Genomic DNA, 118,263 nt, shown 5'->3' with positions numbered 1-118,263 from the left:
ACCCTGTTGGATTTGGCCATTGAAATATGAAGTCGGTTATTGGGACTCTCTTCCTTGCTCTTTAAACCAAAACCAAAGACTTTAATCGGAAGTATATCTACGAGCCTATTTGAAATTGTGTTTGAGAAATAGAGTTTTTAAATAAAAAATATTTTTTAGTAAAAACTTTATTTTAAAATTTTTATTAAAAGTGTGTTTTGATCATTTTTAGAGTAAAAATAAAAATTAAAAAAAAAATTGAAACTTTTTACTAAACGGGGGAACTCTATAATGCAGTCTCAAACAAGCCCCGAGAATTTAAGGCAGCTTTTTTTTTGGCAATTTTATAATGTGTATATTTAGCCTTCCAACAATTACATCGTCCTTTTATTTTCAAGCCCAATGTTGTGAATGTACCAAATCCCTGTCCGTTAAAGTGAATGTCTTTTTTTTTTTTTTTTAACATGTCCACATAATAGAAGGAGAGAGATTCGAACTAGTGACATCCGCTTCATGAAACGTGGTTCCTACCCGATTGAGTTATTTCTTGGAGACATAAAGTGAATGTCTTTAGTGTAAACCTTTGACAAGCAACTTCAGAGACTCATACTGGATGGATCATCGTTGGATCTTGGGAGTAGTTTACAACACTAGACAAGTAGCCCACTTGTAGAAAATGAGTGTTAAATGTTTCCTTTGTGTTTTATTTATTTATATTTTTTATTTTCTTAATTTACTTTTAAAATTACTATTTAATCAAAATTTAATAGTAAATTTAAAAGTTACATTAATTTTGGAGCATACTGAATTTCTACATTCCAATTTTGCTTTCACTTAAGCATATGCTTACACTTGAACAATAAAACGCCTAAGCACTCCATGTAGTCAAAAGGACTCTACATTCGGCTAGCCAAAGTAACAACCAATTTGCTGGGCTACTATGAATTTGTTGAGCACTATAATTCAACAATCGATACATATTAATAATAATAATAATAAAGTTCAACATTGTTCTCTCTTCGTTGGGAATAGGAGAAGTAGATAAACAAATAACATTTAAAATAGAAAAATCAAAATTAATAACATAACATTTACTGAATTGAATGTAAATGTTATAATTCGCCTAACAATTTAGTGAATTTGGCTCTCTCCATCACTACGAATGATTGTGGCCTGTGTGGAATATTAGAGGAGTAAATTTGGCCGGTTCAATTGCTTTTAAAAATGGTTGAAAATAAGCAGTAATTGGCCTTACTGGTCCGGTTACTGGTTTTTGCATTTATATACACCTGGCTATAATCGGTAACTAGGGTGTGTTTGTATATATATATATATATATATATAAAACAACATCATTTTGTTTTAAGGACAAAGTTTTCCACCAAATTGGGTTGGAGGAATTCCCTTCAACCTAGTCTATAAAAACGACATGTGTCCATTTTTTTAAATTTATGTGAGATGCACATGAAAAAAAACATGTGCATCTCACATGTTAAGGGACACATGTCACTTTTATAGATTAGGTTAAAGGAAATTTTTCAAACCCAGTTCGGAGGAAAATTTTGTCCCTTTTTTAATCACAAGCACAACAAAGCCTAGCCTATTGGGCCAAAAAAGTTATAATTGTTTTTAAAAAATGGCTAAATTAAGTTCAAAAAGTAGGCCCAATACCCAAAATACCAAAATAGTTAAAAGACTTGGTTACCGATCCGGATAACCGACTACCAAATAGTACCTGAAGGTTATTACATAACTGTGTAACCGGTTACCAATTCCAATTATTAAAATTAATCAACCAACTATTCTGATTCCGTTTAGTGGTTTTAACCAATAATTACTAATTGGAACCTAGTTTACTTCTCCCTGGAACTTTCATTATATATATATATATATATACTCATTACCGCTGGATCTTTGGTACAATAATGCCAGAGCTGATGTACTCTAAATAGGAGTATCCACCACAAAAACAAAAGCTCAAAGGGCCCCTGATTCCCCTGTATATTATTATAAGGTGAGGCCTGAGCAAGAAGCAGGGGGCAATCAAAGTGGGAAAGGGAAAGGGCCCTTTTGAGATACTCTCTGTGTCTATGGTGGATACTCCTACTATTTAGGGTGTACCAGCTCTGACATTATTGTACCAAAGAGAAGCAATTGCATTACTGTAGGAGATGCAACTTGCAACACCTGTCTCAATGTACAGCCACTGCATTCTCTATTCTCTATTTTCTATTTTTCCTTCGTGTTTATATAATCTCCTCTTTCCTCTATACTCTATTTTATCTTCTTTATACATCGACAGATTTTTAACCATTTTAGTCTGATTTAATTTATCACAAATTTAGGGTGTTTGATAATTTATTTTAAATAAGGATTATTTACGGAATTAAATTCAGAATTTATTCTATTCTGACATCCTAGTCCTTGATGGGAGTAATAAATAACGTAAAATTATCATTGAGGGTTCTTAACTTACCTACAAATAAAGCCGAGGTATTCCATCATTAAGGTGATCTACTAGTCGTAGGTCAGAGGATCATTTTTTCTCCTAAATTTGTTTCAAGGTTTATCTTGTTGAGATTCATCGTTAATTCGTTGTGTATTTTAGCATAATATTTGTTTTGTATGCCAACATGTAGTATCAGAAAATATATTTTTTTAAAAGCGATGGTAAATAAATTTAGCAACTGTTCTAGGAAAACACCGCTAAAAACGGAGAAAAGTAAAAGCTAAAACAAAATGCTGGCATTTTAAAAACTGATATTATATACAAAGTGAGTAATTCTAATAAAAAGTTTCGTTTAGTCCAGAATAATGTACAATCAGAACAAATTAGGCTGAGATTTGCATATGAACATATACTGCAAAAAAAAAAAAAAAAAATGCTTATATTTTTTTTCGCAGTTACCCGAAGCACTAAGACCTTGTTTGTTAAATTGCACCACATTCTCCTATACTGTTCACTTCATTTTTTTTTTTTTTTCAAAAACAATCATCAAAACATTTTTACTTTTATATCACATCATTCACTTTTTATATCACATCATTTACTTTTTATTACTATAAAAATAAGAAAATCACTACAAAACAAAATTTTTTCACTTTCTAATACCACATTTTCATTTTTCTATATCAATCATTATTTCATTTTTTAATATTTTTAACTATGAACAGTATTGTGGGGAGTTGATGTTTGCCAAACACCCTCTAAGATTGACTTAATGTGGCGCGTCACTTACCCACGCGGAGCTATGTTTTTAGAGATTTGTGGGTGGCTCCCAATTTATTTATTTATTTTGGCATTGAGCACGAGTGTTGTGTAGTTGCAAGTTGCAATGGCAATAAAGTTATGGGACATTTGGCTCATGCAATTGATTCCATTGGTCAATAGAATACAAATGATTTTTGTTGGTTGTTGTGGCAAGAGGGCTGGCCGATGCTCTAGTGAATAAGAATCAAATGGTCCCCGGCCGTTGTAGATCACCCACCCCAAACCAACTATATGTTTGGGACCTTCGATGATTGTAACCAAGTCAACCCCAATTTTGAAGCTCTTGTTTTCTTATGATTGACAACGTTATGTCTTACTATATGTTCTAATTATTATTCTGACATCTTTCTTGCTTGCTGCCCTGTTATCAGTATCTATTATTTCTGCTGCTATATATTACTTGCCATTCATAGACTGTATTCTTTTTCTCTTTTATTTTTATTTTTATTTTTTGTATAATTTGACATTGTTTTGTATTGATTCTCCAATTTGAAGTTGTTGTTTTCCTCATTGATAACGTTATCTCTTACAATCTTTTGTTCATATCTTGTAGGGTTGTCATATATATATATATATATATATATATATATATATATATATATATATATGACAACCCTACAAGATATGAACAAAAGATTGGGTTGAGATTTGAGTGGCTTGTAAATTAAACACGTTTATTGCAATTTAACATGTGCATGGAATATTCTGGCTAGTGGATAGGAAGATGATAATCATCTACAGTGATAGGCAATTTCTAATGAAAGTGATGAATAGTGGATGAATGTGAAAATGAGAATGGAAATAGTATTGATAATGAACTCCAATTAGGGCCCGATACAAACCACAAGTGAATTCAATTGGGGTTGGATACAAACCACAATCTAATTCTCATTAATTACGAATTTAAATAAAAATACAAGTTGATAAAGCTTAAAGTGATAACACCTAAACTTCTAATATTCAAATTCAAATAAACTCTAATTCTAATAACCTAATCCTAATATTAAATAAACTAATATTAATTTAAATAATCTAATCCTAATGAATTAGAATTGCATTATAATTTAAGTATTATTGTATCTATTCATAACTTTATCACTATCATAAAGTCTAGACCATGAAGAAAAAAAAAAAAAAAAAACAAACAAACCTGCCAGATGAGGTACTATTAATCAGAAAAAGGAAAAAGAGGAAGGCTTTAAAAGGAGAGATCTTTTGTTTGCTTGTTTGGTTAAGAGGATAAACAGGCAAAGGAAGGGAAACAATATTGTTACTATTTATGAACAACAATTTTGTTTATATATATTGCGAAGTACTTCAGCAATATTGTTGATATGGTGAACTATGATAATTTTGTATAAAAATTTTAAGAGAAAAATATAGTATACTATATTTTTTATATTTATTCTATCAAAGTTTTAAAATGAGAAATGATATGGGTCAATAAGTTTTTCATATTTGATCCATATTTTCTTATAAATTCAATAGATCAACCATTAGATTTGTGGGGTCCACTAATGACTTATGTAGGATCCACATAAGTCCATAAATTTAATGGTTGATTTTTGGAGAATATGAGCCAAATATGAAAAAAAAAATTGGCATCTACCATTTCTCTTTTAAAAGTGACACCTAGGTCTCTCCAACTACTATTTTTTTTTTTTAGTCTTGTTTTATTTTTGCATTGAACTTTCCAAAATACCCTTAAGAAACATTAAAAAATAGTCACGTATGGCACATATGATTATTTTTCCGTCCATTTTTAATGCCATAGTGACATAGTAGTAATTGATAGGAAATTTGGGCTACTTGGTGTGAGATGTTATCTCTCATGGTTGGTAAAATAAGGTTTTAAGAAAATTTGGGAGACCCATGTCTTAGATCTAGTCTATTTTTGGAAGGCAGAGAATTGTTCCACAAATGAAGTTATGCATGGGTTAGTGAAGCTGTTGTCATTGATAGTTTTTTATTATGAGATTTTACTGATTGTATCTATGATGTTGTATTAACATAGCGTTGGGCTATGTTATGTAAGAGCGTTATGTTCTGGGATGTTATAGCTGTTATGCTTTAAATCTTATTTTGAATGAAATATGAAAGATTTTCTACTAAAAAAATAATAATAATTGAAATGATTTAAATAGGGTTGTACATGCGGATACGATTATTGGCAATAACTACATTCACATTATGCAGTTATTACTTTTAAGTAACTGCATTTGGATCATGCGGTTACTAATCGCTATCTGTGCAGTTATTAACTGCCATCTGCATATTAGGTAATTATAAGTGAATTTTGTTATGCATAATTTTATCGAACAGATTGTGAGCAAGCACTCTGGTATGTCTTGCTAGTATCTTGAATCAAAAGTAAAAAGATTCATTTGTACAATATATTTATAAGGTTTTTTAGGTAACACATAATGAAATATTTGTCTTACGACAACAAGCTTGTGTCGCAAGTTAATCGCTTAAGCTATTAGCGGAGGCGATTACAGTTAGCGGTTTTAGCAAATAACCACTAATCGTAACCGTATTTAAGCTTAAGTTAATAGAAAGAGGTAAATTTAATCACTTAATCATTAGTTTAACACTACTCCTCACGTGTGGGCCCAAACTTCATTTTAATAGGTGAGGCCCAACACGTGGAATATTTAATTTAAATAGGGGATGAATTGACAGAATCTAGGTTCGATCCCAGGACTTTTGGCTCTGATACCATGTTAAATTACAAGTTATCCCAAACGATTAAGCTGATAGGAAGATGTAAATTTAATCACTTAATCATTAGTTTAACCGTGAGAAGTGTAAACGACCAAGTATATAGTGGTAAAAAAAACCGAGAAGGAAAAGAAAAAGACATGTTTAGATACGCACATATGAAAAGCAAACCACATGCATATGTTCGACACCACTACTTATCAGTGCAACTTGCAAGCAGCACATGGATACATATATATTTTCATTTAAACTTTAAGATTTAAGTGTTTAAATTTGTGCCATAAAATGCCTATTAGAGTGAGATCTCAATTTTAGAATTATTACTTAACACTATTCAAATGACACTACTTGAAAAATGGTGTCATTTGAATAATAGAATGACGCATTTAGTGCCCTTTTTTTCTTCTTCTAAATGTCACTATCCCTAACGTCTCTAATTGACCCTTTTTTTTGCAATGATTTTTGAATTCCTTTTTTAATCTTCAATTCTTAGTTTTTTCTGGTATAATACAGTGTTAGAACAATCTTAATTATGCTCGACGTCAGTTGGTATTAGAGCTTTAGCGTCTTCTTCGGATAATTTTTTTATTAGCTTTTCATGGCTCGTGGTCGTGGTTGGCATGGACAGGTTCCAAATGAGGAAGTCGCCTACCATGAACACAGTGTGCAAGACGTGCATATTGAAGACTTGCATAGGCAATTTGCAGAGTTAACCTAATGTCTAGTGGCACAAAACTTGGAGATGCATCGTGATATTGATAGTTGCGATTCAAAATCCAATTTCGAGAACCCGTATCATAATCTTATTCTGGTTCAGGAACAATGTGGTCAGAATGATTAACATGGAGACTTAAGTTTCAGAGTTGAGCTTTCAGAATTTTCTGACACTTTCACTGCCTTAACTTTTGTTAGAAAATATCAAGCCCATCTTCATCTCATTTGGAGGAGGAAGATAAATTTATTGAAAAAGATTTTTTTGTAGATTGGGTCACTCCACCAATTTATGACTTCTATCCTCACAAAGATTTATTCGAAGAGTTAAGTTTGTAGCTGATACAATAAGATATGTTGAAGAAAATAATTACTACCATATGTTTGATGAAAGTCCACATAATGAAGGATCTCAATTGCGTCATGAGGAAATTGGTTATGTTGATTTTACTGGGATTGAATTTTTTATTTTATTTTATTTTATCAATTCCTCCTAATAATAATTTGGACATTGGTTTCTTCATGTCATGTTGGCACTATACAAATGTATGAGTTTAACGACTGCCATATAGTGACTTTTTGGGTCAAAAAAGTCACAATATGGTTAGTGAAGTGGCTTTAATGACCTTTTCAAAATGACAAAAAGCGCATAGACTAAAAATGAGGATAGTGCCTTTTTACTATTTGGTGACATGTGAACAATAAAAACATAGCAAAATTCGGTAATTTCTAAAAACAAAAAAAACCAAAAAACAAATTTCCTCCCCATCTTTATTTTTGAAATTTTTTGGGGCATTTTAATCAAATTCTGGAGTTGCACCACTGATAATTAATTACATCTATCCATAAGTCCATTAGCAACTGCATTACAACTTCAAATATATCCATTATCACAACATATATCAATTGCAACTTTAAAATCAAATGACATACCTAAAAAACAAAAAACATTTCAAAATGCCTTAATCACATGACATTAATAAACAATCTCATGGCCTTAACAAAAAATACAAGTGTGATACCGAAGAAATTTAACAATAATCTACATATACATACAACTTAATTCAAAACATACGCACGTATACAGAATATACAACATGAGTCCATCAATACACAAAAGCATCATATACAAAACCAGCAAATGTGCTCATGCCAAGGCACAGTCCGCCTGACTTCTCTGCAACAACTTCACTCAACCGTTAACTGCAAATGATAAAACCAACAATTATATATTTTATAACCTATGGATGAGTCCCTACGATATGTACTCAAAATTCTTAGTGAAGTGAACATTTAAATCTTTCGAGTTTACATAAATGAACATTTAACATGAAAAATGTCTTTAATATTACAAAATCTATCAAGCTTTCGAATACACACATGGAGGCAAGAAACAACTCATGTAAACAATGGCATGAATTAGATACATCTTCTATAATATTTGTGTAAATGTAAATATTAAACATGTATTCACATTGGATTACATACTAGATACCATGAATGAAGTAAATCAATTAGACAAAAAATAAACTCAACATGCATAATAAATGAAAGATGTGTGAAGAGTGAATTATCTTAAGTTGGTACAAGAAACTTCAGATCTAATATTCAAAGTTATTGATGTAGGACGGTATATTTCCCATATTTTCGGTGAAAACGAAAAATATCAAAAATAATATTGGAGCAGCGCCGTTTGATCAAAATTTTACTTGTTTTCAGACAATAGAAGTACCAAAAAAAAAAAAAGAATGTCACGATTCCCTTTAATTGTCAATTTTATATTAGGATTTTATTTCATTTCCTTACTATGATTAGATTTGCTTTAATTATTTTCATTTCCTTACTATAATTAGATTTACTTTTTCTACAGATATTTATCTTATATAAATATGTTACTTTGTAATGTAAAACAAAAACTCATTGAATTATTATCAAAATAGAGAATTTTCTCTCAAATACTTTGCGAAATTTTATCTTTCTTAAGCTTGTGAGCTTGTTTTATCTTTTGGTCAGAAGATGAAGATGTTTCTGATTGTAGTTACTTGATCTTTCGCTACGTCAGTTATGTTGTTATGGGTTGCAAGTTGTTTCTCTTCCGGTATCAAATTACTTTGGTGTTTAGAAGTATAGGATGAAAGGGATTGATTGGACATGCGAAGATCGAAGCAAAGATGATTTGAATTCGATGACAAATTATTTCCAACCCGGGGAGACTGATGCAAGAGAATATGCAACTAAATTGGAATAAACTAACAAAAAAAATTAGCACAAGAATGAAAAGAATCAGACATAACATTTGAAGGTTATTTTAGAATAATATCTAATTTCTTTGTCTACAAGAATTTTGCTTTGTGTCCAAGTTTAGGGTTATTTTTGTAGTTTTATTTATTTCTTTTTCTCCAAGTATTTTGCTTGAAAAGTACTCAAACTTAGCCTATATAAAGGTAGGTTTGTATTATTTTGCAAGGCAGTTTTGAAGTATCAATTAAATTTCAGTCTTTTAGAATTATTTATCTATTTGCTTATTTATGGCAACTAGGATCTTTTTCTTCCCTGTTTCTTATTTTCTCACTTTCTAAATTCCCTTTTCAATTTTTAGTTTATGCTGCTATCATACTTTGTCAGGACAATTTTAGTTCAACTTGGCGTCACAAAATCATTACTTCACATAATCAAACTAGATCATCATGATTGAAATGTTACCGTCTTTGCAAATGGAATGCTCAATTCCATTATTGATTACAAACAATATATTAAAAATTGTAAAGTTTAAGATCTTTTGTGTGATATTCTCATTACTTATACCCATAAGCTACATCCAATGCAATTCATATACAATTTACATGTACACGATAAATATTCAATAAAGAAAAACACGTAAACAAGTTATATTACTAACAATTTTTTTCATCACAAACTAAAATGTCTTAGGTACAAAAAGCATTGGAATTTAAAACATTATCCCCAACAAAGAGAACATCCATGATTGATAATTTGAATCTGAAAACAAAAGCCATCAATAATGTTACCATTATTGAAACAAGCCCTCCATGTTTATCACTCGGAGGGGCTTGGACAAAATGATACAAGCCTAGGCTATAGACACTTTAGTTTCAGACAAAAAAATATGCTATTTGAGTTGTGGCTTCTGATGACAGCCCTTAAAAGAGCGAATTGCAGAGGCACAGGCTAACCTTCGACAACCCGAAGCTATGATGATCATGGCTGTTGCGGGGTGGGGCATGATTAAGCCCTCCTCCTAGGCAATAGAAGTGATGTGCTTATGTTGAAGTGAGAAACTAGACACTGCTGACGCCTCTCCTTAATCTGGGGGTCTTGCTGCTCCTAAGGTTGTTCTTTTCTTTTTGTTTTTTCTGTTCAATCTGGGGGGAGGAAAAAAGGGTACATTTTTCCTTGATTTGTGGAATTCAGAGTAACATCTCAATATCAGATCTTCAGCTCTTCTCCTTTTCTTCCATCTTTTTGAGGTGAATTCAATTGAATGAAAAAACTTTCAATGAAATCACACATTAATTCAAAGTACACGACAATGCTACTTAAAGGAGAACAGCTTTATTAATTCATATAACGACAATGCTCATAATTATAAATCGAAAGAAGTTAACAACATACTTTATTAACTGATGTTTATGATTGTTGCTCTTTTCAACCGCACATTAAAAAGGAAAAAAAAAGAAAAGAATCTAAATAATCCTAATTTTGTGGAGTAAGTAAGCCATCTTTGTCAATGGACTCAAAAGAAAAGACACCACTGCTTTCTTTCTGAGGGCCCATAGAAGATATTGTTTTCATTGCCGACCACCTTGAGGATATCATAATGCCGGCCACAGTTGCGCTCAACATGTTTTTTTTTTCTTGTTTTTTTTTTTTCTCTTTTGTTGCTCTCATGATTTGATATTTATTAACTTTACTATGTGGCATATCGTGAATTATTCGAAAACTAAAAAGAAAATGCATGATAAATTGAACGAAGATAGATATGTTGAATTTTTTCTTTCTCGTTTTGATCACCTTGCTCGAAACTTGTGGGATATCCAGAACATGCTTTGGGCTACTATTGCATGCACCATCGAATACGTGCTCATAAAGCTAGCAAATATAAGGAGTTCTCTCACCACACACATAAATCACCACTAATTTCAAAACTTAAGCTTATAAGAAGATGTAATTTAATTATTTAATTAATATTTTAATAATCTTCGTTACTTGTGAGTTCAAACTATTTTTTAATAGGTAAAACTTAACACATAAAATATTTCATTTAAATGTAGTGAATTAACGGAATCAGGTTCCAACCCATTACCTCTAAGTTTGATACCATATTAAAATAACTAAAAAAATATACGTATAAACTGAATACTATGTTTAAACTTAAGTACAAGAAATGCCTATTAATTTAAAGTTGAATAAGCCCCAATTAAAATAAGAATACAAAGCCGACCTATACTAGGAATACAATTAATACCTATACAAAAAAACCTAGAAATAGGTCTTATCATTGCATAATTGAGTAATTCTGTAAAAATTTAGTCTTACTTTTTTCAAGGTCAAATGTTTCCAAAATCACCATGTTTAAACAACCCTTCACTTAAATAAATTTAACATAAGGTTGCAAAATCAATTTCTGTGATTTACCTGTTTTGCAATAAATTCATTTTAGTATCAAAATGTTCAGAGAACCCCCTAAGGTATGCAAAAATAATAAATGGCCCTTGCTGTCAAATTTCATAAAAAAAATTTGACGGATTCCGTTAGTGTGCTATATTAAAGACAATACAATCATGACACGTGTCACTCATAAAAAATAAAATTATATAAAATATCAAACTATAAATATATAAAATTGAAAACAAATTTTAATTTTTATATTTTTTAGGGTTAAATACTCTTTTACCCCCTGTGGTTTAACAACTTTATTTTTTTTTTCCCCTAGGTTTTGTTTTGTATTACAGCTAGTACCTCAATTATGGATAAAGATGAAAATGACACCTCGGTTAAAATTCCGTAAAAAAATAGACGAAAATCCACGTCAGCGCCTCTAAAAACTCAACACGTGTCAATATACCTAATTAAAAATAAAAAAAATTTAAAACATTAAAAAATTAAATTAAATTAAAATTTATTTTTTGGAAGCCACCCTTGGCCGTTTTGGGGGTGGCCGAACCACCCCTAAGGGCCAACCCTATTTTTTTTTCTTTTTTTTTTCATTGGCCTTTTGGGGTGGACTAAAACATCCTAGGCTAAAGAGGGGTGGCTCATCCCAAGCTAAACAGAGGTGGCTAAGCCACCCCTAACAACCTTAGGGGTGGTTTTGGCCACCTCCATTTGCAACTTGGGGGTGGTTCGTCCACCCCCAAAATAGGCAAAGGTGGCTGGAAGACACATCTTTTCCAAAAAACAATTTTTTTTTTAATTGTAATTTAATTTAATTTTTTAATTTTTTTAAAAAAATTAATTTAAATTTTTAATTAGGTAATATGGACATGTGTCGAGTTTTTAGATGCGCAGACATGAATTTTTGTCAAATTTTTGACAAAATTTTAACGGAAGTATCATTTTTGTCTTTATCCATAATTGAGGTATGAGCTGTAATACAAAACAAAACCCAAGGGACAAAAAATAAAGTCATTAAACTACAGGGTCAAAAGAGTATTTAACCCATTTTTTATTATGAGTGAGGCATATCATGATTTTTATCGGCACAAATGTGGTACACTAAGGTAATCAGTCAACTTTTTTTGACGAAATTTGACAACATGGAATAATTTGGTATTTATGCATACCCTAAGGAGCTCTTAGAACATTTTGATACCATAGGGGGCATACCACAAGGGTTGATTTTGCATTTTTTCCTAAATTCAAATACAACTTTTGTACTTGATTAGACACGACTTTTGATAAATAAAAAAATGCTTAGAAATTACTATGTGACTATAATAAAAATAATCAAAAAATAAAAAATCAAGAGTCAAGAGACATGAGACATGAGCTTAACCAAAATTCACGTCAGTTAAAAGCCATCAAACGTTTTTAAGGTCACTATGATTAAACAACTCTTCGCTTAAATAAATTCAAATAAAACTTTCATGCTCAACTAGATACAACTTTAAATAAAAAAAAAAAAAAAAAAAAAAAAAAATTCTTAGAAATTACTGGATGTCTACATTAATAAAAACACAAGAGCCAAAAGACATGACCTTTAGCAAAATTTATCCTAATCAAAATCCAGCAAACGTTTCCAGTGTCACCTTACTTAAACAACACTTCGCTTAAATAAATTCAAATGCAACTTTAATTTTGGATTACATATGACTTTTTCCAAAAATAAATAAAACTCTTAAAAATTACTATATGATTATAATAAAAAATCAAGAGTGAGGAGACATGACCTTAACAAAACTTCTCGTTAGCCAAAAGCCATCAAACATTTCCAATGTCACTATGCTTAAACAACTCTTCCCTTTAAAAACAAGACAATGCTTTTTTGTTTTTTTAAGAATAAATAAAATTTCACACTTAAATATCTATAATTTCAAAATAATCAATTAGACTTATATAAAAACTTTAGATGTTGTAGATTATGGATACATCCTGGAGTTCCAAAAATAAGCAACCCAAGAGAGGGAGACGAACAATGGATGAATACGGCATGAAGAAAAGTTTGATGATGATGATGATGATGATGTTGTTAAAGACTCTTTTTCTTGTTCTGAAGCACGCAGAGGGTCTTCCGCTTCCCTTTTCTGCTCCCCATTGGGCACCTTCTCTCCATCCCTTCTCACTTCCCCCTCGACATCTCTTTTTCTCTCCAGATGGAAATAATTTTCAAAATCAGCGACGAGTGGAGGGAACTTATGCGTGGTGAAAGAAAATATTGGACAAATGTAAGAGAAATTGCATATAGGAACACCGGAAGGATTGTGAAGATTTGGAATATACCGCGGCGAAAGAGAAACTTGATCGTTGTTATGAAAACAGTGAAAAATTACATGGCTCTACTGAAGATCCCTGATAGGATCCCCTAATATTTTCCTAATGCAATCCCATGTCATAATAATTCCATGTTATTGAAATCGATCTCTATTTTTTTTAGGCATTATTATGTTATAGTTATGTGATTACACTCTTCTCAGTACTGTGTGATTTTGTAAAAGTTATTTTTATAGAATAAGCTGCAATCCTATCTATAAAAGGCTGTAGATTCCGAATGAAAATATAAAAAACATCCATTACTTTATCCAACTTTTGGAGGTTGATATAATTGCAAAGTGTTCAATTTATCATCTCTGTTCAACTTTTTTTTTTGTCTAATTTCAACCAATAGAATGTTTGCTCTTTCTTTCTTTTCTTTTTTTCTTTTTTTTTTTTTCCTATCATTTTTTTCGTTGCACCCACCAAAAGAAAATCAAAGTTGGTCATTGTGAACACCCCCGGGCCACCGTTGGTCATTGTGAACACCCCCGGGCCATGGGGGGTGGCTCATGAACCTCCCCCCCCCCCCCCCCCCCCCCCGGCCAGCCCCAAAATAGACCTTGAGGGTAGCCGAAGCACTCTTCATTGGGTGGTTCAGCCACCCATTTTTAAATTTTTTTTTTTAAATATTAGTTTTTTAATCTTTTTAAGAAAAAAATGGCATTTTAGGAAGAATACCAAAAAAATGGTCACGTGCTCGTCACGTGATAGTTATTATTTGTTTATTCGTTTCCTACAATTCTCTCTCCATCAACCAAAACCAATTATTAGCTATTATGGAGAGCGACAATATTGGGTTGGTCCACTTTCTCTCTCTCTCAAATCTCAACAATCAAGGAAAGCAAAAAGCCTTTCTGTTTGATTTCAGCATAAAAAGAAGAAAAATACTACACATCCCAATTTTTTTCTCCTACATATGGTTCAGAAATAATGTGTCACAATCCCAAGAGATGGTGGCACATTTTCCAAAATAATAGATTGCATAGGATTATATGACACATCATTTGGGGACCATATTTGAGAGAAGAAATTTGGGATGTGTAGCATTTGTTTAAAAAGAAAGAAAGGAGAGGTGCACAACCCATTTAGATCTCCCTCTCTCCAAGACCACAAATTTTCCATTTTCTAAAGAAATAGACTAGAAGTCGAGCTTCAAGAAATGTCTAGAACCACCACTCCTTTGTTCTTATTCCTTATGATAATCCACAATCACAATTACATGACACAACAAGAGAATTCCAAGCTAATTAAGACTAACCATAGCCAACCAATCTGAGATTAAAAACCATATTAACCCTTTTGTAAAGATCCAAGGAAAAACGCTAGCCACATCTACTCTATTACTCCAAAAGAAATAGTCAATTTAGAGCTTATCTAAAATTTCCTATAATGCTCTACTTCACCTAATAATTAGGCAATATGAGACTTATCACTTATAACTATCTTTATAAACCACTAACTCTATGTTGGTTGCTCCTTATCTTCCCAATATTGAACCAAAGTGTTACAAACTCTCCCTCTTAAACGCATGGCGTCCTCGTTAGGGCCACGTCATGTTGTGTTAAATACCACATGGCCTAGTGTTACTAGGTGGTTGTAGTGACCCAAATAATTAACTAAGCTTATATAACTTAGTTAGAGGCTTAATTTGGGTTTTGAGTCACTAAGAACAACTGGAAGGGTACTTTGGGTATTTTGAACTTTCTGACTGGATGTACGCTAAGGTTACTGGACGTACGCCCCAGTCGTTATTAGAGGAAGTACGTAGGGGGCCACCATATGTACGCTGACAATAGTACATTGGGGACCACACGGATGTATGCATGGGGATTACTCGGATGTACACTGCTTTTTGGAAAACCTTTGGATAATACCTAGACGTATGCTACAGCCTTTGGACCGCTGCGTAAACAGTACCAGACGCACGCCCCAATAGTACCGGACGTCTGCTACTTTTCAAAATAATTGGTGAGCGTCTCAGCTTCTCTTCACCTATATATACCCCTACCCCCCCTTCGCTACTTCACACCCATTCACGCCCCCAGGCTCCCAGAAACCTTTGTTAGTGTGTTTTGTGAGCTTTTGTGCTATCGGAGAGGAAATTCTTAAAGTTTCTCTTCAAGGAGGTAACGATATTTAACCTAGCTCATTATTTAGTTGTTACGCTGTTCTAATGCCAGCTTAGCTGTTAGTTGTTAATTCTAGCTAAAGTGTGCTTTAATCTTGTTAAGTTAGCGTTTGTCTTGATCGGATGTATTATGTTTTGCATGGTGACTTCATTTGGAGATAGGAGGTCTTAGAAAATTTATTTAGACAGGTTTAGAAATGATTTGGGAGGATAGGTGGACGTTTGGAACAAATGAGGTTCTACCTTAAACTTTCTTGGCGGACGTACGGTCAGGAGCAATGCAGGGAAAATGCCATTTTAACCAAGTCATCCAATAGTTCCAGTTTTCATGTTTTTGAGGTTGTTTTAAGTTAGACTTAGGACTAATAGAAGGCTTTTCACATATTTGGAGGACCCGCAACGTTTGGAGGTTTACTCAGAGGACTTAGTAGACTCAGGTGAGTTTTAACTCACATAATGCTTGCCCTGTTATTTTCATTGACCGCACGTCTATTTTGTGTACCAAAACATGTATATTTACAACTCTCACAATTTATACTTGCTGCACATAAACTCTAGCATTTTTTAGAAAAACGTTGTGCTGAATATGTTAGTAAAAGTGAGACTTGTAAAGAAACATGCATGTAAAATACAGACAAGATAATTTACATCGTATGACATGGTATACCAGTACGTGCAGTATAATGGTCATGGGCTTACTATACATGTTAGCTTTATGGTCAAAAATGTAAGTGTTATATGGGCTTTGGATCCAATGATTTCATGACCAGACACAGTCATTTTCAAATGACTTGGTCACTACAGGACGGACATCATTAGCAGTGTGGGCCACCCGAGGTCGGACTCGGTCGTGCCACTAATATTATGTACAGTAGCGTAAAATGGCTGGGGCATCTGCATTGTATTACAGGTCCTTCGGAGTAGCATCAACCCTGCTGAAAATGGGTAATATTACAGGTAGACCATACTGTTGAACTATGACTGTTACTTTATATCATATGCATTTATTATATATCTATATCACACCATGGATAAACTGTCATGATGGAATTGTTGCATACTTTATAAAAACCATAGTTCATTGCAAAAACTGGCATGTGCATTATTTACGTTAATATTCACTAAGTCTTAGACTTACCCAATTCTTTTTATTTTATGTCTTTCTCCTTCATTATGAATAATTGTGCGGTTTAGCTAGCATAGACGGAGATGCCTATGGACCGAACTTGGGTGATTGCTCAGGACCTCATTAGAGTTATCTTTGAAGACATGGACCTGGTTTGGTTGACATCCATGTGGAATGATGGAGGAACTACCCGGGCAGAGATGATCGAGATTATTATCTCATTAGCATTACTTAAACTTAGGATTTGTTCTGTTGATCTTCTGTAAGACAATTATGTTTTGAGGATGTAACCCCTTCTGTTGTAGTGACGGTCTGATAAGCGATACATTTGGTGACTTCTTTTAATCTATGAGTAATTATGTTTACTCTAGTGAATGTTGTGTGAATGTTTTATTACTACTCTCTATTCCTATTCCTAAAGTCTAGAAAGTCTTATGCTGAGGTTTCTCGCTTATGAGAGGTTATGATCCCTGAGTCTTGTCCTGCGAGGTATATAGCTGGAAGGCGAACCATGAAGATAGTTACCAATTAACTGATTTTCATCAGGTTCGTTACAGTGGTCTAATACCATTAGTAACAATCCAGAGAAAAAGAGAGAGAAAAACCTGGATGGTGGTCTGTAGAGTGGAGGTGGGAGCAGCACAATAGCCCATGATTTGAGGTGGAGCGGCAGCGCAAACGAGAGACGGAGAGACAACATACTAGAGAGAGCGAGCAAGAGAGATGGAGAGAGAGCGAGAGAGAGAGCAAGAGATGAAAGACTAAAAGAGGAAGAGAGGGAGAGACGGCGGCTGAAAGTTAGAGACATAATAGAGAGAGATAGAGTTAAGAACTTAGGGTTAGGGTTTTTTTAGTTTTATACTTGGGCGGGTAGGATCAGGGCGGGGCGGGTATTGGTAGGAAATAAATCTCTATACCCGCAACCCGCCCCGCCTCGCACGAGTTGGAGAGATCCTACCTGAACCAGCAAAAATATACATAAAACCCGCTCAGGGCGAGATGGGGTGGGTTTGCTGGTTAGGTGGGTTTTTGCCCACCCCTAGCCATAGGCACTCTTGGTTTTCAATTATTCTCTTAAATTTTTTTTACTAAGCTAAGTATATATGTATTTTTATCCTTAGAGACTAGGTTTGGCTCCTACCAAAAATAAATTTGACCACTCATTCATACTTTAGCCCCTCCAAAAAGCAAGTGTTGATTCTGTTCCTAGTTACACATGTTCTAAATGTCTCTCAGTGTAGTGCCCCGGGAAATTACTAGGTTGTGATCAACTTAGTCGGAAGATTAGCAAGGTTTCTCGGTTCATTAGAAGCCATTAGGAGGAGTTTTTGGGGTTTTTCGATTCTAACCAAACGTTCAGCGTAGAAAGACCACCGAACTTTCGGCCCTAAACCAAGCCATCGTTGCGTAAAACTGTACACCGAACGTTCATTGATCAATGTTGAGCCGCTAGGTAATGACCACACGGATGCCCGCAACCATGAAACACTGTGCACATAGTACACCGAACATTTGGCCATGGACCACCGAACATTCGCTCCTTTGCAAAACTGTCACAGCAGTGCCCTAAGCTTTTCTAAACCCTATAAATACCCCCTCTCACATCCTTATAAGCTTCATTCTGCCATCTGAGCCCTAGAGAAACTCTGCTTGAATGATTGGTGAGTTGTGAGAGAAGAAGGAAGGCTTTCTTGAAGGTTCTTGCTCTAGATAGGTAACCTTCTTGATTTTGCTCGTGTTTTACTTAGTTGTTACTTTGTTTAAACATTCTTTCCATAGCTTGATTGTAGATTTTGGCTTATGTTGTCGTTTTAGGTTTTAATCTCAATTTAAGCATTAGTTAGCGTTTCGATATTTATTTACGTGTTTTATTCAGCATGAAGATGTTATTTTGGGCTATGAGTATCTTAGGAATCCATTTGGTAGCCTTAGAACTTGTTTAGAAATGATTAGAAGCTAGTTTGGTTCAAGATGAGTTTTATGCCCACCAAAGAACGTTCGCTTCTGCTGGCCGAACATTCGCCCGGTATGATAGAACGTTCGCTGGCCAAGCAAAACCTCTGTTTTTGAGTCTTAGGACAAGGGCTTGTTGTAGCTCGGATATAGAACTAATGTTAGGCCTTTTCACAGATTTGGAGAGTGTAGAACCTCTAGAGGAATCTTTGGAGGAACAATACGACCCGAGTGAGTACAAACTCACATGGATACTTGTCATTATTTTTTCGCATTGTACGACTATTTTGTGTTCCAAACATGCATCTTTACAACTCTCATGAAATACATTTTGATATACTATGAACTCTATTATTTGTAAGAGTATGCATGTAAAAGACAGATAAGATTAACTGTATCTTATGACATGGTACACTGGTACGTGCGAGATAACGGCTATGGACTTATTATACATGTTAACATTATGGTCAAAAGTATAGGTGTATTATATGAGTATTGGATCAAATGGTTGTTTTGTGACTGGAACAACCATGTTTGATTTATTGATCACTACAAGATGTACATTATTAGCAGAGTGGGCCACTTAAAGTTGAACTCGGTTGTGCTGCTAGTGTCATGAATGGTAAAGTTCAATGGTCGGGGAACCGGCATTGTATTACAAGTCCCTCGAGACAGCATCAACCCTGCTGAGAATGGGTAATATATCAGGTAGACCATACAGTTTAAACTATCATTTGATTTTCATAGTTACAACATATATTATATCTATATTGCATCCATGAATAATTGTCACGTCACAATGCTGCATACAATTTATTAACAACTGAGTTCATCTTTCAAATAGCATGTACATCATGTGCATTTTTACTCACTAACTCGTTGGACTTACCCTTGTATTCTTTCACATCCATTATGTATAACTACACCATTAGCTAGCTTAGATGAGAATGGATCCGAGGAAAGACCTAGTCATTATGACGAATTTGCTCAGGATCATTTTTTAGGACTTTGACCCTGTAGGGCTCAAGTCAATGTGGGATGTTGACGGGTCTGTTCATCTGGAGTTGCTCGAGATCATCCTTATGCTTTATTTTGTCAAACATATAGTAGGCCTTAGTATTTTCAGAATAGCCTTTCATGATATGTATTATTTTGATGACCGGTTTTTGACCAATACATTTGGAGATCCAGTTATGTTATGATACTTTGAGTTTACTCTAGTTATTATGATTGTGGCTTTAAATTATTGTTATCTCTATCCCTTAGCTAAAGTCTTCCACTGCAGTCTCTCTTTGGGGGGGATGAGATCTCTAAGTCTTGTTCCGAGAGGAATAAGGCTGGGAGGCGTATCATGGGGTCAATTACCAGTTAATTAATTTTCCTGAAGTGTTACAATATCACTCAGAGTCGATGCCATTGCAGAGGAAAAGCAACGCACGTACAAATATAAAGAGAAGAGAAAACAAAAGAATGAGTGAATTAACTAGATAGCGATAGGGAGAAAAGATGAGAGACTTTCTTCCGAGGGAGATGGTGCGGCAACAAATTAAGAGAGATTGAGCGATGGAAAGAGAGAGAAAAGAGAAATAGTAAACAAATTTAACATTTATGAACAGTAATAACCTACTTTTAGATTTTCAATGTTGCAAAATTATGATTTAAATAACCGAATACATAATTTGTTGAGGAAGAGTTTTAGCTCATATTATTTAAATTTAGACAATATAAGAGTTTTAGAGTATATGCTGGAGACGCTCTAACCAACCAGTATTCATTTCATCGAAATGAAACTGGCATTTGAGTTGGAATGAAACATAATGACATAAAATTAATGCGTATCGTTTTCAAATGGTGGCTCATAAATTGGAGGGAAAATAGCATGATGCTAAGCTGTCAAGGCCAGTGGCAGGTGGGTTTTGGTCCATACTAGCGCCCACGTCTTTCCTCAATGAAAATATCTTGCCCTCTACCAAAACAAAAAAACTATGAGAAATTATTCAAACTTTTTTATCAATTAATTTATTTATATTTTTTTCCTTGATTTTTGATAAAGGTTAACACTTCGCTTTTTATCTGCACCTTTTGGTTATCGGAATTGGGTATCTAACGGTATATATTCTTGTGGTCTATAAACTATCGTACCATTGACATTGTGGGGTTTCTGAAATAAAATGAAGAGCTAGGCTTGTTGAGCTTTTGAGCTTTTGAGCTTTTGTTAGATAAGCATAAAACCCAAGAGGAATTGAAGTGTATCAAGTTGTGGGGCTCCTGGGGGTCTTCTCTATATATCATGGAAGCAGCTGTGACGACCAACAACAAGAGCAGCGCCAAATACGGCTATGACATCATCGACTGGTTCGACAACCTGTCGGAGAACGCCGGAAAAGTTCAAACTCAGACACTTTGCCGGATTCTTGAGCTCAACCACGGTGTCGAATATCTCAAAAAATGGTTGGGGGACATCAATATCCATGAGATGGATTCATGTGCCCTTGAATCTCTTTTCACATCCATGGTTCCCCTTGCCTCACATGCAGATTTTGAGCCTTATATTCAGAGAATTGCAGATGGGGATACTTCTTCTTCCCTCACTCAACAGCCTATGACTACTCTCTCCTTAAGGTAATATTTTATTTGTTTTTACATTTTGTCATGGGAGGAAAAAGGAATAAGAATATATATATATCATTTTCTCTCATTGGCTCTTTCTTTATGTTCTTATCTCTGTTTTTTTTTATTGGGTACATCAAAGTTGCTCTAATTTTTTATTTTTTATTTATTTTTTTTTTTTTTTAATGTCCTATCACATAGCTTTTGTTTTTCACTTTGTAAAGAGGTTGTTCTTCTAGCATATATATTCCCACCTTAATTCCTGTTATGGGTGGTCGTGGTTTGTAGTTCTGGAACAACAGAAGGAAGACAGAAGTACGTGCCCTTTACACGCCATAGTGCCCAGACCACTCTTCAGATTCTTAGGTTGGCAGCAGCTTACAGATCAAGGTTCAGATTCTTATGATCTTCGTCATTTTCTTTCAACATTTCCATTTCTCCTTCTTCTTCTTTTTTTATATACCATTTTTTTTTTTTTTTTTTGTGGGTTATAGGGTTTATCCAATAAGAGAAGGAGGGAGGATTCTAGAGTTCATTTACAGCAGCAAACAGTTCAAAACAAAAGGAGGATTAGCAGTTGGAACAGCCACAACCCACTACTATGCAAGCGAGGAGTTCAAGATCAAACAAGAAATAACAAAGTCTTTCACTTGCAGCCCAGAAGAAGTAATTTCAAGTGGAGATTACAAGCAATCCACCTACTGCCATCTCCTCCTGGGGCTCTTCTTTTCCAAAGAAGTAGAGTTTATAACCTCCACCTTTGCCTACAGCATAGTGCAGGCGTTTAGTGCTTTTGAAGAGAATTGGAAAGAAATATGCAATGACATCAGAGAAGGCAGCCTGAGTCAAAGAATCAATTTACCAAAAATGAGAAAATCTGTCTTGAAAATCATCTCCCCACACCCTTGTTTGGCTTCAAAAATCGAAGGGTGCTGTGAGGAGTTACAAAATCTGAATTGGGGTGGTTTGATTCCTAAGCTTTGGCCAAATGCAAAATATGTTTGTTCTATACTCACAGGCTCAATGCAACCATACAAGAAAAAACTAAGGCATTATGCTGGAGAGTTGCCGCTAGTGAGTGCTGATTATGGATCAACTGAGAGCTGGATTGGGGTGAATGTGGATCCCTCTCTACCCCCAGAGAAAGTCACCTTTGCAGTAATTCCCTCTTTTTCTTACTTCGAGTTCATACCACTTTATAGACAGAAACAAGGTCGCTTTTCCCCCATTGATGACTTGGCAGAAGATGAACCAGTCCCACTCTCCCAAGTCAAGGTGGGACAAGAGTATGAGATTGTCCTTACTACTTTTACCGGTAAGTCTTTTCTCCCGTAACGCTATTTAGTGGACCGTTATATAATTGGAATAATATAACAATAAAAATTAGCTTTTGAATTAACGTCATTCCAATTATACAACAATCGTATATCATCTTCTAAGAGTATTAATAACAAATACCTTATATGACATTTTCTTCTTTATGTTTAAGGAAATTGTCAAAAAAACTACAAAAATCTACCTACATCATATTCCCTACATTTAACCAACTCTCAAGGGTTGCTACAATGTTTCTCAATGTGTAGGGAACCAAAAGTGGTTCCATATACATAATTTTAATATAAACATTTCTCCTTCATCTATCATCTTTTATCTTTTTGTCTTTAATTGGGGATTGTGTTAGTATTTTGTGAAAAAAGTAAGGGTAGATAGAGAACTTGTATTTTGTAAAGAAATAATATTTTAATGGTATATGAAAGGAAAAGTAAGGGAAGCTATTGTGACATATATTTTTATAGAGAAGCAAAAGTAGTTTTGTGCCCCCAAACTTAGAGAAAATCAAAGAGAATCTACTGCTAGTACTCTAACTAGCATTTGTCTTCACATTTTCCCATTGTTGTTTCCCTTTTTCTTAACTGCTTGATCCCAAATGATTTTTTTCTCTTTTTAAGTCATCTAAGAATAAAATGTTATATCATGATTTTTTTCAATTATCAGCATTCTTACTTTTTATATCACTTCAATCACGTTTTATTACTATTTATATCACTTCAATCATTTTTTATTATTATTTGAATAAAACAAATCACTTTTTTATACCAAACATTTTTACTTTTTTTCTCACATGAATCAATTTTTGCGAAGTTTCACATGCTACCAAACAAGCCCCCTATCTCGATCTTGTCACTCTATCACCTTCAGTAGGACCATTGCTATATTATCCTACAAGCAGCTAAACTCAGATACTTGGCATTAGATAAGGAATGCCGACAATTTGCAGACCAATAGATCTTGGAAATTAAAAATCTTATCTCTACCCTTTTTATATTTATTGAGTCATAAGTACAAGTGAGGAAAGTTAGTTGGAGACCATTGTTCATCGCCTAACTTTTTTTTTAGTGAATATATAATTGAAACTTTTATAACCAAACAAACCACTCCAGTAAAAACTGAAACACAATCAGCAACAGAAGCTACACAGAAAGACAAAGAACAGCAACAAACATCTAGAGAGAACTTCAAAACCACACAATCTCCTAAGCTGTTTTTAAAGAAGAGGTGCAGGCAGATTCACTACAACAAAGATCCACAAATTCTCTACTCGATTAATCCAAAGTTCCCCCTCTCATTATCTTAGTCCTTACTTCCTGCACAATTTGCTTAATCTAGAATCTGTGTTTTTTTTTTTTTTTTTTTGAACTTTTTCTTTTGGTGTTTTAATCTCTTGATGCAGTTTTCACATTGCCATGCGTACAGGGCTATATAGGTACCGGTTAGGTGATGTGGTGGAAGTGGCTGGTTTTCACAAAGGGACGCCAAAATTGAACTTTATATGCAGGAGAAAACTAATTTTAACAGTAAATATTGACAAAAATACAGAAAAGGACCTTCAATTAGTGGTGGAGAGGGGGTCTCAGCTGCTGAGTCAGGCTGGAACCGAGCTGGTAGATTTTACTAGCCATGCAAATGTAGCTAACCAACCCGGAAACTATGTAATTTACTGGGAGATTAAGGGAGAAGTGGAGGAGAGAATTCTTGGGGAGTGTTGCAGTGAAATGGATGCAGCTTTTGTTGATCATGGATATGTTGTTTCAAGGAGAACAAATTCTATTGGCCCACTTGAGCTTTGCATTGTGGAGAGAGGGACTTTCAGGAAGATTTTGGATTACTTCATTGCCAATGGGGCAGCAATGAGCCAATTCAAGACCCCTAGGTGCACTGGCAACCAGGTCCTCCTCAAGATCCTCAACATGTGCACCATTAAGAGGTTCCAAAGCACAGCCTATGCTTGAAACTATCAGAGCAAGAAATTTATCTTTGCTAATTAAATTGTGCTAAAACTAAGAGTGGTGCTTCTACCATCTTCAAATGTAATGAAAGTCAAAGAATCATTTCGCCGGTTTATTTACTTTTCATTGATCAGCTAGGGTTCTACTTTATTTAGTTAAGTGCATGAATATGAGGAAACTAATTTTAAATTGACTATTCAATGATAGCCAGTACAACTTTTATTACGCTTCCTTACAAACCGGTGTCACAGTCTGTAATCGATGATGAGCTGATTAGAAGTGTAGGTATAGTCAATGATGGAGCAGGGGTGGCTAGTGTAGGCCATGGGCCCATGGCCCTCAACATATAGGAAAAAAGAAATTTATAAGGTAAATTTTTTTTTTTTTTTTTTAATTTTTTTTCTTCTATTGGCTCCTATCCACTAGATTTTTTAGCCTTTAACCCTTACTCATACCAAACCTTGTCTCCATCCCTGCGTACAGTTGATTAGAAAAAATGAGTTAGCAGTATTTCACGAGTCAAAAGTGAGGCTATTTTGGGAAGAATTTCATCAAATAAATTGGTCACATGAAACATTTTTCATCCATTCCAACATTTGACGCTAACAGTGAGGCATTTCGTCAAAATTTGATAGTTTAACATATCCAAGCGCCACACTTACATGCAAATGAAAACATGGGGTTACTTCAAGGGGTTTAAATATAATTTTTGCCACAAAAATTCAAATGTTGTTTCGAACAGATAGTTTGTAAAGATAAAAAATAAATTTTTTTTTTTTAAAAAAAAAAAAAAAAAAAAAGTAATCTTAGCATTATTTTTAATTTGTTTAATCATTTCAACAATCAATTATTGTCATCTCGGCTTAAAAAAAAATTTGTAATAAAAATTGTAGTACTTCTCAAAGTTAGTAAATGAAATATTTATTTATATATTGCTTTATGGTATATATATACCAACAGATTTGATGGGAAAATGGCCTTATTATACGTTTTTGTAGCTAGCATCACAAAAAGGCCATTGATTTCCCAGAATGGAGGTTGAAATTGAAAGAACGTGGAGATTGGAAATTGTGAAGTAAATATCATGTTCATTAATGGACCCCCTGTCACAAGTACTGATCTTACGAGATTGCAGTTTTCTTGCGTGGGCAAATGAGAGAGAAAGATCAAAGACGAGAGAGAAGTTGCTGGAAACAGCCCATTCGACAAGATCGTGTGTTAAACAATTATCCACGTAGTGCTTGGTAGGGTTGTCGGCTGCGAGCATAAATGGCAGGCCAATGAAACATAGTAGGAAGTTTGAGCATTCACATTTGTTTATGTATATTTTTTTTATATAAAATGGTTAATTAAATTCATTTTATCTATTTTAATTAATTAATTTTAAAAGACACCATACATCTGATTATATGAGTATTTAAATTTAAATACTATTTTTAGCTAATGGGATCATTGACTCAACATTTTCACCAAAAATTTTAGCCAAAATTTTCACCAAAAATTTTAGCCAAAATTTTCACCTACTATTTCTTTTTCACATCTCTCTCTTTCCAAAATTTTCTCATACTATTTTTCTCTCCACATTTCTTTTTTTCCAAAATTTGAAAAATAAGATTTTTTTTAAAAAAAAATACAATCCTTATTAAAAGAAATTAAATTTGAGCTAATGGTGTCTTTTAAAACTCACTAACTAAAATAGATAATCAAATTATCTATTTAAATTTAAACGATCCCATTAGCTAATGAGTTTTAAAGACACCAACAGGGCTATTTTTAGTCTTTTAAAAAATACTATAGGATCTTTGACTCAGGGATATAGAGAAAATATCATTTGAATTTATTTATTTTTATAAGGATTGCATTTTTTTTTTTCTAAAGATCCTATTTTTCAACTTTTTGAAAAAAAAAAAAAAAAAAAAAAAAGATGTGGAGAGAGAGAAATAATACGATAAAATTTTGAGAAAAGAGAGATATGAAAGAGAAATAGTAAGTGAAAATTTTAGGAAATGAAAATAATAAAGGTACAACTTAAACCCAACTTTAGCCCAACTTTTCTCTTAAGTTTAAAAAAAAAAAAAAAAAAAATTGCATGTGGAGGAGAGAGAGAGCTTTAAACTAGAGAGAGAGAGAGAGAGAGAGAGAGAAATTTGGTCTAGAAATTTGGCCAAAGTGGGATTTAAGTTGTGGTTGTATCATATCTCAAAAAGGAAAATAGAGATGTGGAAAGAGAAATAGTATATTAATGAGATGGATGTGTGAACAGTGTCCGATACATATAGCAGTATACTATTCACAAATGCAACAAAAATGTATTTTACATTTAATATGCATAATCCGTAGAGTATTTTTTAGTGTTTTGCTTATTTATTTTAGATAAAAGTAAGAAATTGCTAAACATATATATGTAACCTCAATAGGGAAAATACTTGATGAAATAACTTTTAACTTTATCCACAACTTTTTTTATTTACTTTCTATCACATTTTTTATTCTTTGTTCTACTTACTTTGAAATATTATTTTTTTCCTCTTTTTTATTATATTCTACTTTTATGAAAAGGAGAGAAACAATAAACAACTCAAAAGTAATATTCACTTTACCACTTTATGTATTTTACATAGTCTCTAGTTAATCTGTTGAAGAAGAAAAAGTGGTCAGGTATTTAGCTAGTATGGGACTTTTATCTAAAATGTTGGAAATGCTCTAAAACAGTAATTTTCTCACCATCTCTTGCTTGTTAGTTGGTTCTACCTTGGCTTCCGTGCTCTCCACCTTAGAACTGTCACTCGCTGCAATCTCTCTGTCCACCAACCTCCCTCCTCCATTCTCAGCACCGGTTTTGGCTTGGCTTTTAGATCCGAAAGTTTCAAAGCCTGATTTGTGACTCTCTGACAGTTATGTTCACTGACATGCCTCCCCATCGTCTTCGTCAACCACTTCGCTTTTCGTCGTCCCCCACACACTGGCCCATGGCCTTCATGCGCCGGTGCGTGGTCGACACGCTCCATCCAATCACCTCTCTCTACTATCATAGCTACTATCTTAGGGTTTTTTGTGGTGTTTGTGTTTTTGTTTTTTGCTTATTTTTTTGTATTATCTGTTGTGTAACTTATTTTTTCTGTTTTGCTTATTGTGTTACTTGGGTTTTGCGAGTTATAGCCTCCCTGTATTTTTGAGGTTTGTTTTTTTAGAGGAGGTTTGTGCATCCAAATTTAGTTATTCTGTATACTATATGTACATAACCAATGTGGAACAACATTACATATAATCTAACATAACCTATTTGGGATTGCGTTAGAGGGCTTAAAAATACTTTTAGTATCTAAAAAAATTATGTTAAACAAAAAGCTATCCTACTTGGTAAAAGCCATTTTTTACTTAAAAGCTATATTTCTTAAACACAATCACAAACATGCTTTAAGTCAAAAAGTGTGGGAATATTCAAATCATGCTTTCTACTATTATTGGATGCACAATATACTCAGTGTACACATTTCACACTCTTCAATAACTCTACCACGTGCGAAAAGCGATTCTCGTGTCAATCACACGCTTCTCAAGCTCACTTCCAGCTACGTAAGCCAAGCGTAGATTCTTCACTATGAAGACACGCAATTCGTAGCATCTTAGTGATTGGTCACATCACCATTCTATCGCTTAACAAGAATGGTGATGTGACCAATCAAGCCCTCGATCGAAAGAGAGGAAAGGCTCAGTGGAGGTAGAGAAGGATAAGCCCTCAATCGAAAGAGAGGAAAGGCTCAGTGGAGGTAGAGAAGGATAAGCATATAAATAGCAAAACGGAACGGCCATGAAGGTAAGGCAACCTAAACAAAAAAAAAAAAAAAATGCTCATATTGTCTCTTCACTTTCCTCATTCTGACTTAAGCATCGAAGGGTATTCGACTATGGCCAAAGATCTTCACCCAGTCTCATTTTGTAGTGATTTGCAAGGACCCCACCGTCAGCAACCTGCAGGAGCCCAACCTAGAAGTTCCGAAGAACAAAATGAAGAACTTGACCTAAAAATTGCATCAACATACTAATCAAAGTCCTACATATGATGTTGGGGAAGTGGTGAGGAAGGAAACAAAGGTCTTTTGTTGGTTGTGAGGAGGCCATGTTTTGCACCGTGTAAATTTTAGTGGGATGATTGGCATCTCAATAATATCTTCCAGTCTAAATGTACCATTGGAAGTAAAGTGTGCATGCTTGTAATTTATGTAAGGAGATATGAGAATGTAGTTTCTGAGGAGATTGTGCAAAAATTAGGGTGGAGATAGAAACACCCTGGTCTCTACAGGTTGGCTTGGTTCAAAAAATGAAATGAGGCAACTGTCTCTAAATGTTGCTTGTTGTCCTTTTTAATTGGGTCTAAATATAGGGATATGGTATGATGTGATGTGAATACGCTCAAATTAAAAAGATGGGTCATGGAGAATATGTGCATGTGCAGACATACATTTTTTTTCTTTATTAATAATATCTTCCTAAAAACAAAATTTAGTGTAGTCTATCTCCAAATTAAATTTCTAGTTCTGTTCTTGTTTATGAGCATTTATAGGCCATACGAAGGATAGCTATGATTTATTATATACCTATATAGAAATATTTTTCTGCATCAAAAAATCAGTGGCTGTCCCCGGTATTATGCTCGTATTTCATTCAAATAAACTACTTTTTATGGCTTAATAACGGAGACAATACATGTTACTTTTGTGAAAACCCACATTTACTATTCCATGATATAAAATTGTCACTTAAAGGCTCATTGCATAATCAACTGTAATATTTGTTTACTAAGTCATGGACTTGCGCAGTTATTTGTGATTTAACAGATCACCTGTGTATAGAGTGAGAGAGTTCATTAAGATGAAGATGTCAAGCGAACGTCTCACCTTATCAAGTCTGGTTAGTACTTATAATATTATTGAAGGCCATGTAATTAATGATACTGAAGGATATTAATGATTATAGTAATCTCAGATCATCTGTTTCGGTTTTTCGCATATTTTTACTCTATTTCGGTTAACTGGTGATAATACTAGTTAGTTACCAGTTAATAAGTATGGAAGTATTTTCAGTAACCCTTCCAAACTATACTGAATTAATCGGTTTAATTGTGGGGACGTTATACGTATGAACATCAATATGTCTTCATAAAGAGGAATCTCATCATTACCAATTAGGGTAGAAATCCACTTGTGGTGTTTATCGGTGGTTTTGCTTGATCTTCTCCAGGCCGTCGCTCATTTGCACATAACTCCATTGCTCGGCTTGATTAGTACCGATAGGTTCTTCGTTCCCCGCAATCTCTACGGTCTATAGAGCTTGTAAAGCTGTCCTGAGCTCCCTCAACAAACATCACATACCTTTTCAACTTCTTAGGAATCTCCACACACAAAAAGCTAAGGCATGGAAAAGGAATCGTAAAATGAAAATACCTCTCCTTCGTACGCCCTCAAAAAACCCAAGACCCAATTTTGGGATTTGACTAGCATAATGTCTCGGGTTCGCCCATATCTAGACAGGTGAATCGACAACACTATGATGTGCCTGACATGCGTCTTTCGAGTGACGCAAGCATTTAATACACACTCCTGCATATCCCACTCCTTCATAGGCCCTCGAAAAACCCATGACCGAACCGTTGGGATTCGACTAGCATGCAGCACAAGTTCGGCCACATGTCTAGTAACAAATCGATGACTCCATGATATGCCTAGCATGCACTTGTCGGGTGACGCGGGAATTTAATGCGCCCCTACGTACCCTAATATGGAAGGAATCCATTAGGTTTGAAGGGAAAAAAAAAATGAAGAAAAGGAAAATGATGATAAGAAAATTCCTAACGCTTGACCAAACATACTAGTTAATTAAGCGTGGGAATTGGGGGGCAACTGGTATACCAAATTTCTCTACCAAGGAGAAAAGCCACAAGAATCCGCCACACACCACGTCACTTCAATTATTTCCTAGATTTTCGATAAAGACATTAGGTAGTACCATAATTTAACCATGATACACGCATCGTACCCTACCATCCTATAACAGTATCAAGTGGAATCTAATTTGGCACCATTACCCTACCAGGAAGGTATTGCATCGGAAGATGACACTTGGTAGAAATGTGCTTCACCAGAGTCAGTAACCAAACACCACGTTCAATCAAGATGTGACCCAATCGTGGGAAGACATCTAGCATGGCCCATGGAGATGGAAGGGAACTCTTGAACGTAAGGAAAACCAACCCTCGCGAGGTAGACACCCGTTCTCACTTATCACTTTAATCAAATTGTTCCACTTCTCTTTGTCCCTTCCTCTACGAGATTATTGACTTAGGCATCAAAGGCGTACCTCACTAGCACACCCGACAAGTCTTTGGACTTATTCAACTTCCTTCTTTGCAGGTGCTCTCTATTAAGAGCTTGGGTGCAATTATCTGCATTAGCATATAACATGTTAGATAAATTAAAACAACCACCCTTCGAGGCTACATAATTTCTCTAGCCTCCTATTATATAAGAAGAGACTCAGAATTTGACCCATAGAAACAAAGGAAATCAATGGGTTGCCCCATCATGGCCAACTCTAAGTTTTTCATTCCAAATAGTTCCAATTTCAAAGCTCAAGATATTCAAGCAGGGAATATATCAATACAATACAAAGTCTTTAGGATGTGGATTGCAACCATTTTCAAAAACTTCTATCACATATAAACTCAAACTTTACTCAATAAATGAGACCCAAAATATGAAATATATAATTGAAATGAAGTAAATTCAAAATCTTTGTTGTGATATCATATTAATTCATTAATTATTTATCTCAAAAGATTAACCTAATAAACAATAACAAATTTAATTATTTAATTAATATTTTTAAATTATACTGTATAGAATATTTAATACCTGGTGTAGACTGCTCCATTCAATTCTGTCACAGCAAACGACTAAAAGCCAAATTGGTCGTTCTCCTAGGACAGGAGCAGCTTTGTCTCATTACTTGCTTCTAAAGCTAACTGACATGCCCAATGAACCATAATGATGTGGTCCAATAATTCAATAGTTCTGATGCGGCAAATTGAGCGGTTGCAGCTGGCGCAGGTTGCTTTCATTGGGGACCATAATTATTAGATAATTGGGACCTTTGTGTGGCATCGTTGAAACAAGGCAATCAATCCCTGCAAAAGTTCATATTCATAGCAGGGAAACTAAGATCCTGAATGTTTATGGCTACCTACATATGTAGCAATCCCCTTGGACTGATGCCTAATGGTTCAATGAATGTAACTATTCTAGTGAAAGGCATATTGGTTCGTAATTTTTGACGTAATTCATAGGGGTGGGCAGATTAATTGTTTACCGCCTGCCGACCACCATTGAATCATAACTGAACAACAACCGACTTCCAGTTGTTGGTAGGCCGAATACAAATATTGTTTCGACTTCGGTTTAGTTCGGTAGGCAGTAGAATTTTTTTTTGTTGGTTGACCGATAATTAACCGACTTAACCAGTTTTTCAAGTGAATTTTGAATTTTATCTTATAGGTTTTCTTATTGTTTTATCCTACTGATTTGTAGTTGTTCTTTTTATCGGTGTTCCATGAATTTACTTTTTTCATTTCATTTATATAACATAGAGTAATGTTATAAATCTTTCTTGTATCCCTCCAAGAATGATATGCTCTATTGATTCTGTAGTTACAAAAAAATTAATAAATCTTAACATAAAAACTTGTAACCGACATTTAACCAAGTTAACCGACTAACTGATTAATCGAAAAAGTCATATTCCTTGTGGGTATGAAGTTAGTTAATTAATCAATTTAACTGACTTTCACGGTTCGGAAGGCAAAAATACTCCTACTGACATCGACCGAACCGATACCCACTTCTAATAACCCGAAAATTTTATGCAAATTTAACACAACATTAGTGAGTTATGGGTGATGTATCTTACCCATTTAATTAAATGTCTCGAGTTAAAATTGAATTATAGTCTTATACTCATATTCCAACACGACTCAAACTCAATACTCAACATTTAAGATTAATAATTTCTTCATAATCATATTCTATATACCAAAAGAGTGGTCTTTAGCAAAATTGGGATAGTTGTACTTTCGAATCAATCATAATAATCATGATTATTGTATTTTTGCCTGTCGTTGAAAAGAAATAAGGATTCGTTTGACAAAACTCTTTAGATTGTATTTTTTATATTTTTTTTAATTGATTTTTAACTTTTTAAAAAACACAACAAACAAAAATTACCCAAAAATTGCCAGCTTCTTGCTCCACTTTCGATGACCTTGTAGATTCTATGGGCATCCATGTCGGGCAATCAAACAGGCCGGTGCAGAACAGCTTCTTTTTTCTTTTTTTTTTCACTCTCTTTTTGTGTTGGGGGCCTTGGGAACAACATGTTTATTTTGAACATCCTATATGCTCAAAAAAAAAAAAAAAAAAAAAAAATCCTATAAATATCACACATTGTAAGGTCTAAAAATATCAACATGTTTTTTTTTTTTTTTTTTGAAAAATATCAAATTAGTTCATGTACAAGATTTACAAAAAGCATAATGTGGTATAAAAATATTATGAAAGGTCCATGTGGTATGCAAAAATAACAAATAGGTCATTACACCTAATTTTCGTCTAATTTTTTGACAAAAATTGTCAAATGTCATGTTAGCTGCACTAATCAAATTATGACATATGATACCCATAATATGTGTTTGTTATTTAACGTTTTCTATCAAAAAATTATACTGATGTTTGGTGCATAAACTTATTTGTTATTTTTGCATATTATATGGAGTTCTGAGATATTTTTGTACCACATGAAAGCTTAATAAAATTGGTGTAACCACAATGATTGATTTTTTTTTTTTTTTTCCTGACAATGAATGATTGTCAAACTCTAACACGTTTACTTTATGAGTTATTTGTATGATCTTGGGCAATCAAAATGGTGAGTGTAGAACAGCTTTGTTTCTTCTCCGCCTTTTTTTTTTTTTTTTTTTTCTCATTTTATGTGGTTTTGGGGGCAACATGCATGTTTATTTTGAACATCCAATATACCACATAAACATCCTATAAATATCTCCCAATGCAACATGGCAAGGTCTAAAAGCCATTAATTTTTATTTATTTATTTATTTTTTTTGGCAAAATGTCAAATTAGTTCATGTTATACCGATTTACAAAAAGCTTCACGTGGTATAAAAACATTTTGAAAGTTCAATGTTGTATGTAAAAATAACAAATAGACCCATACACCCAATTTCTGTCTAATTTTTTGACGGAAACTGTCAAATGTCACATTAGTGCTAATCGTATTATGATCATGATACTCATAATACGTGTTTGTTATTTGACAATTTCTACCAAAAAAATTAGATGGATCTTTGATACAGAGATCTATTTGTTATTTTTGTACCATATGAAAGCTTATTAAAATTGGTGTAACCAAAATGATTGATTTTTTTTTTTTTTTTTACAATGAATGACTGTCAAACTCTTAACACATTTACTTTATGAGATATTTGTATGATGTCGAGCACTCAGAAAGGCTAGTGCGGAACAGCTTTGATTGTTCTTCTTTTTTCTTTTTCTTTTTTCTCTTTATGTGGATGGGGGCCTTGGGGCAACATGTTTATTCCGAACATCTTATATACCAGTATACCACACAAACATCCTACCAATATAACATTTTTTTTTTTTTTTTTGAAAAAATGTCAAATTAGCCAATGTGATTACACCAATTTACAAAATGCTTCATGCGGTATAAAAATGTTCTGAACGGCCATTGTTGTATGTCTCTGTACCCAACTTCCGTCTAGTAACATATCATGACACCCATAATATGTTTTGTTATTTGACGGTTTCTATCAAAAAAAATTAGATGAATGTTTGGTGCATAAACTTATTTGTTATTTTTGTATATTACATAGAGCTCTAAGAATATTTTTTTACAACATGAAAGCTTATTAAAATTGGTGTGAATTGATTTTGTATATGTATATATATTTTTTTACAATGGATGACTATCAAACTCTGGCACGTTTAAAAAAGCAAGTCTCACGTAACGGTTCAAGCTGTTGAATAAATTCATAAATAATGATACATCCAAAAAACAAAATGGTTCTAGGGTCTAGCCCCCAACGGGAGCTATCATCCTCCACCTTCTTCCTTCCTCCTCCGCTTCTTGCCTCTTTAGAGGTCTTTTTATTCACCTCTTTTGAGACCCTACTTTACTTCATCGGAAGTGTTATCCGCCTCTTTTGAGGCCCTATCCCACATATCACCCTCACCACAATCAACACCGATTTTCCATCATCTCTATTGTATCTCTCACTAGATCTGTCAATGTTCTCAACTCGAAATCTTTCGAAGATAGATCTACTTTCCTACACCAAACCCAGCATGACATGCATCTCCCCATCAGTCACCTCTCGCCCTGCCGTCCGCCGATGTTTTCTGTTATGTGGGTTTTGTTTCTATTTTATTTTCTCATGTATGTTTCTGTTTCTTTGTATTCGTTTTTGGGTTTGTTTCTTCTCTCTAGATTTGGTTTCAGTAGCCATCTATAGGGTGAAAATTTAGTCGTTTTCTAAGGTTTTGTTTATACAAACACTTAAGAGTAACAGTATTGAGTTTCCAGTTTGTCTTTTGTTTTCTTCTAGTTCTTTTCTGAGAGTAAATCATTGATCGATGCAGATAAGTTTTCAGGCATATAAAAGAATTTTCACAATGGTAGAGGGCCTAGAGGCAGTAAAGGGAATTGCATTTCGAAATGCACTTGTAGCATAGATGAAGAAGCCCGAAAATCAATAACCAAGTAGCGGCTAGAGATGTGATTTGTTCCAGAAACTATTGTGTATGTCTTAGATAGTATTTGAGTTATAGAGATTTCAAATTGTATATTTAGCATTGTAAGGAGCATTTTGTCCCATTCGATTCTTTTTTCTTTTTTTTTTTTAAGTCTCATTCGATTGTTTTGTCAATTAATAAAAAAAAAAATCCCTGACAAGTTTACTTTAAGAGATATTTGTACTACTTTATGAGATATTTATATGATATTTATATGGTATATCTAGTGGAGTAGTGATATATAGCACATCAAAGTGAATAAACAGTGCTCATGTTGGTGTACTTTATAAAAAATAATATTAAAAAAATAATATTATAAAGCATACTTCACTCAGCGCTCAAATATCACTAGTTTATCGTGTTTCTAAACTAAAATTGAGAGCAACTGGATACAAACTCCAATGCTGACACACAAATTTTTGTGCATCTTCGTACTTGTACGAAATTATTGCAATGAATTCATTTGGACGGACAGGCATGCATGCGTCATGCTCCTGTCCGCTAGCAAATTTGTGGCTCGTAATGTTTCTTCCATGTTAAGTCCCTGCCACATATATTTCTTTTTATCGTTTGATTTAGGTTTTGGTCGTTTCAATTATTTTGCCACATTTATTAATCGTTTGATTCCAAACAAAATAAATAGTGTTTTATTTAGGATGTTAATGGGGAACAAGAATACTCCTACGAGTTTCTTAACTTTTTTTTTTTTTTTTTTTTTAGGGAATTCTTTTATCTTCATTCTATAATAAGATATTAAAAGCATAAAACTCTTACAAAGGAACATAGCTAAAAGCTATGAAAACTGCAATATTGTAGATATGCTAAAAATCCAATAGTCAAAATCGTATCTACCTCCTCCGATCCAACCTATGTGCATACTTCATTTAAGGGGCAGATCTACTCTGAACAAACTAAATAAACAAGCTTTATTGACCCGGCCGTGAGACAAACCCTTCACATCGAAACTATCCCCCCTCAGCTCAAACGCTAAGATAATACAATAAAACAATAACAAAACAAAGAAAACCAGCATCAATGGCAAGATCCAGCAAGAAAATGACTAAGAAAACCCGGCGCGTGAGATTCACACTCCGGCTAGCACGAACCACTTTCTTTCTTCTTAACTTTACAATGAAGTGAAAGTTTATAACCGTCTCTTCATCATTAGCTCCACAACCATCTCTGGCCCATATTTATCAAGACTCTCTCTCCATTTTCTTTTTCATTTTAAATGGAATGGAAATGATTCATTTTTATAGTTCAAATTAAATAGTGTATATATTGTCGAATTATTTAAAAAATTTAAATAAGATGATATCATAAACTCTATTAAAAACAACAAATCAAAATTTAAACGGGAAAATGAATCCCATCCACTTCACCTATTCTATCTACAGTAATGCTTGTCCATTTTCGATGTGCAACCCAAAGGGCCCATTAAGAGCAATATCTATTCTTTTCTTGGCCCATTTCCATTCCTCAGATTCCACGACCCAAAAAAGTAATATATCTTGGGCCAATAATTTTTAATATAATCACAAAAAAGCAGAAACAAATTCAGAATCTTGAACATACAACGAGGCAGATGATGAACAAGAAAATCCTTAGATTTTAGCTCCATAAATCTCTTTGTATTCTCCGCTTGCCTCCCACTATATATCTTCACCCACCTCCCCACCACCCAAATTCCCCCGCTTCCACTTCAACTAATCCATGGCTTCCCTTTCCACCAAACGTCGAATCTATGTGTCGTTTTGCTCTAAGAATCCATCACCAGCCACAAACATGTCCAACTGGATTGAGTGCTTCAATCCCTCAAACAATGCATGGCATCACGTTAGCAGAGTTCCGGGACTCGTCGAAAACAATATTCTCAAAAGGTTTTCAATGGTTGCCGTCGGCGGCTCAATCTTCATCATCGGCGGCCGCCTTTGCAATAAAATGACTGCCACCGGTGGCAACGACGATGTCATTGAAGTTGATCTTGAAGTCCTCTCGTCCGTGCTACGTTACGACGTTCGCGATGGTGCGTGGTTCAAGTGCGCGCCACTCACGACGCCGCGGTTTGATTTTGCATGCACCGTGTGCGGCAACAAAATTTACGTCGCCGGCGGACAATGCGCATTGGGTAGCGCGAGGGGGATATCGTCGGCGGAGGTGTACGACCCGATGCTGGACACGTGGGAAGCTCTGCCGAACATGAGCACGTTGAGGTACAAATGTGTCGGGGTGACATGGCAAGGGAGAGTCCACGTGGTGGGAGGGTTTGCGGGGAGAGGAGATTCGTGGGACACGAAGGAACGGAGTTCGGCTGAGGTGTACGAACCAGATGATGCCAGGTGGAAAGTGATTGTGGGGATGTGGCAACTCGATGTGCCACCCAATCAAATTGTAGGGGTTGGTGGGAAGCTATTTAGCTCCGGGGATTGCCTGAATTCTTGGAAGGGTCATATTGAGGCGTACGATGAGGAGCTGAGCATATGGAAAGTTGTCGAAGGATCAACAAACATGTCGTTTCCGATTTCGACGCCCACAAATGAGCAGCGGCTTTACCTTACAATGGCACCAATTGGGACCGACCTTTACTTCATGGGAGGCTATCGAATGCCTGCAGAGGGGGAGGTGTCGAGAATCAAGTCGGTTGTTCACGTTTTCAAGACGACGTCGAATGGGGGTAAATGGAGGAGCTTTGAGCCAATAGTAGAGGTAGAGGAAAAAGAGCTTTGTAGCCACGGCTGTGTTGTTGGTTAGAAACCTTTAGAATCATGGTTTTCTAACACGCATAAAAGGGCGGACAAATAAAAATGAATCTAATACTATATTAAAATAAAGATTAAACTTTTATCTCATAATTATCTCAATCTTTTAAATTTTAATTAGTTCTTGTTAGGAAGAAAAAAAAAATCAAAAAGGTAGGTATTGTCAGATTAGTAGGGTAGATGGCTAGATTAAAATTAGAACACAACTATGTGTTACTTACATAATAATTCAGCATATCCTAAACATGGGGTGTAGTTCTATATACTTATGGATAAAAACCTTCCTCTATATTGAACAATCATTGGAACGTGATTTCTTGTTTTCCATGTTCTTCTTAAGTTCTTGAAGAATTAATTCCTCCATCGGATCTTTTCTTTGATAACTAAACATGTGTGGTCTCACAAAATTATTCTCAAGAACTAGAGAATAATTAGAAGCAAAAGATTTGAGAGAAAATATTTTTCTTTCTTGCATATTTCTCTCAACACTCTCTTGTGTTTATTGAATTGTGATTTTGCTTTTCTATGACACCTCTATTTCTAAATTTGAGAATACTTGGAGAGGTGGGGAAAAGGTCTTCCAGAGTCCTACGCGAGTAGAAACAAAGAGAACTAGCCACAAGCCATGTGCCTCTTAGTTTCTCCTAGCCCTACTTTCTACAAGCCCAAGGCTTGGGTTTGGGTTTTATCCCATTGGCCCTAGTTCTCTTTAAGCCTTTAGGAATTAAATCCAAGAGTCCAAAGCTATTTTTATTCTTAAACCCAATCATCTCCAAATAATAAGACATTTAGATATTAAATCTCTTGACTCATGTTTTATTAAAAATAAAAACCCAAATAAATAAATGCATAACTGAGGCTCAAAACCAATAATCAGTTTACATCAACTCATTCAAAAAAAAAAAAAAAAGTTTACATCAACTCAAAGGGAACCTAAAGGGAAAAATACAATTAGCTCAAATATGCTTGTGACCCAGTCTCTCTTGACATGTCACATGACACAATTAATTCTTTGTGACGTACTTATTCATTACATATTACCCCTCCATAAATGGACAAAGTTTTCCTCCAAACTGGGTTGGAGGAATTTCCTTCAACCTAATCTATAAAAGTGACATGTGTACATTTTTTTAATAACATGTAAGATGTACATGAGTTTTTAATAAAATTTATTCCAACTTTATCATTTCTATTAAAAAAACATGTACATCTCACATGTTCAAGGGACATATGTCATTTTTATAAATTAGGTCAAAGGAAATTCCTCCAACTCAGTTTGAAGGAAAACTTTGTCCTCCATAAAATAATTTCATAGTTGAACCGAAATCCGCCTCTTGTCACTTAGTTCACTACATCTTTTCCTTTAGTAACTGATTTAATTACATGATTATCCTTATATACCCTGTGAGACTCAATCTCACCTTATACATATATAAGTTTTAGTAAATCCCACTAAAACACTCATGCCTTTGGAATAATCATTTCTATTAAATCTAAAAACAATTAGAATATTTTTTATCACTTTGTTCTTGACAAAAGACTTGGTTCTTTCTTTAAGAAGTTGTACCCACAATACTATATGCGATTACCCAATGCACGGAGATGTTGACCGTCATAAGGTCTTACTCATAGATACATTTAAGTGACCTACACTTCATATTTGAGTTCACAATCTTCTCCAAATTTAGAGTAACTATTATAAGTCGTTGTACACATACATCATTTTTTAAGACATTGTTTAAAAGAATGATGACTCAAGTAGTATGTTCGGTGCATGACACTACCTTCCTCCTACACCAATATATCAACCCGAAGCCTACTTGCTTCTCTTGATCAAGACAAATCGTTGAGGTTGACATGTTATAGTTTCAATGAAATTTTCAATTCCATTTACAACTACAAACAATCATTTTTTAAGTTACATAGAGTCAAATTTCGTTAAAACATTTGACCGATTTCATTAGGTACCACATTAGCGCCAGTAAAATGACGACATATATCACTCTTAATAACAAAATATAAATATATAAAACTAATGTTTTTTTTTTTTTTAGAAACAGGGGGGGGGGCTACGAGCCGCCCCAAGGCTACCCTAAATTTGCTAGATGTGGCCTGCAAGCTATCCCGAGCCCATGGGGGTGGCCACGCACCACCCTCAGGCCTCAGCCACCTTTGGTGTGGCCCGCGAGCCCCTTAGAGGTGGCCGGAGGTGGCTCATAGGCCACTTACAACAAAGGAGTGGCTGCCCAATTGACAACTATCCATTCCCTCCCCCCCCCCTTCTCGCCTTTTTTTAATTAAGAGTGACACATGTCACTATTATATTAGTGCTGATGTAGTACCTAACAGATTTCATCAAATGTTTTACTAGAATTTGACTACATGGATTAATTTTTTTTTTTTTTTTTTTTTTTTTGCATATCTCAAGAACTTCTGAGTTCACTTTAATACAACAAAAAACGATTTATAACTTAAGCCAACAACATAAACTGACTTTGCATATATCCATTAAAATTTTACACCAAAACCGACTTAAAATTTGAATTGATTTTTCATTGTAATAACCTGGCCCCACAAATGGGCCCCACTTTGGGCTTTTCAGGAGAACGTGGGCTTCGAGTATGAGTGATTTCAGAGCCTGACATCTGTAATTACCATCAAAAGCAGAGAAAGATGGTGAGATTGCAAGCGAGCAATAAAGGAGAAAAGGTAATTCACGTGAGCCCAAGCGTACAGGCCCACCTCTGATCCTCACCTGGCCCACTTCTGACCCGTGGGCTGTGGACCACTACCCGTTACGCATTTGAAGGGAAAAGTGCTCACCAATCCGTATATGAAACGTGGCGCATTCTGATCAAAATTTTCCTCTCCTGCACACGTGCCCAATGTGGTCCCCTGTGGGGCCATGCAGCGAGCTCTTTTACTTTGCACGGGGAGCATGTGAAGGGTCGAGCTTCTCTTGCACGTGCCACGGGCTCGTGAAGAGCCACAAAGCTCTTCTTTATCTCTCTCTCTCTCTCTCTCCTGAGTTACTTTTCCAGTTTTCCCACCACCTCTTTTTTTTGCAAATTTTGTTTTGGGTAAAAAATTTGGTTAAGTTAAAGAGAAAATGGGAAAAATAGATAATTTGCATAGGTAAACTAGCCGTTAAAAAGTAGATCATCCGTCGCACATGAATTTATGTGACACTACCACGTTAATCACTAAAATATAAATTGTCACATTACAGTATACATAGCACTCATTCTCAATATATGTAGACTACTACGTTAATTTTTGAAAAAATTATAATAATTTTTAGTTTAAGAGATAAACGATACTCGATCTAAGCTTATTTGAGAAGGCAATTTTTTTTAATTATTCTCAATTTTTTTTTTCTTTTTTTAAGTTAATTTAACATCATTAATACTCAACTCAATTCAAAATTTTTCAACCGAGTAATGAGTTTATAACCCACAAATGTTACATTAGGTCAAACTGATGAAAGGGAGGTGACCCTATCATGGATGGAAGTACTACATCTAGTCAATCCACGTAATACATGTGGGAAAAAGTACATTTTAGATTGAATATAATGGCAATGACATCAACCTTATGTGATAGCCATAATGATAGATCTTTGCCTTAATAAATAATAAGAGTTTCTTGATATTTTTTAGTGTTTTCTTAGTTTTAGGTAAATATTTTAAAAAACAAAAAAATAAACTTTTCCTATTTCTCTCACTTAATTTTTAGAAAATAATATTCATTTAAGACGAAATAACATTAAACAAAAAAAATCATAAAAGCACTTAACATTTTTCCAAATAATAATCATATAAGAAATATAAATAACACTAACATAGGGGGACTCAAATGGCATAAGTTTACTCTTATAGACCAACAATTTGCTATACTCTTACACACTCTGGCCAGAAACAGTTTACAGTAAAAACAAGTTTAAACAAAAGAAAAAAAAAAAAAAAAATTGTTCTTTGTATGTATTTCATGCCAGCACTTCCTAAACACTTTTTATATATTTATAGAGTAAAGCTATTTACCAGATGATATATGACCGTTATATTATTAGAATTATGTAGCTCTTAATAGTTAATTTATTCGTTTCTTTATAGATGTTGATCCTAAAGTTAATTTTTACTGTTTGTATGGTAGTTGCCAGTTGGATAACAATCATCTACTGATTAGCATTACTCGTTCCTAAGGTGTAACTCAATCGGCTGTGTGCCACGCCTCATGAAGAGGAGGTCACTAGTTCGAATCCTCCATCCCCCTTTCCTTATGTGGACATGTCCAAAAAACAAAAATAGCATTACTCATATTTATTTTCTTATTTTGAGTAATGTTATTCTTCAAACTTATTTATCACACCTGTTTCATCTTAGCTGACATGTTGTGTTTTAAATGATTTTTTATATAAGTTACTTTATATATATATATATATATATATATATTAGGTGCTTTCCTCGTATTTTCTTAATTCTAAGTAGATATTATATTATAAAAACAAAATGAGAGAAATAACTCAATAAGGGGCTACTTTCTTTTTTATTTTTTTATAAAATAATATTCAACTAGAGCGAGAGAATTGAACACCATAAAAACATTTAGCATTCCTAAAAAAAATTCATTTAAAACACTTCACGTTCACTAATATAAAATAAATATGATAAATACGTGTATTTGTCTTTCATTTTAATCCAAACTTAATAATAATGATAAGCTTTACGTATTTATATATCATTTTCTGTTTCAAAACCAGAGTTCTCTTTCCAATCTCTAGTCATCTCTCTCTCTTTCTCTCTCTGAAAGCAGCAATCTTGGTGTTACCATAAAGCCTTGAAAACCACAATCTGTCTCTCTTCCTTTCTCTTCTGTTGTAGTTCCTTTTGCCATCGAGGCAACCATGATCATGTTCAAGAAAATAACATCTGGGTTTCACTCTCTTCCTTGCCTCTCATGAGAGAGAGAGAGAGAGAGAGAGAGATTTTTGTCTGAAGTTGAGCTTCTAATGGGTGGTGGGGAAGACAGGTGGGAGGTAGTGCCACCAGTGGTGGCTCCGTTAAACGGAGAGAGAGAGGAGTGGAGGCACTTCTACAACTCTGTTAATGCGGTGTCGTTTGGCCTCGTGGCCACTGCCATTCTCATATCAATGTTCCTCGTTATGGCCATCTTTGAGAGGTTTCAGAGGGCCACTTCAGCACCTTCCGGTGAAAGGCCACGTTCGGATCTCGAGGCTCAGATGAGTTTCACCGGAAAACTTGATTACCCATCTCCAAAAGTATGCTCTCTCTCTCTCTCTCTCTGCTAACATGATGTTGATGGTTCATGGTTTCAATACTTTCTTTATAGCGTACTATACCTCATTTATGCAATTCCACCCATCATCTGTCTAAACTTGTCGTCTTTCTTTTTCTTGTGATTTTTTAACTTATCTGTCTATGTTTCACAACTTCAATACTTTTTCATTGCAGCATTTTATATATATATTAGACACAAACACTATATATTCTATAGACACAAACACTATATATTCTCTGAATAAGTGTTACTGCTAGGGCAAAGTTGCATACAGTTTAGTTTTTTTTGGTCCTTGATTTACCAATCAGTTGTAGAAATGATTGGTGTTAATATTTTTTTCAATATCATCTTACAAATGAACCATTATATTTATGGACTTATGTGGGCTCTACATATGTTAATGATGAACCTCATAAATTTAAGGAACATAATCTCTCAATTTCAAATGAATTGGATAATATTCAGTTAGTTATAGTAGATGGGTATTTTTGTCTTTTTACATCTCCAAAAATACCCTCTATTATAACTACAGTTCATTTGAAATAGAGAAGATCCTAATTCCAAATTTAATAATTGATCTATTGAATTTGTAAAAGAATATTAAAAAATAAATAAATAAATTATTGACACCAATTATTTTTCTATATATATTGTATTGTCCAAGCATTGCTGGCATGCGACTAAGTTCTTGCCTACCGGATGATGATAATTAACAAGTGATGTATTATCATTTTCCTTTGCACATTCAACACCAAACATTAGCTTTAAAATCAGTCATTTCCTGTTCAATCTTGTTCCCAATGAATCGACAGTTCTTAGAAAATTTTGGAATAGCAACAAATTTTGAATTTCCAAAACAGCTTTTTATAGAAATTAGGCTAAAACGTGTGTTCCTCAACAACCTTCTCCTCACATGTGAGTCGATTACCGTGTATATTGCTACACTTTCCTCAAACAAAAGCTTTTTCTCAATATTATGAGCTGTCTTCAAAATCACTTGTATACTATGGGGGTTTGCTCACGCCATGAACCGTTGCATCGATCTTATTTCGATGACCCTTATTCATGTTCACATGCACCTTGTATCTTGTGTATGCGTCACTCCACAATACAATACACCATAATTACCTTTGATACCATTTGTTAAGGAAATTGACATATTATGTAGTATTCAACGTGAGTATAATACAACATATTAGGACACCACTCAACCCAAAAAATTAAGATTTACGATTTGATCCCAATTATGTAATATTAACTACTCATCCTATGACATATTTTCAAGAGAAACGCTAGGTTTCTTAAGAATTTTTCTAAAAGCTTAGTGCCAAACTAATGCGTCACGTTCTCATTACCTTATATCTTTATTTACTAAAACAATATATCACGTAGGAATGTGACACATCAATTTGGAAACTAATTTTTAAGAAAAGTCTTGACAAACCTAATCATTTTACGCTCACACATATGTGTATTCTCAACATATTTACTATGGACTGCCAAATATATTCGTGTTCATTCTCCTAGTTCTAGCTGATTACTTTAGAAACCCATCTCTTGTGTAATCCGTATCTCTGCCAAAAAATCACATATTTTCTATTTAGTTATCCGTTTTTCCAAAGTACCTACATCCGGCTCTCTATATTTGAGTTATCCGTTTTTTTCTCAAAGGATTTTGTTATATTTTTCATTGTTCTTTATTGAAAGGAGGCAATGTTAGAGATTAAAAAATTCTTTGTTTTTATATTTGGTGAGTGAACAGTAGTCACTGTTCACCAAATATTTTTCCTAATTGCTTAGCTAGATGCAGATGCAACTCTTTTTGCCCCCATTTTAGCTTCATGACTAACCAAAACGATGAGAATGCTCTAATTAGTTTATTATTGTAACATCTTAGGCTTTAGCTAATTGAGGTTGGTGGCTCACTTAAGGACAGTTCATGTTAATTTAATAATTCCTCATTTCCATGGAAGATAATTAAGAATTGTTTGGAGTTCCTATAGTGGGGTGCATGTAACACTGCACTCTTATAATATTTTATTACAAACGCCGCTCCAACGCAACCTTATTTGATTATGAAGATCACAGAATCATAGGATATCGTACACTTTATACTGTAGAGAATATAATATTTGCAATTCCAAACCATCATTCATAGATTACATTGCTCTTTTGGTTTGTTCTTATGCTCAACCTAGAGGTTATATTAATGCTTTAATGGCAAAATATTTTAATTATGGAAAATATTTGGGGTATTATATATACCTATAATTCCCATACAAGCTGATGTGACAGTTCATATTTGTGAAATAATTAAGTGTATAATTGACTAGTTGACCACTAATTAATTAATTGAAAAGTCAAATTTTTCATATTTTTTCCATTTCTGTATAAAAGATGTGCAAATTCACTATTGAATCTGTTAGATCCACATGTGGATCTCACGTATTCAATGATGAAATTGTAAAAGAGATGGACAAAAGATGTGCAAGAAAATGGCACTAAATACATCTTATTATGAACTGACATATTAGTTCATCACTGAATATGTGATATTTACATGTGGGTTTCACAGATTTAATGGTAAATTTGCATATTTTTTGTACGGATATGAACAAAAAATATACAAGAAAATGACATCAAACAGTACTTCTCATTATGAAGTGACATATTAGTTTATCAAAAAACTAATAGTAAAATATCCAAATACTCCTAACAACACTCTTTAATTATTCCTCACGTCGCAATCGTTACCAGACATGGCTCTCCTCTTTTTAGTGTTAAATAGTGCCAAACCTAAATACCTAACAAACTTTATCTCTGTCATTGGAGGATGTTTTAGATTAGAGGGTCCAACACTCCAACATCATCTTACATAGATAATCTGCTAACAGATTCATCTGAGATTCGTCCTATACTACTAAAACATAATATATCCTACATGTCTAGACAGTAGACACAATGATCAAGGTTTTGGCTCTAGACTTCTCAGATACAAGCAAACCCCACTCACTTTGGACAAACATCATCACATGCTAAATCTAGGAAAGCCTGGCAATATGTCCTGGTTCAATTTTTTCTATATTCATCTTGGTTTAGCTAGCTAGCCTTTTTGAAGATGAGACACCAATGTCCAAGATGAGAGATTTGGTTGTAAGAATCCCATGGTTTACGGAAACTGCTACCAAATCGGCAGACATGGTTATTAGTACAAGAGGTATATGATACTCGTAAAGAACTTATTCTCATATCTACCTCCACTATTATATGTCTTATTCTTCTATCTTAAGAAAGATAAAGTAATTTATCTTATGTTCCCCCTGTAAGGCATCTAATCATCTATTCTTCACTGCTCTGTTAAAACAAGCAAACTCATAAAAGCAATCAGCAAGAGTTAGCATTAGGCTCAATAAAATGTCACAGAACTTGCTTTAAATTAGGTTTTTCCTCCAACCCGGTATGCATTTTTTAATCACGTGTTTTAAGGACAAAGATCAGTTTAATAAACTAAATTTGAAAAAATTCCAGTTTGAAGAGAAAGTTTGTCCTGTACCGTTGAACGCATAAGCTATGCATTCACTTGCATTTATTTGCAGTTGTATTTGTGTGACATGGAATGGCTATCATTGCTGTGTACTCTTTTCTCATTATTTTTTCTCCTTTCTTTCCACAAAGTCTTCGAATCTCTTGCTAATGATGTGGCATATTGACCCTCAACACATTTTCCTTTACATCATTATGTGTTCTTAGGTTGGCTAGCTATTTTGTGGTCTAATTGTACATGTTTATTTACTCACACTTCCATATTTTTCTTTGGCTTTAATTAATTATCTGTTAACTTTTTTGTGCAGATGACAGTGTATGCCAAAGGGGTATCAGTTTTGATGCCTGGGGAGGAAATTCCTACTTTCATTGCACACCTTGCTCCTACACCATCATGCCCTCCTGAGCACATCTCACCTCATCAACAAAACTCATCCTTCAATCCCTCCCAAGGATCATTATCAAGCTAAATCCTAATGTGACTTGAATATAAGGCAGCTAATAAGTAGCACATTAGGGGATTTTCATATATAATACCTGGAATCAAGCTTGGTTTCCCATGCAAATTCTGAACCTCATTGGCTCAGTCAAATGGAAGACTAAGATAGGAGGGTTTCATCACAAATGTGACTATTTAGATCAGAAATTAAGCAGGCTTTGCTTCTCTAAACGATGATTATTATATAGACAAAGCCTGATTTCTAAATGATATCTCCATAATAGATATTTGGTTTGTGATTATAGCCTTCTAGATGGACTTATAAACACAATTTCGCATAAAGATTAGTATATTAAGTTAACTTTGTGTTCTTCGCCGCAAGTACACAAAATGATTTCATTTATACATGTTATTTATTCTTCTAATAATGCTATAGAGGAAGTGCACTCCTAATTAGTGTTAGCCATCTTCGGTATATACATCCTACTAATGTTCAGGTGGATCTGAGTCTAATTAGTGTTGGTCATCTTCGGTATATACGTCCCACTAATGTCCAGGTGGATCTGAGTCAAGCTATGACTCAATTGGTTTTGAGAAAGCCTCTATAGCCTCTCGTTAGCAATTCACAGCGAGTATGTGCTACCATGGTAACACCTAAGTAGAGCAGTCACAATTGATCACACCCTCCTGCCTTGTCCGAGCTCGGATCATTTAAGATTGTGTCAAGCTCGAGCTCGACATGATCCTGAAAATGGTGTTCAAGCCCGGCTCATTTAAGTTTGTGTTGAGCTCAAGTAGTTTGGCCCAAATCAAACCACTCAATAACAAAACCCGTTGATACCCATTGAACACCCACAAAGGGACATCCAAACCAAAACTCAACCTTAAACAAAATCCTACAAATTGATATAATTTTTGCAATCAAACCTTAATGGGTAAGACAAAATTGTAAAGAGAAGCTTGGATTGTTACCTCTTTTGCTCCCAATAACTGGAACTTTTTCATCCTTGAATTTGCATCACTTAATATTCGAGCCAGGATTTATGTTCACGAATGACTCATTTAAATAATCAAGTCAAGCTTATACGAGCCGATCTTGAGTTTGCCCGTAAACGGCTTCGCTCGCTTACACCCCTAGGAGAAAGAATTTTGTTCAATGTTCACCAACCTACCTACCAAAAAGTAATGGACCAAAAGAACAAAAGGAAAAGGCCACTGAATCCAACTATTGAATTTGGAATTCTTAGGGCAAATATTATCTATAAAAAGTATTCAGATGCAAATATTCTTGTCTCTCCACCTCCCCTCCCAATGCTTCCTATGTTTGGAATAACATTTTCCAATCACAGGATCTTATCATAAAAGCCTATGTTACCAGTAGGTTCAAGATGGCTCATCCAGAAACACCCTTGGGTTCCAAACCTACCTTTGTTCCAACCCTCTTCAAAATACCTCCATGTTTACGAGGATCCTTCTCTCAAAGTCAAGGATTTGTTCCTCTCCAACCCTAAACAAAATCTATGTAAATTTAGATAGAATGTTCACAACATCTATAAAAAATAAATTAATTAATTAATTAAACTATGTCCTTTTTCGAATTTTATGATTTAGACTTGAGTTTTTAATTTGACCAATTCAGTATCCGAATTTACAAAGATTTTAAATTAAGCCCTTTAGCAATTTTTCTAACAAAAAAATTACATGAAAAAGACTATTATGTCATTTAGGGAACTTCGGCCCAGTTCTTTTGAGGCCCACATGCACATGCTAGTCTACGGCCCTTAATGATTGGGCCAAATAGATCATATTCCAACAGTGTAAAGGAGGTAAGCTCTAACGAATAATGGACCATAACCTATAAGCCCATCCTCATTGGGAAACAAAGTAAGTTACCAAAACAAAAAAAGACAACCCTTTTAAAGGAAATTTCCACCCTATAGGAGATGTTTGGCAATGGCCCTAAAGTAGCTCAGTTCTTTCAACTCCCAAATTCTTTCTTTTTTTACGTCGTATTAATAACTTTTTATTACAATACAAAAAAAGAAATTCATTTTTCCATTATAATCAATTTTTGTAACTGATTCAAGCCAATAAAAAGTTTCAGGCGACCAATGAAACGGCTAATCCTTGGCACAAACCGAAACCCGAAAAAGTGCCGTTGCATGGCACATTGGTAATTTTGGTTCCGGGAAAAATGCTGCTCCCAAGCACTGCTCATGCCAAACAGCCCCAGACTATTTTGCAGTTTGCACCCATTTTTCTAAGTCTTAGTCCCATCAACAAGACAAGAGAGCCTTGTTGATGCAGACAAATTCTCACCAAAACCAAGAAAATGGAAAGAAGTCTCTAGACTCTCTACCTCCCCATCCCAAAAAAAAAAAAAAAAGTAAAAGAAGAAACCCGATTTCTAGGACCATCTCAACAATTGCATATCCCCATGACCATTTACAATCTTAAGATTTCGTTCAAAAAAAAAAGATAAAGATAAAAATAGTTCCCATTTTTTGAACTCTCAAAAACAATTTACATCATAATTTACAGAGACAATTTTAGGAGCAGGATGAGACCAAAATCATAACACAAAAAGTTTTGTGAAGCATGAAAAGCAAAATCCCAAATTCCAAAACCAAACCAGTTACAGAAAGATGAAGCACTCTAATGAAACAAGTGGGTTTTCAATGGACTCATTTCCCTGCTGCAAAACGTCGTCGTTTGACTTCTCCTCTTCCACCCCAGCTCCCTGCTTGCTCTGCACCCCCGAATCATCCACTGACCGGCTTCCTGCTGCTCCCGTCACCTTCCCGGGACTCCTCCCCACTCCACCGGCTTTCCTGGTAGCCGGTGATCTCGACCGACGGACGGACCCCTCGCCGGAATCTCTCCGGGCTCCGGCGGTGCCCGTGTTAAGCCTCCGGGTCCTAACCTCACTCGGTCCCCTTGCTGGAATATTTCTCCGGCCGGAGAGCTCGCCGGTGTACGGACGCTTTCTGGGTCCTCTTGCCTCAGCTCTGTTAAGCCTACTGTGACCCACTTCTCTGCTTCGCTTACTCACTGCTTCGTCGTCTTCTTCTTTCATCTCTGTAATGGTAGTGGTTGTCGTTGTTGCTGTTGAATACGAGAAGTTCTCCGTTATCTGAGAAGCTTCGGAGAGCTCCTTTTCTGTTTTGTGAATAAGGTTCAGACCCTTCGTTTCGACGAGGGGCACTTGGGTCTTCTTTTCTTCTGCTGGAATTGGGTTTTGCGGCTTGGGAACAATGGGCGTTTCAGAGAGTACCTCTTTCACGTATTCTTCTTCTACCGGTGGTGGCGCTCTGTGGTCTCTGGCATGGGTCGGTTCGGGTTTCTCAACCGGAGACCTGGTCGGAAATTGCTGGTGGGTCGACCCCGTCCTGAGATCCGGGTGGCTCTTGGTGGTGCTCACACAGCATCCCATTTGTTCGTGGATGAAAGGTTTGGACTTTGGAAAGCGTGCTTGGAAATTACATATATAAGTTGCTAACAGTGGTGCAAAATTTTGAATTCCCAACGGTAACAAAACTGTACTTTGGTTTGGATTGGATGGATGGGCGACGTGAGAGAATTAAATGGATTGATGAGAGAGAGACAGAGAGAGGGAGGAGAAGGGGGGGTTCGGAGCGGGTTGGGGTCAAGTAATGAGCCGCGGCTAGTATGAGTTATATAGTGGATTGGCTACTTTTTTTCTTTTGTTATTTTTTATGTTTTGGTTCCAAATAAACTTTAATTGTTGCCTCAAATTTTATAGCAATTGTACCTTTGGTGTTGATGTGATCTAAATAAAGTAGGCCAAACCTTCTATATTTACTGTTTGGATAACAAAGTTTATCTTTCCAATGGGTTGGGGAAAAAAATCTAATTGAGTTTATTAAATTAAATAGGTTGTGCTTTGTAAAATGGTACTTCAGGTGTTACACTGACAACAGTTTCAGCATTTTACCATTCCGGTATTACCAAAAGATTTTCAATTATAGCAAAGCTGATGGGATTCGTACAATTCACTCAACATTTACGGTTTTACAAAAGTAAAAGTTGGGAACTTTGTGCTCATCCCGGTGCTAGGATTGGGCTAACACCAAAATGGCAGGCACGCGAAGCCTAAGAAGCAAAGCATTGGAAATATGCCATTGTGTGGGGGCCAGTAAAACTAGACTTTGTGCATGCTCTTTTTTTTTTTTTTTTTAACTTTTTTTGAGCAATCTGAAAGTTTCAGCCAAACAACTCCTGAAAAGAGGTGGAAGGGGACCCATCAAACCACTCAAAATTAAAAATGGAACTCAGACATTCAACCAAACCCCCTGCAAAAGCAGGGAAATCCTGGAGATTCATGGACCATCATCGTCCCCACACGTCTGGAATGCTGGAACCTAGACATGGACCACCTGATTTTCAAGAGCAAAATGATCATAGGTGGTTGAGGGAAGAACCCCAACCAGTCTGGCGAGACCCTTAACAGTCATCACTTCAACAGAAAAGTTAGATGCAGCTTCAAGTACATTTTGCCAGTAGAGCTATGCGCTTTTGGCAGGCCACCATTATCAAGTAGACCCAAATGCAAGGTGTAAATAATTTAGGTTGAGAGTAGCAATTTAAATACTATTTTACTTTGCTATGCAGAAAAGAATAATTCTCCCTTTCCCATCTTTTCTACATAAGAAATGTTACATTACATGAACTCCCTCTTTTACATTCAAGTCATTACTCCCTAATTCTTGTCTGCTTACTCTCTTTCTACAACTGCCAAGGGAGTAAGTACTAAAGAGTGTAAAAGAGAGTTCGTGTAGAATTTCTCAGCAGATGAATAGTTGGTGCTTGGTGCTAGTACTAACTAGATACACAGCAACAACAAAAAATGAAATCATCAAAGAAAGCAGCAGCAGAAAATTTATTAATTACAACGAATGGATGTACAACGAGACCAGGTTAGGATTACAATGAGACAGGCGTCCACACAATCCCAAAGCTTTATACCACAAAGAATTTGGCACCCAGCCTACCATTCTAATTTAATCCTAATCATTTTGCTTTAGAAGAGTACTAAAGCTGATTGAGCTTAAGTAATCATATCACTCAATACCATACACAGGAAGCGATGGATTTATGAAATTATATTTAAAGTGGGGAACACTTATCAAGAAACAGAAAGCTGTGAAGAAGCAGACCGATCGGATTCAATCATGGATTTGATGTAGAATTCCCCTGCTTTGTATGAAGATCTGACCATCGGACCAGATGCAACATATCGAAATCCCTGTCCATCCAAAGCACACAATTGATAATAATTACACAAGCACTTGCATTATAAAAAGTAAAAGAAATACTCAGTCTCAACTTTTAGGCATGTTGAGAGAGAGATAATGATTGATAAACATGACATAATCAAGCGACAATCAAAATGTTTAATACAATCAGGTGGTATCATTACAAACTTGTTATGTGTTCCTAGATCAATATGGTGTCACATGCCCTAATAGTTTCATGTGCATATTAAAAAGGAAAAAAAAAAACATAATAAGATAAAAGGATAATAAGAGAGATCAAAGGATGCATGTCCTCAAGTAATACTCATATAGTCATTGCTGAAACGAAAATTATGTTGTCAAATCACATTAAACAATGGTACGAATTTCCATGACATAGTAGGCAGACAAGCCAACATGAAAGTAGGAACAATGGATTACTTTAATCAGGTACTGGCAAGACATCAAATACTTTGCATCCTTGTCATGACATCAACTACTGAACAGTGCATTGGGATTGCACAAAACAGTGAAACTATCAAGAAAAAGTTGCAGATAATAGGTATGGCCACCATAGAAGTTCCTATATTGCCTGCTCCATTGCATGGTACCGAAAGGTTTTATTTGGTGCGGTGCAAAGACACTATGGTGGGATAAGGTGATCCCATCACAGCATAGAGGTAAAATCATCTCAATGTGCGGGGGTGAATTTGGATCTGATTAAAATTGGTGAGTGCACGCATGCACACACATATTGGGGGGGGAGCTGAAGCTAGCAAAATTATGTGACAAGTTGACAGAGAATCTCGTTCAAAAAAAAAAATTGACAGAGAATCAGCTAAGAGGAAGAAAATCTCTTGGAAGGAGGGTAGAAAAGGACATAAGAGAGCTCACTGGCTCACTACAACGAAAAGCCAATGGTGACGAAGAAATGGGTGGTACGAATTCTGCAGCCAACCCAAATTATAGTTAGGATGGACAATGTGCACCTTCTATAAAGTTGTTTATGACATATTGGAAAAACTAATATCTAGCATTAGGTATACGAAAAAATATCATCTAACATAAAGCAATGCTTTAAAAATTGTAGTGTTTTAAACATCATTCTGTCATTCGGTCACTCGACTCAGGTGGAGGCTTAAAGCAATTTTCAAGGAAACTAGGTTGTAAAAGTTTTTCGTTTAGAGTCGGCATCTAAAATGTAAATGAAAAGTTCCTTCATAATTGATAGTCATCCCTCATTTGTAGATTTTATGCATAAATCAAATGAATTCCATTTGTACATGTGCCACAATCCATCAATAAGAGTACAAGATAGATGGCAGAAGTCCCAACAAGATATTCTCAACAAAACAAATTATTCTTATTAATCCATAAGCATAAACAAGAACCAAAAAAGAAGAAAAGATTGGTCCACTACAGGCACCAAGTAGATACACACCATCAAAGAGCATTACAATCAAGTAATTTTTAGCAGGGGTGGAACTACATTGAGGCCTGAGAGGGCTTCAGTCTCCCCAAGCCTCCTCTTTAACACTTTCAAAATCAAATTTTTACCCTCCCAATAGAGTTTCTTTTTAGTTTTGCATCCCCCACAACCCTCCCCCCCCCCCCAAAATTCTAGTTTCACCCCCAATTCTTAGTAAAGATCAAGAAAGTTGAAAAGATTCAAAAGGTCCTAACAAACTACTATTATTACCATCATGTTGAAGGGGGCTGTGAGAGGAAGGGAGGGGGTGCAAATACCAATTCTACTTATCATAGCCACTAGCATGAAGAGTATTATAAAGTGATATATAGTGATTACCAAGTTCCTGAAACAGCTTATCTGCCCAAACTACAATGAAGTTGACCAAACAAGTCATGCATATAAAAATGGAATAAATAAATTTACCATACTCAGAATTTTCTAGATAAAAAAAAATGGAAGCATACCATTTCCATGCCAAGAGTTCGATACTTATCAAAAGCCTCGGGTGTAATGTATTCAGCCACTGGCATATGCCGCTTTGATGGTCTCATATATTGACCAAATGTCATGACATCAACACCTGCTGCTCTCACCTTCTCCATAGTTCTCACAACTTGATCGGGTGTCTCTCCACAGCCTAACATTATTGAGGTCTTGGTGAGTGTTCCAGCAGGAGCATAGTCCTTTGCCATAACTAGGACATCTAAAGATTGTTTAAAATTAGCACGATGATCCCGCACAATACTCTGAAGCTCTTCAACTGTCTCAATGTTATGAGCAAAGACATCTAGACCAGATTTTGCAACTTTCTCTACACAGCCAGGGTCTCCTCGAAAATCAGGAACTGCACAATCAAAATAAGTGCAAGCAACATTAAAGAAAAAACAATGCCCCATTTAAAACAGGTAGAGACATAAAATGAGGCTAAGGATAAAATAATCCAACTTTCTGTATATAAGCAGAATCAAATCATGAAGACATCCAAACTCAACCATGCATTCCACTATGAAATAAAGTTTATAGTAAGTTCCAGATGTACTCAAACGTCTCTCTCTAAAACTGCCAGCAGAGTAATCGAGCGGCACTGTATACAAATTCTAACATAATAATCCTGCAGCTAAAATAGTAAAAGCTCCAAAACCACCAAAAGTGATGGCAAAACCAGTCAACTAAACAGTTTGCGCAGCTTGGGAAGCACATTTTCATTCAAAGACAGACAATTGCCAGTGATGTCTAATACCCTATATATTTATATATGATTAAATTCAGAACAACCATAGCTTTTCTTAATAACAATTATCTGTATTTTCACAACCTTTTACACATTCAGTAATTCTCACACTATGAAAAATTCAATAGCTCATACCCAAAGACTCTATCAGTATATTCGGCTTGAGTGCCTTCAACTTCTGCACCGTCTCAGCAAAATGCCCACTCCCTTGATCGGCCAAATCGTCTCGGTCCACACTTGTAATCACTACATAATCCAAACCCCATGACGCAATCGCCTCCGCCACATTTCCCGGTTCTTCCGGGTCCGGCGGAGGAGGCGTACGTGACGTCTTCACATTGCAAAACCTTGAAACAAACAAAAAAAAATCATCAAGGACTTCGCAGTTCGCCCAATCCATTTTAATCTAATTCTAATATTAAATAAATACATATCATTTTTCTTTGTTTTTTCAATTTGCAAAAAATGAATTTTATTCATTACCGGCAACCGCGAGTGCAGGTATCGCCGAGGATCATAATGGTGGCGGTAGCGGTGCCAGTTTCGCCGCCGGACCAGCACTCGCCGAGATTGGGGCAGCGGGCCTCCTCACAGACGGTGTGGAGTTTGAGATCGCGTAGCTTCTTCTTGATCTGCACGTACTTCTCGCCGCCGGGGACGGACTCCTTCATCCACTTGGGCTTGGGGAGTGGCTTCTTCTTGGTGCCCACCTCCACGGAGTAGGCGAAGTCCGAGAGGGTCGGGGACTCGAGCGCCAGGCGCGCCCGGAGGCCCTCTAGGGTTTTGGGTAACTCGGCGACCGAGGCGGCGGTGGAGGTGGAGAAGGGCCTGGCGATTCCCACCAGGGATTTCAGCCGAGACTGCATGGCTCTGTGTCTCTCTCTCTCTCTCTCTCTGTGCGTGAGAATGGAAGGCTAGAGAGAGAGATATGGAGATTGGGGGGTTGGTGGATTTGGTTTGGGTGGTTGTAGATGGATTCGGGTCTTCTCCGATAGTTGGTGTCTGTTTCTTGGGCCCTGTTTGGTTCTATTCAGTGTGGCAGTTTTCTGTTATTAAAAAATCCATAAAAAATATCAAAAAAATGAACCTAACTCCATTTTGTATTGATTGATTCACTTGAGCCGTTCGTGAATACCCAAAAAAAAAAAAAAAAAAAAAAAATTTTGTAACGCGACATATTTGTATAACTTAAGCTCGATTCAAATAATGCACGTAAGCTTGTACAAATTTCAATGCATCTCTCAATAAGTACCGTTTAAAAACTCAACTCAATACTAAAAGTGACAGCCTTCCAAGTGACCATCACTTTCGTTACCATTAGATCTATAACGAAAGGCACTCAGGTGCACACTCTATATCTTTAATAATCACTTTCAACCCCATTTTTTTATTTTAATCATCAAGAGCTGCATCTCAATTTATTTTAACCACTTCAGAAGGTTCATTCCATCGCACTCTCTCTATATGATCAAAATTCACATGACTATTATTGGAGACTTCAATTACTTTGTAGAAATCCGCCAAAGAGTCCTAAGCAATATTGACTAATTGATGAGGAGGTGTGAAGTTTTCTCCAAAAATGACTGGTTTATGCATTGCCAAATTCTTCGAGCCAGAAAAGCTACCAATTCGAGATCGGTTGGGTTTAAATAACTTTTTTCAATCTTGTTTGAAGAGAAATTTTGTTGGTTTTTTACTTTTTATTTTTTATTTAAAATTAAAAAATAAAAAATAATAATAATAAAACTTTTTTAATTTATATAGGTAACTTATTTTGGTGCCATGTGCTGCAGTGCTTGGTTCCTATGGGCTGCAAGTAGGGATGACAAATATTTTTTCAACGTTCACTCCTTTTGGGCCTAGAAGGACATTTCAAGTTTGAATTTTGAATATAAATATGCCTATGGAGCCTAAAACCTAAAGCCTAATCTCCAAAGAGGCCAACTTCATAAAAAGGGCCCATAAAAGTGTAAGGCTCATCTTAGAAGGAGACAAAAATGTGGTATATAAGAAAAAGAGGTATGGTATTCATCAGAACCAACTCTCTCTCTCTCTCTCTCTTTTTTCTTTTTTTTCTCTTTTTTTTTTTTTTTTACTTTTTTTTTTATAAGTACATCCAAGAAGAAACTACAACAAAGAACAATAAAAGGTTGTACAACCCAACAATAAGCCTCAAAACGTTCATATCAATGTAGATAAACAAAAATTAAAAGGAAATGCATCAAATAAATAACGTGTCTCTATTGATTCGTAGCACGAAGATCGAAAAACATGACCATCAATTAAAGTGGTTTGACAAGGTGCACAAGAGATAGCACATCCAAGAAGACTGCAAGAGCACATTCGAAGGAGAATTACAACAACATAGAACACATTGATGAAGGTTGAAACAAAGCCAACAACAACATAGGAAACATTGGTGAAAGTCAAATCAAAGCCAACAGAAAGAGATACCAGCACGGAGTCCAAATAACACCACAAAACGATTTGCAACCAAATCGAGAGAGCAGCATAAATGGTAATAAGGGCATCTAAAGCCCTAAAACTAGGGCAAACACAAAGAAACCGAGGGAAAGATACAAAAGAAAAACCAACAAAATTACATGAAAAGTTAAAAACAATAAAAATACTCTCTTCATTCGGCCCTAAACAAAAAAAAAATAATAAAAAATATATATATATATATATTGACTTAAGCATCAGAGTCTTTTACATCGGCCTTTTTGACTACCGCTAATCTAGTGGTTCTCTTTGTTTTGTAGGCACCCGCAGTCCGATTGGACCATTCAAAAACCTGGGCCAGCAATTAGAATTGGCAACATATGCATCAATCAGATGAGTTTTTTTTTTTTTTTTTTTTTTTTTTTTTTTTTTTTTGTAACACATCAATTAGATGAGTTTGATATGTCATAATCAACTCCCCCACGCCACCCCAAAAAAGAGGAAGAATCTGATGTGCCAATAATGATGCATTATGTTGATTTGATTGGGACTATACTACATTTAACATCATAGGAAACAACTTTAACAAGATCAGACTTAATAATACAGTTCATGTTTCTTTAAAGATACACATATATAAATTGTTTTTGGTAAAAGAGAAGCACAATAATCTAGTATGAGTCCACCAAGACCAGCCATCAGCCGCTATATATGAATATCACTTTCTCATTTTCAAACCTTTGTTGAGGGAAACCTCAAACAAAAGCTTCTTGCAATTTCCTTCCTTTTACACGATGTGGTACTCTCTTGGAAAGACCAAGAATCAACCAGTCAATTGTATTGGCAGTCCGAAGAGCCTGCTTAGACCCCTAGAATGGCAGCTTGGCAATTTAACCTGTGAATTCGACTCAAATACTAGTTTTAGGGTTAGAGTTTAGGTTAAACGGGTTCGCAGGTTGACACGTTTATACAATTTATTTATTTTTCAATTTTTTATTTTATTATTTTTTTTTAAAAAAAAATTAACTTAATTTATGGTTGACTATTTAACTCGCAACCCGCAAACTCGACACAAACACAACACATAGTTTTAGGGTTAGAGTTTAGGTTAAACGGGTTTGTGGTCATAAATGGGTTTTATGAACCGTTTAATAAACGTGTCGTGTTTGAGTTGAAATAAACGGGTTAACCTGGTTGACACAAACCCGATACGTTAACCCGTTTTGTCAGTCCTAGACTTTTACCTCTACGCTAATCGGTGTTTTGTTTCAATTTGCGAGCGGAAAACCATCCCATAACACGACACAAAAGACACATGTCTCAATTTCAACAAGTCTAGGTCTTGAGACACCCGTCTGATGAGTTTATTTTGAAAGTAATGGGAGTTGAAAAATATGACAAGGACTAGTAAAGAGTTTGTTAGGTTTGATATGAATGAAAAATACCATGAGCTCTTCGTCTGCCCTACCAACCAATATAAGTCAGTGCTTAAAAAAAAAAAAAAAAAAAAAAAAACCAATATTAGTCAATGGAACACTGCGTTCCCGGCATTTGGTTCAAAACCATGAGGATTTATGGTTGGAGACAAAAAGGATGGTGTCCATAATATAAGCCTATGATTTTCACAGCACACCAACCAGATACATGTGGCCGTAGGAACCGGGTCTGCATTATTAAATACCAAACAACCTTTCATTTCATATGCCTCTTCCTTTGCTCTAAAATCTGAACTTGCCTTATATTCTCTCTCTAAAAATACTGTCTCTAAAGGGATCCTAAAAAAATATATATTAAAAAATAGGAAAAATATATCATAAGTTCTTGTCCATCAAAATTAAAAATTCCTTAAGTTTTTTTTTTTTTTTGACAATTTACTTCCAGTGTCAATCGAAATGCCAATAAACTCTCTACCGTCAAATTTTTTTAACAGCAGTTAGACACCTTATTAAAATATTAATTTTTTATTAATTTAATTTTAAAATGTAAATCTAAAAAAAAAAAAAAAAAAAAAAATTGAAGGGGTGGCAGCGACTATCACCCCTAGCCACCCCCCAACCCCTATAGGACTACCCTAGGGTGGCTTGCGGCCACCCTCAGAGGGTTTGGCTACCCCTTTAATTTTGTTTATTTTTAGATTTAAATTTTTAAAAATTGATATTTTAATAAGGTTTCTAACTGCTGTTAAAAAAAATTTGACGGTATGAAGTTTATTGGCATTTCGATTGACTCAAGGAGTAAATTGTCGAAGAAAAAAAACCTAAGAAATTTTTAATTTTAATGGATTAAATCAAAGACTTATGATATGTTTACCCTAAAAAATAAATTGATAAGTTCTAACTTTGGCCATCATAATGAAACATATTAAAAAATATATAAGTACTAAATATATTAAAATCATAATTTTTCATTTTTTTATACAATTTTTTTTTTTCTGCCATCAATCAAGTATACTAAATTCTGATCCACTTCTTTTTTTTAAACCCTTTGTCAAACACATTTATGGCTCCATTCTAATTGGATAACCACTATGGATTCTTTATATTTGACGTGACGTCTAAGCAATCCTATCCATTTTCTAGGGTAGAGAATCCTAGATTCTTTCCTTGGCTAAAAGAGCCAACGAGTAATTAAAGCTTTGTTAAGAATTTGGATGTTTCAAATAAATCGAAAAACAGCTGCTTTCAACAATGGGAATGACAAAATTGCCCAATAAAAAAATAAAATTACAATTTTACTCCTTCTGTTGAAACCGGCTTTGTTAAACAGCTAGATTTTTTTTCGTCATAGCCATGTGGCATATTTTTTTAAAATTAAGCTGGAGAAAGTTTTTTCAACTATGTAAAAACACGTATTAAAAAAAAAAAAAAAAAAAAAAAAAAAAAAAAAAAAGAGAGAAAAACTTCATTTTGGCTCTCTGAACTTCCAGCCAATTTTACAAATCTTCCCTGAACTTTCAAATCTTTCACTTTGGACCCCTGTTAGTTGTCAATGTTAAATTCAAATAGTTTAGCTTTTTATGCTCATTATACACCCACCCAGTCCACTTAAAATTTCAAAAATGCTCAAAACTACAACACCTACCACAGCCCAAAATGACACTGTTTTGGGCATTAAAATTATATATTTTATTCTTAAAAAAAAAAAAGGCAAAATATTAAAAATATTAAAAAACTTGAAAAAAAAAAAAAAAAAAAACACCCCAGCCTAAGACGGTGTCGTTTTGGGTAGGGGTGGGCACGAGTCGGGGTGGGGTGGGGCGGGTATTGGCTTTTTTTCCACCCACCCTGCACCCTACGGGTTTGGGAAATTCCGACCCGTCACCCGCAAAAAATTACAGTACCCGCTCGGGTTTGGGAATTGCGGGGCGGGATGAATAGCCACGGGTTTTGCTGGTTTTGCGGGGTGGGTCGAGTAAGAATCCAAAGCATCAAAATTTTCTGTTCCAAGGATTTTCTCAACAAGCAAACAGATAGAGGGAAAGAAGGAGAAGAAGAGAAGAAATCAGAGGGAAAGAAGGAGAAAGAAGAGAAGAAAATCAGATGGAAATGAGAAAAAATTTAACTAATCAATCACAAATCACAGCTTACCTCATGATTCATGAGAACCTAATAATCAGAGGGAAAGAACCATGGTCCATAATTCCATCTTTCTCTCTCTCTCACTGTAAATTTCTTTCTCTCTTTCTCACAATTATCCCTCCATTTCACTCTCAGCCCAACTCTCTCTCGACTCCTTCTCAATCTCCTTGTCTTTCTGTCTTCGAGCTCTCTGGATGTCGGCAGAGAGAGCATGGGTGGGAGCTAGGTGATGGAAGCTGCGTGGAGGGGGGAAAGAAGGAGAGGAAGAAGAAGAAGAAAATCAGAGGGAAAGAAGGAGAAAATTCCCTTGCTGGATTTGGAGGTGTGAGATGAGAGAAAATAGGGAGTGGGTGTGAGATATTTTGGGTTTTTAGGGTTAGGTTCATGGGTGAATAGAATCGGGGCGGGGCGGGTACCCGCATGAAAAAAATGTCTAAACCTGCAACCCCACCCGCCCCGCATGGGTTGGAGAAATTTTACTCGAACCCGCAAAAATACACATAAAACCCAGTCGAGGCGGGGCGGTTCGGGCGCGAGTTGGGGCAGGTTGGGTGGGTTGGGCGAGTTTTTGCCCTACCCTCGTTTTGGGCATTAAAATTGTATTTTTTTTTTCTGTTCTTTTCTTTTTTAAAAAAACGCAAAAAAAAAAAAAAAAAAAAACACCCCTTGGCCAAAATGGGGAGGCCGAACCACCCCATTTTTGGCCAATAGGGTGGCTGGCTGGTTTGGGGGTGGTTCGGCCACCCCCAAAAGGCCAAAAAAAAAAAAACAAAAACAAAAAAAAACAAAATGGGTTTTGGGATGGCTTTGGGCTTTTGGGGGTGGCCGAAACCACCCTCAAGGGCTTGAGGGTGGTTTCGGCCACCCCCAAAAGCCCCAAAGCCATTCCCTTTTCTTTTCTTTTTTTTTGGCCTTTTGGGGGTGGCAGGACCACCTCCTTGGCCACGGGGGTGGTTTGACCACCCTTAGATCGACCATGGGGGTGGCTCCAACCACCCCGATTTTTTTTTTTTTTTAATATTTTTCCTTTAAAAAAAAAATTAATAATTTTAATGCCCAAAACGATGTCATTTTGGGCTGGGTAGGTGTTGTAGTTTTGGGGCCCAAAATTGTGTAGTTTTAACGTGGGGGTATAATGGGTATAAAAAGTCAAACCGTTTAAGTTTAACGTTAACAACTAACAGATTGGTCCAAAGTGAGAGCAAATCAAAGTTCATGGGTCTAAAGTGAGAGATTTGAAAGTTCAAGGGGGGTTTGTAAAATCAGCTAAAAGTTCAGGGGGCCAAAGTGAAGTTTCCCAAAAAAAAAAGAAAAAAAAAAAGCACTTGTCACATGGGATGATGGTAAAGGACACCTAAGACTTTTAATTATGGAGTTGAAATAAATAAGATGTGATACTTGTTCAACCTCACCTCTAAGAAACGACTTCAGCAACTCTTCATTCATAGAGAGCGAAACTCGTCCTTCAAATTGCTGCAAACATGGCTCCAAATCTCTTGCAAGACCAACTGAAAACAGACCTGAAAAAATAGTCAACAAAGCCCTACCCAACCTCCTTTGGAGACTCCTATAAAACACCTTGCTCATCTTTAATTGAAAAAATCTGGTTGGATTTTTTTCGGTGGTTTGCACAAGCATGGTAGAACTTGGTATTCCGGTCTCCATTCCTCAGTCACTCGGCCTTAGCACGTTGTCTCCACCTTAAATCTTCTTGGGCCAACAAATTGTTCAGCTGCTGCTGCACTTTTTTAGCTTCCCCATCTGCTGCCACTTCCTCCTCTCCATGCAACTCATTTAATTTTTTGGAAAGTTGCTGAATAGAAGTCTGTAGAGTTCCACGACCTGCTTGCTACCATCTCTAGGATTTGCGCTTACATCGTGACAATTTAATATTAATCCTCTCCCAACTAGTGCACCGACTCAAAGGCGTATTCCATGTTTGCTCGATAAAATCAATATACCCCCTGTCAAGAGCCCACAACGCTTTATACCGGAATTTCCTGCCTCCCGTGTGTCCATATTTCTGACCAATTAAAGAGAGAATTAACACTGCATGGTCCGAATTAACCGTAGAATCCACCAATACCTTGGCTACTGGGAATAAATTGCACCAAGTCGAATTTGCTACCCCTCTATCTAATCTCTCCTTCGTATAATTTTGCCCCTCCAAACCATTATTCCATGTATATTTAGGGTCGTGATATCCAAGGTCAGATAAGTCACATTCATTCAAAATTGATTGGAATTTTCTCATTTGGCTACTAGACCTCCCACTGCTGCCCCATTTTTCTGATAAAGAGACAATTTCATTGAAATCTCTTATACAAAGCCATGGGATCGGAGATAGGTTGCCCAACACCTTAAATAATTCCCTGGCCTCATGACGTTTAGCTACATCCGGATGTCCATAGAAACCCGTAAATTTCCAAGGAACATCTAAATATGTAGTTTGGATGACGCCATTGATGTGTCTTTGGCTAAAGTTCTGAATATCCACCACAATCTCTTCACTCCAAAGCAAGGCCATATCCCCACTTTTCCCCACACTATCAACCACAAACATACTGGGAAAATCCAATTTATATCTCACCAACTCCATTTTTTTCTTTTCGCATTTTGGTCTCTATAAAGAAAACCATCAATGGGCGCTTCTCCTTCACTATCAGGCAAAGGTCACAAATTGTCCGGAGGTTTCCAAGTCCCCGACAGTTCCAACTAATAATCATCATTGCGGTCGGCGAAACTGCTCCGCAGCCTCCGCCTTCCCCGAACCGTTAAGATTATCAGTCATTGAAGCCAATTTCTGTCCACTAAATTCAAACCAAGGCTTTGAACCACTCCCCAGATTTCCTTCTTATTCCATTGGCCAGGTTCTGCACGTGGAATAGGACTAGGAAAAAAGACTAGCTTGTCCTTCATTATCAGTCGTTCCCTTCCTTTTTTTCGAACCCTTGAAAGCTCCACTGCCACCTCACGCTCCCCATTAAAACTGCCCACAGCTACCTTTCCTTTTGAAGTAGATTTGGCCGCATTAATTTGTTGCGAACCCTCTCTCCTTCTTTCATGCTCTCCAGTCTGCACATCGCTCCTATCATAAAGTCCACCCTTGCTTTGCTTAGGAAAAAAATCTCTCCCTTTATGACTCCCACGTTGACCCCCATGCATCATGCCATAATTCTCGTTTCTTTCTATTTGAGCATTAGGCCGTTTAGGGTTTGGACATGATCCAAAGGAATCGCCACACGTCTCCTTCTCCAGCTCATCGTCACCGGCGACATTATTCCGACCTCCTCCTGTTGCTGGACGTTCATAATTTGCCTACCCCGTCCACCCTGTTTGACCTCCCCTCTCTGGTCATCGTGTCGGCGATGATGCCCTCAGCCACATTCCATACTCCGGGGAATTCTCCTGGAAACGCATCTTGCTCTTGAAAAGGCACCTTGTTTTATCATGGCTAAGAACTCCGCAATAGAAACAAAATTTTGGAAGGCGTTCATATTGAAACGCAATCCATTTTGATTTTCCTTTCACCTTCAGCATTCTCCCTCGTGCCAGAGGTTTCGCCAAATCAAGTAAAATTCTGACACGAAGGAATTCTCCCCATCCAATACCATCTGCTCTCGTATCGACCATCTCCACTTCACCGACCGTGGATCCAATTCGTCGTCCAGTAGTCTGGTTCATGCAAGCCAACGGAAGATTAAGCATTCGCACCCAAAACGCAGCTTTCTCGAAAGTATATTCCGATGGTGAACTCAGCCTGTCAAAATCCTCAAGGAGAAAAAGACTTCCTTCAAAAACCCAAGGTCTACCTTCCAAGATCCTTTTCTTGTCCCCCACATTAGTGAATTCCACCAAAAACAAATTCTCTCCCAAAACTTGGAATGAAAGTGATCCCAATGGTTTCCACCAACAATGTAGGGTCATTTTAATGGTCTCCTTACTAATCATCTGATCCGTGACCAGTTTCCCCAACACACAAAATTTTCCCCGCTCGAGTCCATCAAACAATTCTTCGTCCAGCGTATCCAAATCAAGACTCTCTTCCTCAGTCAAAGAGAGATTCATCCACATTTTCGAGAGATCGTCCATCACTGATTCTGCAAAAACACGCTGTTACTTCCAAATGACTCAAGTCATGGAATACTTTCCTTCTCTTCTAGGATTCTAGAGAGAAAACAAGTCCCAAGCTACTCAATCAAGTCCCAAGCTGCTCAAACGGGAGAAAACAAGTACCATGATTTCAGTTGCCGATTACTCTAATGGATAAAGCGGAATTTGTCTAATCATATAAGGAAAAGAGTTTCAATAACACTTTATTTGACAAAGCTACGTTAGTATGTCGCACTTTCTTATTGGGTCTTCCTCAGTTTCATTTTCGAGGTATGATACAACCCCAACAATTTGGCCCAACTCGGGCACAACTTTACCCTTCTTTTTTAACTTTTTAAAAAATAAAATAAAAAATAAAAAAATGTCTAAAGTAATAATATTTTATGTGGCCATTCTTTTATTTGGTATTTTTAAAAAATGATATTTTTCTTAAAAAAATGGTCATTATTATGAAGAAAAATACTATTTTAAAGAAAAAAAATACTAAATAAAAAAATGATCACATAGAATATTATTGCTTCAAACATTTTTTTTATTTATTTTTTAAAAAATTAAAAAAAAAGGGGCAAAGTTATACCGAAGTTAAGCCAAATAGTTGAATCTTTAACATTTCTCTTCTTTTGCTGTACAAAGCAACTTAGCTGCTTCTGCGTCACGGCCAACGAAAGCATCCAAGGTGGCGTGGGACCCCACCACCATATCCCTTAAGCAGGAAGGAGCATTGGGAGAAAAGCAGTTTGATTTTCCGTTAGGTCATATTAGTCCGAAGTTTTTCATGAGAGTGACAACCTAAGATGATTATTAAACTTAGTTTAGGAGGTTGTTGTCCATGTCTTCTTTCATTGCCAGAAATACCCTCTCAAACTAATGAATTTCCACTTATAATTTGATATTCAGTTTGAGTTTAAGCTTAATTTTTTTTTTAAGAAAATATATATATATTTTCTTTTGTTAAAATATTTTTCTTGATATATATTTTTTATATGATTTTACATTGCCTCATAAGCAAATTTGCATGTTAAAACAAGGGCGATGCTATAGAAATTGTACACATGCTCACTCCCAAACAAAAAAAATTGTTGTTTTTTAATCGACTCGAATTGTAAACGAAAGGACGAAAACTACTTCTCATCGTTTTAGTGACGTCGCTTTTGTTTGGCCATGATACTCGGGGGTTGAGAATTTAATTTCACGTCATTTTAACGTCAACTGAAGTCGAACGCCAACTGTTGTCATTTCTTAGCTAAAACGACTTAAGTCATTTTACGTCGTTTTTAAAAAGATATAATAGTTAGCGATTCAAAGACAATACTGAATAGTCTCCAATCATAGCATGTGAAGCCCGTAAAAAAGAAAATAAATATGACAACCCATCATTTAGCGCCGGAAGCGCTCTAACAATTTTTGAAGCAAGTCTAAATGGAGTAATACACTGTTTTTGTTCATGATATTATAATTTCAAAGGAAATTATAGCCTGATTTATTATTATTATTTTTTTTAATGGAAGCCTAAAATTTACACTACAAAAATACAATTTAAACCATTTTAAGAAAAAAGAAAAATACCATCATTATGTGTATCGGTATGTAATTAAAGTGGTAAGTAGGGGTTGATAACTTGATAGGGTCGGTGACCATCAGATAGATTCCGTGATGGATGAGAATGACAGCTATGAGACCGATAAAAAGAGATAAAGACCGCTGCCCTTTAAAGACAATTTTTTTCTAATTTTATATGACTTTCTTTTTGTCCGTTGAAAGTGAGGAAGAAATTTTTATTGGCTTTTTCAAAAGTCGCTTTTCCTAACTCTGATATTTTTCCTTCCACGTATTGACAAATTCCCTTTAAATGGACACTTTTCCTTGCAAGGTTTATTCTTATTTATTCTTCCCCACCTATAAATAAAACTCTACTTATTTTTCCTTTTTCCTTTTTTTTTTTTTTAAAAAAAATTTCTTTTTTCCTTTTAAAAAGTATATATCTTAGTGTACCTAATGTTTGATATCTTGTCACCTATGACTAAGGGTCTATTTATATTTGTAATTTCAAAACGTGTAATTTGAAAATGTGATTAAACGTCTAGTAAAATTATAATTTTATTTTTGAAATCGTAGTTTATTCTTTAAAATTGTACATTTTTTTTTTTTAAAAAAAAAAACGCTTATTTTTTGCTTGCAGTTTGAAGTCGCTCATTTTTATGTGTTTTCAAACATCAATTTTTTAAAAACGTACTCGCAAATAATAACTTTTTTCATAATTTTGTTGAAGATTACACTTTTAACTTTCAAAAACACAATGACAAACAGATTCTAAACATTATTGAGTAGATTGCTTGTTTACAAACTAGCTTTTGATTCAAATATATTATATATGCTCTTACAAAAAAAAAAAAATATATATATATATTATATATGCACACATTTCCCAATACACAGATGATGGCAATCTACCATGCTGAATGATTAGGAGGAATGAAACTTGGTATTTAGCTGTAAAGTGTTGTGATGAAACGTAAAATGAGAGAAAATCAAAATGGAAGCAATAACTTAAATGGTAAATGTTCTAATAACTTTAAAATATGGTTGTTTATTTAAATCAACGACAAAAAATTTGCTAGCTACATTATTTATCATACCAAAAAAATTATGCATCTCATTTTAGTCGCCTTTTCGCCCACTGTTATATCTCCCTCTGTTCCTTTGTTACCTTCCTGTTACCGTTGAGCTCTTGTCTTATCACCTCCTCAGTCGTCGTTTTGTCATGTAAGATGGCCGAACTACTTTTAGGGTGGGTGAACCACCCATTTTGGCCACCATGCATGACAAGACAATGACGAGAGATGTGGTAAGATAAGAGACCGATAGTGGTAGGGAGGTGACGAAAAAATAGAGGGAAAGATGGAGGTGGGCAAGGAGGTGGCTGAAATAAAATGCAATTTTTGTTTTTGTTTTTTTTACGTGGAAGATAACGTAACAGAATTTGAACTATTCATTTAAAATAAAGCTCATATTAAAGCTTTTCACAAGGAGGACCTATAATGGTAAATGTATGGCAATTTGATTGAGGAGTCAAAAATTATTCTATGTAGTCTTCAATTATGGTATGTGGTATATATAAGAAATGAAGCAAATATGACGGCATTATTTAATGATACTATATTTGTTGAAAGTTGTACGATTTGATTTTTTTAAGAAAATATTGACATTTTCTTAAAAGGCGCAATACCCTAAGTATTGAATGAGAGAATGATAGGCCTTCTTGGTATTTTTTTGAAAATCTTGACTTTCATTACTTTCATTAAGTTGAAACAAATATCTAGAACCCGCTAGGTTCTAAATGGTAAGAGCATGGAGCTCTAAATTCCCAATAGAAAAAATACAATCTCGGTGCTCATCAACCCATATCTTCTCTGCAGAGTACTGAAGTCCCGCCTTTGTCGGGCTTTGAGCTGCTTGATTAGCCATCCTCCTGAAATGTTGCACCATCAAACTCCTTCGTGTTCAAAGTAGAGTTCGAGCACGTCTATAATGTGCCCAGAAGGTCTCGAACTGAAATCATGTTCCTTCAAAGTCTGAACCACCTGCATGGAATCACATTCAAGAATAATATCATGGATATCTCTTTCCTTGCTAAACTCCACTGCCACCAACGCTGCCATAGCTTCCCCCACTGCTGGCTCTTGAATACCATTAACCCTCATGCTCTTCACAGCACATACATGGTCATGGTAATCCCTTGTGATAATCCCAAAACCCATACACTATAGGTTCTTGTCAATAGCCACGTCTCAATTCACCTTAAAACGCCCAAACGGAGGCTGTTCCCACTTCACCTCGAAACCCTTACTATTTCTTGGTATGTTTAGGAACTTTATAATTACAAAAATTACATAGCTTGCAATTTCCTTTTTAAAAGAAAACTACATAATTTATAGACAAAAGTACAAATTGTATACACATGATTACTATTTATTGCATGTGCTATATTGCATCTATTCATCTCACAAATAACAATTAATTAATAGCATGCGTTTTTATTTAATGGGAAAAGATAAAAGAATACAAATCCTGTTAAAAGAATGAAAATGTCATTTTCCTACAATTTATCCATTGCCTTTATAGACAAAAGATATCTCAATATTTTTTTATTTAAAATTGAGTAATAATTAAAGGAATATAACATGATAAGATGAGAAAAGTACAGTGATGAATCCTAGAGCTTAATAAAAAATAAAATAAAATAAGTAAACAAAATAAATAATTTATTTTTGCAATTCAATAGGCTCAGACAAAAAGCCCATACGCTAACGACAATTCGACTGACCACGTGAAGCCCATAGAAAAAACTGGCGGCTATTATTGACGAAGTTACAGTTGGTATACAATAAATTGAAAATATTTTATGAATTTAATAACATTACCAGTCGCATTAGATGCGCGTGGACCACACTTTCCACTCAAATATCATTTTTTAAGGACACAAAAAAAATTAGAAAATCATTAGTAGTGAAAATAAAAAAAATTAGAAAATCATTGACCTCACAGTTAATTTGTCGGAATTTGTTGTAAATCTAAAACTGATTAGGACGGGTGACATTTCATAGATATTTTCTTGTAATAACTTAAGAGGTTATTGTGTGTATCATAGATAATATTAATTAGATTGTGAAGATTTCAAATTATGTTTTTTGCATTGTATAGAGTATTTTGCCCAAATTTATTATTATATCAATAAAGAAATAACTTGTTAATAAAAAAAATAAATGGAGTAATTCTAAGTATAAATGGATTGATTATAGATAAATGTTAAAGACATACTCAATTATTTTCCATATTTTTTATAATAAATGTATACTAATGATTAAATTTGATAGTAACCAAGATACATATATTTAAGAATTACAAAACAAAAGAGTAATACTATTCACACACAATCGCTCTAAAAAAATTAAAAAACTATTCACACAAACAAACCTTGTACATAACACAAGTTTTACAAAAAAAAAAAAAAAAAATTACATATCGGAAATGTTAGGTTTTTCAAGACTTGTCCTAAAATTTAGTTGCAAACTGATATATCACAATTCAATATATCTAATGATTGATTTATTAAATTTATAAAATAAAAAAAATATATAAATAAATTATTGATATCAATTATTTCAGTTTAATAAATAAAGGCATAATCCCAAACCTAGGCATTTCTCCAATAATTAAAGTTAAAGATAAGACCTAGGAGAAAAGATGGCTGAAAATAGAAGGATAAGACACAATTATATTTGTTACACGCGCCTAAACAGAGGACGTCACTGGCATTTCAACTTTCTGACAGGACGTGAAGGAGGATATGTAAGACTTAGACGCACACATTACACATACACTGTTCCTTACTTAGTTGAGTAGAAAGAGAAAATAAAGAGCAAAGAAACAAAGAGAAAAAAGAAAAAGAAAAAAGAGAGAGAGCTTCTCAGAGTTTCACAGAAACCTCTCACTGTACCTTTCTACGTCTCCTTTTCCCTTCTTTTTTCCAGCTCTTTTCAAAGGTTAGGGTTCTCCGGATTAATACAATTTTCATGTTTTCTGATTGGTAACGTAATGTTTGCTTACGTAGCCCACTTTGTTATCATATTCACTGAATCTTAGCTGCGAAGTCTTCCCCCAAGTGACATTAAAAATCCTTCACACTCTTTTTTGTTTGTGTGTTTTGTTCCACTTTTGTCCTTGTCAACTGCTTCATTTACTTCGTTTTCTTCAGCATTTGCTAAAATTCCTGCTTCTTTGTAAGTTTGGCTAGTTTTTTTTTTTTGGGTCCTGTGTGTACGTGAATTTATGTTTGTAGGTGGGTGTTGTTTCTCTGTGTGTGTGTGTGTGTTCTTGTGTTTGTGAAGAATTATGGGTTTTGTTTGTTTTTGGTTTTTGCAATTTGGGTTGTGGGTGTTCTGGGTTGCTTGGCTCTGATAAGATCAGTGACTGTGGAGTTTGATTTTGCTTGTTGTTTTGGTTTGCAGATTGGGGGATGTTTTGTGATTGGTTTTGTGGGAAACGAGTGAATTGAGGAATGAGGTTCAGTGTGGGATCAATGGGTGGGAAGAGATCTGCTATGAAGTCCAAGAATTTGAAGATCTATGCACAGTTTTTGTTGTGGTTCTTGTTGATCTGTGCCGCGCGGGTTTCGCTTGCAGCGACTAATCCAAGTGATGGTAAGGGGTGTTTAGATTGTGTTTTATGGGTATGCTTCAGCATTATGATTCTTTAGTCTGTTTGGTTGCTGAGAAAATGTGGGAAATTAAATAGAAACCAAAGTCAACAAATATTATGTTTATGCTGACTTTTAAGTTCTTTGATTGTATAAGTTCACCGAGAGTTTGGCAAATAGCCCTGTTTAGTTCACCTGAGTCGAGGCTTTCGTTTTCTGGGGTGGCAACCATTGATGGTCTATATTCTACTTCTTTGCCATACTTTAATGACAACCAAACAAAATCCTTTAATTTATATCGTTTTTCTTTCTGTTTTCTGGAGATGATCTACCTATCTGGAAAACCTTTCAGTAGGAAATTTTTCTTTATATTGTTTCTTTTCAACAATAGTAATGCTCAAGTGTTTGGCAGTCGAAGTTTTCAGCTGCTGGTGTAGTTTCTTAATGTCGTAAGGTCAAATCCCGCCCCCATTAGTGTTGGGACGTTTGGGGGGGGGGGGGGGGGGAGCCCAGCTTCTGGACCCAAAAAAGAAATAATAAAAAAAAAAGGATGATGAAGAAAACTTGTCTGCCGCTCTGTGTTTTGTGTTTATAATTGTCTGTCAATGTGAACAAACATTATTATGTGTTTATTCTGTTGAACCAGTTGCTGCAATCAATAACCTATATGCTGCACTGGGCAACCCTGTTCTTCCTGGTTGGGTTGCTGCTGGAGGAGACCCGTGTGGTGAAGCATGGCAAGGTGTGGTGTGTAAAGATACAGTTATAATAAGAATGTACGGTAACCCCTTTTCCTGACTATGTACATCTATTGGTTTTGAAAACGTGGTTAAATGTCAGCTCTCATGTGGATATGTGGGTTTACAGTGTTCTTAATGCCGCTAATTTGGGAGGAGAACTAGGTGATAACTTGCGCATGTTTACTTCCATAGAAGCAATGTAAGTGGTACTCTCCCTGTGTGTGTGTGTGTGTCCAGGCATGCATACATGTTCTGTTAATGATGTCTTATACTTGTGGATGCGTGCTAGACTTCATTTCTTCTTCATCATCATTAGAGTCCCTTGCCGTGTTAGGTGATAACAAGCAGAGTGGCCACATTATGCTTGTGGTTGGGAGCTTGCCGACAACAAGAGACGATAAGGAGTCTACATGAAGGGTTTTGGGTTGAATACATAGGGCATTTTGGGAGGTGAAAAAGTGACTTCAATCTTTGAAGTCTCTAAATAGTTTGACATAAATAGATAGTTTAGACATATTGCCAAAGATAATTAACTTGTAACATATCATCTATAATTGCTGTGTTGGGATGTCATGTTTTCTTATTTCCTATTCTTCATTGAACTGTTGGAACATCCTGATGCCTAATTTTGAATTTTCCATCATTTGCAATCAACAAACTTGTTGATTCGTTCCATATGTCAAATCACCACCTATTCCGAAAGCTTAAGCCAGTATGAAATAGTAAATTTAATCTAATGCTCTTTCTCACGTTTACACTCAATCTCTCCTCAATAGGTAAGACCTAACATATGGAATATTTAATAGAAAAGAAGCTTAAATTGTGGAGCCAATATTCGAGCTTTGATATCATGTTATATAACCACTCATCTCTAAAGTTTAAGTTGATAGGAAAATGATGAATTTACTCATTATTTAATATTCTAACACCATATGCGCAGAATATTAGATATAAATAGGGAAGGAAAGAATCCATTCTTCATATTCATATTAGATGGGATGTTATAGACATTAGGTGGTCATCTTTTTCTTGCATTTGTGGGGGTAATATCATTAATGTTGGTCCAATTCTTTTATTTGGCAGAGATCTAAGCAACAACCACATTGGAGGGAGTATTCCATCCAACTTGCCAGCTACCATGCAAAACATGTATGTATTACTCTTTATCAGGATTACAGGATTATACTCTGCCTATATAATATTTGCCTGTGAAACATGAGTGTATATACCTGTTCTGTCATTTTGTGCAAAGGATATAATAGTCTTTACCTTTGGTAGTTTCCTTTCAGCTAACCAGTTCACTGGAAGTATCCCGATGTCTTTATCCACTTTGACTCAACTGACAGCCATGTAAGCTTTTCCCTTCTCAAATTTTATGTTTGACTGGTTCCTCCTCTGAGCCATCCCAATTTTCATGTAACTATCCTGTGACGTCTATTTGTTATTGCCTTTCAGGTCTGTCAATGACAATCATTTATCTGGAGAAATACCGGATGCTTTTCAATCCCTGACAGGGTTGATCAATCTGTAGGATCTCATTTTGTATTTTGCAAACCTTCATGTCCAGATTAACTTTTATGGCCACGTATCTCATTTTGACAGCCACTTACCTTTGTGCAGAGATTTGTCCAGTAACAATTTTAGTGGGAAACTACCTCCTTCTGTAGAAAATTTGTCTTCTCTGACCACCCTGTGAGTATTTTGTCTTCGTAATGACGTTATTCATTTGCTTACTTTATCTCTGCATTGAATGCTAACTTCATAGTTGTCAGACGCTTGCAGAACAATCAGCTGTCTGGGACCCTGGATGTTTTACAAGATCTGCCTCTGAGAGATTTGTACTGTTCTCAACTTTGTTTTAATTTTCAGAAGAACACTTATTTCTCCTGTTTTATAATCTGAGAACCGTGTGGAATTTTCATTTTTTTTTTCTCCCTTGTGTCTATTTCCCATCTTGTTTAACAGGAATATAGAGAATAATCAGTTCTCTGGACCAATACCTGACAAGTTGCTAAGCATTCCAAACTTTCTGTAAGAGGCTGAACCCTGAATGATTTGGTTTGTTTCCATTTGAAAGAGATTACTTTTCTCAATTTAAATTTGAAATGATGAACTCATAGAGGTTATGGTATCAAATATGACCTGTGCTGGAAAGAAGATTTATTTCAAAGAATGTTTCTCATTCCACCAATTTAGGAATTTTCGGGAACTCTTTTAAGATTTTATCTTATGTTTATAGACAAAGTCCCTTAAGACTCAACCACCTGGGAATATGTGAGGATAGTGAAAAAGAAAAATAAAAAAGTGTAGGACATTGGGCTCGTTTGGTAATGATTTTTAGAGTATGTTTTTTGCTTTTTGGTTGTGATGTGACATAAAGGTGAAAGTTGTTTTGTGAGTGTTTATGCATTGAGTTGTTTATTAATGTTCTTGCTTGTTTGCTAAAAAAGCAAAAAGCACCCTAAAAGAGCGTTGGCAAATGAGGCCATGTTTTTTCTGAATTGTGCGGCCACTGGCAAAGAAACCAACTAGTGTGAGCTTCCTTTAAACAATCAGGCCTGTAAATGTCGAATAACATTAAAAAATATATATATATACATGTTAAGTCATTGAGGTGATGAATACATTGGGTCAGCATTATTTTGTAAAGATACTACTAGTTTTTGACATCTCAAAATGAAAGCTGAAGTAATTTCTTTCATGCCACTCAAAACTATACCTGCTGTAGATATCATAGATCACAGTACCTGCCAGTAGATTGGAGGATTTTTTTTTCTAGGGATGAGAGTCGATGATAATAACACAAAATTTCATTTCCTAGTGGCTTGCTAATTTGCATTTTGCATGGGTTTCCATGCAGCAAGTCAGCAATGCCTTCATATCTCCTTTTCAGATTTCTGAGCAGCATTCAGGACAATCAAGAGCGTAAAGATTAAATAGCTACCTTCATTGGAGCATTATATTTGTTAGCAGTTTATCATATCTGGCTTCATTGTTGATTGAATTCTGCAATATTTTGTTTTCAACAAAAGAGGAAAGACATTTTAAGTACTTACTAAACAAAGGAAAGGCATTTCAAGTAGTTTATACTTGTCAATTTGCACATATGTTTCCTAATATTGATAATTTGCTGTGCAGAAAAGATGGAAACCCATTCAATGCTACCAGTGCTCCACTTCCTCCTCCTACATCTCCATTAAAACCACCACCAGCAGGTCCAGCACCACCATTTTTTAAGACACCAGACACTCAAAATACACCTGGAAAACAGGCTGATGGTCCATCTCCAATAGAGGAATCAAACTCTGGAAAATCAAAAAAATCTTTAACCACTAAACAGGTGGTTGGAATATCAGTTGCAGGTTTTTTTTTAGTTATTGTTCTGGTACTGGGAGTTCTACTCCTGATTCCAAAGTTTAGCAGACGAAGGGAACTGGATGACAGATTTTCCAAGCGGCATCAAATAGGTGCATATGAAGGCGACAGACAGAATCCTGGGGACAATGGATCCTTATTTCAACCAAACAAGGAGAAAGGTAAAAATATTATTATTAGTTTGTAAATCAATTCACTAAAAGTCATATGATGTCTTACAATAATTTTTATTTTATTTCAATCTTTTTATCAATGACTTGAGGATCTTTGAGCAGTACCAAAGGGGGCAATTGTTAGGCCAAAGGAGGATCATCAGACACAGACGACTAGAATAGTAGGAGCACGTCCAAAACCACAGGATGAGAAAAAGAGAGATGTGCAGAAAATGGGCACAATACCAAAGAGGGAGGATCATGAGATAGATATGAGTAAATTTGATACATATTCAATGCTTCCTCCACCTCCCCCTCCCCCTCCCCCTCCGCCTCCCCCTCCCCCTCCCCCTCTCCCTCTCGATGAGAAGGTCATTGTAGAGCTAAAATTACCTGCTGAAGTAACTACAGTGAAGCCTTCCACCAGAAATCCATTCCCCCCAACTTATGCAAAGTCTTTCACCATTGCATCCCTTCAGCAATATACAAACAGCTTCTCTCCAGAAAACCTTATAGGAGGAGGCATGTTGGGGAATGTTTATAGGGCACAACTTCCTGATGGGAAGGTACTATTCTCATTACCTTGAAGTATTGTTGTGCCAAGTGCATCATCTTTGTTTCTGTTTCTCTCAACTATTTTATTGTTTTTGGCATTCTTCTTGTATGCACTTTTCCTTCCATAAGTTTACTAGGCTGAATATAGAATTTTATGTTTTTAGCCTTCAATTAATCTTACTACCAATCAAATAATTAATGAAAGATATGACTGAGCTTGTATCAGAATGGCAAAAATATAGGAGACATGCATGGGTGCATTTAGATGTGTTACTTATCTTGTTTGGTCATCATCTCAAATAAGATTTCCCTTAAAGAGTGAGAAAATCATTTGATTCACTCAACTATCTCATCAGTTTCCCTTTGATGATTTCTGTACTTGTTGAGGTTACGTACAGTATAAAAAGTGAGAAACTCGATTGGAAAATAAATTTTTAGTTGCCTCTATCATTGTAGTTGCATAGTGATGTTGGGGTTGTGCGTTTCTTGGTAACTTTGATGCTTTTACTGGTCATATCTCAGGATACATTCCTTTTCTTATAAAAAAAAGGATCTCACTCTGAGTAATATTCGCGTTCTTTGAGCAACAAAGTTGCTTGCATCTTTTCAAATTTGTGTAAAACAATCCTCATAGCTAGATATTTCTCTTGTATACTCCCTGTATAGCGCTTTTCGCTTTTAATGATATTTTGATTACTTATCCAAAAAAAAAAGAAGTGTAAAAAAAACATCTACCAAAATAGGGCAAAGGTGATGAAAAATTGTCGAGTCCTTTTATGATTAGGTTTGCAATGTTTGTTGTCACAAAATAAAAAATAATAATAATAATAAAAAAAAAAATTCCTTACCATGCATGATGCCTAATTTGTCATCCTCTTCAAAGAGTGTTATTACGTGAATTATGTTGTTTCTGTTAAAATATTGATTAAATGATTAAATTTACCTCTTTCTATTAGTTTACACTTTTGGGACAAATAGTAATGTTTTTAAGACAAGTGGTAATTTAATATGGTACTAGAGGCAAAGGTCATGAGTTCGAATCCTGATTTCGTCAATTTACCTCCTATTTAAATTAAATATTCTACGTGTTAGGTCTAACCAATTAAAATAGAGTTTGAGCTCACTCGTGAGGGGGAGTGTTAAAGTGTTGATTAAATGATTAAATTTATCTTTTTTTATCAGCTTAAAATTTTTGGATAAGTGGTGATATAACATTTCATGGTTCTATGAAACTTCTTTTTTTTTAAAAAATTTTTTTTTTGATGAATAGATTAACAATGAAATTGTAAATGAACTTAAGTTATGCATAAGCGATCTCTCTCTCTCTCTTTCTCTCATTATTGCAGTTGCTTTATGCATAAAATGGCTCTAGATATTGACGTTTGATCTTTTTGGATGCTGTTATAGCTACTTGCAGTCAAGAAACTAGACAAGAGAGCTTCCAGTCAGCAGAAAGATGACGAGTTTCTTGAACTGGTAAACAACATCGATGGAATCCGACATGCCAATATTGTTGAGCTTATTGGTTACTGTGCGGAGCATGGTCAAAGGCTTCTGATCTATGAGTATTGCAGTAATGGTACGCTGCAGGATGCACTGCACTCAGATGATGAACCTAAAAGGAATCTTTCATGGAATACCCGCATTCGGATGGCGCTTGGAGCTGCAAGGGCCTTAGAGTAAGTCAAGCAACCATTCAGATGGAAATTTATGGTCCAACTTGTTAACTTTGCAGCTTATTAATGGGTTTACATCATACATCTTAAAATTGTGGTAATGCCTACCAGAATTTAGGAATTTGTCCATCTTCAAGATTGGATCCAGGTAGTGCCTTCCATACATGTTGAAACATGATACTATCAACTGGGAGATGGGTTAAGAAATTAACCTTAACCACTCTATATTAGTTAAAAAATATAGCTATTTTTTCTAGAAGGTTGAACAAAAATATTTTGGTAAATAGAAAATATAATATGATAAATGAATATGAGGAATCATCAAGGACAAAAGCCCATTTGAGGTGGGCGACCCAATCACTTTATTATAAGCTGTAAGAAATTCAGTTCACCTCTTGTCGAAGAGGTAGGATTAAGTGCGATGCGATATATTGGTCTTACATCTGACAGAAAAGGGAACTTTGTTAGTGCTGTTCTCAGATTGCTCACTGATTTATATTCTGCATAGAAATGAATAAGAGGAGGTGAGGGGGAGCGTTATCCTATCTCTATTCTGGCACAAATATTTTAAAAGAAGCATGCACCAGTTCTAATACTGATTTTGTCATTTTGTTTGAGAAGGTATTTGCATGAGTTCTGTCAGCCGCCAGTCATACACAGGAATTTTAAGTCTTCCAATCTTCTCCTTGACGAAGATCTTTTGGTCCGTGTCTCTGATTGTGGTCTGGCTCCATTGATAGCATCAGGCTCTGTAAGTCAGGTAAGTCATTTGCTAATGTATGAGGTTTGTTGCTTCTACGAATATATATTGGACAGTAACCAACATTAGTTTCAAGTATTGTTGGGAACTTTTCTGATTTGATTTTGGGACAATTACTGGATTATTATCGTCATTGCCGCACTGTCTAAAATTACATTACTTTCAGCTGTCAGGAAGTCTGTTATCTACTTATGGTTATGGAGCTCCAGAATTTGAGTCGGGAATTTATACTCAAAAGAGTGATGTTTACAGCTTTGGAGTGGTTATGTTAGAACTTTTAACAGGTCGAATGTCCTATGACAGGTATATATGCAAAACCAAATTGTATTTAAGATACCTTTCTTTTTTGCGGTAAATTACGTCGGCACCTGAACTTTTTGGACAGGACACGGACTCGTGGGGAGCAATATCTAGTGAGATGGGCAACCACCCAACTTCATGACATTGATGCATTGTCAAGGATGGTTGATCCTGCTCTCAATGGAAAATACCCAACCAAATCTGTATCACACTTTGCAGACGTTATTGCTCGGTGTGTTATGGTGAGCACAGTCGATGTTAACTTTTATAAGATGTTGATCAAGACCTGTTATAGAATAGTCTACTAGTGGGGTACCAATGGTCCTGAGCATAATTTGTAGGTACAGTCAGGTGAAGATAGAATGCTTCAAAGGCTCAAATAGAATAAGCTTGTAGTGTTAAACTTCTATTATATGCGACAAATTTTCACACTTAGTAAAATTGATATGCTCTCCAATCCAATTGATTTCCTAACATCAAGCATAATTTGCAGTCTGAGCCAGAATTCAGGCCATCAATGTCTGAAGTTGTCCAGGACTTAATGGACATGATAAGGAGGGAGGCCAATGGCAGTGGATCACATGAAGACTGACCGAGATTAGGAAATGCGTCGGTGATTTTGGCTTATGAATGATGAAGGTTCGAAAAATTAATCTGCTAGATAACAACCGAAGAAGATAAATCTATTATGAACAAGCTGCTGATGAATGCCCCTACGAACACCCCCAACATTCACATCCAAAAACTCTTACCAAAGAGGGTCTTCCCATCAGCTTCAGGAATTTTTGGTTGTGACCAGTCTCCTCCAATTCTTATGGTTCGTTATTCGTGATCACTCTATTGTCCATTAAACTACACAAAGGTGTCTGCACCCGGCACATTGCTAACCAATTGTTTCATAACTATTGATAGTGGAAAAAAATTTCGTGTTGTATTCTTTTGACTTGTGACTGTTTGGATCTGGACTCTGCTGATTGATGTGAGTTCAATTCTTTTTGTCACAGATGAGCATATTTAGAAATTCACCAAGACCTGGACTTCTATATGCTAAGATCTGGATGGTATTAACTGGTGAACCGTGGCATACACTGCATGCATTTTAGGTTTTATGGTGTTAGAACAGTTTCTTAGTGGCAAATGCTAAATCAATTCACACCTGCAAAAAAGAATGCAAGTACTAGAGTCCGCTGGTAGATGCCAACGGGGGATAATTTTGATGCTTAAGTCGGCTATTGTTTGAAAGGATTCTGAAAGCACAAAGTATGAGTTTTAAACTCAGGGTTAAAAGTTTTCCTTTTATAGCATTATGTTTCATCTCCATTGTGGGTTATTCCTCACGACGCACGGTGGACTAGGTTTAAGCATCCTACATCTGCTCAATTAGGAGTGTATCAGCATAGCGGGGTAGAGCATGGTTATCTGGTTTGGAGCACAAATCATTGTCGAACTAGGTCTTGAACTGGTTTTGAACTTATGGATCGATTTTGTGGTGAATTTTGCGGGTTGTGTGGGCCTGTCGAATTGGGTTGATGCAAATGATTATGATTTATGCACCAGGGTTTGAGCAATATATCATATGTGGGCCATTTGCCTAGATGAACAAAAAGGATTTGAACTGACAAATTTCATTGGTTTTTTTTCAAGCCAACACAAATTTCTACACTTGAAATCCTAAATTTATTGTTAGAACTTTTGGAATGATGTTGGTGTTGCAATCTTGGCTTGCGTGGTAGGAGACGCATTAGTAGCCCACAAGTGTAACAGTTCCAAAACATATGCCCGATTAAGCAAACCAAAAAAAAAAAAAGAAAGGAAAGAAAAAAAGAAGAAGCTCTCTTCTCTCTCTTGAGAGAAGCTTTTCCTGCGACCCTCTCCACCTCCTCAGTGAAGTTTTCCACCTCCTCCATGAGGGCTTTCCACCGCCTTTGTGCGGATGTCACCGGGGGAGGAGGGAGAGACCTTCCTCCCCCCTTTCCCTTCGCCTAGTGCGACCGTTTTTCCTCCCCTCTCCGTAGCTGATTCTCTTTTTTTTTTTTTTTTTTCCTTGAGCAACGGCGCCGCCGCCCCTTCTTCTTCTTCAGTCCACTTTGTCACGTCTGGTCAGCTCCCTCTAGCTGTTCTCCACCCCCTGCAGTCGCCCCGTTCATGGTCCTACGGTGGTTCTTAGCTTCGGAATATTCTAAGCCCGATCTGTCAACCTCCGTTCCTCCCTAGCTTCGACGCGCCACTCGAGGGCCTTCCCAAGCCTCTCAACCGTCCATCGATGCCATCATCGCCTTGTTCCGACCACCATGCGCTGCCAGCCTCCATCCGAGCCTCCTCCGTCTGCCTCCATTTGCCCTGTCCTCTGGTGAAGCCGTTGTTCAGTGGGCTTTTTTACTATTTTCTTTATTTTCCATGTATTTTTAATTTTCTTGTGATTTGCAATTTTTTGTGTTTTTGGCTGCTTGTTTGTTTTGTGGGTTGCTGTCTCTCAGCTCTTAGGTGTTTTGATCTTTTAGTGGAGACTTTTGTAACTGAATTTGTGTTGTTTCCTCTCTTTACTGCAGTCCCTTCAATGGACTACTACAATGCTAATTCGGCTTTAGTCCATTCCTAGTGGTTGTTGCTGGTTTCTAGTGTGGTTCAAATAGGTTCACCTTAATTTTTGACCATTTTGCTTCTATAACCATCTTGAGCAGTCCCTTGAGAGGACCGGATCACTTGTTTGACCAATTTTGTACCTTTTGCAATTATTATTATACCGTTTTAGTTTATTTTAGGTCTGTTGTTGGGGAGCTCACCTCATTTTTGTTTTTAGGATCATTCACTTCTTCTTTCTTTCAGATCAAGAGTGGGAAGGATCGTTTCATGTAACCCTTTCCTTATTCAATTTTTTTTTTTTTTTTTTTTTGCCCTTAAATGTAATAGTCCTAAATGCAATGTATAAATCAGTATTTCTAGATAGATCTATTGTTCATAATAATTTTAGTGAAAAATTCATTGGGCTTGACTTTTTATCAAATTATTCTTTAGGGTTTAAACCAATCAAATCAATCTTGAGGGTATATTCCGTAATCAAATCACTCTCTTCATGCTATTTTTGTTAGCTTTTTTTTCAATTTTATTTTATTTTTATTTTTTATGGTGAATAGTGACATACAACTCATATGTCACATCATATCTGTTAGTTTTTCGAGATACGTGTATATACAGTACAATCAGCTCCAATGAAACTTCACCATATTATACTTATACCACGGTGAATTGTCACGACAATAACACATCATTAAAAAAATGTCATAACGTTAAAAATGCCACATCATTGGAATAAAATGTAAGCAAAAGAGTAAAATTAAAAAAGAAAAAAGAAGGTGAACAAAACACACACCAATGAAGATTTCCTACAATCCCTGACCAAAAAGGAGGGGCAATAGAACTGCAGTAAATTTGTGAGAAACAATTCTCTGCCCGAGCAGGGAGCATGGTTAGAGAGCCTTTGCTCGAACAAGAGGAGGCCACCCTTAAACTAAAGAGGAGTGGGCAATAGAATCGCAAAACATAAGTGAGACATGCCTTTGTGCTTGAGAAAAAGGCTAGGTAGGGAACCTGTGTCCAAACAAAATATCTCCTCCCCAATCAAATAGATCAAAAGAATCAGATCACAATCTCCAATTATAAGAGACCCTAATCCAAACACGCACCCCAGATCTATAATTTGCCCATCCACTATCTCTTTCCCTAACCATGAAAAAAACACTTGCTATGTCCAAGAGAGAATGTCACCAATTGGGGTTGGTTGGATGTACATTAGATTAAACCATCATTTCATGAAGAAGTGGAGGAAAGTTGGCAAATCTGTTCATAGTGTTTGTATGGTGAACCATTAAATCTTATCATTTTCCAACTATTATTGTGACATTTAATTGGTCACCCCTAACCCAAGGTTAATTGAATTACCTATATCCTAATCCAAGTTAATTCTTTTTTTTTTTTTTTTTTTTTTTTTTTTTTTTTTAACTTTTAATACAGGATTTATTATTGTATCAAGTAACATTTAATTATAATACGGTTTATCAAAAGCCAGTAATGATTAACAGAACACTGACATGCATGAACAGTGTGCACGCTAGTGTTCATATATTATTATTATTTACTGTTTAAATAATATTTTAATATTATTTTATAATATATGAACACTGGCGTGCACACTGTTCATGCACACTAGTGTTCTGTTAATCACTACTCTATCAAGAGTCATACATGACCTTTTTTTTTTTTTTTTTTGAAATAATAAAAATTTGGATCACATTTACACTAGTAGTACCTATTATATGTCGTCATCAGTCATCATATTTTACTCCATTTTATATATTTTTTTATAAAATAACTTAACGTGCCATGCAAAACTTCCTTTTACAAATTATAGAATTACCATATGATTATTTTATTTTATTTTATATTCAATATAATTTATATGCGTTGCGTTCCCTCCGGATTGAATTGTGACTGGCACGTGACTTTTCGAAACTACAAAAAAAAAAAAAAAAAAGTCTATAAAAATTTAATTTTTGTTGTGTTAATTAGTTTAGGGATAGAAATTTACTCATGGTTAATCAAATTGCTACGTGTACCTTTAAGCAGGTCAGAAATATATATTTTTAATAATTATATTAGAAAAATGTGTTTATCACATTCTAATTAAAAAATTATATGTTTCTCACATATTAATTTTATAGACCAAATTATGTAGAGAAAATTTATGTCCATATTTTAGCTGATCTCTAAGAGCATCGGGACTCATAAGCCATTGAGGGTTCGACAGACTACAACCCAACTAGAGTGCAGCTTCACCCATGCATAGCACCTTGCAGCCAATTCTCCCTTTAAGGTCATAGATTATTACCTACATAAAGGAAGTAAGAGTATTCACTCATGTATGCAATTCTAACTTAACTAAATTTTGCCTAAATTTCTCATCAGCTTTAAGAGTGTTCAAGTGGTTATAACCGACGGTTATTGGCTATAATCACTAACCACAACCGCCTTGGGCGGTTATCACTTTTTAATAATCACAACCGCAGCTGCCTAGGCAGTTAGCGGTTATTTTATAACCGACAGTTAACAGTTATTCAATCCAATAATCGGAAGTTTTATAACAGTTTTTTTTTTTGTTTGTTATTAATCGCTTTTCCCTATCCCTAAAACTGCTAACCATAATTATTCTAGACGATTAACAATTTTTAATAACCGCTTACCAAAACGGTTAATGGTTATACTCAGTTTGCGATTGGCAAATATTGTCTCTTACCTTCTCTTAATCAGCTTCCCTTTTCTTCGTAAACCTTTTTAACCCTTTTTTTCTCTTGCATAGCAAGTGGCGTGAGGTCATTGCACCAACAAATATTGTGCTCTTTTATTGTTTGTTAGTATCTTTAACTTAACAACAAAAAAACAACGTTATTAACCAAAAAAAACTATAATTTAAAACACAAAATACTCTTTAGATTTAAATTTTATAAAACACCACATTTCAAAATATAAAATACTTTCAAATATACATCTCATAAAATGTATTTTTTTCATTTTTGTTTCACGTTAAAACACTTGTTCAAACTAAAATTAAAAAAACAATTTTCAAAATTATTACGTTCAAATTTGGTTAATTAATACCGACCGAAACTCAAACCCTACTTTTCTTACGAATATAAAAAGACAATTTTTTTTTTCAAACCTCTAAATCCGTCCGGAGGAATTATTTTTTAACTAATTTAAAATAGCGTCAAGCGTCTATAAACATTTAAAACGTTAGTCTAAGTTAGTAAACTGCTATTAATGACCTTAACAATTTAATGTGCGTTTTAAATGTTTTTAGACACTACACTATTTTAAATGAGATTAGGAGAAAATTTTTGTCTTATAAGAAAAACGTCCCTCTCTCTTACACGCGCGAAATACTTCTGGCCATTTCTCTTTTTTATTTTCCTGGGAAACAAACATACACTCCAAAATCCAAAATCCGTATATTCCAGCGATTCCCTTACTTCTCACTCTTCTTCCTAACCAACCCTCCCAAAGATCCTAATTTTCCTGATTCAGATCTTATTGCGCTTACCTCACTGAGTTCCGATCTCCATACAATGAGTCGCTACGATTCCAATCCTTTCGAGGAAGAAGAGGTCAATCCGTTTGCGGTAAGTTCTACGTTTATAAATACATTATTTTTGTATTCATCTATGTTGGTTGGATTTGAAATTTGTGGAATAGGAATTGTTTTGGCCTGTGGATTTGTTGGATTTTGTTGTTTTGTTTTCTATCTCGATTTCGTAGTTAGATCTGTTTCTGGCATTTCATTTCCTCTGCGAATTCGAGTTCGTCAATCTCAGTGTGGCTCACGTATCCATTTTTTACCTGTATTTTCCTTATTTACAAATTAACTTTCTGCTTGGTTGCCGGGAAATTCTAGGAAATGTGAAGAATACAAATTTCTGGATCCCAGGAGCTATTGTCTTATATTTTTGATTTTATTGCGTAATCCCATTCTCACCTGTTAAGATGGAGCATAATTGGAATTTGATTACTGTTACTTCTATTTTCATTTTTATTTTTAGAATGGTTTCACTTGTTAAAGCGAATTAGGTTTAAGAGATTAGATGTATAATTTATTTATTGAAATATGGTACTAAAACTTAAGAATTCGTGTTCAATTACTTGATAGGCCTGAGATTGTTTAGTAGTCTTTGTCCATGAGGATGAGTATGATGGTTGATTTTTGCCTTAACAAAAACAAAGAAGAAAATCTTGATTTATTATGAGCAAATTGAAATGCGCGAAGTTATATCATGGATTGTGAGATAACTTTCATTGTTTTGTATACTCTTGGAGAGTTTTCTGGTGACCTATAGATGGGAATATATTTTGTCTTGTAATGCTCCTAATTGTTATTGAATTGTCGTAAGTCATGTACTCTATATTATCGCTTTTTTTATTTTTTTATTTTATTTACCATTTTTGATATGATTCAAAGTTCTGTTAATATTATAGGATTCCACAGCTAGAGGGAAAGGATCGGGGCAATCAAACTATGGCGGAGGTGCATTTTATATGACAGTAAGCTTGCCCTTTTCCTTTCCCTATATCTTTGCTTTTAGCATAAGGCTTTTTTCGGTCAACTAATGCTGAAGAGCATCTGTGATGTGCTTTATTTTTCATAAATGCAACATTACTCATAGTTTTTGGTTTCTTTTACGTTGTGTTTGGTCCAGAGGTATGGATGCACATGATATTGGCTTGATGGATTCCCAATATTAAAGAATTGGAAATGTTGGATTTGTATGTGTAGAAATCCATTTATATTGTTTAAATGACTCATCAAAGTTTTCATACTTGATGATGTTGGAATCCAATTGGTAGAGTTGTTAAGGTTTGACAAGAATATGCAATCTGACTTAAAAGAGGACCCTTTTTAGGCTGTGGTGGATCATTTTTAGAGTGCTCTGGGATGATGAGTGCTCTTAATGCACTCACTTTTAGAGTAAGACTTAGAGGATATTTCGGCTTATTTGATTTATGAGAATTATTCACTAGTATGCCTTAAGCAACACTCTTAATTCCTATTCTTCTGATCATTTATTTATGCATAATCTTTCTAGCCAGTGACACTGTCTGCATCACTTGCTTAGCTTGTTTGTTTCATGGAATTTTTCTGGGAGACTGCACTTTCAAAGTTATGGGTGCATACCGTGACATTTTTACCTATTCTTTTTTGTGGATGCTTCATCATGCAGTAGCGCATGATATTGCCTTCATAATGTACTGACTTCATATAGATTCTTTTGGCATTTTTAGAATCCCGGAAGTGTACCTCCTGCTACCTCAAGGCTTTCACCCCTGCCTCCTGAACCTTATGATCGTGGTGCTACAATTGATATTCCTCTTGATAATGGAAAGGTGGATTAAAGTACTCAAAATGTTAAATTGGAATGTACATTTTGCTATCTGAATGTTCTGTTTGAGTACATATTTCCCTTCTGTTTCTTTTAAATTTATTTCCTGTTTAACATTAGGATTTGAAAGCAAAGGAGAAGGAGCTCCAGGCTAAAGAGGCTGAATTGAAAAGGAGGGAACAGGTAATTACTCCTACAATTGCATATGGTCACTTCTGAACATGGATTCATAAATCACATAACTGATGCTTTTAGAAAAAATTTGTAGACCATTCTTCGACACGAATGGGACTGAAATCACTATAAGTTTGTTGATTTCAGGGTTCATATTAGGCAATTATTTTCTAGTAGGAAAAGTGCATGCTATGTGTAAATGCTGGCAGGGAAAGGATAATAATCGGCCACTTGTTAAATTTGACTTAGGTCTAACAAAATATTCACATCCAAAAACTTTATTGTTTTATTTTTTTCTCCTAAAATTATCATCTTGACATTACTTTCAATATGTGTTATATATAAATACATGTATATTTGATATGCATATATACTTGTATTTTTTATGTAGGTATCTTTTATGTGGAAACTAAATTTGAAATTGTACAATATATGCTGTCAGCACGGCCTTAGTTTTAATTGGGTAATTTTAACCCTAAGCGGTAGTATAATCGGCTGGGGACCACACCTCATGAAGTGGAGGTTACTAGCTCAAATCTTTCCATCCACCTCCTTTTTGGGGCCAATTACTTTAAATAATAATAATAATAATAATAAAATAAATAAATTTAGTTGGGTAATTTCATGTGCTTTTAGACATAAACTGTGCTTATTTGGTAATCACATATCAGCTTTCATGATGCTCTGCAGGAAATAAGACGGAGGGAAGACGCCATATCACGAGGTATATCCATTTTTCATATGTGCTTAAAAGAAACATTGGTAATGATGTGCATTGCCAATTTTCCATGTATTTACAAGATCTTTATTCTGTTTTGCAGCTGGAGTTGTTATAGAGGAGAAAAATTGGCCCCCATTTTTACCTCTCATCCATCATGACATTGCAAATGAAATACCTATCCATCTACAAAGAGTTCAGTATATTGCTTTTACGACATACTTGGGTAAGTTAGCTAAAAGTGCTATCTATTGACAGTTAGATTCAGTGTTTCAACGGGTCATATGTTACTCACTTGTGTATCTGTATTTATCCCACTTTTCTTTGTAAAATTAAAGTAGTTTAAGTTAACAAGTTGATGTTAAAATGTTATAACTTTCTTCGTAAGTGGAACCCAGTGGCACTATTTGAAAGTAATGCACCCTTGTCTATCTCTTCTCTTTGCTGGGTGGGGAATAAACAAAAAGAAAATTGCGTTGCCTATTTCTGTGAAAAAATAAAGCCACTACCTCTAGCTGCATTAGGAAGCTCATGAGATTGTTGGAGTATCCAACTTAAATGATTAAGCTATGAAAAGAAAAATTCACCTGGCTCCTTCTTATGAAGGTTGGTACCTATATCAGTACTTATAATGAACAAGGAGAACAATTTTCTATATTATTTGTTGATTGTAAGTTACACACACATCCGGTGGTCTTGAATCTATGACTTCACCCTCCACCTTATTCTTATGAGGAGAGAAGGTGCCATTTGAGTTAGAGCTTACTGGCATCTAAATTCCCACTTAAGACCTTCTAGTCTGTACCGAAAGAATCTGGTAGCATTCTGAAAGAGTCTCTATTATGTAAATCCTAATAGCTAGTAGATGAAGTTGATATTCCTTAAATCCTCCATACCATATTCAAAAAGTAGTTTAAGAAAAAAAAAATCTAGCATATTCAAACAGAAAGACCACATGTTCTAATATCTATCACAGCTTATAATAGCCAGAGAATGTTGTCCACATTATTAATTAAGTTGAGATGCAATTCCATGTTTCGAAATTGGTAATAAGATCATGAAGAGATCTATTCTTGGGTATCGGCATGTTCTATGCTAAACGGGGGATGGATCTTTACAAAGGCACGTTTGGTATGCGGTGACCTAGAATGACTATTCCTTTGTTTAGTTGCATACCATTTCCTTACAAAGAGGAATAGTTATTCCTAGAGGAACATAATGGAATTTCTAATAAACTTTTTTTTTTTCTTCAAATCCAAAACTTATTAAAAAAAAAACATTCTTACTATTCTATGGGTGGCCGACCACCCTAACAGAACACCAAGGGTTGTCATACCACCTCTGGTGCCATTGGGGGTGGCCGCAACCACCCATGGTCACCCTCATGGCTTGAGGGTCGTTGCAGCCACCCCCCAAGCGTTGTCGGGGGTTTGCTGACCACCTCCGATAGCACTGGGGTGGTCACGGCCACCCCCAATGCTCATTGGGGGACCACCCCTAGTGTTTTGTTAGGGTGGCCGGCCACCCATGTTGTGATGTTTTTTTTTTAAAAAAAAAAAAAAAAAAATTGGTGTAAAATTAAAGTGTGGTTTTTTGGAAAATACTATTTGGGGCTTAGGTATTTTAGGAATTTTGATTTAATTCCTGTAAGAACATCATGTGTTGTCACTAAACAAAAGAATAAGAATAGTCATCTGTCATTTCATTCCAACTTCTTGTATTTCCAATAATACTCATTCCTATTCCTAAAGGAATGACCATTCTGTGTACCAAATGAGTCCTACAGCTTGACTAATGTCTAGAGTACAAGAGTCATGTCTAAAAGGTTTGGTCCTCAAGTTTCTGGTTGAGTTAATACTCATGCTGTTTCAAAGCTTCGAATCCCCTCCCCCCTTTCCCCTTTTACTGTTTGTTCCCTGATCTGGTCAAGTTAGCTGCCTGAAGTTTCTTTTTGACAAACTATTCATTTTCTTTTAAAATATGCCTCCTGCATATTTTTATGGTTTTAAGATCTTATGCTGATAAGATGGACATTGTAGCTTCTTGTTGTGGGATGTGCCTCTTTTCTGCTGGTTGAGGCAGATCTTAGTGACTTTATTCTATTCCCTGCTTTGTACGGAAAATTTTCTGATAAAAACAAAGTCAAGATGGTATCTTTTGACTTTGACTATGCCCAAAAAAAAAAAAACCCCTAAAAGAGTGACTTTGAGTTTTGAACTTTGTAATATTTTGCAGGTTTGATTGTGTGTCTTTTGTGGAATATCGTGGCTGTTACCACAGCCTGGATCAAAGGAGAAGGTTAGTTTTGCAAATTAATTATAAGGCCCATAATTGTATAATATAAGTCTTGCCGGATTTGGTCTTGAACTTATCTTCTGTTGTAGGCCCAACAATTTGGTTTCTAGCTATCATCTACTTCATATCAGGGGTTCCTGGAGCATATGTGTTGTGGTATCGCCCTCTTTATCGTGCTATGAGGTACTATCCTGTTTGATTCGACCCCAATTGTTTTGTTCACCACTGGGAAAAAACTATAGGAGATTTCCCGCATTTTTGTGTGGCCATGAAATGATTAGTTCTGATTTTTTTTTTTTTTTGTTTTTCCTACTATGGGATGGGTTTCAACATTTTGGAGCTCTAGCACGTCATCCCATGGGACGAGTCTGTAAATTTGGGGGAAGTATAGGAACAATGTGACATACTTGGGAAGATTGACACAAAATACTGACTCAATGTTGGAGAAACATTATATAAAATGTTTTATGGGCAGCATAAACAAATGATTACTGGCAAACGTATGTAATGCATTTATGGTACCTGGGAAGGAAGCATTTTTTTAGTCTTTGTTCATTTTTTTAATAGTCAAGTAAAAGAAAGAACGTGAGATACAAGGAAGAGATTGTGTTTAAACTAATGCTGAATTTGGAAAGCATGTGGTTACAAATTGTAGTTTTTGATTCACATTAAGATTATTTGAATCAGTTAGGCTGACAAACAATAAATTTTCATAGTAAAATATGATGATAATCAGTGTCTCAGAGTGTCCATAGTGATTTAAATCTGTACATAATGGATGTCCATGCCACCCTGCTTCTAAGTAGTTGTCAATATTGCAGGTAATTTGTCAGGTACCTTGTAAAAACTGTCAATATGCCATTTGGAATAATAGGACATTTACTCCATGAGATTTGGAGCACTAATGGATGTCTTGACATGTAGGTAGTTCAGGTCACTGAGCATCTTATCTCTAGTAAAACCTGTTAATTGCCATAGTAATCCTTTTGTGCTTCATACATTACATTGGATGGGAGTGATAAAAAATAATAAGCAGATGTTTTCATTTTTGCTCTCGTGTCCTTGATTTTATGTTGTCTTTTGTTTGTTCTGACATCAGGTTCTTTTCTAAAATTATGTGCAATCTCCTGTTTCAGGACTGATAGTGCTCTGAAGTTTGGGTGGTTTTTCTTGTCTTACGTGGTAAGTTCATTTATGTTCTTATTTTAGATATCCTTTCTGCACAGATGTATTGGGATTGCCTCAATTCTGTTGTTTTCTTTGCAGATACACATTGGCTTTTGCGTCTTTGCTGCCGTTGCTCCTCCCATTATTTTCAAGGGGAAATCTCTCACGTAAGATTTCGCTTAATTGATGCATCAAGGGCCTTTGCTTTGCTACACAATAGCTGGTTTATGGTTTTTTCAATGGTTTGTTTAACAAAAATATAGATGAAGCGGGGGAGGAAAAAATTAAGATCTTCTGCTTACAATTGCTTTTGTGGATATTTGGCTAATTAAAAATGGTGGCAGAAGTTCCTATATTTTTTACTCGTTATACCAGTGTGTTTGCATATATTAGTAACCAACCTTATTTACTCGTTATATTTGTCAAGTTTTACTAAAAAGCAGCTATGCCATGCATAATGCATAGTACTTGGTATTTCCTAGTGTAATGTCAATAGTTTATTTTGTACTCTGAAGCTGATGTTTTTATGGTGTGTTCCTGTGGACAGAGGTATTTTGCCTGCAGTTGATGTGTTGAGCAATCATGCTTTGGTTGGGGTAAGTTCTAAGCGTTTGTTACTCTATGTTGACTTCGATGTTGTTACTGGACCACTGTGGCGACAATAAATTGGCTTTCAGCTATGGGTTTAGCTTAGGTGCTGTAAAAAAAAAAAATTACATTCACTGGTCCAAATTGAATTTCAAGTTTTCCATGAGAAAGAAAGAGTGGAATTAAATTTGGACTGTTGAAAAAATTACAGGATATTTCCTGTAATTTTTTTTTTTTCACAGCACGCAAGCCAAATCCTCATGTAAAGTTCAGGGTAGGTCTAGGTTTAAATGTTGCCAAATGCAAAATAAAAAGGACGAGAAGGCGTGAAGTGCTATGTCAGCATGCTAATGGTTTGATGTTGATGGTTGCTTTTTGCCAATGCTTTTGTTCTTACTTGCAGATATTCTACCTGATTGGATTTGCATTCTTCTGCGTAGAATCATTGATCAGTATCTGGGTTATTCAGGTTTAACAATTTTGACTTTTAACTTGCTGCCATTATAAGGTTTAGTGTGTTGGCTTCTGAGACTCTCTTATTTGTTCCTATCTGTGCAGCAAGTATACATGTATTTCCGAGGCAGCGGCAAGGCTGCTGAGATGAAGCGTGAGGCAGCAAGAGGGACCATGAGGGCGGCACTATGACATGGCGCAAATCGAACGTAGATGGTATTTGTGAATGGACTTTGCCCGATTTGCCAGAAGAGTTTATTTACTCACTCAATTCATTCCCCACACCTTTTTTTGGCTTGCTTTACAGTTTTATACCTTCTGATCTGTTTCTTTTTGTATTTTGTTACTAAAATGATGAATCTATAACACATTTTACTATTGTTTTTCGGGTCCCATCGGATTAGACATCGCGATCCCTCGCACACCCAGTAATTAAGTTCATTTACTTTTTTTATTTGTGAAATTAAGTTAAATTTTATTTAGTAGCAAATGCCATTCTATCGACAGATCTTAAAGGAATTAGATGTCATTGTGCTCACATGAACGTGGCTGCTTGTTGATTGCTGCTATCATACGAAAAAGAAGAGGATGCTTTAATCAGAAAAATTTGGATGAAAACAGGTTCATTCGGAAAAGAAAAGATGGAGGAAAATATGTAGTTTAGTGAGCATTTTCCCCCATCATCAATAAATCGATAAGAAGATTAGATAACCTGCGCATTTGAATTCATGGGCTCTTGTTTCTTTACCAGAAAAACCAACAAGAAGAAAGGAATATTTGAATTAAAGGTCGAATCATGACAATAGCAAACCACTCAGTTTTGTCAATAGCTGGCTTTTTGGTCCAAGTATGAAAAATAAATAAATCTAAAAAATATGGAGGCTTGGTGCAATGTTAAGTGGAAGAACAAAGTTTTTGTTTTAAATTGGATTGGAGGAAGTTTTATTAAACTACTTGCCTTTAGAGTTGTGATTCTCATTTCAATTTTTAATATGATTAATAAAGCAATTGACATCCACGACTTTCACATGCATTTTATACTTTAATGATAGATGTTACAAAAAAAAAAAAAAAAAACCATACGTTTTTTAACATAAGTTTAATAGTTACTATTGGCAAACTTAATACAAAATTAATAAATAAGTACTGAGGGATTGATTCATTTAATCAAATAGATCGGGTTATAATTGACTTATATAAGTTTTTATATTTTTGCTTTAACATGACCCGAAACCGACACACGACATAAAAACTCGCAATTTTTTGACACAGCCCACGATTTTATTTTTTTATTTTTTTATTTTTGGGCGGTAACAAAGCTCTTCCGTCCTAGTATTTATCCTCTCCGACAAAAGCCAAACCTCACATGATGCCAAAAACCCCCCATTGGAACCCTAAACCTCCACTCTTCAAAATCGAAGACCACAAATGATGCTCCCCAGTTACAGTTACAGTTACAGCTGCAGCCATAGCTACGGCTCCAGAGAATTAGGTCAAGACACTCTCCAAAACTCAATGCAAAACCCAAGTAAGCTTCAAAACCCCTACTCTCCTTTCAAAACCAGGGCTTTTCTAGGGTTTACTCTGCACGACCATAGTTTAGTCAAAAGAATGCACTACTCTTTGCGCTATGCTTCACCCTCTTACCGGACCCTTGATATTATGGTAAATTCACATGACCACAAGCAGAATCTAAAGGGACCTAGGGTTTTTCTAGGGTTTAAGCTTCAGTGCCATTCCAGAACATTAGCTTTGTCCACGAAAAGTTCTTCGATTAATGGAAGGAAGAAGAGGTATGGAGGTGTATTGCCTTCGATTTTGAGGTCTTTGGAGTCTGAAAACGATGTCGGAAAGGCCCTTGATTCGTTTGATGGGAATTTGAGTCCAAAAGAACAGACGGTGATTCTCAAAGAACAGAGTAGCTGGGAAAGAGTAATTAGGGTTTTTGAGTGGTTTAAGTCGCGGAAAGGATACGTGCCCAATGTAATTCACTATAATGTTGTGCTTCGAGCTTTGGGTAGAGCTCAGAAATGGGATGAGCTGAGGCTTTGTTGGATTGAAATGGCAAAAAATGGTGTTTTGCCCACGAATAATACGTACGGGATGCTTATCGATGTGTATGGGAAAGCAGGACTTGTGAAAGAATCGATTTTGTGGATTAAGCACATGAGACAAAGGGGACTTTTCCCCGATGAGGTTACGATGAATACAGTTGTTCGGGTGTTAAAGGATGCAGGAGAGTTTGATAGAGCTGATAGGTTTTATAAGGCCTGGTGTTTTGGGCAGGTTGAGTTGGATGATCTTGATTTGGATTCTATAGTTGATTCTGTAAATGGGACTGGCTCAGGACTTATTAGTTTTAAGCATTTCTTGTCAACAGAGCTTTTCAAGACGGGTGGGAGAATTTCTACTTCAAAAGTTATGAGTGCATCAGATGTGGAGAATCCTGTTCAGAAGCCAAGACTTACATCTACGTATAATACGCTGATTGATTTGTATGGGAAGGCTGGGCGACTCAAAGATGCAGCTGATGTGTTTGCTGAAATGCTGAAGTCTGGGGTGGCAATGGATACCATTACTTTTAATACTATGATCTTTACTTGTGGAAGTCATGGTAATTTGTCAGAGGCAGAATTGTTGCTTACTAAGATGGAAGAAAGGGGTATACGTCCTGATACAAAAACTTTTAACATCTTTCTGTCTTTGTATGCGGAAGCAGGGAACATTGATGCAGCTCTCAAGTGTTACAGGAAGATTAGAGAGGTGGGCCTTTTCCCTGATAGTGTAACTCATAGAGCTGTGCTCCATATATTGTGCGAGAGAAATATGGTTCCAGATGTGGAGACTGTGCTTTTGGAAATGGAAAAATCTGGCTTGCATGTTGATGAGCATTCTATTCCTGGTCTTATTAAGATGTATATTAATGAAGGATTGCTTGATCAGGCAAAATCCTTTTTCGAAAAGAGTCAATCTAATGGTGGGTTGTCATCGAAGACACGTGGAGCAATTTTAGATGTTTATGCTGAAAAGGGGCTTTGGGCTGAAGCCGAGGCCGTGTTCTTTGGTAAGAGAGATTTGGTTGGACAGAAGAAGGGTATTTTGGAATACAATATTATGGTTAAAGCTTATGGAAAGGCAAAGCTTTATGATAAAGCTCTCTCTCTCTTCAAGAGCATGAGAAATTATGGGACTTGGCCTGACGAGTGCACTTATAATTCTCTTGTTCAAATGTTTGCAGGAGGGGATTTAGTGGAACAAGCAAGAGACTTTTTATCTGAAATGCAGGCAATGGGTTTTAAGCCACATTGTCTGACCTTCTCTGCTGTTATTGCATGCTATGTCCGTCTTGGCCAGCTTTCTGATGCTGTTGGCGTCTACCAAGAAATGGTAGAAGTAGGAATTACACCTAATGAAGTAGTCTATGGATCTTTAATCAATGGATTTGCAGAGTCCGGCAGAGTTGAAGATGCTCTTCAATACTTCCGCCAGATGGAAGAATCTAAGATTTCAGCAAATCAAATAGTGTTGACATGTATGATTAAGGCTTATAGTAAGGTGGGGAACTTGGAAAGAGCCAAAGCACTATATGAGAGGATAAAGGACTTGGAGGACAGTCCGGATATTGTTGCATCAAACAGTATGATCAATCTTTATGCAGATCTAGGGATGGTTTCTGAAGCCAGATTGGTTTTTGAAGATTTGAGGGAAAAGGGTTGGGCAGATGGGGTTTCATTTGCAACGATGATGTACCTTTATAAGAACATGGGCATGCTGGATGAAGCCATTGATGTTGCAGAGGAGATGAAACAGTCAGGTTTACTGAGGGACTGTGTTTCATATAATAAAGTACTGGCATGTTATGCCACTAACGGACAGTTACGCGAGTGCGGTGAATTGTTGCACGAGATGGTAGCTCGGAAGCTCCTGCCTGACACCGGGACCTTCAAAGTATTATTCACCGTATTAAAGAAGGGAGGTTTTCCGATTGAAGCAGTAACACAGCTAGAGTCGTCTTACCAGGAAGGAAAAGCTTATGCTCGACAAGCTGTCATCACCTCTGTTTTCTCTGTAGTGGGTATGCATGCTTCTGCAATTGAGTCATGCGAAACCTTAGCAAAAGCTGATGTGGTTCTTGATTCTTCCGCCTACAATGTTGCTATATATGCTTATGGGGTATTTGGGGAAATTGACAAGGCTTTGAACATGTTCATGAAAATGCAAGATGAAGGCCTGGAGCCAGACCTTGTAACATATATAAATCTAGTATCTTGTTATGGAAAAGCTGGATTGGTTGAGGGCGTGAAGCGGATTTACAGCCAACTAAAATTTGGTGAGATTGAGCCCAGTGAATCCTTGTTCAAGGCTATTATTGATGCTTATAAAAATGTCAACCGTCATGACCTTGCTAAATTGGTTACCCAAGAGATGAGATTTGCTTTCGACTCTCAACCACCTTCCGATTCTGTAACTGAAGATGAGTCGGATGACTTGCAAGAATTATCTGATTCTGAAACTGTAGATGAATACGATGAAATTTCTTCAGGTCTGTAGGATACCCAATTATTGTGTATCTTCACAGTTTGAGACCCCCTCTAGTGTACCCTGTACAGAAGCAGCATTTTTGCAAGCGATGAAGATTGTGTATGTGTGAATTTCACAATAGAAAGTGATAATACAATAGTGGTTGATGGAAGATTCTAACCAACAAGGTGAGGTTTTGATCGAGATATGTAAATGTTGTATATTGATCCATATACCAAAATTTGTCGTTTCTCATGCAATGTTGTTGATTCTCATGCAAAATGTTCACTCAAGTAACTGCTGTGATGCCTTATTATTCCTACCCATAGCTTTTTTACTTCCTCATCATCATGCTGTTTGACAGGATAATGTGATTTCATTTTTGAGTTCCTTTCTAGATCTCACCTCCGCTTCAAATCTTTTGGACATTGTAAACTTTTTAGATTTTAGACCACCCTTTCGGACATAGTAAACTTCTTAGATTTTAGACAACTTAGGGTGGCTGTCTTTCTTATATACCTTTGTGCATGAGGGCTTTGCCTTTTCTTTTTTAATAAATTGTTATTGTTCATAAAAAATAGTGAAAGATAAGAAAATTGCATCTGTTTGTTCAAGCCATTTTCATTAGAGCCTTGAACATGAAATCCTTAATCTCCCATCTCTTCTTAACATCACACAAAACCCCCTACACTAGAAGCATTATTTTTTCCAGGAATAATGAAACTACCCACGTCAAGATGAGAACTCAAGTTTCTATTGCTTTCAATCCAGCTCTTACCGACCATCTTTTTAACCCCTCTGTCTTCCATCAACCTCCTAATCTCCGAGGCATCACTCCACCGTCCTACCGCGCAATAAACATTAGCTAGAAGAACATAACTCATGTGGTAATCAGGTTTCAATTCCATCATCTTCTTAGCAATGCGCTCTGCAGTTACGGGGTTCGTACAGGTGGTGCAAGCACCAAGAAGAACAGCCCAAAGAGACGAATCGTTTTTACAGTCTGCATTCTCGATCAAATTTTCAGCTTCTTCAAGTAGCCCAGCACGGCCTAGGAGGTAAACCATGCAATTATAGTGCTCAGTTCCAGCTTTGATTCCATAGTCCTCTGTCATTGAGATAAAATAGTCTCGCCCCTGATCAACCAAACCTGTATGACTACAAGCAAAAAGAACCCCAATGAAACTAATATAATCGGGCTTTATTCCCTCCTTAATCATGCCATGAAATATTCTCAGAGCTTCCTCCCCTTTTCCATTTTGAGCAAACCCGCAAATCATTGAGTTCCAAGTTATCAAATTTCTAACTGGCATCTGCGTGAAAATTTTATATGCAAAACTAATACAACCGCATTTTGCATAAAGACCAACTAAAGCTGATTCTACAATGACATCCCTCCAACCACCCCTTTTAACATACTGGCAATGAACCTCTTTCCCTTGTCTTACTGCTGCCAAACCTGCACATGCACGAAGAACAGTTCCAAGGCAATACAGATCAGCCTCTTCCATTTCCCTAAAAATTTTAATAACAGACTCAAAGTCTCCATTTTGACAGTATACTCCAAGCAATGCAGACCAAGAAACTGAATTCCTTTTGGGCATCCTATCAAAAACACGTTGAGATTCATCGACAGACCCACATTTTCCGTACATGTCCAAAAGGCTGCTCTCAACGACCACATTTCCACAAAGTCCAGAAGTAAAAACCTTAGCATGCACTTCTTTACCTTGCTTCAACCTCCCTAAATTACCACAAGCAGTCAACACTGTCCCACATGTGAATTCATCCGGGGAAAACCTGTGATTTCTTTGCATCGCATAAAAGAATCCCAAGGCTTCCTCAAACAAATCGTTTCTCGTCAACGCCGAAATAACCGAAGTCCAGCATATAACATCCGGTTCGGGCAACTCATCAAACAGCCGGTGCGCATCTCCCGATTCATAGTTCTTGCCATACATGTCAATCAACGCACTAGAAATAACATGATTCGCCTCAAACCCATGTCTCACAACCACCCCGTGAAAGCACCGGCCTAGCCTCAAATCCCCAAGCTCCGAACACGCCTTGATCACCGCAGATAAAGTGAACCCATTTGGCTCGATCCCAAATCCCAGCATTTCCCAAAACAACTCAAGCGAGCTCCCGGGCTTCCCCGTTCGAATATACCCAGATATCATCGAGGTCCAAGATATCACATCCTTAACAAAAAGACCATCAAAAACTCTCCGCGTCTCCGAAAAATCACGATTTAGTTTAAAATAAAGAGAAAGCAAGCTATTCCCGACGAAACGGTCAGTCTCGAGGCCGGACTTAAGAACATGGGCATGGATCTGGAGGCCATGGTTGAAAGCAAGAACTTTGGTGCAAGTTTGTAAGAGTGAAGCGTAGAGGACTGGTTTGACGGCGATATCGGTGGAGTTAATGGAGTTCAGGAGTCGAAGCGCATCGGGGAGCTCGCCGAGCTTGCAAAGATGGAGAATTTGGGACTCGCTGGTTGATGGGTTTTTCAAATCGAAAGAGGTGAGAGAGCTGGAATGCCGTTTGAAGAAGAGCTTCATCAAAGATTCTCAGAGAGCGAGGGAAAAGAAACAAAAAGCAACTGTTTTTCAAAAATTTGACTGTTTTGGGTATTTTAGTATAGGATTACTGTATTTCTTGGTTACTTTTTAATTTCTTTCTTTAGCAATCTCGCCCATAGCTCTAGAACAAAATTCGTTCTAAAACCTCAGGGGAGGATCGGCCATGGAAATGTTCCATCTTTTCACCTTGCTATCTACGTAATAATAGGGAGAAACTTCACTTTAGAACTTATCAGAGTTTTGAGAAAACTCTCTAAAATTTAAAAACTTTCAATTTACATCACTAAATTTTTAATTTCAATCAATTTACCTTTTCGTCAAATTTTAAACGTTAAAAGTGATAAAATGACGTTTATACATATGAATTTTTTATAAAATTTCAAATTTACTCTTAATTTCATTTTTTGAAAATAAAAATAAAAATCGAAAGATAATTTGGTCTTTTTAGGCATTTCCGTATTTCAGGGGTCCAAAGTGAAGCTTATTATAATAATTTTCTATCTATCTTTGTTATTTTGATCTCATAAGTCTCTTAGTCTACCTTAAGCATTGAAAGTGGTACGGCATCCACTGCTAATGCCTTAGCTTTTCTTGTAGAACTTAGGGTTGAAGGCTACCGGTTGTGACAATGACATCAACATTGAAGAATAAAATATAAAATAGAGAAAGAAAAGGAAAGAGAGCGGAATAATATATGAGGTACATATTGTATATTAACTATATTGTACTATTATACATGGCTTTCTATTTATTGAAAGAGAATGAATAGTGCTGTGGGTACTAGGCAAAAAACTCTAGACTAAATCTAAAAATACAATTAAAAATAAATAAATCAACTTAGAAAACAATATCAAATATTCTAACATGAAAAAAAAAAAAACACAAAACACAAAACAAAAATCCCTAACAATTAAGACACAAAGTTCTCAAGTGAAACCGTGCGCGCGTGGGTGGGTGGAGGAATTTGATAATTTTTGTTGGGCGGCGGTGGGTGACTTGGTGGGGAAGAGCGCTGTGCTGTCTCTGCAGATTTGGTGGTGGGTTCACTTTTTTGTGTGATTCACGCCTAAAATCCCTTTTGTCTCCACTCTCCATGTGAACAAAAATAAGAGTCGAAACATAGAAATGATTTTATAGACATTTAGCTTTTGTATCAAGTTATGAATTATGACTTGGGCTTCATATGTTTTAAGGTAAACTTTTCAACGAAATTATTCTTTAGAAAAAATTATTTAATGTGGATAGAAAAGAAAACCACTCTTAAAAGTGTTTTTCATTGATAACTGGTCAAAATAACATAATAAATTAAGGCTATAGATAGCCATTACATATATTTATACTACCTAGACTCATGAACCTAAGAAAACGCTCAAATAAAAGTTTGTTTACAAAAATTTATTGGAGCTTGTCTGAACGTGTAAGAGGCTCTTTCGAACCTAACTATAGTTTCCTCGTATTCTTACATGAATTCTCAATTCACACAGCAGCTCGTTCTAACCCAACTTTAAACGAGTGCATCTATGAATAACTCATTCGAACCCAACTTCATATGAGTTATTGAACGAGCTATTTTGTCAACTCATTTTAAAGCTTGTTCAAACATAAACAACATACGAGCAATTTTGTACGGCTTTTCAATTTTCTTTTTACGGTCTATTTTAACTCAGTAAACATTTGAATTAGAAAAACTTAATGAAATATGACTTTGTAACCCTCTAAATGAGCTTTCCAACGCTATTAATTATTTCCCATATGATGTCAGAATCGCTATATATGTCCCTTTTGTTAAAGCAAATATGATTGAAAATTGTCCTCTATCAACAACCTTCATTATTCGACCTATGGCCCAGGAAGGAATGTGGGTCAAACACGGTAGAGGATTTTTTCCCGTCCATTTTGGATTGGAGAATATCCAATTAATAATTAGGATCTCTCTAGAGAGATCCTAAGGCCATAAATGAAACATATGTCCCATTTATAGAAATAATAATAAAATATTATATATTTTTTAAATTTAATTAAAAAAATAATAATAAGAAGTTTAAAAAAATAATAAAATATTAAGGGGTGGTCGGACCACCCCAGTTGGGCTTGGGGTGGCCCAGCTACCACTTGGGGTGTTTCGGCTACCCTAAATTTATTTATTTATTTTTTCAATCTTTATTTATAATTTTTATTAATTGAGATGAAAATTTTTGAGTTAAGTTGAAATTTTTTGAGTTGAGTTGAATTGAGTTTAAAAAATTGCCAAACATGAATTTAGAAAAAATTTCAGTTTGAGTTGGAAAATCTTGCTTCCCAAACAAGGCCTTGTATCAAGTTATGAATTATGACTTGGGCTTCATATGTTTTAAGGTAAACTTTTCAACGAAATTATTCTTTAGAAAAAATTATTTCCTTAAAAATATTTTTCGGCGTTTAGCTTGTACAAAAAATGAGCGACGGCGGAAAACGACCGGCAACTTCCAGCGGTGGTCTGACAAAGGCCCAACGGTAGTCTGGCGAAATTTGGCGATTTGAGATGGATAAGCTTAAACTTGAAAAATAGTTTATAGTTTTAAAAAAATGAAATCATTTTATGAAAACTAAAGAAACTTTTATGGTCAAACCGAAAATGTTTTTGATTTGACTATTATTTTCTGTTGCATCAAACACAAGAAAAATATTTTTTAGAAATCATTTTACTCTGTAACAAAGAAGCCTTTGTATGGAATTAAGTTTAATACTTATTTGTTTTTAATTTACATAAACATTCGCACATACACATGGAGTGACTATATGTATCTATGTATTTATTTATTGATGTAGGTTTGGACCATATGGAAAAAAATTATGGTTTATTCCCTGATTTAACCCTAATTTTTTTTTTTTTTTTTCGAATACTAGTTAAGTTAGAATATTTTAATACTTATCTGTTTTTATTTTACATAAAGGTGTGCACATACACATAAAGTGACTATATGTATCTATGTATTTATTTATTTGCATAGGTTTGGACCATATACAAAAAATTATGGTTCTACCCTTGATTTAACCCTAATTTTTTTTATTGAATGCTAGTTGAGTTAGAATAGTTTAATACTTATATGTTTTTATTTTACATAAAGACGCACACATATACATAGAGTGACTATATGTATCTATGTATTTATTTATTTGCATAGGTTTGGACCATATACAAAAAATTATGGTTCTGCCTCTGATTTTACTCTATTTTTATTTTTATTTTCCGAATACTAGTTGAGTTAGAATAATTTAATACTCACCTATTTTTGTTTTAGATAAAGGCGTGCACATACACATAGAGTGACTATATATATATATACACACACACGTAGGTTTGGACCATATACAAAAAATTCTAGTTCTGCCCCTGATTTAACCCTAATTTTTTTTTATTGAATGCTAGTTGAGTACATTAGAATAGTTTAATACTTATATGTTTTTATTTTACATAAAGACGCACACATATACATAGAGTGACTATATGTATCTATGTATTTATTTATTTGCATAGGTTTGGACCATATACAAAAAATTATGGTTCTGCCTCTGATTTTACTTCTTCTTTTTTTTTTCTTTTTTTTTTTCTTTTTTTCGAATACTAGTTGAGTTGAGTTAGAATAATTTAATACTCATCTATTTTTGTTTTACATAAAGGCGTGCACATACAAATAGAGTGAATACACACACACACACACACACACACACGTAGGTTTGGACCATATACAAAAAATTCTGGTTTTGCCCCTGATTTAACCCTAATTTTTTTTATCGAATACTAGTTGAGTTAGAATAGTTTAATACTTATATGTTTTTATTTTACATAAAGACGCACACATATATTGACTATATGTATCTATGTATTTATTTATTTGCATAGGCTTGGACCATATATAAAAAATTATGGTTCTGCCCCTGATTTAACCCTAATTTTTTTTATCGAATACTAGTTGAGTTAGAATAGTTTAATACTTATATGTTTTTATTTTACATAAAGACGCACACAAATACATAGAGTGACTATATGTATCTATGTATTTATTTATTTGCATAGGTTTGGACCATATACAAAAAATTATGGTTCCGCCCCTAATTCAACCCTAATAATTTTTTTTTTCGAATACTAGTTGAGTTAGAATAGTTTAAACTTATCTGTTTTTATTTTAAAGATAGACCATTCTAACTATTTTAGCATTCAACATCTTAGGGTTCATAGTTGCCTATGAGGAAATTGCTGACCCATGGAAAATTTAGGCGATCGTAGGCTAGCGTCCAACTAAAATATATGTGATAGAGTTCTCATTACTACAAGTCCAAGAAAGTTAACGTGCAATAGAGCCCAAGATCAAGTGGAAGTACTAATCGTTCTAGAAGCATAGTCCTACTACAACATACATTTCCTTCTTTCTTTTGTATTAGTCTTCTAGTTAAATCCTACGTGAGTCCTATGTTATTTTGTTTTATATACTATCAAGGGTGGTGGTTTAATAGTTTAAGAAAGTTCTCAAGTGGTTAAAGCATGTACTAGAGCGTGAGTTTGAATTTTCGCAATAGAGAATACCCACATATGCCTGATTAGTATTAGCCACCTTCGATTCCCATTAATGCCCTGGTGGGGCTGGGTTAGGCTGTGGCCTGCAGCTCTCACCGTCTATGCCCCTCCTGTGCGGCTAAGTAGAATAACCATAATTGGTCTCCCCGGCCTACCCTTTTGCTCAAAAAGAAAAAAAAAAAATGATTCTACATAAGTATATTTTAGAGTCCATACATAGTCTTTATACATATACACGTATTTATGTCAAAACTCAAAATTACAATGATTAAACTATATATATGTCGAATTAGGAAAATGATTTAATTTTTTAAAATACTTCTGATATTTCCATTACCCAAAAAAATACACTATAAAACGTAATGGAAATTAAGTTGTGCGAGCCAAGAAGAATTTATATGAATTTGGCTCGTTTAATATAAGAAATATGAAATATATCACAAAGAGTGGTCTTAATTAAAACCTCCAAACGTCAATTTTAGGGATTGTGATTGGAAAGTTATGATTGACATCAAATTTGACTATAACGATGAGAAAAACGTGAACCATATAATGGAGGAGAATAGATATCTTTCTCCTTTCAAATATATATATATATATATAGAGTGATATTTTCAACAAATCTTTTTCATCTTTAATTAAAGCAATATTGTGTTAGGAGGTTGTTGAATTCAATAACTACAAAATTCGATAATGGTGACTTTTAATGTTGAAAATATAAGATAATTATAAGATATAGTTTATATAAAACAATGGGTTATTTTATATTAATTGTATAGTCATGCATCCATAACTAAAAAAAAAAAAAGAAAAAAGAAAAAAAAAGTAATGTTATATATAATTCTCACTCTCATCCTTTTTAGCTAATAATGTAGCGTGGATCAGTCTATTTCAACTTTTGGATCAGCCAAAATGAATTCTACATCATCAGTCCAGTAAAATGAAATGGGACGGAGGGTATAAGATTTATCTAACTAAAATGAGTTATTGTTAAAAAGGATGTGCAATGTAGCATTTTCTTTTTCTTGTTTATTTATTTTCCTGGGAAACAAACAAATGGTTGGACATTTTATACTTTTATGGTTGCCCATGTTTGACCACAACTTTTGTGTGTGCGCTCAGACCCAGCCAAATATAACAGGGTACCTTCCAACGCCCACCCGTATTCAGTTTAAAAAAGAACCGCCCGCCCCTAATAATTACATGATCAATACTAGCCATTTTGATGTCCACGTGTACGCACCAGATATTACAACCATCAATCCCCTACTTATATTTCCAACTGTATTATTACGCGTGGCACAAAACGACGCGCCTTTCAAAGGAAAGCTTCAAGTCCAAGGATGTACGATAAACATCTAACAACTATTGCCGACCAACCCCGCCAGCTGTGCGTCGATCCAACGGTCAGCGATTAGGATGCTATCGAAACTTGCTCGATCCTTAACTTATCTCATGCATATATAAGAGCGCTCTCTTGCACTCTTTTCTCAGCCGACCACTCTCTCCCACATTTATCCACACAAACCCGAAATTCCGGCCGACCGAAACGTACGAAACACTTACACACCATGGTTTGCTTCTGTTTCCTGGTCGATCAAGAGCGGCAAGTGCGACGGAGCAAGCCGGCGGCGGGGATATGTTCCCGGTGCGGCGGCGGGGCGAGCGTGGCGGACATGAAGACGGCAACAAGGTTTTGTCACGTGCCATTTTATTGGAAATATTGGAAAGCAATTATATGCACATTTTGTGGAGCAACTCTTCGAACCTACCCATAAATCTTCATCCTCCTGCAGCATTTGTTTATCTGTTTCTGGGTGAGAAATAGTTTTGTATGGGGTTAGATTTAGTCTATTTAGACATCTTTTGGGTTCATCTCATATTAATGAAGCCTAGGTAGGTGGGAAGAAAGAATTATTTCCAAGCTATGATTTTTATATAAAATGTATCCAGGAAATTTGTGAATAATTTAAGAGTATTTTAATTTTTAAGCTTCAGGTTGTGGGTTTTTTGTGTTCATAATTTTCTTCAAGCCAGACACCCATTTCATTATTTGATCCGAAAAATCACTTAAACGCTATTTAGTTAGTATAGGGGATAGGGGATATGAATATATGATGTTGCTTGTTGCTTGTTGCTTGCTGAGACGCCCTCCCTCATAAATATACTGAAAAGTTGTAGGTGTAATGCAATAAGTGTGACAGAATTGGTCGAAATCCCAAAAACCTAAACGGCCAAACGTCTGACAAGGGGAAAATTGCCTTTCCAACGCTCTTGCAATGAAACGACAGCTTCCCAACAAATATCTATTTTCACGTTGAGATTGCCAGCAAGTTACAGCTCTCAACATTTATTTACTTCCGTACGTAAGAGGGTTCTCCTCATCAATATATATACATATATATATATAGATATATATATTTCTCTCGTTTAAAAAACAAAAGGATAATTTTATTTTACATGTTCACACAATTAAATTCTGATATTTAAAAAAAAAAAACATTTATTTATAAACTTTGGGCAATGCAAGAAAATTGAAAAAAAAAAAATACAAAATACAATTGAATTGAATTATATTCTCTAAAAAAAATACAAATGAATTGACTTTAATTACCTGGATATAATATCCATAGCCAGATAGTGGACACACAATGTCAACTTAGGGCACATTTGGTACAATGGTTATTTCATTAGAAAAATAAATAGTTAATACTGAGAATAAAAGGTGTAATAAAATAGTTATTCGATCTTTTTGAGTTTAGTGACATATCTCTCACTAAAATTGATAAAAAAAAAAAAAAAAAAAAAAAAACTTTTTTATTTTTTTTAAAAAAGTATTGTGATTTTTTTTTTTCTTGGAAAATATAGTAATTAATCTATTCCTTCAGGAATAATTATTCCCCCCTTCTTTTTTTTTTTTTTTTTTTTTTTTGTATAGAGGAAGGGCTATTCCTCGATTAAGGAATCGGCTATTTAGCCTATTCCAAGGCTTAGGAGACACATGTTATGCAGAATGACTATTTCATTACAAAAATAAGTAGTTATTATTGAGGTCGATGCAATAAGGTAAAAAAGAATAGCTGTTCATATTTTCCAAATCGGTAACAACACATGTTTTCAGTTAAATTTTACCAAAATTATTAAAACATCTAATATATATATATATATATATATATATATATATATATAAAATTTATTTCTTAAAAAAATATATGGTTTTTTTTTTTATGGCCGACCACCCCCTACAAAAAGGGGGGGGGGGGGGGGAGGCGGCTTTTTTTTTTTTTTTTTTTTTAAATAATAATTCCAAGCTTCTCATTAACAAAGAAATCAAGTACTATCAATGGCAAATTTTGTTAGCAAAGAAATCAGGTTCTTTGTCATGGATAGAACAAAGAAATCAAGTTCTTAGCAATATCAGTCATACAACCCGAGAATTCATTCCAACAAAGTTCTATATAAGATAAATTATGTTGCCTCCTTAGCTAAATAATGGGCAACTCTATTTGCATCTCTATCCACATGCCCACATTTCCATTGAGAGAAATAATTAAGCATCACTCTTGTATCATCCACAATATGCCCAAAAGTAGGCAGCGTTTTTCTAAATGCTAGGTTAAAAAACCTCGGTGGCATAATTTTTTTAAACGCCAAATAACTTAAAAAAAACTACCTGGTGTTTAGAATAAATGCCATGTTAAAAAACCTTGGTGGCATAATTATTTTAAGCGCCAAATAACTTTAAAAAAACTACATAGTTTTTAGAATAAATGTGACATCCTATAAATTTTATAAATTAAAATAAAATTATAAAGCATTTTTGTTATAGAGCATTTTTGTTTTTTTTTTATATATATATATATATATATATATATATATATAAGAAGACTCTTTTAGTTAGGAGAGTATTGGTATAATTATTAGCCTATTAAATACTTGGGAGTCTTTTGGATTTTTGGAGGATTTATTGCTTAATAATAATAACAATAATTATTAAAAAAAAAAAAAAAAAAAAAAGGAGGCGTAGCGTCCAGGCCCAAATTCATTCAACGTGTCTTACTTTTTTTTCTCAATTGCCATGTGTTTTCATGCATTAGATGAAGCCTCCATGTAATGAGGCAATTGTCCTCTCCTCTTGCATGACTTTTCCCCTTAGCCACTTAACACATGTCCTTCAACTTAAATTTTTTTGTATTATTATATATCTCTCTCAACACTATAAATACCCGAAGGTCTTCCCTTCCCCTCACGACCACACAGTAGTGAAATAGGAGCTTATTTCCAGTTTCTTTTCTTGCAACCCCGTTCTAGCATAGTAGCGGTAAGGACCCTTTCTCTATTATCATTTTATTTTATTTTATTTTCTTAAAAAAGATTTAGGATAGATTAGTATTTGTTTCTTATGGGTATTTTAGGATTATTGTATGGGTAGTTATCTAAGGAGTTTGACTCTTGTTATTGGAATGTTAGTTTGTAGGTTTTATAGAGATTATATATATATTGTTTAGACAGTTTTTTTTTCTCACATAAGCCAGTATAATGTTTTTGTGATTAACTATTATACATCCATAATAATGATAATAACAATAATAAATTTTTTATATGTGTAAGACTTAATGAATAAATGTTTAGCACCTCACACACACACACACACACATACACACACGCACACGCACACACACACACACACACACACACACACATATATATATATATATATATATATATATACGTAGCTTTTTTTTTTTGTATATATACATACACGTGTACAACATTATTGGGAGGGCAATTGGATATTATGAGAATTATATATATATATAGTCATGTTGTTTTGTGTATATATATATAAATATATATGTAGCTTTTTTTTGTATATATACATACACGTGTACAGCATTATTGGTAGGGCAATTGGATATCAAGAGACTTATATGTATATATGTATATATATATATACCAACTTAACATCAAATCCAAGTAAGAGGTCACAACACCAAAAACCCCAACATATTTTATTATAAATCTTTTAGAAAAATGTTTGGGATTTTATTCACTTACATGATTTTCAAATGCAATTCCTTCTATATTTCAATGACAAGTTTTTATTTATTCATATGTCATTGTTTGATAATTTTACGTGATACAGTTACCATATTTCATGATTTATGCATAACTGCAATTATGAATGAAAATAGCTCTCAAAGTTTATGGCACAGAGGAGTTTACAGATCATATGAAATGTTATATGTGCATTCATGGCACAGTATACAGTTACAGATGAGTTTACAGATCATACGAAATGTTATATGTGCATTCATGGTTATAAAGGTTTAACCCGATACACGATTATAGTGAGGATCGGTACCTCATAGGGTAGTATGGCAAGCACACCGAAAGACGGTTACGAGAAGGTGTGTGCTACCGGCCAGGTGGCCTTCACCTAGGGAAGTTCCCAACTTGGTAGCCCTCCCTTGTGACGACAGGATGAGCATATAGGTCCTTCGGGACAAGCTAACGTGAGCCGCTCACGGTAAATTTGTGGTGTCGGGTCAAAAGGGTAATAGTAGTTTTGAAAAGAAAAGTAAAAGGAAGTGCTTGTACATTTTATAAGTTACTTGCTATTAATTGTCAATTGTTTTATTATTTGTGCATAACTGAGATTATAGCATAACATCTACATAGCATATTTATAGCATCTTGGTGTTATGGTTACTTACTGAGTTGTCGAATTCACCATTTTTTCCTTTAAATTTTTCAGATGCCGTTATATATAATAGTGTTGAGAATGGAGCTTCTCCCGTAAGTGTTTTCATTCTTGAGGACCTGATTATATGGCCTTATGCTTGGGACACATAGACCTACTGCTTTGCGGAGCCGTAGGAGTTTTAGAGCTTGAGATTCCAATGGGTTGCAAGGATCAAGCCATTGTTGTGCAGACTTTTGTTTTTTTGTAGACTGCACAATTTTTATTATGTGTATATAGGAGAACACTTGATGCATGGGGAGGCTATAACCTCCCTATAGTAGTCGCTTTTGATTATGCCTTCTAACAGGGCTTGAAATGTTTGTTTGTTTTTTTTTGGGTTCCCAGCTCATATGTAAAATAGATCTTGTATATGTTCATATTAAAACAATAGTTCTAGATAGCTTTTGACTTCTTATCTTCACTTGGTTTAGTATTAATGAAATGATATCTGATAATTATATTCCTTAATTATTGTGTTTTTCTTTTTAAGTTCGCATTCCCCTATTCACCTTAATCGGGGGCGTGACAAGTATGGTATCAGAGCCAAGTCAACTATGAGTTTGACTTGTATTTTGTTAACCTAGGAAATAACGTGGAAACCAGGCTTAGGTCAAATTGCATCACTACGCTTATGATTTAAATTTTTGTAAGTAGTTAAATAGGAAACTCTAATTTTTGGCACGTTACAGAGTCATGGCAGAATGAGGAGAAGGATCTTCTCAAGGTTTGGAAGTTGAGGCTACCCCGGATATGGCTGAAATGTTTCAAGCTATGGCTAGGCAATTCGTCACAGCCATAACTGATCTTAGAAGAGAAGCACCCCGTGAGGAGGAGCGCGGCTGCCCATTCAAACGCTTCGAGCGACTCCCCATTCCTCCGTTCGATGGGAAACGAGATCCTGTGGAGTGCAAAAATTGGCTGACTGACGTAGAAGAAATTTTGCGACTCGCAGGTTGCACGGAAAATAGAAAGTACAATACACCGCTTTTCGACTGTCAGGTGAAGCCAGACACTGGTGGACCGCCAAAAAGGTATTACTGATTCAAGAACTAGGCAGGGAGGAAGCAATCTCTTGGCCGCGATATCAGAAAGAATTTCTCCAGCAATATTTTCCCAAGATTCTTAGGGACGCGAAGGCTCGAGAATTCATGGACCTCACCAAGGGAAATATGACAGTCGCCCAGTATGCTGGCCGCTTCAATGAATTAGCTCGCTTTGCTCCCTACTTGGTGGCGGATGAACAAAATTAAGTAAGGAAGTTTGAATAGGGTCTCAACCCACGAATCCATGAATGTGTTGTATGCTTTGAAATTCAAGATTTTGTGGAATTAGTCAACAAGACCTCTCTAGCTTAGGAGAGCATGAAGAGGAGTGCTTTGGCAATAGTGGAAACACAAAAGATGGCTGCACCCCCACCAAATCAAAACCAAGCTAGATGGAAACGAAGACTGAACGGAAATAATCATGGAGTCAAACCCATGGAGAATGGACCGAGTTCAGCTATCAACGCGCCTTGTCCAAAATGCCAACGCCTCCACTACGGATTGTGTCGTACGGGGACTAATATGTGCTACCGATGCGGTCAGGCCAGTCACTTTGCATAGGATTGCCCAAGGGCAAAAGGAGGTGCTGCATCACTACAGGCAGGGAATAATCGCATACCACCCACTTCAGCAAGGGTTTATGCCCTTACACTAGGTGAAGCAAAAACGGAGAAAGGAGTAGTCACAGGTATTCTATCCCTCTTTATTGGCAAGGCTGGGGTTTTATTCGATTCTGGAGCTACTCATTCTTTTATATCAGCTAAGTATACTAGGAGATTTTGTATTAATATAGAATCAATGGAAGTAGGAGTACTAGTATCTACCCCGATAGGCAAATCAGTGTTATGCAGGAAAATAGTCTTGGGTTGCCCAATTCTTATTGAGGGAAGAATCCTCACGGTTAATTTGATAGTGTTTGATATGTAAGGGTTCGATATTATCCTCGGAATGGATTGGTTATCAAACAATCATGCCATCATTGATTGCCACAACAAAGAGATAATTTTCAAATTTCCAACTAACTCCGAATTCAAATTTGTGGGAACCAAGGTGGGCGCTACTCCACAACTAATCTCAGCAATACAAGCCAAGCAATTATTACTAGAAGGATGTCAAGTCTACCTGGCATGCTTAAAGGAGTCGCCTCAAGAGGAGAGAAAAATGGAGGAGATAACCGTGGTGCAAGAATTTCTTGATGTCTTTCCAGAAGACTTTTCAGGACTTCCTCCTAACAGGGAGATAGAATTTTGCATTGATTTAATTATGGGAATAGCCCCAATATCCAAGGCACCCTACACGATGGCACCAGCAGAATTAAAAGAATTGAAGACCCAGCTATAAGAATTGTTAGACAAAGGATTCATTCACCCCAACGTATCGCCATGGGGAGCGCATGTGCTCTTTGTAAAAAAGAAGGATGGTACTTTTCGGATGTGTATTGACTACCGGGGAACTTAACAAAATCACCATAAAACATAGATATCCACTACCTCGCATAGACGATTTGTTCGACCAGCTAAAGGGTGCTATGATTTTCTCAAAGATCGACCTTCGTTCCGGGTATCACCAGTAGAGGATAAAGAGGAAAGATATTTCCAAGACGGCTTTCCGCATCCGATATGGCCATTATGAGTATTTGGTAATGCCATTTGGATTAGCTAATGCCCCAACAACATTCATGGACCTGATGAATCGAGTATTCCATGATTTCTTATATTAATTCGTGGTGGTGTTCATTGACGATATCTTAATCTACTCCAAAAGCTTGAAAGAACATGAAGACCATTTGAGGTGTGTTTTGCAAAGGCTTAGAGAAAAACAGTTGTACGCAAAGTTCTCAAAGTGCGAGTTTTGGTTGGATAGAGTCACTTTTCTCGGGCATATAGTATCAAAAGACAGCATCTCAATAGACTCCAAGAAAGTTGAAGCTGTAGTAAATTGGGAGAGATCCACCAGTGTACATGAAATCAGAAGTTTCTTGGGTCTGGCTGGCTATTATCGGCGTTTTGTAGAAGGTTTTTCAAAATTGTCTAGACCGCTGACTGCTTTGACAAGAAAGAATGCTCGTTTCTTGTGGACTGATGAATGTGAGCAAAGTTTTCAAGAACTAAAACGATGGTTGGTAACTGCTCCAATCTTAACGCTTCCATCAGAATCTTGTGGATTTATTATTTATAACGACGCTTCCAGAAAGGGGCTTGGCTGCGTCCTCATGCAAAATGACAGAATAGTAGCATATGCCTCTTAACAACTTAAAAGTTATGAGCGGAATTATCCCACCCATGATTTAGAACTTGCTGCAGTAGTTTTTGCATTAAAAACTGGAGACATTATCTTTACGGGGTGAAGTGTGAAATTTATACAGATCACAAGAGCCTTAAATACTTATTCACACAGAAGGAACTGAATTTAAGGCAGAGGCGATGGCTGGAGCTAATAAAGGACTACAACTATGTAATTAATTACCACCCCGGGAAAGCCAACGTGGTTGCAGATGCCCTAAGCAGAAAATCAAGAAGTGAGATAGCATGTTTAAAAGCCTTTTCCCATAATCTAAAAACAGACATTGAGAGGCTCGATATGGAGATCGTGATAGGAGAGAGATGCAAGCATTAATGGCGAAACTCAAGATTAAATCCACACTATTGGAGGATATTCACGTGGCTCAAGAAAAAGATGAAGAGATCATTCAAATTAAAGAAAAAGCCAACAAAGGTCGAATCTTAAGTTTTGGTACCACATCAGATAGTTTGTTCAGATACCAGAATAGAGTTTGTGTACCTAATAATGAGGAAATAAAGAAGCTGATATTGGAAGAAGCACACGTCTCACCATATACAGTACACCTAGGAGGCATTAAAATGTATTGGGATTTTAAGGAACGCTTTTGGTGGAACTGAATGAAGCGAGACATTGCTGAGTTTGTAGGGTGATGCTCGACATGTCAACAAATCAAAGCAGAACATCAAAGACCTGCAGGACCACTGCAACCTTTAGAAATATCGGTGTGGAAATGGGAAGAAATAGCCATGGACTTTTTAGTAGGGTTACCACAAACTCAGGCGGGATACGATGCAATATGGGTGATTATGGATAGGTTGACTAAAGCCGCTCACTTTATTCCAATAAAGTTGAGATACTCACTGGAGAAGCTGACAGAACTGTATTTACAAGAGATTGTTCGATTACATGGGGTACCTATATCAATAGTGTACAAGAGATTGTTCGATTACATGGGGTACCTATATCAATAGTGTCAGATAGAGATCCTCGTTTCACGTCAAGATTTTGGAAGAGTCTACAAGAAGCAATGGGGACCAAGTTGAGATTTAGCACTGCATACCATCCTCAGACGGATGGACAGTCAAAGAGGACCATCCAAACATTGAAGGACATGTTACGAGCCTGTGTATTAGATTTCAGTGGTAGCTGGGCACGCTATCTTCCTTTGGTGGAATTCACTTACAATAACAGCCATCAAGCAAGCATTGGAATGGCTCCATATGAAGCATTGTACGGACGAAAATGTCGATCCCCACCTTATTGAGACGAGCTTGGTGAACGAAAGATTTTAGGCCCAGATATTGTGTAAGATACCATAGATAAAGTTGCTTTAATTCGGCAAAGACTGTCAGCAGCTCAAGACCGACGGAAAAGCTATGCAGATATACATCGAAGAAGCTTGGAATTTATAGAAGGCGACAAAGTGTTTCTTAGAGTGGCACCAATGAAGGGAGTCACTAGATTTGGTAAGAAAGGGAAGTTGAACCCCCGCTTCATCGGACTGTCTGAAATTCTGGAGAGAGTAGGTCCTGTGGCCTATCATATAGCCTTACCTCCGGGACTTGCAAATGTACATAATGTATTTCATGTCTCTATGCTGAGAAAATACCCTTCCCACGTAATTCGATATGAACCTTTGCAGTTACAAGGAGATTTGGCATATGAAGAGGTTCCGGTAAAAGTATTAGATCACAAGGTCCAAGAGCTATGTACGAAAGCATTCCACTAGTGAAAGTTTTGTGGAGGAATCATGAAATCAAAGAAGCGTATTGGAAATTAGAAGATGAGATACGCAAGAAATACCCTTTTATGTTTGCTGAGAACTAGTAAAATATAAGGCGCTAGTGGATAGACTTATTTATGTATTTGATTACTATTGCAATATGGTGCATTTATATAGACTAAACAAATTCCGAGGATGGAATTTTTATAAGGGGGGGAGAATGTGACATCGTATAAATTTTATAGATTAAAATAAAATTACAAAGCATTTTTGTTATATATATATATATATATATATATATATATATATATGAAGACTCTTTTAGTTAGGAGAGTATTAGTGGAATTATTAGCCTATCAAATACTTGAGAGTCTTGTGGATTTTTGAAGGATTTATTGCTTAATAATAATAATAATAATAATAATAATAACAACAATAATTATTAAAAAAAAAAGAAAAAAAAAAAGAAAGAGGTGTAGCCTCCAAGCCAAATTCATTCAACGTGTCTTACTTTTTTTTTCTCAATTGCCATGTGTTTTCATGCATTAGGTGAAGCCCTCACGTATTGGGGCAATTGTCCTCTCCTCTTGCATGACTTTTCCCCTTAGCCACTTAACACATGTCCTTCAACTTAAATTTTTTTGTATTATTATATATCTCTCTCAACACTATAAATACCCAAAGGTCTTCTTTTCCCCTCATGACCACACAGTAGTGAAATAGGAGCTTATTTTCAATTTCTTTTCTTGCAACCCCATTCTAGCACAGTAGCGGTAAGGACCCTTTTATTATTATCATTTTATTTTATTTTATTTTTTTGAAAGAGATTAAGGATAGGTTAGTATTTGCTTCTTATGGGTATTTTAGGATTCTTGTATGGGTGGTTATCTAAGGAGTTTGACTCTTACTATTGGAATGTTAGTTTGAAGGTTTTATATATATATATATATATATATATTGTTTAAATAGATTTTTTTCTCACATAAGCTAGTATAATGTTTTTGTGATTAACTATTATACATTCATAATAATGATAATAACAATAATAAATTTTTTATATGTGTAAGACTTATTGAATAAATGTTTAACACCTCACACATGTATATATATATATATATATATATATATATATATATATATATATATATATATATATATACCTGTGCAATTACACATCAGGGTCCGTGCAAACACACACACACACACATACACATATATATATATATATGAATATTTTATTTAAAATTTTGACTAAAACTTTAATATACTCTTCTAAGTTCATCTTTACAATTTATTTAGGTGAAAGGACGACTCGACTCAACCTAACGTCAAATCCAAGTAAGAGGTCACAACACCAAAAACCCCAACAGATTTTATTATAAATCTTTTAGAAAAATGTTGGGGATTTTATTCACTTACATGATTTTCAAATGCACTTCCTTCCATATTTCAATGACAAGTTTTTATTTATTCATATGTCATTGTTTAATAATTTTACGTAATACAGTTACCATATTTCATGATTTATGCATGACTGCAATTATGAATGAAAAGAGCTCTCAAAGTTCATAGCACAGAGGAGCTTACAGATCATATGAAATATTATACGTGCATTCATGACACAGTATACAGTTACAGATGAGTTTACAGATCATACGAAATGTTATATGTGCATTCATGGTTATAAATGTTTAACCCGAGACACGATTATAGTGACGATCGGTACCGCATAGAGTAGCATGGCAAGCACACTGAAAGACGGTTACGAGAAGGTGTGTGCTACCGGCCAGGTGGCCTTCACCTAGGGAAGTTCCCAACCTGGTAGCTCTCCCTTGTGACGACAGGATGAGCATATAGGTCCTTCGGGACAAGCCAACGTGCGCCGCTCATAGTAAATTTGTGGTGTCGGGTAAAAAGGGTAAAACAGTAGTTTTGAAAACAAAAGTAAAAGGTAGTATTTGTACATTTTATAAGTTACTTGCTATTAATTGTCAATTATTTTATTATTTGTGCATAACTGAGATTATAGCATAACATTTGCATAGCATGTTTATAACATCTTGGTGTTGTGGTTACTTACTAAGTTGTCAAACTCATCCTTTTTCCCTTTAAATTTTTCAAATGCCGTTATAGATAATAGTGTTGAGAATGGAGCTTCCCGTAGGTGTCCTCATTCTTGAGGACCCGATTATATGGCCTTATGCTTGGGACACATGGACCCACTGCTTTGCGGAGCCATAGGAGTTTTAGAGCTTGGGATTCCAATGAGTTGCAAGGATCAAGCCATTGTTGTGCAGACTTTTGTTTTTTTGTAGACTGCACAATTTTTGTTATGTGTATCTAGGAGAACACTTGATGCATGAGGAGGCTATAACCTCCCTATAGTAGTTGCTTTTGATTTTGCCTTCTAACAGGGCTTGAAATGTTTGTTTGTTTTTTTTGGGTTCCCATCTCGTATATAAAACAGATCTTGTATATGTTCATATTAAAACACTAGTTCTATATAGCTTTTGACTTCTTATCTTCCTTTGGTTTAGTATTAATGAAATAATATCTGATAATTATATTCCTTAATTATTGTGTTTTCCTTTTAAGTTTGCGTTCCCCTATTCACCTTAATCGGGGCCGTGACAATAAACACCATATTAAAAAACCTTTTTGGCGTAAATTTCGTAAATGCCGGATAAGTGTTAAAAAAACTACCTAGCGTTTATTCTAAAAACTAGGTTAAAAAAAAATTTTGGCGTTAATTTTTTAAACGCCAAAGAAAGTGTAAGAAAACTACCTTGCGTTTATTCTAAACGCCATAATAGAATACATTTTTGGTGTTATTATTATTTTTTTGACATGTATGCATAAGGAGAGAGAAAAGGGGAGATTGATTTAATTTAATGATCTCTTTTTCATGAGATGTGGTATTTACACCTATGTGCCATAAAATTTTGGGAAAA

General features: G+C 35.5%; 11 protein-coding genes and 1 pseudogene across 15 annotated transcripts; 8 read left to right on the top strand and 4 right to left on the bottom strand.

Annotated features, from left to right (window-relative positions):
• Nucleotides 1-21,084: 21,084 nt before the first annotated feature.
• DFL2 (Auxin-responsive GH3 family protein) lies at nucleotides 21,085-24,912 on the top strand. The gene is made up of 4 exons (XM_088516631.1): nucleotides 21,085-21,504; nucleotides 21,781-21,882; nucleotides 21,987-22,807; nucleotides 24,247-24,912. Exons 1-4 carry the CDS (start codon nucleotides 21,173-21,175, stop codon nucleotides 24,780-24,782), a joined length of 1,791 nt encoding a protein of 596 aa, XP_088372757.1. The 5' UTR covers nucleotides 21,085-21,172; the 3' UTR covers nucleotides 24,783-24,912.
• Nucleotides 24,913-37,369: 12,457 nt separating this feature from the next.
• LOC132181724 (F-box/kelch-repeat protein At1g16250-like) lies at nucleotides 37,370-38,407 on the top strand. Its single transcript, XM_059594964.2, has one exon. It carries the CDS (start codon nucleotides 37,370-37,372, stop codon nucleotides 38,405-38,407), a length of 1,038 nt encoding a protein of 345 aa, XP_059450947.2.
• A 4,783-nt stretch (nucleotides 38,408-43,190) lies between these two features.
• On the top strand, nucleotides 43,191-48,058 carry LOC132182855 (uncharacterized). The gene is made up of 2 exons (XM_059596210.2): nucleotides 43,191-43,693; nucleotides 47,565-48,058. Exons 1-2 carry the CDS (start codon nucleotides 43,424-43,426, stop codon nucleotides 47,724-47,726), a joined length of 432 nt encoding a protein of 143 aa, XP_059452193.2. The 5' UTR covers nucleotides 43,191-43,423; the 3' UTR covers nucleotides 47,727-48,058.
• Nucleotides 48,059-50,157: 2,099 nt separating this feature from the next.
• On the bottom strand, nucleotides 50,158-51,594 carry LOC132181723 (uncharacterized). Its single transcript, XM_059594963.2, has one exon. The coding sequence runs from the start codon at nucleotides 51,126-51,128 to the stop codon at nucleotides 50,331-50,333; it is 798 nt and encodes a 265-aa protein (XP_059450946.2). The 5' UTR covers nucleotides 51,129-51,594; the 3' UTR covers nucleotides 50,158-50,330.
• A 988-nt stretch (nucleotides 51,595-52,582) lies between these two features.
• Nucleotides 52,583-56,658, bottom strand: LOC132181076 (lipoic acid synthase 1). Its single transcript, XM_059594132.2, has 4 exons — nucleotides 56,136-56,658; nucleotides 55,788-55,999; nucleotides 54,886-55,265; nucleotides 52,583-52,961 (listed from the first exon to the last, which is right to left on the bottom strand). Exons 1-4 carry the CDS (start codon nucleotides 56,516-56,518, stop codon nucleotides 52,842-52,844), a joined length of 1,095 nt encoding a protein of 364 aa, XP_059450115.2. The 5' UTR covers nucleotides 56,519-56,658; the 3' UTR covers nucleotides 52,583-52,841.
• Nucleotides 56,659-65,026: 8,368 nt separating this feature from the next.
• LOC132181722 (uncharacterized protein At4g02000-like) lies at nucleotides 65,027-65,764 on the bottom strand. Its single transcript, XM_059594962.2, has one exon. It carries the CDS (start codon nucleotides 65,762-65,764, stop codon nucleotides 65,027-65,029), a length of 738 nt encoding a protein of 245 aa, XP_059450945.2.
• Nucleotides 65,765-71,188: 5,424 nt separating this feature from the next.
• Nucleotides 71,189-80,550, top strand: LOC132180506 (protein STRUBBELIG-RECEPTOR FAMILY 3-like). Of its 4 annotated transcripts, none has more exons than XM_059593366.2 (17): nucleotides 71,193-71,328; nucleotides 71,794-71,985; nucleotides 72,628-72,757; nucleotides 72,849-72,920; nucleotides 73,805-73,870; nucleotides 74,000-74,071; nucleotides 74,177-74,248; nucleotides 74,342-74,413; nucleotides 74,494-74,559; nucleotides 74,687-74,752; nucleotides 75,860-76,257; nucleotides 76,372-76,814; nucleotides 78,211-78,482; nucleotides 79,101-79,239; nucleotides 79,406-79,542; nucleotides 79,625-79,781; nucleotides 80,033-80,550. In XM_059593366.2, exons 2-17 carry the CDS (start codon nucleotides 71,844-71,846, stop codon nucleotides 80,129-80,131), a joined length of 2,403 nt encoding a protein of 800 aa, XP_059449349.2. In that variant the 5' UTR covers nucleotides 71,193-71,328; nucleotides 71,794-71,843; the 3' UTR covers nucleotides 80,132-80,550. The 4 variants fall into 4 exon arrangements, with proteins under 4 accessions (XP_088372415.1, XP_059449349.2, XP_088372414.1 ...); XM_088516288.1 differs by lacking the exon at nucleotides 71,193-71,328 and adding an exon at nucleotides 71,374-71,565; XM_088516289.1 differs by lacking the exon at nucleotides 79,625-79,781 and having other exon boundaries at nucleotides 71,189-71,328.
• Nucleotides 80,551-85,460: 4,910 nt separating this feature from the next.
• Nucleotides 85,461-93,313, top strand: LOC132180736 (secretory carrier-associated membrane protein 1). Of its 2 annotated transcripts, XM_059593654.2 has the most exons (13): nucleotides 85,461-85,712; nucleotides 86,563-86,628; nucleotides 87,367-87,468; nucleotides 87,585-87,647; nucleotides 88,329-88,362; nucleotides 88,460-88,582; nucleotides 90,592-90,654; nucleotides 90,741-90,834; nucleotides 91,788-91,833; nucleotides 91,918-91,985; nucleotides 92,366-92,414; nucleotides 92,810-92,875; nucleotides 92,965-93,313. In XM_059593654.2, exons 1-13 carry the CDS (start codon nucleotides 85,659-85,661, stop codon nucleotides 93,049-93,051), a joined length of 915 nt encoding a protein of 304 aa, XP_059449637.2. In that variant the 5' UTR covers nucleotides 85,461-85,658; the 3' UTR covers nucleotides 93,052-93,313. The 2 variants fall into 2 exon arrangements, with proteins under 2 accessions (XP_059449637.2, XP_088372397.1); XM_088516271.1 differs by lacking the exon at nucleotides 86,563-86,628.
• Nucleotides 93,314-94,238: 925 nt separating this feature from the next.
• On the top strand, nucleotides 94,239-97,635 carry LOC132183171 (Pentatricopeptide repeat (PPR) superfamily protein). The gene has a single exon (XM_059596571.2). It carries the CDS (start codon nucleotides 94,288-94,290, stop codon nucleotides 97,408-97,410), a length of 3,123 nt encoding a protein of 1,040 aa, XP_059452554.2. The 5' UTR covers nucleotides 94,239-94,287; the 3' UTR covers nucleotides 97,411-97,635.
• A 355-nt stretch (nucleotides 97,636-97,990) lies between these two features.
• On the bottom strand, nucleotides 97,991-100,118 carry LOC132180735 (Pentatricopeptide repeat (PPR-like) superfamily protein). The gene has a single exon (XM_059593653.2). The coding sequence runs from the start codon at nucleotides 99,939-99,941 to the stop codon at nucleotides 98,052-98,054; it is 1,890 nt and encodes a 629-aa protein (XP_059449636.2). The 5' UTR covers nucleotides 99,942-100,118; the 3' UTR covers nucleotides 97,991-98,051.
• A 5,906-nt stretch (nucleotides 100,119-106,024) lies between these two features.
• LOC148585305 (uncharacterized) lies at nucleotides 106,025-106,301 on the top strand. Its single transcript, XM_088516953.1, has one exon. It carries the CDS (start codon nucleotides 106,089-106,091, stop codon nucleotides 106,293-106,295), a length of 207 nt encoding a protein of 68 aa, XP_088373079.1. The 5' UTR covers nucleotides 106,025-106,088; the 3' UTR covers nucleotides 106,296-106,301.
• Nucleotides 106,302-110,956: 4,655 nt separating this feature from the next.
• On the top strand, nucleotides 110,957-112,233 carry LOC148585304 (uncharacterized; annotated as a pseudogene).
• Nucleotides 112,234-118,263: the final 6,030 nt, after the last annotated feature.

The sequence above is a fragment of the Corylus avellana genome, chromosome 5, assembly GCF_965113065.1.
Source record: "Corylus avellana chromosome 5, dhCorAvel1.hap1.2, whole genome shotgun sequence".
Lineage (NCBI taxonomy): Eukaryota > Viridiplantae > Streptophyta > Magnoliopsida > Fagales > Betulaceae > Corylus > Corylus avellana.
This window is presented reverse-complemented; position numbering and strand designations above follow the sequence as displayed.

Bases quoted from the DNA above. Each gene is read 5' to 3' on its own strand.
- DFL2 (XM_088516631.1), top strand. From the start codon at position 21,173: ATGGAAGCAGCTGTGACGACCAACAACAAGAGCAGCGCCAAATACGGC. The intron at 21,505-21,780 runs GTAATATTTTAT...CGTGGTTTGTAG, and splicing joins ATGACTACTCTCTCCTTAAG to TTCTGGAACAACAGAAGGAA. The intron at 22,808-24,246 runs GTAAGTCTTTTC...CCATGCGTACAG, and splicing joins TGTCCTTACTACTTTTACCG to GGCTATATAGGTACCGGTTA.
- LOC132181724 (XM_059594964.2), top strand. From the start codon at position 37,370: ATGGCTTCCCTTTCCACCAAACGTCGAATCTATGTGTCGTTTTGCTCT.
- LOC132182855 (XM_059596210.2), top strand. From the start codon at position 43,424: ATGGGTGGTGGGGAAGACAGGTGGGAGGTAGTGCCACCAGTGGTGGCT. The intron at 43,694-47,564 runs GTATGCTCTCTC...TTTTTTGTGCAG, and splicing joins TTGATTACCCATCTCCAAAA to ATGACAGTGTATGCCAAAGG.
- LOC132181723 (XM_059594963.2), bottom strand. From the start codon at position 51,128: ATGGGATGCTGTGTGAGCACCACCAAGAGCCACCCGGATCTCAGGACG.
- LOC132181076 (XM_059594132.2), bottom strand. From the start codon at position 56,518: ATGCAGTCTCGGCTGAAATCCCTGGTGGGAATCGCCAGGCCCTTCTCC. The intron at 56,000-56,135 runs GTAATGAATAAA...GTTTGTTTCAAG, and splicing joins ACCTGCACTCGCGGTTGCCG to GTTTTGCAATGTGAAGACGT. The intron at 52,962-54,885 runs GTATGCTTCCAT...TTGGATGGACAG, and splicing joins GAACTCTTGGCATGGAAATG to GGATTTCGATATGTTGCATC.
- LOC132181722 (XM_059594962.2), bottom strand. From the start codon at position 65,764: ATGGACGATCTCTCGAAAATGTGGATGAATCTCTCTTTGACTGAGGAA.
- LOC132180506 (XM_059593366.2), top strand. From the start codon at position 71,844: ATGAGGTTCAGTGTGGGATCAATGGGTGGGAAGAGATCTGCTATGAAG. The intron at 73,871-73,999 runs GTATGTATTACT...TACCTTTGGTAG, and splicing joins CCAGCTACCATGCAAAACAT to TTTCCTTTCAGCTAACCAGT. The intron at 79,543-79,624 runs GTATATATGCAA...CTTTTTGGACAG, and splicing joins GGTCGAATGTCCTATGACAG to GACACGGACTCGTGGGGAGC.
- LOC132180736 (XM_059593654.2), top strand. From the start codon at position 85,659: ATGAGTCGCTACGATTCCAATCCTTTCGAGGAAGAAGAGGTCAATCCG. The intron at 87,469-87,584 runs GTGGATTAAAGT...GTTTAACATTAG, and splicing joins TTCCTCTTGATAATGGAAAG to GATTTGAAAGCAAAGGAGAA. The intron at 90,655-90,740 runs GTTAGTTTTGCA...CTTCTGTTGTAG, and splicing joins AGCCTGGATCAAAGGAGAAG to GCCCAACAATTTGGTTTCTA.
- LOC132183171 (XM_059596571.2), top strand. From the start codon at position 94,288: ATGATGCTCCCCAGTTACAGTTACAGTTACAGCTGCAGCCATAGCTAC.
- LOC132180735 (XM_059593653.2), bottom strand. From the start codon at position 99,941: ATGAAGCTCTTCTTCAAACGGCATTCCAGCTCTCTCACCTCTTTCGAT.
- LOC148585305 (XM_088516953.1), top strand. From the start codon at position 106,089: ATGGTTTGCTTCTGTTTCCTGGTCGATCAAGAGCGGCAAGTGCGACGG.